The 143,384-nt window shown below is 45.1% G+C and overlaps 3 protein-coding genes across 9 annotated transcripts; all 3 read left to right on the top strand.

Moving 5' to 3' along the window:
* The first annotated feature begins 35,725 nt into the window (after positions 1–35,725).
* Positions 35,726–95,777, top strand: MARK1 (microtubule affinity regulating kinase 1). 5 transcript variants are annotated; one of them, XM_080651196.1, is made up of 18 exons: positions 35,726–36,201; positions 62,550–62,753; positions 63,943–63,996; positions 65,233–65,281; positions 66,947–67,012; positions 70,598–70,668; positions 75,303–75,359; positions 76,922–77,158; positions 77,246–77,365; positions 78,297–78,396; positions 79,433–79,545; positions 82,002–82,155; positions 82,462–82,658; positions 84,694–84,794; positions 86,159–86,323; positions 86,719–86,970; positions 90,227–90,271; positions 93,702–95,777. In XM_080651196.1, exons 1-18 carry the CDS (start codon positions 36,151–36,153, stop codon positions 94,054–94,056), a joined length of 2,391 nt encoding a protein of 796 aa, XP_080507322.1. In that variant the 5' UTR covers positions 35,726–36,150; the 3' UTR covers positions 94,057–95,777. The 5 variants fall into 5 exon arrangements, with proteins under 5 accessions (XP_080507322.1, XP_080507320.1, XP_080507321.1 ...); XM_080651194.1 differs by lacking the exon at positions 90,227–90,271 and having other exon boundaries at positions 35,945–36,201; XM_080651195.1 differs by lacking the exon at positions 82,002–82,155 and having other exon boundaries at positions 35,951–36,201; positions 79,433–79,549.
* A 5,230-nt stretch (positions 95,778–101,007) lies between these two features.
* Positions 101,008–105,187, top strand: LOC308238916 (required for drug-induced death protein 1). Its single transcript, XM_080651388.1, has 2 exons — positions 101,008–101,312; positions 103,933–105,187. Exons 1-2 carry the CDS (start codon positions 101,022–101,024, stop codon positions 104,050–104,052), a joined length of 411 nt encoding a protein of 136 aa, XP_080507514.1. The 5' UTR covers positions 101,008–101,021; the 3' UTR covers positions 104,053–105,187.
* A 7,811-nt stretch (positions 105,188–112,998) lies between these two features.
* On the top strand, positions 112,999–140,600 carry LOC308238905 (mitochondrial amidoxime reducing component 2-like). 3 transcript variants are annotated; one of them, XM_080651347.1, is made up of 8 exons: positions 112,999–113,791; positions 114,300–114,473; positions 115,740–115,902; positions 117,046–117,186; positions 118,518–118,579; positions 118,668–118,739; positions 119,384–119,501; positions 120,824–121,927. In XM_080651347.1, exons 1-8 carry the CDS (start codon positions 113,511–113,513, stop codon positions 120,827–120,829), a joined length of 1,017 nt encoding a protein of 338 aa, XP_080507473.1. In that variant the 5' UTR covers positions 112,999–113,510; the 3' UTR covers positions 120,830–121,927. The 3 variants fall into 3 exon arrangements, with proteins under 3 accessions (XP_080507473.1, XP_080507474.1, XP_080507472.1); XM_080651348.1 differs by lacking the exons at positions 114,300–114,473; positions 115,740–115,902; positions 117,046–117,186; ... (2 more) ...; positions 119,384–119,501; positions 120,824–121,927 and adding exons at positions 123,391–123,503; positions 127,536–127,709; positions 130,328–130,490; ... (2 more) ...; positions 136,279–136,350; positions 140,029–140,600 and having other exon boundaries at positions 113,423–113,678; XM_080651346.1 differs by lacking the exons at positions 112,999–113,791; positions 114,300–114,473; positions 115,740–115,902; ... (3 more) ...; positions 119,384–119,501; positions 120,824–121,927 and adding exons at positions 122,991–123,503; positions 127,536–127,709; positions 130,328–130,490; ... (2 more) ...; positions 136,279–136,350; positions 140,029–140,600.
* The last annotated feature ends 2,784 nt before the right edge of the window (positions 140,601–143,384 follow it).

Genomic DNA, 143,384 nt, shown 5'->3' with positions numbered 1-143,384 from the left:
AATTTGGGGTCATCGGATTTGAGAAAACTACCAGCTTCTCCATCCCAAAAGGTAAGATTTTGAAAAAAGTCTTTATTGACAAAGATCTAGTAATACTCCTCAGTTGAACAAAGTAACTTAGCCCTTTGACAAAAATCTGATTAGGTGTGTGTCCTTTCTTCATATTGTTTCAGACGACTTCAGGGTGGCCACCATTAAGGGGAGAGAAGAAGTGGGGAGGGAGGAAGGGAGAGAGAGAGAGACAAGAGAAGGAGAATGATAGATGATAGAGGCAAAAAAGGAAAGAAGTAAATGGGGTTTGAGGCTTATATCTGGGAAAGAACTTTGGGTCTGGCTATTGGCTCATGGAACTGATTGGTGGCGAGTACACCGGGAGCCTGTGAAGTGTTTGAAAGGATTCTATTGCCAGAGAAATCATGAGCCTGGATTTTCCAAGGTGTAAAATAACCCCTGGGCTTCCAAATGTGCTTCAGCAGGAAGTGGACTCCTGTGAAACCTCCAAGGGAGACTCCCCCCCACCCTCTCCACTCCCCCACCGCCAGCGCTCCCTTCAGACACAGACAGAAAGATCATTGACTCGGAAAGACATCCTAAAGGGCAGAGCCAGCAGCCACAGAGAAGGAGGAGCGAAGGAGTTCTCCCCAGAGAACAAAATTAGAGCCCATGGAAGTTCTTCTCCAACCTCAAGGAAAGGAGCCTTTAATGCCTGTCTCATTGTGGGCAAATGTGTGTGTCACTTCTACTTCTTTCTGAATACCAGTATGCTTTCCTTCCACTAAGCCATCACCGCGTATTGGGTGTGTGTTGGGGAGGGGCATATATATATTGTATTTTTAATCTAAAGCCACAACTCTCTAGACTAGAATGGGCCACATCTGGACTGAATGCAGAGGGCCGTGCATCCCTTGCAGATCCTAGACGTAAGCTGGGTCCCCAGATTGATTGGATGGGCTTTGGGGGACCTTTGGGTTGTCTCCTGTGGATTGCCTATTAAACAAGTATTTGATGGCCAGAATGGGGGGGGGGGTCTATGGCAGAGGCTGATTAATTGCTTATCCAACCACTCATTTTTCTCCTGAGCATGTAGTTAGATGACATGTTCTGTCCTACCCTATGGACAACCATGTCACTGAGTTTTGGATGGATTTTATGGATGCTGTTCCAGAGCTGGCTCATAAAACCTTCTGCACGATCCTCTCTTTTCCTTCATTTGCCAGTTTGGCTTAGAGGATCCAGCAGAGAACTCTGAGGGGACAATGGAGTCTGGTGGAAGGTGTCTGGATGGAATATCAGTGGGAGGCAGAACCCCCTTCCACCCTGCACTGGACAATGACATGAAGGAGAAATAAACCTATACTGTGTTAAGCCCCTGAGATTCTCAAGGCGCATTTTATAACAATTTTCCTACTCTTACAATGGAAATAGATTTAGAGCAATTAAGTCATCTGCCCAAGGTCATGCAACTATCAAGGACTAGAGCAGAAATAAAATTGAGGGATAAGTTCCAAACTTGGGTCTGTAGAAGAATGTGATCAGAAATACTTGGGAACTTTTTCAAAATACAAATTTTTCAGCTCGACTCCAGAAATGCTGCTTCTGTAGTTTTGGGTGGAGAGGAGAGGAGAGGGGCTTGTAAATCAATTTTTACAAGCTCCCTGGGTAATGTTTCCTAAGTGATGCTTAGAAGCACCAAATACAAGCAGTTATTCTAAAACATGTCAGCTGGATTTCTGTGGAGAGATGTCAAATGAGTAGGACAGTCATCTAATTTATTGTCCAATCTGAGACACTTCCGAGAGTGAAAGGGGGAGCTATTAATAATTACGCTGGGAAACCAGGCATAAAACGGGACTTTCCCAGGGAAATAGATACGTAAGAGCCCTTCCACATGAGAGCAGAGTCGGGACAGCTGTGTTCTCTGCTAATAAAAATTCTGGTTCCTGTTAAGAAATTCTCAATTTTTTCTAGAGAGTACTATCTTCCATCTGTGTAGGACAAAGGTAGCCTTCAAACTAGGGGCGAAGCTGAATTTTGGACAAAAGTCCTAAGAGGCAACCCCGGATACTTGGACTAACAAAACTCAAGTGTCAGGGAGTTGGAGAAGTGACACCAGGTACCCACAACTGCTCCCACAGACCCAAGAACCACCAAAGGCTTGAAGAGTAAATCCAAGCAGTAGGAAATGGGGGAATAATTCTGATAGAGACCAATAGAAGCCAAGAAAGAGGTAAAGTATGGAGCCAGGATTCAGGGTGGTGTGCCAGAGGAGCCGTCTTGACTGATTTTCCAAGGAAGCAGGCTCTCTTTTCCAAGGAAGCTGGTACACCTAGAGCGTACAAATGATCCTCCACTCGAGTGTGAAAAGGAAGGGCCAGAGTTTGTCTCATGTTCTCTCTCGGGACCACACGAAAATAATTATGACGTTCTCAAATAATTTGTCAACATGCCGCCACTTACTAGCTGAGCAACCTAGGATCACCTTAATCTCTCTGAGCCTTAGTTTCTGAACAACATAATAGGGATATACATCTCTCTGCCCACTTCATTAAGGGTGACTGGGTGGATCAAACCAAATATGTAAATAGCAGTGTTTCCTAACAGTAATGATTATTGAGATGAAAGATAGCGTCAGTGTTAACAATATTAACAAAAATGTGTAAAGTATAGAATCAGGTAATAAGTTTCCCAAGATACGTGATTACGTTGATCCTTGAAAGAAGTAAGCTAGTGTTCTTGTTTATGTAAGTGCGTGTGTGTATGGGTGTGCATGCGCGCGCCCACACACATGTCCCTTTTACTTCATATATTAATATTTATTGGGGCTGCTTGGTAAAAATGCAGATTCATCCTAAGTTTACTGAATCTCTGGTGGTAGGTCCCAAAAGTCTGGTGGTAGGTCCCAAGTGATTCTTATGCACCATTTTTTAGATGAACTGCTTTAAGCAGTGGGACTCTAGGAATAAGCTTCCCTTGGCTTGGAGCTGACTGGTTATCAAATGTTGTTGTTACTTGACCCGGGAGGAGGAATTAGTCAATCTAACAACCTCTCAACACCTCTCCGAAGCTGATGGAGTTCTCTAGTGGGAGAATGCATTGCTGCGCATGGTGTGATGTCATCAGTATCTTTTCTGATTCAAAGGCCAGTTGTGGGTCATGGCACCTGATTGTTCACAAAGCAATGGGAGGGTAGGAAAGTCTCTTGCCTCCTTTGTGCCAAGAGCAACCTAAAACCAACCACCTGGATGTTTCCATTAATTTCTCCAGGTCTCACTAGAGCTTACAGAGATATGAGTAAAATTCAGGTCCAGAGAATAACTGTTCTTTAAACAAGGTCTGATTCAAGGAAAAGAGAAGCATTAAAAATGCTTCTCACATCTCTCCCTCTGTTAGATGTCAAGAAGCTTTCATTCATTTTGGGTTAATTTTTATTTCATTCATTTAACCAATATTTATCTTTTGTTTGTTATGTGCTACAGACCCTATTGGACAATAGTGAGCAAGATCCTGAAATGGGGTTTGGTGTCTTCAAACATTTAGAGGTAAGGGGAAGGAATTCCCTGTAGCAAGTATCACGAGAAAGAATAATAGACATCTTTAGGTCTTTGGGAAGTGGGAGGTTTGCGTGACAGATAAGCTTGTGGCAGCTGTCAAAGGCAGATCTGGAAGCTGTGAGTTATTAAATAACTTATTGCCAGTTTGAGTTCACAAAAATCATTGCTACGTCTTTGAACTCAAACCACTCTTTGCCCTCTGAGTTTGGAGTTTTCAAATTTAGGCCTGTGGTTTTCAAACTTCAGCATTTACTAGAAGGACCTGCAGAGCGTGTTAAACCACAGACTACTGGACTTGACCTCCAGAGCTTCTAACTCAGCAGGCCTGGGGTGGGACCGAGCATTTGCATTCCTAACAATTTCAAACAAAGGGATGCTGATGCTGCTGGTCTAGGGACCACATTTTGAGAACCACTGAAATGATTAAATGGACAACAGGCAAGTGAGAGCGTTGTTGGTGAGAGAAAGAGATGATTCATTAGCGTGCTCACATGGTGTTTCCTCTGAACTCCTATGGCAATTACTGGCTGCACAATACATCTGGCAATTAATCATGTCTTGCCTTTTAACATGTCTTCTCTTTGCTTGAATGCTATTTACATATTTCTGTTGGGTTTATGCATTAGAACCAGTCAGGAATTGGGGCCAGCAGGGGGACAACTAGTGGGAGAAAGAGGAGAGGGATCCAGGCCCAAAGGGGAGCAGGAAGAGGATAATTAAGCAGACAGAGGATCTGCCTGTGGGAAAGTCGAGTTAGAGCTGGACTTGAGCTAAATCTAAAGATGAAGGAGGAAGAGAATTCGCATGGTGTCCAAAAGATGCAGTGTGGGAAAGGCAGGCAGACACCAGGAAAGTTATAGGGTGACCTCTTAGCTAGCTGAATGATCCAGCTGCCAAGTGAGAAAAAGGGTGGGCGTTGGGGGTTTATGGAGAATATAATATACCCTAAAAAAAGAACCCCAACATTTTTGGGCATTTTCTGTGGTACTGAGGAAGATGCTGTGTGTGTGTTTGTTGAAGACAAAGGGGACTGAGCAGGAGTGTTTAATCCTAGGAGACCAAGTTCATGGACGCAAGTAATTTGGGTGGGTAAGTTCCAGGAAAATGGATCGGGATCAAATGCTTGGGAAAACAGCATTTTAAAACATATCAAACCAAGAGGAATGGAGCTAGAGCCTAAGTCCAAAGGAAAGCCGGGGTGTGGGTCGGTTTGAAAGAAACAGAGTTGGGTTCTTGAGATGGGTGGTCAGAGTTTTGCTTAGACTGCGGCACCCTCCCTTCCATGGGCCATTGGTGAAGGGCAGGGCAGCGTTTCTCACCTGTATCGGGCTGGCGAGCCCATCTGGGGTGCTGGGTGCTAAAGGTCTCAGGGAATTCTTGGGAAGCATGGCAACCATGAGATGTCTTGGATAAAGGGCCGAAGCCCCCAGAGGAACCATCACTTTTGGACTAGAACTACTGTTTTATGTCCAAAAAAACAAACAAAAGAACTTCGGGTGAAAAAGCAATGGTCTCCTCCTCTGCTTCTTTCCACCCACAGCAGACATAAGCTCTTTTCATTGTTTCTATGTTTAGTTTTTTGGGTGCATCCAAACATCTAAACCGTGTGTTTTTACTCCTTTTAATTGAGTTATCCACATGTGTCTATGGACTCCTCAATATGAAAGTTGAATATTAACTCACTAATATTACTCTATATTTTCCCCTGTCTTCCTACCAATATTTGTTTTATTGTTTTTAGTTCTTCTATTGGTTACCTTCAAACTAGACTCTATAATATAGTAAAATTTCTATTTCTTGTTATGTCAGCTTTGTATAGAATCACTTGATTCTCCATTTCATAAAATGGAGATACTTTCTTCTATACTGTTTCTATTATTTTTTCTCTTCCCATTCCATCTCGCATTCTAGCAAATCTTTCTTTTACATTGTGTCAAAAATTGAACATTTACTTTTCTCTTGCAACAGAAACCAAGTCTTCTGTGTGTGTCTGTAGTAGACTCTAAAAGTTTAAAATCAATATCTGTGTCACATTACTGTTCGATGCTATGCTGAGGGCTGTGATTACATACTTTCTGGGAGTCCAGTGATAAGATCCATGGGCTAATTAAAATAAAATATTCCTAGCTTCAAGGTCAAATGGATATTCTTTTTTACATTGTATCAGTTGCTTAAGATGGTTTTGTTTGTCTAATATTTGATCTATGTCTTTCTTGGATAGCTTCCTGTTTTTCCTGGAGTTGCTAACTTTCTGTTCCTTTTCTCATAACTTAGTATATCTTCGAGTTTCTCCAATCTTTAACCCATTTTATCTACTCTACAGCATATTTTTCCAGAGACATGCCTTCTCTCGGAGTCCTTGGTCCAAATTAGACTAGCTTCACAGCTGACATCCAAGAATTCTTCCTCTGCTTTCCTGAGTTGGATCTCTGGATTCCATGTCATCTCATTCTTGGTTTACCTCCTATTTGCTGGTGTCTATCATCAAGTAATATCCTAAGAAGGGATGATGTTTTGTATCTTTGAAAATATTTTAATCTGCCCTCACAGGAGCTTAATAATGTGCTGCGTATAGAGCTCTAGGTTAGAAAACTATTTCGAAGACAAATATTTGAACATCCAGTGTTGCCGCAGAAATTTGATGGCTGACTAATTCTCATTATTTTCTAGATGACTTGTTTTGTTTTCTCTGAAAGCTTTAACATCTCTCTTTTGTCTTTGGTGTCCTGCAACTTCTTAAACAGTTGGAATGGGTGTGGGGTGGGAAAGAGCTCACCTGAAATTGCCTGAAATCATACATCGTCACCAACAGCCGCAGACCGGTGCTGTCTTGCAAGCTGGCGTGGTGACCCAGAAAGTCTGAGAAAATGCATATTTTTACCTGTTCAGGGTGATGAGAAACTGTCACCACTTCATACTTACAACAGTTGCATTAGAATTAGGTCTGTAGTCAACAAACACTTGGGAGAATAAATTAATATGTGTCTTTGTGTCTGTATGTGTGTGAGACAGGGACAGACAGAAAGGATTTAAATACACTTATTTCTTATTGAAGGACCTGTTCTGCTTTTCACTGAAGTGTCTCCTGATTGAGTGAAAATGGGGTCATGTGTAATTAATTGGTCCTCGCCACACCAGCTCCATCTATGTACTGGCAGGCCCCTACCATCAGTTGTAATTTTTTTTTACATTTACTACCTTAAAAATGATACTACTAATATTAAACACATTCTTATTATAAGTAATTTAAATATTATAAATATAAAAAATATTATGGACAGAAATGTGAATATTTTCATTCTTCTCTTCTGACTCATCTATTTAGTGGGGAGAACGTCAATATTTTGATGAACATCCTTCTGATCTGTTTTAAAGACTTTGTGGGCCATGTGTGTGTGTGTGTGTGTGTGTGTGTGTGTGTGTGTGTGTATACACATGGCCCACAAAGTTTTGTTTGTTATTTGATTGTTTTACCCATACATGATCATAACATACAGACTGACCATCCTTCAGCTTGCTTTTTCAGTTAATATATCTTGTAGAGTGTTGCACATCACCGCATGTAGCTCTGCCTCCTTCTCATGGCTGCTAGTATTTTATATTATGGATACAATACATATTGTAGCACCCTATCTAACCAATAGTGAACATCTTTGTATATTCATCTTTGTGAACATTTCTAAATGTTACTTTAGGATGGGAAAATTGCTGAGTCAGAGGGTGTATGCATTTTTCAAAACTATTCTTTCCGATTGACTCCTTCCCACATTTTACATTATCCATCAGTTTCTGGTTAAACATTTGATATTTTCAGTTGTCTTTAACCTAGTGGTTCAGAATGTAGACTGTACGCAAGACTGGTTTTGTGCTCAAAACCTGCCCCATTACTTAGAGCAGTGTGCCCTTGGGCAAGATAATTAACCCCTCTGTAGCTCAGCTTCCACAAGTGGAAAGCGCGAACAGGGCCTGCATCATCAGGGCGTGCTGAAAGATGCAGTAAGATTGTTCCTGCACAGTGCTTAAACTAGTTCCTGGCCCTTAGTACTCGATAAATGTTGACTATTATTATTAGTTTTTAGGTGTGAGGGCCAATAAATAATGTCACATAACCCCCTAACCTCTGAACTAATTAGTATACAGTATATTCAAGGAGTAAAACAGATGATCAAAATATCACCTTTGTTACTGATAATGTGTTACTGTAGTGTGTGCTTTATATTTCTGGGCAAGTGACTTCCTTATGCAGAATCCCAGAAGTAGAGGGACTTATCTCTACCCACAGGTGGCAATGAAGTGGGACAGGCTTGTCCCTGTAGGATTTATGGTAGAGAGAGCTGACCACATGCTTCTGTGCTCAGCAGACCTCTCTTCTCTCTCATGCAGTATAGCAATTGTTGTAAATATAATTCATTTGGCGATTAATCCCATGCAACTCAGTGCGACCATAGTAGAGGTCATACGATGTCCGTGCCCCACTATATCCCATCAGCACAATGGCCATTTCTGGGCACACTGTTCACACTAATGACACACTGGTATGCTTTCATTTCCAAAAGCCAGTACCTACACCAGCACCTACCACTGCACCTACACCTACACCAACACCTACACCTCCCGGTAGGAAGGCTGCTCCCAAGCAGCTGTAACCCACATTGCCTGCCAGTACAGACAGCAGGAAGCACCTGGAAACTGGTAAGTCCTCTCAAACTTTCTCCCCCTGCCAAGTGACTCATAACCTGTGACTGCTGAGTATAAGTACGCCAGCTCCTTGCCCTTGACCGGACACTGTCTTCAAAGCTCATCTGCAACACCGAGCCAGAGTTTCCCTGTGTGGGCCTTCCCTTCCTCGCCCCACTTTCCCATGCCCCAAATCACTTTCACACACATCTGCATCTGGGGAGCCCTACCTAAGACAGAAACCTACTCTATTAAAGTCTAGGCTGTTCATATTTTTTTCTTATCTTCAGTTGTTTTCCAATGTTCAATTGTTTCAGTAAAGGGACCCGCAGGGATCTGAGCAGAGTGTGGAGAGTACAGTCCTGGCACTTTTGTGTCCTCTTGGGGGACAGTTTTACACATAATAAGGACTAAACGAAACTATTTTTATTGCTTTCTCAACGTCATACAGTCTCAAATTAGATGAAAACATGAGGTGTTTGGAGAACATGCATACTTATCATGCAAAGAATGTTATACACAGTCATTAGAATTTTAAAGGTTTTTTTCTGAATTCAAAACTAAATTATACACATTTATAAAGATCTCAGAGAAAATTCAGGGTGATGTGAATGTTGTATGAAGTTGTTATATGGGATTCAACAACTTATTACCTGCTCTTAAAGACATTTTAATGTTGAAGTTGCTTTTAAGAATTAGTAACTAGTGAATAATTGAAATGTTGTCAGAGTGTATATAGAACCAATTAGTTTGGTTGCAGATAAAAGTTCCTAAGAAATTCATGACTTCCAACAAGGGAAATTAATATGATTTTATTTGCATGCTAAAAAAAGTTCAGGTGGGTATCAAAATGTGCCTTTTCTAGAATATAGTAATTTAACTTTCATGTCCAAACTGAAGTGTGATACTAACATAAATGAATCCAATAATGGATATGCAGGAAATAATGGCATAATTGTAATACCTGACATTTGTACGTGCTTTATTACTTTTTAAATAAATTTTACAGCTTTTTTACCCAGATCGCTAGACCTAGAAACTTTGTAACAGTTTATACAGGCTATAGTTTTCTTTAAATGGATTGATGGATGAATTTCAAATTATCAATTAACATTTTTATACCAAACTAAAGGCCCGATGCACGAAGATTTGTGTAAGAATGGGCCTTCCTTCCCCTGGCTGACGGCTCTGGCCAGAGCCGCTTTTCTGCCTTCCCACTCTGCCCAGAGGCCCTGAGCGGCTGGGGTGGTGTGGAATGCCTGCGTCCCACCCCGCCCCCCAGCCACTCAGGCCTGTGTATGCAAATTAACCTGCCATATTTATTGGGTTAATTTGCATACTCCTGATTGGCTGGTGGGCGTTGCGAAGGTATAGTCAATTAGCATGTTTCTCTTTTATTAGTGTAGATTAACTGGTTATTTGGCCAAACCAACTGGCTTGACCCATTGTCCTGGTGACAAGCAGATACTTCCTGAGACAATGTGCGTCAATGTATGCCTCACTTTAGCCAGGCTCAGCCAAGGTGAATTCAATATTCATTCATTTAAGTGGATGACTTCAGTCGCTTAAGTGGACTCTGTGCTTGGTCACCCGATGGACTGTGTGGTAGTTTGATTCGGATTTTGCTGTTGAGATAGAGCGAGAGTCTTTGTCACCCATGTCATGATCTTTCAGGCATGGCAGGAAGTTGTTTCTACATTGCTTTAACCATCACTGAAGGAAAAGAGATCTCAGATGCTATTATAACGAGTGAGCTGTGTTGACTATACATGATTGGTCCATGTACACACACAATCCTAAATAATAATAACATCTCTCATATGGAATACTAACTCAAGGGCCAAGCATGAATCAACTCAGTACTTTTCATGTATTAATCCAGTGAATCCTTAAAATGACTCTATGAAGTAAATACCCTTTTTATCCCAACTTTACAGATGGGGAGACCAAAACACACAGAAGCAATTTATCTCAAATCACATAGCCAGTAAGTGGCAGAGTCAGGGTGTAGACCACTTGTGGTATCATTTCTCTGTAAATACTCACCTCAACATCTCAAAGTGAACTGGCCATCACATGATCACCTCAGGCTTTGCGGATCCCTATGCACTCTAGTAGAATAAAGCTACATGGTCTAAGTACTAGAGCCAGTGCTTCATTTTACTCCACATGTGTAGCCACAGCTTTATATTCCAGGTGCTGAGTTATTTGTCTTTTCTGTGCTGTGCAGTGGGACCCACCTTCTAGGAATCCTGCCATCAGAAGGATCTTTTCTATGAGGGAAGTCACAGCCTTAGGAGGGAAAGTCTGACTTTTTGGGGCTCTTCCCATAAATGCCACTGATGCTGACTCCTATTGCTTGAAGAACTGAAGGTCAAGACCATGTCCTGTACCATTCATTGAGTTTCTCTTACACCTCTGCTAATAAATCAGTTGTTGTTGTTTTTTTGCACTTAGGACTGCATTTTGCTGTTATAGGAATTACCTTTGAATGACTTTGAGTAATTCATCCCCTGGAAAGTTAGTTTCCTTACCTATGAAATGGATGTAGAAATGTAGACCTCTGAATGTTATGGCAAAAACAAACCTTTGATGAACAGATATCTAATGGTTTTCATACGTTTTTAGATATGAATTGCATTCCATAGCTGACTGATGATAAAGAATTTCAACAAATGCCCTTAGGAATGGAAATACTATTTCCCCCCTCTTATATAGTTTCTTATCTTAACAGCGAATCTCCTGGCTTTGATCATTGTAATAAATTCATCTTCAGTTGAGCATATTGCATTTTCATGCAGTGTTTTTGATAGTGCCCATTCATGTTTTCGATAGCAATACATATTGTGGAATTTCAGGTAAAAAGAACTCTGAAATATCTTCTCTCTGCCCTTCCCTCTCGCTGGGGTGTTACCATAAGGCCAAGAAGTTTTGGTTAACTTGTTCATGGATTTATCAAAAACATTGTCCACATAGGAGGTGCTCAAGAATTATCAGTTGCATAAATGAATCTATACATGTACGTATCCAAGTTTTAGGAATGAATCATTTTAACTATTAGCCTTTGTAATCACAGGATTCTGTTAGAATCCCTCAGTTTACCAATTGTGTGATCCAGGGCAAATTCTGTCTCTTTGAAATGTAACTTCCTCATTTGAAAGTTGGGGGTGGGATCTAATTCACAAGATAGGCATGAGGATGAGTAGGTCACATGGGCAAGGTCATGTGGCCTGCCTCGAGCGCCAGTGAAGTTCCAGCCCCTGGGAGTGCTGTTAGCTCTTGTCTATCTGTGATCTCCAAGCACCACTTAGTCATTTACGTGAACAGGCAGGTAAAGTGTTATCCTCATTCTGCCAATGGGGAATGGTGGTGACAAGAGGCACCACTGGCTAGCTCTTTAGCTGCATTTTCAGCTCGCTTTCCTCATGCTCCAGGATGCCTAGGGATGACTTGCAATTGAGAAGATTCTTGGAGAGCTGGAAGGGGGTGACTATGTAAAACCTCTCTACCAGTTCCTATGGTCTTTGTAGTAACCTCCAGTGGTGAGGGAGGAAACACATGTTATCAGCCCATGGCTGGAGCTCTACCCATCTGGCAGGGGTGCAGGACCGAGCGGATGGGAAGACACGATAGGAAAGCAGGTGACGACATGCTTGATGACTTTAGGACGTTATTTATAGCCCACTGCATTGGCCACAGCAATTTCCATTGCAGCTTTCCTCTGGAATTCCTCAGGCTGGGGAACAGCAGCTTCAAAGTCTCCTTTCTTAAAACTGAGCTGGCCTTTTGCTGACTGTGTTTGGCAGGTTGGGGTAGTGGCTGGGTGGTTGCCTCTGGATAAGCATCTCCACGTGGCGGCGTGGGCTTGCGTGGCCTTCCTGCTCCTGCTGGAGGGGATGCTGGGCTTAGAGGAGGCTGCAGGGAGGATTTGCTCTTATGTTTGCAATGTCCTTCAGTCCCAGCCCCAGCCAAGAGAAGCACCTATGTGTTGTTTGTTACACTCCACTGGAGTGAGTGGTGCTGGGGAGGGGAGTGCCTAGAGACAGATAACAGGAAACTTTGGCTGATGTTTTCAAGGAAAGGCGGCTTTGCCAGCATTATTCTCGCACTAGCAGCAAGACTGCAGAGAAAGAGCAAACTGGTGACGAGTCTTGGCAGCACACTTTCCATCGCTCCGTTCTTGCAAAATACGGCTGTAGATGCCAGTGTCGGTGGGGAACTCTTAACCATCCTTTCGGTGCCATTAATGCTCCATTACTGTATCAGCCGTGCAGCCATCTGTTTAAGAGGCTCCTGTTTTCCATTGAGAGCCATCTCCAACATGATGCTGGAAGAACACAGTGAATAAAAACGTTCCTGCTTGTGACCAAGGCAGCGAGGGTGACTTGATTCTTCCATTCTGTCGTGACTCAGGTGGACTTGGCCACAAATGGCACCTCATGAGCAGAGTGATGAGTTGGTGGAGGAAGGCAGGACCAGACAGGACCCAGAGTGGAGAGAGGTCAGCCAGCCACATGGAGATGGGGAGACCCGTATGGAGGGTGAAGAAGAAAAGAGAAGAGCACACAGGTGCCTGCCCACATCTAGTGTGAGATGTGTGGGCAGGAATTCATATCAGCAGGGACCTGACCCACAGATGAGGTGAGGGAGTCAGAGCTCAGGCCATGAGGTTCTGGACATTCATGTCCTTTGCGACAGAAGCCCAGACAGAAGCTAGGGGTAGGAGCCGAAGTGTTACAGGCGGAAATGATGTCAGGACCCCAGTCAAGAAGACGGGCTTTGGGCAGGATTCAAAACCCAGTGCCAGGCAGAGCGGGGCCATGGGCTCTGTGAGGCAGAGTCTGCCTTTCTTTGGTCTCCATCTGTATGTGGATGCCAAGGACAGTGCCCTATAAGAACATGCATCTACTGAGTATTTGTTGAATGAAGAAATAGAAGAAAGCAAAGCAAAAGCCCAGCTGAGCCATCCACCTGGGCTGGCTGGGCAGACAGGTGGGGGTTAAGTAGGTGTGCAGGTGCTTACTTAGGACAACAATAGGTCTGAGAACCAATGAAGCCCAAACCTCACCCGTGGATGGACCGAGTTTGACTATCTCGCCCATGACGTGACGGACTTGGGAACTGCCAGGGGCAAGGCCTTTGGTTAGAGGAGGGCTCCTGTGACCCCATCCCCCAAGGCTGACTTCTGCAGGGGAGCCCCAGGTGGTTTCCGGAAGCAGGTTTCCTTCCCTTGTCATGGAGGACTCAGGCACTCAGGTTACACACATACAACCTGACAGATTTGGAGATTTTGAAAGCTGGAGGGCATTTTGCGGGCCCTTTATTTTTTTGTTTTTGAATATATTTGTATTGATTTCAGAGAGGAAGGGAGGGAGAGAGAGAGAGAAACACCAGTGATGAGAGAGAATCATGGACCAGCTGCCTCCTGCACGCCCCCTACTGGGGATCGAGCCCACAACCTGGGCATGTGCCCTGACCAGAAATCGAACTGTGACCTCCTAGTTCATAGGTTGATGCTCAACCACTGACCAACACCAGCTGGGCTTTGCAGGCCCTTTAATCCACCTTCCTGGTTATGCAGTCAAGGAAACTGGGACTGAAAGGAGATTAATACTTGTTTGGCCAGAGTCCAAAATAGTTTCTCTGTTATTCTGTTTGTTCATCTTCACATGGCTTTTGTTTTGTTTTGTGCCCCTACTAGATTGTAAGCTCCCCGAGGAAGCAATTATTATAACATCACCATCTCAAGTACACATAATTTTATACACAAGGAGTCTCAAATACAGCTGTTGGCTAACTGACAAAATGAGGAGCAAATAAATAAAATAATGTCTTTTTTTTGAAGGGCAAGTAAGTTGTTTTGAAATCTCAATTCCCAGGGTAGCTGCTCATCTACTCATGCATGCCCAGTGTTTAGGGTTCAGGAATCTTTCAGAGGTTGTATTTCAGGCACCACCTCCTCTGCTCCAGGGTCTGGTAATGGAAGCAGAGATGATCCTGGGGGTTATTATCTCTCAAGACCCAGATTCAAGCCCAGGCAGGAAGGGCCCTTGTGTCTTATATGACAGGGGCCATAAACCAGAAAAATCCCAGTTCTTTTAAAGGGGAAACTTCATGTTTTGAATCTGTTCAAGTCGTTCACACTATGCTGCAGATAACTTATAAGACAGCACTCCCATTTAGGGCTAATTGAATTTATTTTTCTTTGAAACGGTATTAAAACAGCTGAAAATGCAGAGGTAACCTAAACAAAAGAATCATGAAACTGTATTTGAGAATATATATTTTAATGGTCAAAATTTTAGAAAGAAAACACAAAGACAGACCCTATAGGAATTCAGAAGTGGGGGAGACCCTGACGGGCTAAGAAATCTGGGGAGCTCCATCGAAGAGGAGCTAGGTTGAGGAGGAAAGGGTAATGTTGCCTTCGCTCACTTTTTTTTACTTGTAGAGTTATTTGGATTTTAACTGTGGTCAAAAGACAGGAATGACTCTAATTATGGGGTTTGAGGCCTGAATGAGTTCATGGCCAGGGTGTTTGAAGAGTTGAGAGACTTTCTAGGTACACACCTAGAAGTAAAAACGGCCCTGAGGAAGCAAACCCTGGTCTGAAGAGGCTCTGGGAAGCTGGAGGACGGCCGAGGCAAATTCCAGAAGCCAGGTCAGTGGAGAACTGCTCCCTTCCCAGTATCGTAGACTAATGCAGTTCCCAGTATAGTAAACTGCTGTCCCACGCCCCAGAGCCCAGGACATGGGGCAAAAGACAGCCCTGGCCCCCCCTGCTAGTGGGCCTTTCCATGGGACAGTCACAGTTCAGAACTAGTGTTGCTGATTGCTGTAAACAATAAAAAGTGACTCCATGAAAGGTACCGTGCCAGGAGGCCGAGACCTCTGCTAGGAAACATGTCTGAAGTCTGGAGGGGTACGTAGGGGCGCGTAAACGCCATGGTTGATTTTTGACTTCCCCATTGATGGAACAGAATCAGAGGACAGTGTTTTTGTGGTGTCAGGCAATATTCCTATTCAGGCTGGGTGTCACCTGACAGGCCCAGGTGAGTAATGGCCTGGGCAGTGTGTTCCCCAGGGCTCAGTGTTAATTACACCAGCATCAGCCTTTCACACTTGTCCTGGATGGCTGTTCCTTCCAGCTGCCTCTCCATTGTTCTACCTTTCCCTTAATTGCAGCATTCAGGTGACTACTGTTTCTCACATTAACTCATTGCCATGGTTTCCATTCGGTGTGAGATGATGTCACCCTCGATGAGGAATAGAGCTCCTTTTACTGGGTTACAGCCGCTGACAGCTCCCTTTTTACCTCTCTACAATACAGCTAACGCTCACAGCAATCAGCTCTCTTTTACGGGGTTCTGCCTTCCCCTGGATATGTGATTTCCAGTGGATCCCTGGGCAGGGGCTCAGCAGAAATGAAAACTGGGTAAGAGTTAGCAGGGATGGATCAGAGGGTATTATGCTAAGTGAAGTAAGTCAGACAGAAAAAGACAAATGCCATGACTGGGGGAGGTGAACACACACTACAGTGTACAGACAATGTGTTGTAGAATTGTGCACCTGAAACCTGTGTAATTTTGTTACCCAGTGTCACCCAATAAATTCAATTAAAAATAATAATAGAAAGACAAATGCCAGATGATTTCACTTCTGTGTGGAACCTAAAGAACAATATAAACAAACAAAACAGAAACAGACTCATAGATACAGAGAATAGACTCATGGTTGCCAGGGGGAGGAGAGCTGGGAGCCTGGATGACAAAGGTGAAGGGATTGAGAAGTCCAGATTGGTAATTACAAAATAGTCCCAGGAATGTAAAGTACAGTGTAGGGAATATTATTAATAATATTGCAATAATGATGTATCGTGCTAGGTGGTGACTGGAGATATCAGGGGGAACACTTTGTAACTGAAACTAATACAAAATAATATTGAATATAAACTGTAATTAAAAATAAAAAAGTTAAAGAAAGAAGGCAGGATATAAATGTAAAAGAAAGCTGGGGTATGCAGGATCTGTAGCTGGCAGCCAGGGGCGGGCTCAGATCATAGAAACAGCCTCAGGCACAGGCAGGGAGAACAACTGATAGATGATAAATTCTACATCTTTTAAATGTTTTCTTACACAAATAGGAAACTTTAAAATAAAGGTAAGTAAAGAGACATCAAACTATCTATTGCCCGGTCGATGTGGCTCAGTGGTTGAGCCAGGGGTGGGCAAACTTTTTGACTCGAGGGCCACAATGGGTTCTTAAACTGGACCGGAGGGCCGGAACAAAAGCATGGATGGAGTGTTTGTGTGAACTAATATAAATTCAAAGTAAAGGAGCGGAGCGGAGAGCAAGAGATCCCTCCGCTCTTTCGGCTCCGCGGGCCGGATAGAACAGCCAAACGGGCCGGATCCGGCCCGCGGGCCGTAGTTTGCCCACGGCTGGATAGACCCATGAATAAGGAGGTCACGGTTCCATTCTGGTCAGGGCACATGTCAGGTTTGTGAACTCAGTCCCCAGTAGGGGGCGTGCAGGAGGCAGTTGATCAATGATTCTCTCTCATTGATGTTTCTATCTATCCATCCCCCTTCCTCTCTGAAGTCAATAAAAATATTTTTTTCTTTAAAAAGAAAAAAAGCTGCCTTATTCACAGATGCTGCTTCCAACTCTCTTCTCTGTCTTTGAGACATTCTGATGACTTCTCTGTCTCTAAATTTCTTTTCTTTGGGATCTTTTTCTCTGCACTCATTGACTTTCTCATAGTTTCTCCCACCTTTTTATCACATCAGCACAACATTTTCACAAGAAGCCAAATATAAAACATAGAATAGTCTTTAGAAGATCTGACAAGGGAAAGGTTTAACATTTTTGTCCCTTTCATAAAATGGTCACAACAAAACTTAGAAAAATGAAATATTTAAAAAGGAAACATAAAATGTTATTTTATGTTAATATAAAATGTGACATCAAAAAAGTGCACCTTCAGTGAAAACAGTATTTTTGTGTCTTTTATTGTTTTCTCATAGATTGTCTTAATTGTAGGAATGATGTTGAATCAAAATCCAAACATTAAATGTAGCATTGAATCTCTATTTTCCTTTTATCCAAAAATCCTTGTTGTACATGTGTGTTATAGAGAAAAAGCCCAAATTTCATATTTTGAAAAATCTTGGTACTCTTGACTTAGATTATTCCAGAATAATTCATTGTTTTACTTTGGACAGCTTGCTTCCAGGCATTTTTAGAAAGCAGAAGTTGTGACCATTTTGATGGGTTCTAGCTTTTGATTATTTGATTGTGGAACAGTTGGACAATCTCAAGACTCTTTTTAGCCACAGATCGGTGGAGAATGAGTTTGTATAGTATAAATATTTAATATATAAGAAACATTAAATATTAATTTATGTTGAAATTGTAAGACAAAATGCATAACATATAGTAGCAGCATTGAATAAGTGATAGGGATCAACCTGAAATCAATGCTGCTTCTGCAATGTAGACAAGGTAAGCATTCTGCATTCTTACATCAAGTAAGAATCAAGAAAGGTCTTCTTGGATATGGTGGATGATATTTGGGGTCATTATATTAAAGTATATTTTGCATTTCTCTTTCTAAGAACATATAAATGAAAAACAATCACTAGCATTGGCCCAATTTACCTTGTTTTCTAGAGCATCAGTTAATGCCTTGAGACACAACAGTGTTTCAGGTCAACTCTAAGATGTCAAAGAACCCTAATGCCTGATATTCACACTCTTGTGTAATCCCCTTTCCTGGAGTGTGGGTAGAATTTGTGAATTACTCCTAACCAACACTGATCGCAAAGGGGATGGGACGTCACTTCTATGATTAGGTTATGAAAGATAGTGAATTCTACCTTGTCAGCAGACTCTCTTACTTGCTGGCTTTAATGAAGAAAGCTACCAGAAATTGAATCCTGCCTTAACCAGTTTGGCTCAGTGGATAGAGCGTTGGCTTATGGACTGAAAGGTCCCAGGTTTGATTCTGGTCAAGGGGATGTACCTTGGTTGCGGGCACATCCCCAGTAGGAGGTGTGCAGGAGGCAGCTGATTAATATTTCTCTCTCATGATGTTTCTAACTCTCTCCCTTCCTCTCTGTAAAAAATCAATAAAGTATATTAAAAAAAAAAAAAAGAAATTGAATCCTATCAACATCCACGTGAGCTAGGAAGCAGATCCTTCCCCAGTTGAGTGTTCATATAAGACCCCAGCAATAGCAGACCTCTCAGTCAATGTCAGTGTGAGAGATTCAGAACCAGAGGACCCAGGCCAACTGTGCCTGAATTCAGCCCATAGAAACCGTAATATAGTAGATGTATGTCCCCTTTGCATAGAGTGTACCTTTATCTCATACTAGAGGCCCGGTGCATGAAATTCATGCACAGGTAGGGTCCCTAGGCTGGGCTGGCAATCAGGGCCAATCTGTGGGGCAACCCGCAAAGAGATCTGGGGGCCCCCTCTGGCACCTGCCTTGGCTGGCCTGGGGCCTGCAGGCTGGGGGCAGCTCCTGCGTTGAGCATCTGCCCCCTGGTGGTCAGTGCACATCACGGTGGTCATTGCACTGTTTGGTCAATTTGCATATTAGGCTTTTATTATATATATAGGATGTAGGATGGCATCATAGGAACACACCGTGGACACCTGCCCTAATGTAACCCACCAGGGCATCACATGACAGGTAGGCATACTCTGTTCCTACCTGAGCTATCACTGAGGCAACTGATATATTTAAAATTGTGTTCTTGTTTGGTTCTTCACTTTGAACTTTTTGTAGAACTTTTCATGACATGCTAGTTTTAACCCTAAAGATTTTTTTCCTGCATCGCCTAAGAAGCATAAGAACTTCCTTATAGAATACCAATAATGTAAATTCGGATTTTTTATTTTGAGAAGGAAATCTCAATCTTCCCCCCGCCCCTCTTTCTTCCCCTCCTTGGAGTAGAGGGATAAAGGAGTAGGAAGGTCAGGCTTCTCTGCCTAGTTCTTTGTCACAAGCCCCATCACTATATTAAAAGAGCTTGATATGTACATAAAAACTCAGGTAATAATGACCATGATAAATGTAAGTGAAGTGCAAAGGGAAGATGCTGACAGACCTACCCAGGGTAAAATAATATCCTGTATTTCTACAGCTCACATCCGTGATATGCTAAGTTGTCAATAAGTATTAGCAGATTTCCTTGACCTTCTAAGGTGATGAATAACTAATTGGAAAAACCCGCATTTGTGGTAGAGGCTACATAAAGAGCCTGCCTTCTCTGTCAAGTCACTTACTTGCTTTTTAAAAAATTATTTTACAGAGAAAGAGGAAGGAAGAGAGGGAAAGAGAGAGAGAGACAGAAACAGAGACATTGATTTGTTGTTCCACTTACTTATGCATTCATTGGTTTATTCTTACATGTGCCCTGACTGAAGATCTAACCTGCAACCTTGGCATATCAGGATGATGCTCCAACCAATCGAGCTACCTGGCCAGGGCATGTATTTGCTTTTTTGTTGTTAATCCTCATCCAAGGATATCTTTCCATTGATTTTTACAGAGAGTGGAAGGGAGGGGGAGAGACAGAGAGAGAGAAACATTGATTTGAGAGAGACACATCGATTGGTTGCTTCTTGCACACACCCCAACCGGGGCCAGGGATTGAGTCTACTATCCAAGTACATGCCCTTGACTGGAATGGACCCTCAGCCTGTGGGCTGACGCTCTATCCACTGAGCCAAACCGGCTAGGGCTACATTTGCTTTTTAAGAGTGACATTTTTAACAACTTTCCCACCTTAACGATCTGGTTCCTAGTTCATCTCTGGTTGGGAGGAGAGGAGATGATGCCACATGGTGAGGCCATATTTTGGGGACACGGTCTTTAGATGCCCTTAATGTTAATCCTTCTCACAAGACTGCCTCTGTTTTTGGCTAATATCTGCACTATAGAGCCCTTTTATCTTGCTGCACTGTGATATAAAATGTGGTTCTACATGATCATAAAATTGGTTTAGATGCACTTATTTCAAGACTAGTTAATGGCCATTTATTATTTAACAATGCCTCTAAGGTCATTGGCAGCCAGGGAGGAGAGGCTAACTTCTCTATCCTCTGTACTTCACTGAGAAACACATGTTCATTACTGAAAATATCCGATAATGGCTTTGGCTTATTTGTTAATTTAGGGGTTTATTGCATGGTAAAACAGGGCTGCGTGTATTTGGCTACCTTAATTGCTACCAAAGAGTCTTTTAAGGAGAACTACTTTGCTCTCATTACAGCCCTTGTTTCTGAAAGGTTGTAAGCTGCTACTTAGAGGTGTTCCCAGACTTTCCCCACATGAATTCATCTTTCGAGCCTCCCTCCTCAAGGCTCTCATCCAGCGCAGGCCGAGGCCGCTATTACACAACCAGCCAGCTTTCTCCTATTCACTAGTGACCTCCCGGATGTCTCCATCTATCGCTTCGATTCCAGCCTGTCGAAAGGCACTGCCGGGAAAATCGATAACAGTTGCTTCAGCATCTCCCTGATCCTTTATCCCAGGATAGCAGCTGACTCGCCTTCCAATTGACAGCAGTGCAGCCCGCCCATCCGTCATGAGGTCCCAGCAACTGGCCTTCAGACGGCTGCTGGGTCAGGGCAGCCCCATTTTCTCTGGTGTGGCCTTTGTGCTGGAGGCAGACAGGAAGGTGGCCTCGGATGCAGTGACATCAATGGGGCTGGAAGGTCTCTTGGAGTTTGTGTAGGCTGTCTTCATCCTCAGCATTCATCTTCCCATGGTACCTCGACACTGAAATCTTTCTCTCTTCTGCCTGCAGACGTGGGGCATGCAAACACAGACCTCACCCAAAACACAGACTGTTAGAACAAGGAGGGACCTAAAAGGACATTTATCCCCAACCTACCCCACCCCCCGGGAGAAACGGAGAGAAGTGACACCAGGTCTGTTTGTGTGGCAAGGCACTGGGCGCTGGGCACCAGGCTAGGGGACATGGTTTTGGCCTTCTGCAGCTCCCAGCCTGGTAAACAGACAAGCCAATCAGCCCCTCTTCTGACCAGGGCATTAAGTGCTATTCTGGAAGCTTTCCAGGGGCACTGAGAGCACAGAGGAGGCCACTGAAATTGACTGTGTAGCCTGGCTGGCGTGGCTCAGCAATTGAAGGTCGACCATGCATCAAGGGGTCACAGGTTTGATTCCCAGTCGGGGCACATGCCCAGGTTATGGGCTCAGTCCCCAGTAGGGGGCATGCAGGAGGCAGCTGATCAATGATTCTCTCTCATTATTAATGTTACTGTCTCTCTCCCTCTCCCTTCCTCTCTCTGAAACCAATAAAAAACAAACAAAAACATTTTTAAAAAAGACTGTGCTAGGACCTGAAAGGAAGCAAGTCGCAGGCCAAATAACACAGTACAACAAGCATGTACATGAGGATATTAATTTCTACGGTGACTTCCAAGCCTTTGTTCTCAGTCCGTGCTTCCGGATAAGTATTTATCTGAGTGCACTCAGAGCCTATCTCCCCACATTCACCAGGGGAACGTGTGACCTGCAGATCTCTAATAAGCAGGCTCTATGGACGGGCTGGGAATCTGTATTTGAATTCCCTGCCTAGGTGATTCTTGTCTACACTCAAGTCTGAGCACTAAATCTCTAGGTCAGTGGTGTCATCCCTTTTTGGCTCCAGCCAGGTATGAAATACATTTTAAATATATTTTTATTGACTTCAGAGAGGAAGAGAGGAGAGGGGGATAGAAACATCAGTGATGCGAAAGAATCATTGATCGGCTGCCTTCTGCACGTTCCTAGTGGGGCTCAAGCCTACAACCCAGGCATGTGTCCTGACCAGGAATCAAACCATGACCTCCTGGTTCATAGGTAGATGCTCAACCACTGAGCAACACCAGCCGGGCTGAAATACATTTTACATCAAGACCCTGTACTCACACACGACTAAAATGTCATGAAATTATACTTGCCCTGATTGCCTTTGAGGCACCGGGGGTCATTTCCTTCCGTTCTAATTTGTTTTTAATGCCCACCGTGACTCATGGCACAGATCACAACTGGTGATTTGGAAAACACAGTGTCTGGATGAAGAGGAAATGTTGCATGAGGCTTGAATCTCACATTGGAGACCCCAAGGTAGAAAGAGAGCTCCTCTTCCATAATGATTGCTTAAATTAGAGGTTTTAAACTTTTATATGCAACTCTTGAAAGTCTGATGGGAACAAAAGCCCCATTTTACAGAAAAATTCACATGCACACAGGCCATCTCATCTTTTCAGGGAGCTCCTGGGTGTCCCTCTTTCTCAGACTTCAGTAAGGTAGCCCTGAATTGACTTGTAGCTCTATGCAGAAACAAGAATAAAGAGTGGGCGAACCCCATCATTCTAGCATGGGGGGCGGGGCTTGAAGTTCCAGGAAATTATTTTCTTTTCATCTTTAAGTCATAAAGCCTGGTCCCCACGGGCTGTTCTTCTTTATTTCCTAGTTATCTGTTATCACAGGAATGCAGTCATTAGAGAAAAATGTTGCCAAAGGATAAGGACGGCTGATTGAAAGCATTTATTTTAAGGACTCAAAGGTCATTAATCGACATGGCACAGGTCACCAAAAACAAAGGGTGGGAAGGAGAAGGGACAGCCATGGTCCCTGACTCACTTGGATCAGGAATGGGGCCGAGGAGGCGTACCTGACATTCCTCTGGGATGGGTTCCACTCTGACTCAGCACGGCCACAGCACGTCTCCGGAATCCCCCAGAGAGCCCCGGAGTGGCGTGCAACCTTGGAGTTGTTTGGGCAAGCCTGGAATATTTAGCTGTCTTTACAAGAAGGCTGAGTGATTAAGTGATTAAGGCCACTCAGATGCAGTAGCTCCTCAGATGCAGCTCTGCACTTGAAATGGAGGGAAAAAATGAGAAGATGCTTGTCTGTAAATGCCCCGGCACTAGCTGCAAACCCTCCATGCATGTTCCTGCTTTCAGCATTAGGAAGAGTTTTGGGGAGGACTCAGGGAGGGGTGATGGACAGTTTGGGAAGAGGGCTTTAGGGCAGCTGACTCCCACAGAGTTCATTGTTGTTCAGTGATGAGCTAGGTAGAAATTGAGAATGCTTAGAAACACAGACTTGGCAGATTTGAAATTTGGAGAGAAAACCCCTGGCTTTCAGCATAGATGGCGTGAGAAGCGTGCATGTTCAGAAGCCTGGGAGAGTAATTCAAAGGCCCAGCGATAAACTCCTCTCAGAGCTGGGCCACACAGAAATGAACACAGTTTTCAGCAGGACTTTGGTCACCATCTGAGAGAGCTAAGATAAATCGTCGATGCGCTTTTTGGGGGACTTTCTTATGACGTCACAGAGATTTTATATTTTTACCATATTTGGAAGAGAGTACTTTTAAGCCTATATTACATATTTATTTACTTATATCATTTGTTTATACTTGTACTTCACTAGGACTTTGAATATCTCTCATATGCTTCGACTATGAAGTGAAAATGGCTATCTCCATTTGATAGGTAGAGAAAATGAGGCAGAATAAACCCCACTGAGACGGAAACCAGGAATCATCAGAGTTCCAATCATTCCATTCATCTGGTATGGCTTAACATCCAGACCCCACTTCCTCCCCGAAGGAGATTCTGGCGGGCTGGGGTGATGTTCCTGCACTGTTTATTATTTAAACCTCTTGTTATCACAAATACATGGCCCATAAACATAACAGGCAGAAACACAGGCAAAGCAAACATGTTTCTTCAGCAACGCATTAAAGCATCTTACCAGAATGAGTTTCCGCACGTTGAACTGGGAAATATTCTTGCAATACAAATAGTTGTGGTCTTGTTTTGGGGAAAGAATGTCAGCAAACCCGCAATAATACATTTCAAGTCGAAATGAAAACAATTCTGCTCTCAGGGAAAGAAAGTTTGGTGATTTTTCTTTTTGGGGTCTATAAACCCCAGGGAGTGAGTGCCGCTAGAGTTCAGAGCAGCCCACAGATACGAAGAACTAAATGGTCCCGTTGGGAGAAAACGATGAAGGCTTGGAAGAAAGCAGGCAGTGGTTCTCAGCGTTATTTTAAAGCCATGTCGGTAGAAGCTCATGGTTCTATTTGAGGAAAGCTGGCTTTCACACATGAGCACACGTAGTGTGTCCTTAAGTATATTTGTGTGTGCATGATTCCTGTGGGCTGCTTCCAACTTCGTTCCAGTCAAGCAAATCTACTTGTTTTCTCCTGTCCACAGCGAGCTCATTCTTGCCTCCCTGCTTTGGCCATTATAGTCTCATCAGAGAATGAATGATTCACTCCTCTTCACTGATATGGCTTCTTTCTGTCTTTTAAAATGTAGCTTCAGGCTCTACTCCCCAGAAGCCTTTTCTAATCATGGCCCTGATGGATGCATCTCACATTATATTTCTATGCAGTTATTTTCTTTTATAGGTGCTTTGGTGTGAGCGTGTGTGTGTGTGTGTGTGTGTGTGTGTGTGTGTGTGTGCAGGTCCTGCAGCGGTGAGATGTGGTGGGTGGGGGCCCTGGTTTCACTGGGCCCATTGTGAGCTCCTTGACTGTCGGAAGGATTCCTTTGGTGGCCTCAGAGTGTGGTGGAGTCTGACGTATTCCCTAGCTGTGTGTGACTTTGGGTAACTCCCATAGGATTACCGTGGAGATGAAAGAAAATGCCAAATGTGAACTGCGGGGAGCTCAGTAGGTGTCAAATAATAGGAAGCGTCTATTTGGTAGTGATTCTAGCCCAAGGCTTGGTACCTGAGATCTCACTTCCTGATTGCTGGTTGTTTGTGTTGCTGTTGCTTAATAGAAATGACCCGCAGGTGCTCCTCTGAGATAGACGGTCATTAAAACGGACACGCCTTGGACACGCCTTGTCTTTCACTGACTACTTACCCTTCTCGGGCAGGCAGTTGTGCAGTTAGTGAAGCTGCATGCTCTGAGGTTTCGGGACCATAACTAATAGTAAAGCAATCATAGTAGTATAATAACAATAATGAGAAGGGACGACAATAAAAATAACATTACCGAGAGATAATTATGGTGCTTAGAACTATATTATGCAATTTATGGACTGACTACATAGATTGTGGGCCCAGGGTAGGGCCTCTTACTTAAAAAGTATTCAGAATTTCAACACAGCCAAAGAAGAGCATAACTCCAAGTACAGGGTTCTTATGAGTGTGGGACACCTGTGACTGCCCAGGGCACATGCCCACAGGAATGGCACTGCTATTCCCACTGGGGCAGTTTAGTTCTTTTTGTCCAATTGACAAAGAGGACTGGTCTCCTAAATCTTCTGAGGGTCAGCCCACCCTGTCCACCACTTCCCCAGTGCACCGAGTAAGGCACTTTCTCAAACTTCCACGCACTATGCCAATCTGGGTGTGATTTTATATCCAGTACCTCCGCTGTGTGGTGGCCTGTCTATTCTTGGTGTACACTGGTTGAATACTTAGAGTAATTTTTAGCATGATAGTAGCTTAAGTTACTTGACCTCCTCCCACTAAAAGAAAAGAGCTAAAGCCTTAAAATATAATTTGTTGACCTGGCCGGATAGCACAGTTGGCTAGAGCAGTGGTCGGCAAACTGCAGCTCGCGAGCCACATGTGGCTCTTCCACAAAATACCATGGCCTGGGCGAGTCTATTTTGAAGAAGTAGCATTAGAAGAAGTTTAAGTTTAAAAAATTTGGCTCTCCAAAGAAATGTCAATCATTGTTCCATTGATATTTGGCTCTGTTGACTAATGAGTTTGCTGACCACTGGGCTAGAGCATCGTCCCAATATGCCAAGGTTGCCGGTTTGATCCCTAGTCCACAGCTCTCCCCTAACTATCACCCAGGCGAAACGTCTCTCCATTTCCCCACGTAAGTGTGCTCCCCTCCTTACCCGTCCCCGCACACACAAACACATACCCTGCAGGCTCTAAGTTACATCTTTTCATGATTCCTTTCCTAATTCTAGTTTGCTCTTGGTTTTAAGTCTAAGCTGATTTTATCCACATAAAAACATCAAACAAGCTACAGAAGCCAACATGGCCTCTAGGGCAGGACCTGAGTTTATTTCACATTCATAGCAAATAGGTTCACAACAGTTACTCACATGGCTCTCTGTCCTTAACCCGCACCGCCACGCCTCAGTTGCATTCAAGTTCTCAGATTCAGAATGCTGACAGTGGTTTGTAGGAAGAGAGAGGAGGACTGTGGGTACGGAGTCAGCGATCCTCCTGTAGATGTCTGGGAGTCCAGGAGAAAGACCCAGAAATAAATGAAGAGAGGCCCGGGCTCCGAGTGGAAGCCCCGTTTTTCCAGGTCAAGCTTCTCCTGAAACAGATGCCATAGGCAATCATTTCACCTTTTGGTCTTGGTCTCTTCTCTGGGGAATGTACCAAGAATATTTGTCTGCATACCAAGACTTTAGTGTGGATTATAAGAGGTAAGGTAAACAAAGGCTTTAGGAAATACACATAAACAGTGGCTCTTTTTGTTTTATTTTTATTGAGGTATAATTGACATAGCTTTATATTAGTTTCAGATATCCAATGCAATGATTTGATATTTGCATATGATGTCAAATGATCACCACAAAATCCAGTTAACATTCATCACCTTACATAGTTGCACATATTTTATCTTGTGATGAGAACTTTTAAGATCTACTTCCTTGGCAACTTTTAAATATGCAGTACAGTACTATTATTAACTGTAGTCACCATGCTATGTATTACTCCCCATGACTTCTTTTATAACTGTCAGTTTGTATTTTTGACCCACTGCACCCACTTCACTCATCCTCCAACTCCCTCCTTTGGTAACCACCAATCTGTTCTCTGTATCTATGAGCTTATTTTTTATTTAAATTTCTTTCCATATAAATGAGATCATATGGTATTTGTCTTTCTCTGTCTGATTTATTTCACTTAGCATATTGCCTCAACGTCCATCCATATTGTCAAAAATGGCAGGATTTCATCCTTTTTTTTGTGACTGAATACTAAATTTATTATATATATCTCACATTTTCCTTAGCCATTAATCCTTTGGTGGACACTGAGGTTGTGGCTGTTTCCATGTCTTGGCTATTATAAGCAATGCTGCAGTGCACATGGGGTACAGATATAAGTATTTTTATTATCTTTGGATATGTATATCCAATAGTGGAATTGCTGGGTTATATGGTGCTTCCATTTTTAATTTTTTGAGGGACCTCCCTACTGTTTTCCATATTGTTTGCACCAATTTACATCTCCACCAATAGTGCACAAGCATTCTCTTTTCTTCACATCCTCACCAATACTTATTTCTTGTCTTTTTTTTTTTTAATATATTTTATTGATATTTCAAAGAGAGGAAGGGAGAGGGATAGAGAGCTAGAAACACTGATGAGAGAGAAACACCGATCAGCTGCCTCCTGCACACCTCCCACTGGGGATGTGCCCGCAACCAAGGTACATGCCCTTGACCGGAATCGAACCCGGGACCCTTCAGTCCGCAGGCCGACGCTCTATCCGCTGAGCCAAACCGGTTTTGGCTATTTCTTGTCTTTTTGATGATAGTGATTCTGACAGGTGTGAGGTGATATCTCATCATGGGTTTGATTCGAATTTCCCTAACTGGTGATAGTGACCATCTTTTCATGTACCTGGTGGCCATTTGTAAACATTGGTTCTTAATGGAGATGTTGATGATGAGTATTTTTTTTAATATTTTTTTTTATTGATTTCAGAGAAGAAGGGAGAGAGAGATAGAAACATCAATGATGAGAGAGAATCATTGATCAGCTGCCTCCTGCACACCTCCTACTGGGGATCGAGCCCACAACCCATGCATGTGCCCTTAACCAGAATCGAACCCGAGACCCTTTAGTCTGCAGGCCAATGCTCTGTCCACTGAGCCAAACTGGCTAGGGCTTGATGATGAGTATTGATGCTCTTATAATGAAGCCTCTTTTTCACCTTTATTTGTCTCTAATACCCTTTGGACTAACAACACGCTAATTTGTTCTTTATATTCTTGTGTCATTCTATCAAGATTGCACGTTCTTGAACTACATGAGCCACATGACCACGTGTAGAAGTGCTTATAAAACAATGAGAACCTCTCTTTAAAATAATCAGTTTTCAAGGTTTTATGCTTATTCTAAAAAGTCTGTCATCTTTCAGTGTTTTCATTGCTTCTTGAAAGCATGATTCAACTTGATGAATATATGAGGAAATATTGTTGAAACTATTATACTTCTAATATTTACTCAAATGTGAGATTATCCCATTTAATCATCCATACTACCCATCAAAGTTGATTCTAGATGACTCGGCTTTAAAAATAAACCCTCCAAAGACTGACTTACCACCACTGAGAATACACAAAAGCTCGGTGCCACAAGACTCCAGAAGCAATTTCAAAAGAGGAGTTCCTTTTTTTAGGGAAGGTTCAGCTCTGATTTTGTGATACAAGTCTTGCCGTATTTATGTAAAAATTAGAGTAGTACTAAGCACATAGTAGGTGCTCAGTAGTATGCACTTGATTTGTGGCTTAGTGTAAAGGTGGAGTAAAGGTTTGATATGCCACAAGGAGATAGCAAAAGAATGGTTAAAAATATTACAAAGGAAGTACATTTTTTCACATATACGTAAACCTGGATTCTAGCCATGGTAATCTTCTGAGATGCATATTCCACGATTTTAAAGCTTTTAAAAAGGGGGCATTTATAACGTTAGGAATTTGGATACTTGTTTTAGAACTAGAAAAAGAAGATAAGGCAAGTAGTGGGAAAAGTTCATCTGGAGCCTTGTCGATGGAGCTATTTAGCAATGGGGGCGAGTGCCCAAGGGGTGACTATGGAGAGAGTTTGGAAAGATGACACTTAAACTGGCCCTTCACTTATGAATGGCAGTCTACCAAGGCTGTCTGAAAGTAACCTGGGATCTGAAAACATGTTCAAATGCAGAGAAATCATTAGATCTGTGATACATCCCTCCACTCAGTGTTCTTTGTAGTTAATTGAGTAGCTACATATTCCAGGTCTTTAAAAGGCTCTGTAGACACAGTACTGGAAAGAATGCTCGCAGTGTCTCCCTGTCAGTCATTATAAAAATGATGAAGGGAAGAGGAATATACCACCAAAGTGAGTAATAGGGGCTTCGTTTTTATAGGACAGACTGGGAAGAACTTCCCCCAAGTGTTTCTTTATATTAAAAAAAGTTCTTCTAAAATGGCTATAAGCATAGATTCTTATTTATTACATGATTCTTGCAGACCTGCTAAAATATGGACAGTTTACTAGTGGTTGAAGGTAAAGCAATTGCTGATGATGAAGCACAGAAGTATCCTAGTGTCAAGATAATAAAGCTGAGATAATATTACAAAACGTAGATCAAATGCAAGTCACCTGGGCAGGAAGGCATCTTTATTATTGGGTTTAAAGTACCCAAGCTACCTGTGGAACCAGTTGAAGCCGTTTAGACAAAAGCTTATTGGAGAAGGGCCAAAATATCGAGAGAGAAAGCAATTACCTTTAGATTGGAGAAAAGATCTAGCTACTGCAATTCATTACTTAAAAAAAAAAAAAATTAAGCCTGGGTGCTTCTGTTTGTTAAAAGAGAAAAATAAGCAATGTGTGGCATAAAAGGTTATTTGTATTATGGGAGGTTCTGGCTTTGAACTGTCTAGACACCGCAAGTGCCTATCAAAATGTAAACTTCATGTGGGCGGGACTTTCGTCTATTTTGTCTGCTGCTCTTTCTGAAGACTTCTGAATGGTGCCTGGCATTAGCAGGGCTCAGTGTTTTTTAAATGAATGAAAAGCAAAGTAACAAATGGTGTCAATACTTATGTAGAAAGGAAGAAACTCATCAAAATGTAAGAAATGTAACATTTAACATAGAAAACACAATTTACAGGGCTTGAATAAATTGAGTGTGTGGAAAGAAAACTACAAAACTGATCATTTAATACTAACAAAATAAGTATAAAATATAAGGGAACAGGGCACCCAGAATATGGTCCATGAAATCAGATAATCAAATCACAAGGCTGTTTAAAAGGGTGTTGAATTACATCATGTTCAATTTGTAAATGCCAAGTGAAAGAGAACTAAACTCTTACTCTAGGGTGGCTACCATAAGACTTTCAAAGGATTGTTTTGCTTCCTTTGTGACATTACAGAACTGTAGTTTGGACTAGACAATAATGTGGGAGTAGCCACACCTATAGGAGTCTATACGTAACCAATATCCATTATTTGAAGATGATGCTGTTCATTTTCATCTGCATTTTTTCCATGTTGCCAGGGACCGGTGTGTAACTCCCACCAGTAGTCACATCCACGTGTCTTGTCCTTTGTTTTGCTGTCCTGACTTCACTGTCAGGTGGTGCTGTGACGCTCAGCCTGCTTTAAGGCTTTGCTCGGAAGAGCCACCCGATTCCTGAGGCTCCTCGGTGGGGAGGTTCTGCCAGCCCTGTTGCTCTCAGCACTCCATCATCACGTGATTCCACCTCTGACTTTTCATCCTACCTTTGACTTGCCTCCTCCCAACCAGGGAAGTACTTGCTGTCAGTACACCTTGGTTTATGGAGAGGCTCGTTGAAAAGACTGTTTTATGAAATATCCGTGATGAGCACTTCCTATGTATGGATACAAAAGAATAGTGACAGTAAAATCACAGAGTAGTAAAATTAACAGCACTGTGTTAAGCTACTACTCTATAGGGGATAGAAAAGAGTCACACCACCCAATCAATAATATTTATTGGGAAAATAGTTTGTATATTGTGTGAAATCTTACTGCTTCTACAGTCCCTTCTTGCAAACTTTAATGATTCTCCTATACTCTTTTCCACTCCTGTGTGATGCTTCTTAGAAATTCAAAAGAATGTGGAGGTACAGGAAAGTTTACAACATGGGATGAGTCAGTCATGGTCATTTTGGAAACTGGGTAGCTACCAGTTGCTAGGCACTGAGCTTGGTCCTGGGCAAAAAGAGTTCAAGAAGACATCCCCTTCCTTGACCCAGGTCGCAGTCCCAGTCGGGTGGGCGACCAGCCAGGCACACAGTGCGAGGAGAGCAGCAGCCCAAGAATGTCCAGGGTGCGGAGGTGGTGAGCGACAGTGATTGATGAACTCAGTGGGTGTTGGGAGGAGCAGGGGTGTCAGGGAAGCCTTCCAAGAAAAGGTTTTTAAAGACCAGCTCGGAGTCCATCAGCAGAAAGGAGGGAGGACATTCCAGGAAGAGAGAAGAGGTGACTCAAAGGTGCAGAGGAGTCAGCAGAACAGCGTGTTTGGGGAATTCCAATAGCGCAGCATTGCAGAGTCTAGGGCGCTTGTGGGGAGTGGAAGGAGATTAAGTATTACCTGGACATAGATTGTGCTGTGAGGTGTGGGGGCCCAACCTGGACAAGCCAGTGAGCCGACTCTTGGCTGACACTGACAGCTATGAAGACACGTGTAGGGCATGATCACAAGGACCTCTCGGGCCTTCTTCCACGGCCACATGCACAATGCACCAGGCAGCAGCCTTACACAGTTTTCACCCTAAAACACATCTTTTCCATTTCGGTGGCTGCACATTTTCAGTGGTGACTGTTGCCATGCAAAAAATTGACCTTGTGAAGGACGGGAGAGCAAAGGGGACCCAGTTTATTTTATGAAAAGAACTGATTGTTCTTTCCCTGAAGGACATTTACCATGTTTCTCTTTAGCTGGGACAACTCTTTGTTACTGTACAGAATTGCCCAGCTTGTGGCTTTCTGCTGTAGGTAAAATGGACGATTGCAGATCGTCTTGTATCCTCTAAAGTATGCCCTCAATAAATAGTGACTGACTGGCCAAGACTATCGGGCATTTGATACATTTAAAACACGAGTTGAGTATGAACTCTGCTGAATCTGTCACGTTTGAGAAAGTCTTTGTTTACAAATGAGTGCCATCTGTGAACACTGATTTGTATGAATCAGCCATGTTTTCCACTTCGCGCTCTAAAAGGAATATTAGAATGCTAACTGCTGGAACTATAGGTGAAGAACGTTTCCTTTGAACAGTACAGTGCGTGGCACGTGTCCGAGTGGTGTTTGTTGAGTCAAAGAACGATTTATTAATAGCTTCTAATCAAGGCCTTTGATTTTTTAGCATTTCTTTATTTTCAATTTTTACCTCATAGAGAAGTACTGCCCAACAGAGACAGAATTTAAGTCACATCTGTAATTTCATATCTTTCAGTATCCAATTTGAAAAAGTAAAAAGAAACACTTGAAATTAATAGTATATTTCATGTAACCCCACATATCAAAATATTAGCATTTCAATATATAATAAATATAATATTAAAGAGATATCTTGCACTCTTTTCCTACCCAGTCATTAAAATTCCGGTTTGCATTCTATTTTGGCAAACGTATCTCAATTCAGATGAATCATTTTCATCAGAAATACTTGATCTGCATTGAGATTTCAGAATATTTAGAGTTAAGAAGTTAGATTCGTGGATCCAAGGTTTTCTAACGTATGTTAAAATTTTCCAATAACTGAATAAAAGATCAGCTTGTAAATTGTTTATAATGAAACCACATTAAAAATTCGGTTCCTCGGTGACACGTCAAGCGCTCAGTAGCCACAGGTAGTCGTATACAGGACAGTAGTGCCAGGGGATTCTGCTTCATAAAGCTGCTGGGAAGCAGCGCTCTTTCAGCATATTTCCGTGCGGGCTTAGCACCCACAGATCTTGTTTTCTCGGTATTTCAGTTCCCTCTCCTCCCCCGAAACCTTTATTACCCCAGCACCTTAGGTTTGAAACCTCTAAATTCAGCATGTCACATTTGGCTAATACGCCTAAGAAAATGACTCAAACCTTAAAATACTCCTATTGTCATTTCTTCAGAGTCACAGGCACAAGAAGCTGTATGTAGTGACAATAAGAGAACTTCGCTTCTGAGCGTGCTCATTATTAAGTAAGGGCGATGGCCACACAGCTCTGACTCAGCCACGCTGCCTCCTGCCATCTCAAGGGGGGAGAGCTCACGCAGGGGCACACACTCCTTTTCAAGAACACAGTGCCCTTTTCTAACCTGTGCAGAGGGCATGTTCATTATGTAACAAGCCCACAATGGCAGGCATGAATTATTTGAATGCCATTTTTTAATAAAGCTGTTTCTGGTCTCTTTTGTTAACCAGAATTATGGAGTGGAGTTACCCATCCAATGAAGACTCCCTTTGAATGTAGCTCTGCTGTTATAAAACATTTTTTTAAAGAAGATGTTGATTTAAAAAATAAGTATCCCTGACTGTTGATATGTGATTTTCAGTTCAGGTTCAATATGTGAACACAGTGTAGCACATAAAGCTAAGGGGTTTGTCCATGACTTGTTAAAAAAATATTTTTATTGATTTCAGAGAGGAAGGGAGAGAGAAGGAGAGAGGAAACATCAGTGATGAGAGAGAATCATTGATCGGCTGCCTCTTGCATGCCCCACACTGGGGATCAAGCCCGCAACCTGGGCATGTGCTTTTGACCGGGAATTGAACATGACCTGGTTCACAGGTCGATGCTCTGCCACTGAGCCACAACAGCCAGGCTGCCCATGACTTTTAATGCACACTTTAAAGTCTTGGGAGCCACTGTCTCTAATTAGCCTTTATGCATTACAGGTATAATGAACCTTACAGGGTGCACAACACCACACATCACAGTTATCTGTGTACACTACGAGCCGGGTGCATCTGCGATCTTAACTAAGTCAACTGAATGGACTTTTGTAAAAATAAAGATGCTTGCCTGGGTCAATTCAAGGGAAAGACATAGGATAATATGCGAGTGGGCATTGACACGCAAAACCCAAGCTGTCAGTGGAAGGAATGATCACATTCCCAAGGGGTTGAACACCCTTTCAGGGGTCCTTGTTTATTGCCGGGTTACCACAGGTGCGGTTGTAACAAGGTGATCGGGGGTGGCTGCAGAGGTTGCTGTGCTGCTGACACTGAGCAGCCCCTGCAGGCAGCGGCGACTCTCGTTAATCAGAAAAGTACAAGCCCTACCCGGGCAACCTCAGTGCATCGTGGTGATTCAGGGTGTCCGCAGAGGAACTGTGAACGCCTGGCGTGCCCAGGTGGTTGCCGTAACCCAGTTTGCAGCCTTGCAGTTCCACAGCCGGAACTGGGTTTGAGGAGTAGCGATCAACATCAAAGGGATCTTGTGATTTTTATTTGCTTCGTGAAACTGGGAAGTGTTTACGAGATACAGTGCTGAAGAAATACATGCATAGACGGTGTTCCAGAAGGGACTGTATCCTGGATCTCTGTATTTGCTATTTTTAGGTCTTTTGGAACATGTTGTAAGGGTCAACTGTTAACTTTTCAGAAGCTACCTTTAGTAAGTCGGGATAAAAACCATCTGGTGCAGGGTTTTTGGTGTGTTTTTCCCCCAAATGGGTGGACTTCAGGAGAGAGGCGCAATTGCCCATCTTGAGAGTCTCATTGGAAGCTTATGGAAGTGGCTTAAAAATGGGATCTGTCCCCTTCTATTGCTCCTTTTATCTACCCGCCCACCCAGGAAAGGAAGTGAAAAAGTAATATTGGAAGGATGGGGCCGAGTGTGCAAAATGTAAGCTCTCAAGTAAGACAGAAAGCAGCAGCATTGCTTTCTAGACGGCTGCTGGGCCTCTGAGATAGGAATGTGAGAAGTGGCAGGTGGGCGGGAAGGGGGAGGAAGCCACCTGGAGAAGGTAGGACAGGGCCGAAATCAGAGGCTGCTCTCCTCTGTCCCGAAACAAACTGGCCCCAGTGACACTTCCTTGTGTCCCAGGAAGTGACGACCAGCCCCTGTAAACGTTGTGACTCCTGGGGGCACCCGCTCTGGGGGTGCTGCGGTGGGCACCGGGTGACCTCTCCCACCGTCCCCTTTCCTAAGGAGGCCGCGCCATGGGGTCACCGGGGCGAGCTGCCTGGCCTGAGCCGCTGCTGGCGCCTCTAAGGGCTTTTGTGCCCTGTGCCCAACTATTAGGGTGACCCTGACCCCACAGGCTTCCTGCAGAAGGGGGCTGAGAGAAGGCTCAGGGAGGGCAATGATTGGGGAAGCTTGACATCAGGGGCAAAGGAGGATTTGAGAATGGGAGACGTCCCGAGGTAGTAGGTCGGGGTGCAGGGCCAGGGTCAGATGCATCTAATTCTTCCCCAACGAAACGGACAAAAAAGGGACCAGCGTCCTCCCTCCTCCCTCCGGCAAAATCCAAACGCAGAGAAAAAGAAAAGGCACCCGAGGCTCTGAGACAACCATACTCGGCGGGTGGTGCGCGGGACCAAAATAAACGGGGACGGCGCTCCAGCGAGCGCGGGAGGGAGGAGGCGGCCCCGCATCCCTAATGAGGGAATGAATGGAGAGGCCCCGCGGCTGGCGCCCGCCCACCCACTGGCCGCCGCCAAGTGGCCTGGGTGCTGCGTGCCGCGCCCGCCTCCTCCCGGCTCGGCAGCGGCGCTGAGCGCGGACCCAGCCGGGACGGCCCCGCGCGTGGCTGCGGCACGGCCCGCGGGCGCCGCTCTCCCGGGCGGGGCGCGGGGCGCTGTCGGGGCCGCGCTTGCCGGGCCGCGATCGGAGGCGCGAGTTCACCTTCGGCCATGGCCCCGGGAGCCTAGCGGGGCCCGGACGCCGCCCCCGGCGCCTCTGCCCGCGGCGCCGCACCCGCGCGCCCGGAGCCCTCCCTCCCCGGCGCCCGCGTCCCCGGCGCCGCCGCGGGCAGCGCCCCCTCCTCTCCCCTCCCCGCGCGGCCTCTTCCCCGCTCCGCGCCGGGCCGCTGGTTGCACCGCCCGCGGCCTGCGGGAGCGCTGCGCCCGGCCTCGGCCCGCGCCTGCGCCCGCTTCCTGCGCCCCCGGAGCCCGCACTCAGCCCGGCCCGAGGGACCCCGGCCCGATCCCGCCGCCCGCACAAAATGTCGGCCCGGACGCCATTGCCCACGGTGAACGAGCGGGACACGGAGAACGTGAGTAGCCCAAGCCGCCCCGCAGCCGCGCGGCCAGACCCCCCCTGCGACCCGCGCTCGCCCTCCACCCGGGCCGCCGAGTCCCCCATCGACCCCGCGCCGCAGGGTCTGCGCTCGGCGCCCCCAGACCCTCGCCCCCGGCTGCACACTGACCCTCCGGCGTGAGGATGGGGGACTGTGAGAGGCGCTCCCTGCCCGGAGGTGGCCCTGCCGGAGAGCAAGGGGGTGATGGAGGGCAGAGACAGGGCAAGGCAGAGTGGGCATCCCGGTGGCTTTTCCGCGCCCGGGGTGTCTGCATCCCCACCCCAGGGCTGGCTCTGGGTCACAGACCAGCCCGCGGACTATTTCTCCCACCCTTGCTTTTCTGGGTCTTTCAGTCCTTTGCACACATTTCCCCCTCCCTTTGCCCCCGCCCCCACACCACCCCCTGCATTGCCCCATGACTTTGCTTTTTGTAGCATCGTGGTCACGCTGGGGTCGAGGTGGAGGGCGAGGATGGTAGTGGAGAGGGGGTGTGCGTTTGTGCACAGAGTTTACAGAGCTTATGCTACTCCTGGGCAGTGATGAGTGGAAGAATCGCACCCACGGCTTCTGTGGCCCTGGGGTCACAGCACAATGTTGAAAAGCCACAGGAAACCAAGCGCCTATTCTTCTCTTCCTCAAGTCTGCGGTAATAAAGCAGGGAAGGTTTTACTTTAAATATTTCCCCTCCTTCGTGGAGCGTCACCAGGTGCATTTCTTTGAAGGAAGGATTTTCTGCGTCTTTGATCAACTTGCCCTCAGGAGTTTTTTTCTAGATGCAGATGTCGTTCGTGTTTCAACTCTTGAAAACCAAAGGGACAAACAAGATCAGTTTGTATGTCCACCTTCTGAAAAGTACAGTTGTTTTGTGAGTGTACGCGAGTTCTTTTGTGGGAAAGACTTAAAACAACAACAGCAGCAGCAACAACGAAACAACTCTCCTGGCCTGTAAACAGGGCCTATGCTGATTTTCTGACTTTTTAAGAAGAGCTAAAGGGGTAGCAAGTTTTGGGGGGCCGAGTTGTCTAGTTAACTAGTTGTCTAGTGAACTCAGGGACTCTCTAGTTGTCCAGTTAACTCAGGGACTCTCCAGCCCTTGGTATACCCATGCCTTCAAAGGGTGGGTCAAATAAAATAAGTGCCTGCACGTTCTTAGACAAAAGAAGGAGACAGGAGAGATACAGACTCACCTCTGAAATGTTGGAGGGAGGTGTGGTCAGATTATTTGATCTTGGAGAGTGAGGGACCACAGAGACTTCATGTGATTATGGGAGGGGAGAAGAAATTCTAGGAACAGTCTTGTTAGAAGAGCTGGGAGGATGTTGCAGTGTGCTTTTGTCCTCTGGTGTGGTGCCTTTACAGTGGGAAAGTCTGCTGCTAGCATAAAGGATCACATAATTTGCATCGTAATTGTTGCTATGAAAACATGATATATAATTTTGATTGAAGATTGAAGGTCAGGGAAAAAGACGAAAATTTTGATAGAAGTTGATTTTAAAGCCACGTTGATGCTGAATTTTTCTAACTAAAAAGATTCCTGTTATTCTGTGCGTCACTTTGGTGTGCATGAAAAGTAAGACATTTGTTTTAATTAGCAAAACACTGTGTGTGTTCATTAACCTCAGAAGGATGGGATATTCATTGGCTTTATTTTCTTCTGGATTTTGAATAGTACATACAGCTCTTTCCATACTTATATGAACAAGGTAGTTTATACAGACATGAGATAGCATTATAGAAATATGAATGCATCGTCACGTGTAAGACCCCAGAAAAGCATTTTTAAGCTAAGCAATAATCATGCGATAAATTTTGTGGTCCCTTCAGAAAATGATTATGCTGCATAAACTCATTTGCTCTGTTTTTGAACATGTTATTTCAAAGTCACTGTTCTGGTCTTGTCCCTTGCTGTCATTGTGTTGCACATAACTGTACCTACAATTAGCTTACTTAACCCGATTGCCTCCTAATTGCCATGGAAAATATGTCTTATTCTACTGCAGCTAATTTATCAATAAGTATACACTCAGCTTTGGTTCTGAGCTGGAAGAGATATAGTAGTAGTATTTAAGACAAGACCTCTCCCCTCAAGGAACTTACAGAAAAGGCAAATATTCCAAACTATACAATGGAAACCATTGTGTAAATAGGGCTACATTGGTGTTTAAGTGCTATAGGTGTTTATCAAAGGGACCACCAATGAAGGTTATTTAAGTCACCAATTGGGCCTGGCCAGTGTGGCTCAATGGTTGAGCGTCAACCTGTGAGCCAGGAGGTCACAGTTGGATTCCCTGGTCTGGGCACATGCCTCGGTTGTGGGCTCGATCCCCAGTAAGGAGTGTGCAGAAGGCAGCCGATCAATGATTCTCTCTCATCACTGATGTTTCTATCTCTCTGTCCCTCTCTCTTCCTCTCTGAAATCAATAAAAAAATATTTTAAATCACCAATTGGTGTCCCTCATTATTCTCTGGTTGGTAGTAAATGTCATTATCCATTCTTAACTTCCCTCTCATCAATGAACTCACAAACCTGTTTGATCACTAATAGGTTAATGCCAGTGTGGCAGTCAAAATACACATTTGTGGTGTTTCCAGTCAAAATGACATCTTTTAAAAATTGGTTGTGAAAATTTACATTCATATGACAACAAAGGCTTCTCAGTCTTTTGGAATATTAAGGGCATAGCTAAAATCATTTCATTACTGCCTGGATAGTAAAATAAGCAAATACAGTCATTTAAAGAACCATCTTGGCATTTTATTGAAATCATTTGCAGTTTATATAAAAATTTATTTAGCCATACATAAATGTATTTGGATGTTGTGTCCTTGGGTGTATGTAATATCTACCCATGTCACTAATATATATTGAGGATGAATTTTTAAATTCGAAAGAGGAATAGTATAGCACTGAGCTTCTATAGACTACTGCTGTTTAGAGTGAGAAAGAATTGGTTTTCTTTGGCAACAATCTGTGGGCACTTTTTCAGAAGTATTTTGTTAGGTGAAGGATTCGCATGTGCATTAACAGGCCTCATGTGGCTAAATCCAACAGCACACCAATGATTCACTTGAGTGGAATAAGCACTTTATAGTGACATAGGTAATATCATGTTGCAGATAATAACATTAATTTATGCAAAATGGGTTTGATTTTAGGTTGTAAAGAGTAAGTCCAAAAAAAGAACAGGTATTTGAAATATTTCTTTTCTTCTGTTGGATGACTTGGATAATTCCAGCATAGATATAGATAATATATTGCCATTACTTTTATGCCATTACTTTTAAATTAAGCAAGAAAATTTTTTGTGTGTTTTTGGTAAAATTCTTCTTATGCTATTTTTTATGGATCCCCAATGTCCAGACTAGCTTTCTGTGGGGAAATTTGAACAGTATGAAGAAACTGATTTGACTTCTTTTGGGAATGTTTTAAAATGGACTTTGGTAATTTTAAAATGGGCTTTGAATAACACAACTCTGGATGGTGATTCTGTTTATAGATCTGAAATTCACTGACCGTAACAAGTATTGGCTGAACTAAGGTGGCCATCAGTAGTTTGTCCCTGGAAATCACTGTTGCTAACCACTTCCCTCGGAATTGCTTAGTACCCTCACGTGTCACAGTACCTATTACACTGCATTCTAACTGTGGGTTTACTTGGTCTCCTTAATTCTGTACTTGCCAATGCCCAGCACAGTGACTAGGAGTAACACACAGAAGATCAGTGCCATAACGTTCCCCTTGGAATTTTTTTATTTGTCCTCAAAATATATCAATTCCTGGCTTTAGGGGTTCTGATTAGATTATGTTAGACCTTAACTCCTCCACGTGCCTTAACTTCTCATTCACTTTTCCCGTGAGTACCTTGCCTTCCCGCACAGTAGTCTGTGCGATTTGTTTAGACCTAAACTCTGTGGATTTATGTCTTTCATTAATTTTGTTAATGCAGCAACCATTATCTCTTTGAATATTGCCTTACCCTTCTGTTCTATCTAGCATTTCTGGTGTGTTTTGTGTGTGTGTGTGTGTGTGTGTGTGTGAGAGAGAGAGAGAGAGAGAGAGAGAGAGAGAGAGAGAGAGAGAGAAACAGTTATGTGAGAGAATCATGTTGATTGGTTGCCTCCTGCAGGGTCCTGACCAGGCATCAAACCTGCAACCCAGATATGTGCCCCTAGACCAGTGGTCGGCAAACTGTGGCTCGCAAGCCACATGCGGCTCTTTGGCCCCTTGAGTGTGGCTCTTCTACAAAATACCACGGCCTGGGCGAGTTTATTTTGAAGAAGTAGCGTTAGAAGAAGTTTAAGTTTAAAAAATTTGGCTCTCAAAAGAAATTTCAATCGTTGTACTGTTGATATTTGGCTCTGTTGACTAATGAGTTTGCTGACCACTGCCCTAGACCCTTCAGTCCTTGGGCCAATTCTCTAACCACTTAGCAAACTGGCCAGGGAGCCTGTATGTATCTTAAACTCTCATTCACTTCTTCTCCTATGTTACTGTGTCTTTATTACAATCTATAGTAAAATCTGCAGTATAGTTACTGTATATAATATGTTCGGTTAGCTAACTGTCGGCTGTGTTTAAATCACTGTTGAATTTGCTAGCATGGTAAAACACAGATAACACGAGATCTACCTTCTCAACACAGTTCTAAGTGTGCGGTACCGTGTTGTTAACTCCAGCACAGGCACAGTGTTGTACAGCAGCTCTGGGACCTTTCCATCTGGCATGACTGTTACACCCGCTGAACAACACCTCCCATTTCCTCTCTCCCCAGCCCCTGGCCACCACAGTTCTTCTTTCTGCTTCTATACATTTGATGACTTTAGATACCCCATTGAAGGGGAATCGTGCAGTATTGATCATTCAGTGACTGCCTAATTTCACTTAGCATGTAACAGAAACCCTTCCTTTTTATGGTGGAAAACTTCCATTGGTGTATGTAACATTTTCTTTACCCATTCATCTGTTGCTGGACATTTGGGCTAATCTGTTATGAATAATGCTGCAGTGAACACATGAGTACAGATATGTCTTCCAGATCCTGACTTCTGTTCTTTTGAATAAGTACCCAGCAGTGGGATTGCCGGCTCTATTTTTAATTTTTTTGAGGAACTTCATACTGTTTTCCATAGTGGCTGCACCATTTTCCATTCCTACTAACGGCATACGGTTCCACTTTCTCCACATCCTCACCAACACTTGTTATTGTCTGTTTTGTTTTTTTGGTAATGGCCATCCTAACAGGTGTGAGGTGCTATCTCATTGTGGTTTTGATTTGCAGTTCCCTGATAGTGACCTTAAGCATCTTTTCATATATCATCTATAGGCCATTTTTACATCCTCTTTAGAGAAACATCTAGTCAAGCTCTTTGTTCATCTTTTAAAAGTCTGGTGTTTTTTTAATATTGAATTCTAGGAGTTCCTTATATATTTTCGATATTAACCTTGTTTCATATGTAAGTGGTTGCAAATATTTTCTTTCATTCTACGGGTTGTCTTTTCACTCTGTTGATTGTTTCCTTTGTTGTAAAGAAGCTTTTTCGTTTGAGGTAGTGCCACCTGTCTATTTTTGCCTTGGTTGCCTGTGCATTCGGTGTCATATCCATGAAATCGTTTCCAAGAAAAACATACTAAAGTTTTCCCCCTATGTTTTCTTCTTGGAGTTTTATAGTTTCAGGTATTACACCTAAGTCTTTAACCCATTTTAAATTGATTTTTGTGTCTAAGTGAAAGGCCCAGTTTGTGGCTGTTCCGCTTTCCCAGCACCATTTGTTGAAAAGGCGATCCTTTCCCCCTTGTGTATTCTTGTGTAAATGATCATTTGACTATATGTCCATAGGTTTATTTCTGGGCTCTCGGTTCTGTTTCCTTGGTCTGTGTGTCTGTCTTTATATCAGTACCATACTATTTCGATTACTGTAGCTTTGTGATACGTTTTGAAGTCATAGATTGTGAGGCCCACAGCTTTTTTGTTTTTTTCTCAAGATGGTTTCAATTATTCAGGGTCTTCGGGGTTCTTTATAAATTTTAGGATTGTTTTTTCTGTTTCTATAAAACAATGCTGTTGGGGTTTTGGTAGAGATTGTATTGATTCTGTAGATCTCTTTGGGTATAATGGACATTTTATCAATAATAAATCTTCAATCCATGAATGCAGGGTGTCTTTCCATTTATGTGTATCTTTAATTTCTTTTAGCAACATTTTGTAGTTCTTTGTGTACAAGTCTTTCCCCTTCTTAGTTTATTTCTCAGTATCTTATTGTCTTTTGATGCTATTGTAAATGAGATTGTTCCTTTAATTTCCTTTTTTCTTTTTCTTGCCACGCTACTCCAGCTAGGACTTCCAGTGCTATGTTGAATATAAATGGGCCTCCTTGCCTTCTTCCTGATCTTAGAGGAAAACCTTTCACTTTTTCACCATTGAGGTATTAGCTGTGGGCTTTTCCTATATGGCTTTTATTGTTGATATAATTCTCCTACTCTCAGGGAGTTGAGAATTTGTGTGTGTGAAATACCTTTTCTGCACCAATAGAGACGATCATGTGAATTTTATCTTGTTCTGCTGATATGATGTGTATCACATTGATTATGGTATGTTGAAATGTCTTTATATCTTCAAGATAAATCTCACTTGATCATGGTGTATGATCCTTTATTATTCCGTTAAATTTGGTTTGCTAATATTTTGTTTAGGATTTTACATCTATATTCATCATGGTTATTGGCCCATAGTTTTCTTGTAGTATCTTTTTTGGCCTTTGGTGTTAAGGGTAATGCTGGCCTCATACAATGAGGTAGGAAGCGTACCCTGGTCTTCAATTTTTGGAAGAGTTTGAGAAGGATTCCTTAAATGTTTGGTACTGGGCTTTTCTTTGTTGGAAGGTTTTTGATTACTGACTCAATTTCCTTATTAGTTACAGATATTTTCAGATTTTCTTTCTTCATGATTCAGTCTTGGTAAATTCTATGTTTGTAGGAATTTCTCCTTTTCTTCTAAGTTTATTGGCATATAATTGTTCATAGTTGTCTCTTATGATCCTTGTTATTTCTGTGGCATCAGATGTAATGTCTCCTCTTTCGTTTCTGATTTTACTTGAGTCTTCTCTCTAGTTAGTCTAGCTAAAGATTTGTTATTTGTTGATCTTTAAAAACAAACAAATCTTTGTTGGCTTTTTATATTGTTTTTCTATTCTCTATCATTTATTTTTGTTATAATCTTCATAATAATTTCCTTCATTTTGCTAGCTTTGGGATTAGGTTTTTCTTATTTTTCTAGTTTCTTGAGGTATATAGAGTTAGTTATTTGAGATATTTTTTTTTTAAATGTAGGCATTTGTTGCTATAAAGTTCCCTCTTAGTACTGCTTTTGCTACATCCCATAAGCTTTTTGATACTGTGTTTTCATTTGTGACAAGTTTCTTTTTCCTGTTGCTTTCAAAATTTTGTCTTTGACTTTTGACAAGTGGACGTCTTTGAGCTCATCCTATTTGTTTTCTTGGATTTCTTGAATCTGGATGTTCACTTCTTTCTTCATATTTGAGAACTTTCAGCCATTTTTTTAAAATAAATCTTTATTGTTCAGATTATTACAGGTGTTCCTCTTTTTCCCCCCATAGCTCTCCTCCACCCGATCCCCCCCGCAATGCCCTTACCCCCTGCCACTGTCCTCATTCATAGGTGTAAGATTTTTGTCCAATCTCTTCCTGCACCCCTCACATCCCCTTTCCCCCAAGAATTGTCAGTCCACTCCCTTTCTATGCCCCTGATTCTCTTATATTCACCAGTTTATTCTGTTCATCAGATTTTTCACTTGATTTTTAGATTCACTTGTTGATAGATATGTATTTGTTGTCACTTTGTTGTTCATAATTTTTATCTTTACCTTCTTCTTCCTCTTTTTAAAGAATACCCTTCAGCATTTCATATAATACTGGGTTGGTGGTGATGAACTCCTTTAGCTTTTTCTTGTCTGTGAAGCTCTTTATCTGACCTTCAATTCTAAATGATAGCTTTGCTGGGTAGACTAATCTTGGTTGTAGGTTCTTGCTGTTCATCACTTTGAATATTTTTTGCCACTCCCATCTGGCCTGCATAGTTTCTATTGAGAAATCAGCTGACAGTCGTATGGGTACTCCCTTGTAGGTAATTGTTTTTCTCTTGCTGCTTTCAAGATTCTCTCTTTGTCTTTTGCCCTTGGCATTTTAATTATGATGTGTCTTGGTGTGGTACTCTTTGGATTCCTCTTGTTTGGGATTCTCTGCGCTTCTTGGACTTGTAAGTCTATTTTTTTCACCAGGTAGGGAAAGTTTTCTGTCATTTCTTCTAAGAGCTTTTCAATATTTTGCTCTCTCTCTTCTTCTGGCACCCCCATAATTCGGATGTTGGTACGCTTGAAGTTGTCCCAGAGGCTCCTTACACTATCTTCATATTTTTGGATTCTTTTTTCTTTTTGTCTTTCTGGTTGGGTGTTTGATTCTTGGGGTCCTCTGGTCTACTGTTGAATTTCTGTATATTATTCTTTATTTCAGACAGTGTATGCTTAATTTCTGACTGGTCCTTTTCCATCTTTTTGGCATTCTAATTAAGATCCTTGAAGGTCACACTAAGTTTCTCGGAGGTTTCTAGAAGATTCTTTTTTTTTTTTTTTTAAATATATTTTATTGATTTTTTACAGAGAGGAAGGAAGAGGGATAGATAGTCAGAAACATCGATGAGAGAGAAACATCGATCAGCTGCCTCCTGCACACCTCCCACTGGGGACGTGCCCACAACCAAGTTACATGCCCTTGACCGGAATCGAACCTGGGACCTTTCAGTCTGCAGGCTGACGCTCTATCCACTGAGCCAAACCGGTTTTGGCTCTAGAAGATTCTTGAGTAACCTTATAAATGTGGTTTTGAACTCTATATCCAGTAGTTTGCTTTCCTCCATTTCTTTCATTTGTGACATGTTTCTTTGTCTCCGCATTTTGGTTGCTTCCCTGTGTTGATGGAGTGGCTTTGTGTGGTAGGTGACCTATAGGGCCCAGTGGCTCAGCCTCTCCAATCACCTGAGGTGGACACTCTTGGTGCACCCCTTTGTGGGCTGAGTGCACAATCTTGTTGTAGTTAAGCCTTGGTTGCTGTTGATACACTGGGAGGAATTGACCTCCAGGCCAATTGGCTGTGAGGATCAGCTGTGTCTATAATGGAAGAACTGCTGTGCTGGAGACACCCTTATGGGGCAGGACTTGCTTCAGTGGGGCTTTGGTGCTCACTGAGTCTGCCTCTTGAGTGTGTCACTTATGGATGTGAGGAGTTGAAATCTGGTATCATCTCACACTGACCACTAGGTACACTGGCTCCTGGATCTCCCAGGAGGGGCAAGTTAGCTACTGCCTGAGGCCACCCAGCAGGAGCTACAGGGAGATCTGCAGATTTCTCCTCTTTGTTTGGGGTTTGGATGTTTTGGAGCTGTCTGACCCAGCTGCTGTTTGTTAGGTTAAGCTGTGAAAGGGCAGGCCATTCATATACAAAAGCCGCTGCACACAGCTTTGGTGGGTTTGTAAATTGGGCGGGGCGGGGTCTCAGGGAATCACTAGGGCGTGGCAAACAGCAATGGCTGCCAGTCAGCCCTTTCTGCGTCTCCGTAATTCCACATCCCCGCATCCCGCACCCCAGTGCAGTAAACAATGATTCCTGTGAGCACCTCTGCAAGAAAGCCACCCTCACTTTCCGACCTGATGCCAGACAGTCCAGCTTCTCCCCGTAGGAGTCTGGGTCCCCAGAGTCTGGCCGGAAACTGGAGTTCAGAGCAGTAGGGAGCTTCTATCTCCTTCCCGATTGAAAAAAACAGCGCACCCAGTTGCCAGCCCGATTCGCACGCCTCCGTACCTCTGCTTTTCCGCGCCTCTGCAATTCCTACCCGGACTCAATGCGCTTTTTTCTTTCCTTCTAGTTGTAGAACTTCTACTCAGCCAGCTTTCCCGTGGTTCTGGGTGATAGACGTTTTGTCTTTTAGTTGTAGTTTTGGTGTGGTTGTGAGGGGCAGCACATACAGGTGTATGCCTTATGCCGCCATCTTGGTCTTCTTTTTTTTTTTTTCCTTTAAATAAGCTTTTTGTCCTTTTTCTCTTCTCCTTCTGGGACTCCCATAATGTGTACATTGGTCCACTGGTTGGTATCCCAGAAGTCCCTTAGACTTCCTTCACTCTTCTTTATTATTTTTTCATTTTGCTCCAATTGGATAATTTCAAACAACCTGTCTTCAAGTTTGCTGACTTTTTTTCTGCTTGGTCAAGTCTCTGGTTGAACCCTCCTAATGTGTTCAGTGTACTTATTGCATTCTTCAGCTCCCAAATTTCTGTTGGATTCTTTTTTCAAATTTTCTGTTTCTTTGTTGAAATTCTCATTTTGGTCATGCATTATTTACATGAGCTAATTGAGCATCTTTATGTCAGTTTTTTGGAATTCTTTGTCAGGTAATACACATACCTGTGTTTGCTTAGGATTGGCTTATAGAGATTTAATTTCTTTCCTTGAGTGGGCCATTTTGCCCTGTTTCTTTGTATCCTTGTAACGTTGTTTTGGTATTCATGCATTTTAAAAACTTGGCTACCTCTACCAGTCTTTTCAGACTGGCTTGATACATGGAAAGATCTTCAGCACTCGGTGCAGGTAGGGATACTCAGGGCTCTCAAACCTTTTCTGTAGACGTGTCTTCTCAACTTCTGTGCATGGATTCCTGATAAGAAGGATTTGCCAGGTTCATATTCTTAAGAGCCCATATCTCTTGCTCCCTCTGCTGTCTGTCTGCTGTACTGTGGTTCTTCTGAAGCAGCAGCACAATGAGCTGCTCTTTTTGTTCTCAGCGGCCCCAAGGCATCGTTTATTTGCTGATTCCCACCAGCACCCGGAACACAGCTGGACAGAAACCAGTTCTTGGGCAGTTCCCTGAAAAGCCAGCATGCTCCACTCTTCTCTTTACCCATCTGTGGAATTTCAAAATTCTATTAATTCTGTTTTTTATTTCTAAAAGTTCTAAGGGTTTGTTTCTCAAATCAATCTGACATTTTCTTAAACATTTAATGTATAGTTATTTACAGTCTGTGTCTGGAAATTTTATTATTTTAAGTCCCTGGGGATTTAGCTCTATTGTTTGTGTCTACTGATTCTCATTTACTGTGGCTTATTTCTTTTTGTATTTGCTGGTTCTTGCTCATGAACTCCCGTTTGCCTGATTTTTATCTGTGTGCAACTTGGGAGTCTAAATTGAGGATAACTTCTTCTAGAGGAGCCTTTGCTGACCTGGGACTCTCTGGTCTCCCAGAGGGATCCTGGCTCAATGGGGGAGTTTTAGGTTCATCTCGCTCACTGTGTAGTGGGTCCAAGGCTTAGTGTTTACCCCCAGGGCAACACTGGCCTTGGAGTTTGTTTTGTGGTGTGTTTGTTGATTTGTTTTTGTTTTTTCCTTGGATGTTTCTCTTTCTTCAGGCTCACCAATGCATTTTTTAAAAAGCACTTTTTACCTTAGAGTACACTTCACAATATTTTGTCTACTCCAGAAAGGCTAGAATAAGCTTTTGAAAATGGTATTCAGAAATTTCCATACTTATGTAATTTTATTACCCTGAACTGCATATTGTTTCTGAAATTGTCCTGTTACACTTAAACATGTGAATAATGTTCTAACGAATTTATAAATTTTCCACATCAAAACCTTAGTACTTTTTGGAAGCCATTTGTCATGATTATTTAAATGATTAGTTTTCAAAAACAGTTCATTGTCACCAAGGAAAGTATTTACTAACATTATTTTTATTAAACATTTATAATAATTGGTGGATAGATTGAAATAGAAGCATCATAATAGAATGCAAACTTGTATTTACGTGAGGGTACTGTCTTTAGTCAGGATAGTCATTGAAATCAAGTACCAATATAAACTGAACTTACTGGCAGTCCTTCAAATCTCTGTATCATAAATTGTTAAACCATGATTTTAAAAAATCAAGAAATATACTTACATTGCATAATTGGTAATGTTTTACTAACCAATGAAAAGTTTGTGTCATTAAAATTTAATATTTCCAAAAACTTTTTCATATATATATTTTTAATGTATGTTATCTGTTAGTAAAGTAATACATCTGTAATTTATGTCAGCATTTCTAAAACTGTCCATACTTAAACATTTTAAAGATCGGGGTATTTGATCTAAGTTTTGAATACTGTTCTGTACCATAGAGTTTGCATTGTTCTACAATTTCAATGTGTGTAAACTTTATCTTTCTAACTCTATTGAAAGTACTTGAGGTCAGGGATTATTTCCAACATTACTTCTGTATATCCTATTTTGGGACACTCCACAATTTAATTAATCAAGGTCATTTGTTCTCAAATACAGTGGGTGAACTTATGAACCATCTGGGAGATCATTTCAAATTCACATTCCTTAATCCTTGCTCACTCCCCCTCCATGTTCTTACTCAGTTTCTTTAGGGTGGGACCCAGGAATCTCCATTTTCATAACATCCTAGGTAATTCTGACGCTGACACCCACTGCCTTGGCTTCGAAAAATAGTGAGTTATGTGACAATGATTACATCGGAACTGAATCTCATCTTTTGATTAAAATGAAAAAGAATTATGGTTGATGTTTATTGTAGAAAGTGGGGTGAGGAAATGATGAACCCATCCTTTCAGCAGGTGATAAGAACTGTAGAAAATAACAGGCATTTGTCTGGCTTAGAGAGCATAAGGTCTACATGTGTGTGGCATTCATGGGTCTATAGTTGGAGAAGGGGATGATAAGGAATTTCATGTTACTTACCTTCTCCCAGCTTTACCATATGAGAAGGGGTGGATGACAGCAAATTAAAGGAGGTCACCATATAGTGCTTTTGGCTATAAGCCTGATCTTTTCTTCTGAGAAAGTATTATTTAATATTGTTTTGACCACTGTATCCATTTGAGTTCAGGTTGTAAACCAGTCAGAGCTGAGGAGCAGTGCAAAGTTTGCATGGAACTCCCTGGGAAGGATATAGTGACAGGTTTACTTTAAATCTGTAAAGCATGAGTGCCTGTCTTTTGGGGATCAACAGTGCTGCTTTCACGGTTTCAAAAGAGGGTTTGCTTTTGTTTCCTTTTCTTCTGGTTTCATCTCAATTGGAGACGCGAGAGCTCCAAAGGCAAACGAAACCTGTGCCCTGCTCAGGAGGGACTCGGGCCTGAAGAGGGAGGTAGACACTGAGACAAACAGGTGGGGGAGAAAGTTACAGCTCCTTGTCATCTGAGAGCGCAGGACACAGAAGAAAGGCAGAAGGGGGAGGCGGAGTGCTCAAGCAAGTTCATGGCCTTTGAACTAGGCTCCAAACACCAGTCCTCCTTTGCCAAGTGGCTCTGTGGAAAATTGAGTTGGTGGAAAGAAGAGAGTATTGGTTTGAAGGAGCAAGATGAACAAAGGCCCTCGGCGTGAAGTTGAGAGGAGGGGAGCAGTAGCCGTTGGGGGGTGGGCAGTAATTAGCTGGAGGACCAGGCAGGAGGATAGGCAGAACCCTGCAGGTCTTACCAAGAGCTGGTCCTGGAGACAGAGGTCACTACTGAGCAATGTAAGTAGAGGGTCAGATGATTAGATTTGTATCCTGTGTGTGCCTGCGTGTTTTAGAAACACTCAAGTTTTTAAATTTAGTGGCCTGCTTTTTCATGGTCCATGAAAGAGCTTCTAATATAGTATTTATAAAAACAGTGTATTTGGGGGTTTTGGGAGAAGGGATAGGTAGGGGGCAGATGTCAGTGCTGGTGATGAAAACTTTCTCCTTGACCAAACTTCAGGTTGGCTCCTTTGAGTTTTCCTAACTAGGCTTTGACCTTGGCCTTAGCGTCTGTCCTGTCCCTGCAGGGCCTGCACACCCAATGTAAGCAAGGAATTCTGTGGAAGTTACTTTATGAGAATCACCCACCCTTGATATCTGACCACCCTGGGTATCTAATCAACTTCCTCATCCCCTACCTTTGATGTCTAAGTTCTTGACCTGCCTTCAGCAAGAATCCTGTTGGGCTGGTTTAACCAGAATCCCCCTACCCTTGATGTCTGCTTTTAGTAATTTTCCACCCACTGACCCCCTTATTCTGCCCTTAGTTATAAATCCCCAGCTGTCATTGCTGTATTCAGAACTGACCTCTCTCCCCTATCATCATACCGCATTGCCGCGTAGCCGTGATCTTGGGTCAAGTCTTCCTTACCATTTTAACAAGTGTCAGAGAATAATTACTTCTTGAACGCCTCTTAAGATTCACATTTCGGAATGAAATTCCATACACATTTCACTGTGGATTGGGAGTGAATTTAGAGCAAGCCACAGTAACCATAAAAGTATTCATAGATCAGAAATGAGAGTCTCTTTCGACTGAGGGCAGAAGAATAGGGTGATTTAAAGGTGTTAAGACAAGGATTTAACAAATGCTAGGACTGGTAACTCATTATTTTTTATGGCGTCCTGTCTTTGTGATTTTAGTTTATTATTTTTATTATTTGTGTGTGGTGTGTCTGTGATTTTAATCAGTGGTGAATACAGTTGTCCTAAGGGCGTGGGGGGATTATTTAGCTGCTGAGTAACTAGCTACTTTATCTTGGGTAGGTCATTTAACCATTCTTCCTTTCAGCACTTACTGGTGCATGTCATTTTGGTACTTACCTATAAACTGTCTGGCGTATTTTCCTCTCTAGAAATTATTGATCGGCTGAATAGCATTGCTAAGTCATGCCATTGATCCTTCTGGCCACTTAGATTCCTTCTGTTGACTGCTGGACTACCAAAAACTAGAGGGAAATCAATCATGTACAGTGGCCACTTGTTTAAACCTGGGGGATTGACTTCTAGTGAATTCTTAACTACTAGTGCCCAAAGGACATGCCAAGGGGGAAAGCCTTGAATGGAGAAGGTTGGTAGGAGGTGGGTTGATTATCTGCGCTTTTCTCGTCTACCTTCCTCTCCAGGACCAAGGGGAGTCTTCGCTCATCTCTGTTTCGCCGACATTGAATCTTTATCCCGCTGCTGATTCCACCTTGTGTGCACTTGGTGACAGTGCTTTCAAACTGTACTGTCATTTTCTTAAACCTGCCCCGCAGGCAGGGCTGCACCTCCTGAGTCCAAGAACCTCGCAGCCGACTTGCCTCTCAGTCAAGCAGGGCTGCCCAGCGTGGTTGGCTTGCAAAAGTGTTCGGAGTTGCCTGCTGTGTTGTGTTAAACACAGCAAGAACATGTCAGTAAATTACATCCCCCTCCTAACTTGAGCACAGTGCTGTGCACATAGGAGATACCTGGTGATTGTTGAGTAAATATATGCAATGACGATTCATTCATTCTCTGGACAATGCTGATGTATTTTAAGAATCCGAGGAGGTGCTATGCAGATACAATATTTGCTTTTTAAATTCTGGTGGGTTTTTTTCCCCCAGTTTTTTTTTTAATGAATTTCTTGGGAGTTTTGAAAAGAGATTACCCCCCAATCTTCTGTATTCATGTTCACACGTTAAAATCATCAGTTAAAAGTTTACTGTACTTCAAAATATTTATTTAGAACATGTATTGACATTTAAGTTGATGTGATTATTAGCTTATATTAGGGAATGTTTACTGGATTTTGTTGGATTTACTTACCATATCTGAACTGAAGGACCTAGAATGGAGCTTTGCCTGCAAGAGTGTTAAACTAAATAGAATCTAATGATTTAAAGAACAAACATACATTGTAATTTTTGGCATGAGTGTGCTGTAAGGGTTTTGTACTTGTGGGAGTTGAAGAGCTAGGAAGTTTCTAAAAGAACCCAATACCATATTTTTAGATATAATTTAAGCCAATGTTTTCTCTTATCCCCTGGGGACTCGGTTGCTATCTCTGGCAAGCAGTAGTGAATGAGCTCCCGGAGGATTTTTTTTTTGGGTGTAGAGGAGAGTATTTTAGGGAGGAGTGCCTCTAAAAATAAAACACAGGCTCAGCCACTCTCTTTCTTCCTCCTGCAGAGAATAATTGCCCTTTGTACACTCCAACTCAGAGACAGAGTCTGTAGAACTTCTTGGTTAAGGCACATGCTCTGGAGTGAGACTGGGGGTTCAAATCCCAGCTCTGCCATTTATGAGCTCTTTGACCTTGGGAAGCCACGTAATTTCTTTATGCCTCAGGTTCTTTGTCTGTAAAAAGGAATAACAGCCGTGCTTACCTTGCGGGGTGCTTGTGAGGTTTAAATGATTCAACACATGTGATACCCATAGAACAATGCTTGGCAACTAATAGACGCTCTATAAGTGGTAGCTGCTGCTATTATTATTACTATTATTATTATTATTACACTTAGATAAAGGAAGTAAATATGCCAGTGTCTTATGTCACTGAATTATACACAATTTTAATTTTTAAAATTTCTGGCCTGATCGGTGTGGCTCAGTGGTTGAGCGTCAATCCATGAAACAGGAGGTCACAGTTACATTCCCAATCAGGGCCCCTGCCCGGGTTGCGGGCTCGATCTCCAGTAGGGGGCATGCCGGAGGCAGCCAGTCAGTAACACTCTCTCATCATTGATGTTTCTATCTCTCTCTCCCTTTTCCTTCCTCTCTCTGAAGTCAATAAAAAAAAATTTACATTTTTTTCTGTGTTTTAAGTCATAGGTTTATATTCCTTTTTATACCAAAACTAATGGCAAAAATTGTGTTTAATTTTAATGCAAAAATTGTATTAATCTACAATGGAAAGTGTACTTTCTGGTTGGCTGCATCAAGTGTAAGCAAGCCAAGTGGGAGGCCGAGTGATCTGCAGGGGACTTGGTGAACAAGGATAAGAGGCCAAGGACGATAGTTGTTCGGTGACATCCATGTTCTTTCTCAATGGGAACGGACATACATGTCAGTGGTGTTGTATAGTGCTTACTTTGTGGCAAGACATCCCTGGCGTTAGTTTATTCCCAGCTTTGGTAATTTATAAGGTGCATAGCTTTGGGCATCTTTCGCTACCTATAAAATGAGTCTAACACAAACCTGGCTGAGAGGTTGCCAGTTTTCAGTTAGTAGGTGTATGTATATTATGTACTTTGCAATAGTAGGTGTTCAATAATGGTACCAAAGAAACCAGGAATCCAAATGAAGATGATGAGAAAATTCAGTTGCTCATCAGGAAATATTCTTCCCCTTCAGCTGATTATCATTCCTCGCCTGGTGAGGTGACCCCAACCTTCATTCCTGAAGAGTCTGGGGCTTTAGAGGTCTTGCCTGTACTGGGTGATTGTAATTTTCCGTTGACTAACCTCAGGACACGAGAGTCCTTAGAGGTGCTCCGAGGATCCCTGCATTTAGACACGTAAGCCGTTACGTAATAGCAACCCAGTTTCCCCTTGATGGCCAGGATCAGTCACCCTAGCCAGTATAATGACCCCCTTCTTTGCCCGGTGATTCATTGTGAAGCAGTCTCAGTTTGCAATTTAATGGCACGTTGCTATGATACCTGGTGGAAGCATTCCTCCCTCAGGTGCTGAGACTTTGGTGCTAGCAGAACCCAGAGTTGCAGAGACGAGAAAGAAAAACATCCCTGGTGGATCACCAAGGGTAACAGTGAGAGGAGCCACTCCTATTTCTATCTCTTCATTCCTGGGTCTGTGTTTCCTGGCTGTGGGAGAAATAGCTCCATGGATTAGTCACTGCTTCAGAGTGCATATTGCATCCTGGAAGACGTTACCCAGCTCTGCAAGGTGCTGTCACCCAGCTGGTGTCATAACACAATCCTTAAAAAGCCATTCCACTGGCGTATCAAGCCAGCTGCTCCAGGGTATTGGGGAATAGAAGGCCAGTGGATTCTTCAGGCACGAGCCATTGCCAGCTTCATTTGCTTTAAAGTCAGTTCCTTTCTTAGAAGCAGTGCTGTGCGGAATGCCATGATGGTGAAAAATGTATTCTGTAAGTCTCCCCGGGGAGGTTTCGGCATAAGTTTTATGGATAGGGAAGGCAAATCCAGCAAGTGTTTATTCCAGTGAGATCAGAGCCTTGCCCCTCTTAGAGTGAAAGTAGTCCAATATGATCAACCTGCCACCAGGTAATTGACCAACCTCACCCCCGCCTCCTAGGAACTGTGGTGTCATTTGGGGAGCTCAGTATTATTCTGTGCATGTGGCAGCTTAGCCCTGGTCCATGTTGCCAGGAAGACGGGTGGCTGGAGGAGGAGGCTGACTGGCATCTGCAGCATGAGGTCTCGGTGGCTAGCATTCACATGGGACACAACAGTCACCGTGTGCTGATTTCATTAAGGGAGATCTGCTCACGTATTTCTTGCGTGGCATTCATTTCCAAATCCTGTTCCTTCTAAGTCCTTGATCATTCTGCCAAGCCACGAGCACCAATCTGTGAATCTCTAGCTCCATACTTCACACTCTTTCTCTTTCTAGGCAAAGTAAACAGCCAGGTGCACTGCTGGAAGTTCCACCCACTGGGGAATTTTCTCTCTGTCACTCTTCCTTCAGTGCCACCCAGAGTGGGGCTCTAGTCCTACCACGTCCACTTTGGGGTGGGACCAACATGTTTTGTGGAACCTGATGGTTCCATTCTGGGGTGGCACTGAAGAAAGAGGGACAGAAACATGATTTCCAAAGTATCAACAGTTAGGTGAACAGTAGGGTTCGCCTCAGCAATAATAAGTATATTAAACACTGGGATGATGCCTTACAGACTGTGAGAAAATAGAACTGTCAACCTCAAATTCTCTTCTAAATGAAGCAATCCTTTAAGAGTAAAGGACAAAAAAAAGTATTTTCAGACCAATGAAGATTGAGCTTTTTCTGCCTACATTTTCTTACTTCTTGAACTACCAAATAATGCAATTTATGAAGAAAGACATAGAATCTAGAAGAAAGTAGTTGGATGCAAGACGTCACAAGCAAAGAAATTTCAGCTTGGTAAAATAAACACTGACTGTAAAAGTAACAAAAAAAGAGCAGTTGCTTATTTTTAGGATATTGGGGGGAAAGTAAATACAAATGCTGGTTAAGAATAACATGGAAAATGGCAGAAGAAACATAGGAGCCAAAACTGAGGTCTTGGGTTATGGGGAGGAGGATGGAAAATGGATTATTTTTAAATTTAAGGCATAGTATGCTATTCAGAATTTAACCAAAAGAAACAGAATGTATATCAGCATGGAGTGGGGAAGAAAATTAAATTAAACCAAATTCAGTGGAGGAGAAGGAAAGGAAAAAAAATTAGGTAAAATAATCATGAAATAAATAATGAGGATTAAACTCTTCTTTAAAAGAAAGGATTTCTCAGCTCATATAAAAACTAATGAGACCTAACTCCAGTGGAGGAGGAGCGTGATTGAGTTTCACAATGATGAGGGTTTGCCAAACAAATAGGAAAGAGGGAGTGAAGGATGTTTGCATGGGAGTGGTTATAGTAAAGGATCATGGCATATCACCTGAGTAAGGAGATAAGTGATAACATGACAGGAATGAATGATAGTGAGAATGGGGGAAGGTCAGTGGATAGGAGGTTTTGAGGTGTGAGGAGGCTTTCACTATTCTGCAAGATATTGGGGACAAAAGTAAATTGCATGAAATAAATGCTCTAAATGATTTCAGCTACTCTGTGACAAAACTTACTTAGAGAAAATACGTGAAAGGAAAAAAGTCACAAAGAACGAAGTCTAGAGCACAGTATAATCATAGGTTGTTTGCATCCTTGCATGACAAGACATAGCATTTTCTGGAAAGGTCCATACCATTCCCAAGCACATGGTTAGGAAAATGTTGATAATATTGTCTCCGTTATAATTAAGAACCTCTGAATTAATTCGGACAATGGTTAATGAAAATTGGGCATGGGTGAATGAAGAGACAGTATGTTAATGAATGAAAGATCAAGTATTCTCCGTTTGGGGTTTGGCCAGGCAGCTGGTAATTGTGTTCTGTTTGCTTCTAGATGTTCTGGATTTCAGAGTTTCATGGGTGAAATTTGTAAAAAGTAAATGAATAAATAAATAAACAAATAAAACTAAAAACCTTTCGAAAATGGGATGAGATTGTCAACTTTTTGCCAAGTAAGCTAGCAACGTAATTACTTAAAAGAAGAGGCAGCTTAACCCCAAGCAAGTAGGACATGGTCTCCAAATAAAAAGAGGGTCTTTTAAGAGGAGGAGAGCATTTGACAATCTTATCCTAACATATGTACATGCACACACACCCCCAAATATGTTCTCCTTAGTTTCTGAGGACCTTTTAACCTTCCATTTATTTGGGAATATTTCAGAAACACCTGCCTTGCTTATTTGAGTACCTGGGCAGTAATGAGGCTTGCCTTTTGGTGATACAATTATCAACAAAAACTGTGGTAACCTAGGAGTACCAAGTTCAATAACCCGCCCAAGGTCACACGTCTAATTAGTTGCAATGCCAGTATGTAAGCAGACAGCCTGACTCCAGACCCATTTCTCTTAATCATGAGGCTAACGTCCGTGGAAATGAGTAATCATATTTTCAATGGAAAGGTTTCATTTGAACGCAGCCATTTTTTTAAATTTTATTTTTTTGAGTTAAAACATAGATAACCTTGTTTATACCAAATGCCCTCCTTCAGTGTGCTGTCTTCCTTCTGGCCATTTCATTGTAAGTCAGCACTTCTATTAGGAGACAGAAGTAGAGAAAAGAAAGGGCTGCCAAGTTAAAATGCATCACATGCTTATTTATTAAAAACATTAGTTTGGGGAAGGACAAAGTAGAAACCATTGCATTAAATGGCTTTTAAATAGCCTGTGGATTTAATTTCTCTGTTCTCTATGCCTTTCATTTAATACAAATACTTTAGAGTTTTTCTGTTTTATGATTGTTCGGTTTGTAACAACTTTTTGTGGCTTGGAGTGAGACTGACTATATTTAACTCAAGGCTGTGTCTTATATGATGAGTATCAGAGACAGACTGAATCAAGGGTGTCCATTCATTGGTCGGTGTAACATTTACACATTCATTCCACACATGAGAGCCTGTGACAGGCCAGGCGTCTATCTTGTAGAAGGTATTTTGCTGAGTGTGAAACAAGCAAATCAGCACTTTTTCTACCCCCTGGAGACAGGCAGTTGATTATTTAATTATAAGGATCATTGCCAGAAAGGTAAAGACCAGATGTATATGCAATTTGTTTCCTATAAATGTTACCCAGAGAGGTCCCATATGGTCCAAGATGGTTAAAAGATCTACAGAATTACAACTCCGGGGGCCTGGGAGTAAGTGTCTAATGTTGGGAAACAGATCCAGCTGACAGAAAAACAGCACCTGTGTGCACCTGTCATCAGTTCCCATTTCGTGTCACAACTGTTTATATTCGTTTTTCTCTGTCACCTTTCATAGTTAGGGTCATTTCTTGAAATCATGCTTATTCCTCAGCAGTTGTCAGTCCTCAATGATTATTTGTTAAACTAAACAATGTCATGTTGAAGTGTAGTGGTTTCATCTTACTCCTGAAATAATATTTTTTCACCTAAGAGAGTTTATTCAAATTCCAAAGAGGAAACTGTCCAACATAATTTCATTTTCATTCTCTTCTTTAGAAGATGAGATTGTCTCCTTTTCTCATTTTTATTTTATTTTATTTTATTTTATTTTATTTTATTTTATTTTATTTTATTTTATTTTATTTTTGAGAGAGGCGAATTCTGTTTATAATTTAGGACAGTACAAAGCTACCTGTTTTTATGCAAAAGGATGTAAAAACCCAAGTGTACTTTCTGCTTTCCTATCTCAGTGAGGCCTTGTTTGCACCGGCGCTTGCATTCAGAATGGAGTGATAGGTATGAAAAATGAACATAATTTAAGGGGAAATTCAGTACATTTACATTGCATCCATCAGAAATTTTTCCATTGCGTTCTCACTGTCGCATGGATGACCAGTTTTCTCAGCAGTGACCGTCACTTGGAGCCTGTGATGTCTCTAGGCAGCTGACACCTGATTTCAGATGATGCCACAATAGTGAGGTCCCTGTGGGAGCCACCGATATCCCGATAAGAATAACCACAGAACTTTATTTTAGCACTTGCTCAGGTAAACCGGTCCATAGTCTTGACTTGTTGAAGTGGTCAGTATTTCCCATGCTGAGACTATAAAAATAGCTGCTACCCTGTCTTTTATTTTTCTAGTGTGTGCTTTTATGGCTTCTTAGTTTTTGTATTTTTTTTACATTAATATCCTTAACTATTTGAGAATTAATTTTGATGTAAGGAGTAATACAGTAATCTAGAGATCCAACTCAATCTTTTTCTAGTTGTTACAAAACCCTTTGTTGAATAACTTATTATTTTCCCATTGATATGAGATACTAACAACATGGATATTGACCTATCACTAATTCTCCTTTGTAGTTGGGTCTGTTCCTTAGATAAACTTCTGTAAAAATTTTGCCACCTGGAAATTCTACAAAATTTCCTCTCTCTCTTATTGTTTTGTCATGCATGAGTCACAATTTAATTGTGGCGATTTTCTGGTTTTCACTACGTCATGATTCTAAAAAATTCAACCATCTGGAACAAATCCAGAAATAAGTGGGAAAATGCTCCTTTGTCCTTGTTCTGGATCCAAGTGAATTATTATTTATATGTGAAGGTAAAGAAAAATTAGTTACAATGCTTTAGAAAGTATATCACCTATACCACACACCTACCTGAAAAAAATTCTCAAAATTAGAGAAAAAGTGAATCTCAAAGAGGGAAATGCAGGGATGTAGGAAACTATGGTAAATAATGTAACCAGTTAAAATTATAATTAAAATAATTTCTAATCATGTGGCTGTATGGTTTAATGGTATTCTTTAAAACATTTAAAAAAATAGAATAGGCATGTTTTTACAAATCTAATAAAAAATACAGAACAATTCTTGGTGGTAGTAACAGAGCATCCTATGCTGGTAGCATCGGGAATCATGAATCCAATCACCCATATCTCTGACTACAAGTATTGGGCCAGGTACCGCGCTGTCGTAGCTTGTCTTGCCATGATCATTCTCTGATTTCATTGCAATGATTATTCTGTGACTATGAACCTTTAAACCTATAGGCCCTCCAGCATATTGGCCTCTACTTCTCTCTATCCATCAACACTTTTTTTGTCTTCATTTCTTTCACTATCCGGTTTACATTTCATAACCCATCATTTCAATAACTCGCCAATAACCTAACTCGTCTTGTCCCATTCTCTTTGTTGGTACCGGTTTGGCAAACCCCAGACCAGGATGAACTCATATATCTGCTTCCTTCGCCCTTGCCGTGGGCTTTTGAGTGTTGCTGGAGAAAATGGTACAACTGGACAGATTAGTGCCACAATAAATTCGTGGTCATCAATGTCAACTAGACCGTCAGTACTGCCCAGCTGCCCTACTAGGCTTCTTTGATTAATGCGCTTTTCCTCTGCAGAAATTCTTTCAAATCTCTTCTACTCTCTGCAAACCTGTAGCCTCCCTTCACTCTTAGGAGGTGACCTTACCTCCAACCACACAGAGAAAGTTAAGAGCCATCAGATTGGAACTCCCTCAACTTCCTACTATCAAGTGTTCGTACTTTTCTGCATCTAGACCTGATTTCTCTTCCTTTCTGCTTGTTACGGGAGAAGAGATGTCTTTCTTCCTGCAGAAGGGCCATCGCTCCATCTGTGCTCTGCCTCTTCTCACTTTCACCTTCCCAGGAACTTGACTTATCTTTTCCCTCTCTTGTCTCAGCTGCTTCTCTCTCTCCACTGGATCCTTCCCTCGGGATTTCAACATGCTCAAGTCTCTCCCATCTCAAAACAAGCAAATAGACAGTAACCTCCCCCAGCTGCGCCCCTGTCTCACTGGGGTGCCTTTTAGTTGAAGTCACACTTCTCAGGGGCATTACCTGCCCTCACTGCCTCCGTTTCCTCATTTCCCACATTTCTCCAACCCACCTCACCTTGACTTTTACCCTTAAAATTATAAAATAAATACCAATAGAGTAGACACTGGAGGTAGAGCTTCCAATACAGTAGAGGAGAAAAAAAGGAAATTTAATGAATATAGAAAAACTAAGGAAAAGAGAAAACACAAAACAATATTCAGATATAAGTAAGCATGCCAGGAATTACAGTGAACGTAACAGGTTCAACTCTTTGTAGTGTGGTCTACTTACCTAATGTTCTAGAAAAGCAAAAGTATGGTATCAGAGGGGGGCATTGACACCAGTGGGGTACAGGGACCTTTTTGACATGATGAAATGTTTTGCACATTTACATTGTGGTCGTGTTTTATGACTTTATACATTTGTCACGGCTCATCTTGTATATAGAAATTTGGTGAATTTCATTGTGTGTTATTTATACCATAATGAAGCTGACAAACATGAAGTTTAATAGAAGCATCATACTATGTACTACTTGGCTTTCGGTAAGTTGGTATTTATAAGTCACAATTACATAAACACAGTAGTTTTTAACTGAAAACTTGATTATATTACATTAGGAAGATGAGAAGAGGAGAAGCGGGGCTGGGGGCTAAAAGATCATAATTAGCCATAGTAGGAAATTGAGAGGATGTCTAAGACCGATGAACCGAGAATTATCAAATACGAGAAGATAAGGCTAAAGGAAAAGGCTCTGGAGAGCAGGCGTGAGGTCTAGAAGGGTGGTACAGGAGACTGATAGTTTTTGATAGTAGCCTATTAGAGTTACTGGACATTTTTGACCATGAGCATATGTCACTTTAATAAAAATTAATAATTGGGGGCTCTGAATTTCTAGAAATAACTATAGAAAGACCAAAAATGGGCACCGAACCCAGCTTAGTTGAGAGAGGAACAGAAGCTCTGATATGATGGATGGCTTTTCCTGGGCTGTAATGTCTAAGCTGAATTTGAAAGGATGAGTTAAGAGTTCACCAAAGGATTCTTTCCAAATGTAATTGATTGTTAAGGATGTTTCATCTCTCTTGTAACTCTGTTAAACTCAAGTAGTGCTTCCAAGAGATTATATTGATTTACTTGCATTTTCTAGGCTTATATTTATGCCAGTGGTGAAAAGATGATATATATATAAATCTTAAAAAGCATGGCTGGTCTCTCTAGCACAACCATAATGTTGAATGAGTGTTGATAGGATATTCTCTTCTTGTTTCTGTTTTTATGGCTTATCACTCAGTGCTACTCTGTGTTTTCAAATTGAGATGATAAATTGTTTTGTGTGGGTTTTTTTTTTGGTATGGAGTTAACTTGGCCTTCTGATTGTATACCTTATTTAACCTTGAGTCGAGTGTTTTAAAAATCAGAAAGTAGTAACAGATAAAAATGACTAACCTTGAATCAGGCTTTGCATGAGACTGGCAAATGGCGTCATCTTTAAGGTTGCCTTTAAGACATGTCTGATCAAAAATTTTTAGACAGGTTTTCATCACATAGGTAGGACAACATAAGTCTGACTGACTTTACAAATAAGAGATATCCCCTTCTTTTGCTAATTTGTCCTGCTTGTCTTTAGCTATTTTTAAGAAGCTAATGGGGAAACTATGTTGCGTTTGTTTGTGATTCAATGTTTTCACAAAAACAGCTAGGAATTTTATATATGTAGGAATGTAGACAAAACTAGACAAGGGCAGGAACAATCAGAGCTGGTGAAAAAGGGTCTGTTAGGCAGCTCTGTCTGGACCCTTATGTGCAGAACTTGCAGGTGAACAAGGTCTGCTCGTCATTGCAGTTGTAGGCTCGTGTGAGACAAGGTGACATCTTTGCCCCAAGAACAGCACTGAGGATGAATGCAGTGGATACTTGGTCCTGGAGGCAAGCAGGGCTGCCAGTAGTTCTTGCTTGGGCATGGTAAGCTGAGAAGGGGATCGGGCAAGAATTGACTAGAGGTATACCAGAAGGCCAGAGCGGATCGGTCAGTTGGCTGAGTTCTACACCCAGCAAATGAAAGTGTGAACATGTCAGGTTTCGAGAAATAGAACCATGCTCATGAGGTTGTTTGTCTTGGCATTAAAGACATTTTAATAAAGCAGTTCTAGACTATGATGTCATTTCAACTAAACAAATAACACTCTTAAAGGAGTAATGGCCTGTGGGGCTCCTATCTACCTACCCATTTGTATTTTTAAATCATAAGCATATGCCTGAAGCTGTGCAGAACATTTCATTTTAAATAGTTATATTCCCTCTGGCAAAAGGAGCTCAAGTGCAATAGAAATTACAAATAGAACCCAAACTTTAAAATTGTATAGTGCGATGTATTTTCATTGAAGATGAGTCATTAATGAAAATTATTTATAGTGTTTTAAACTGCCCTTTTATAATTGAATTAACATTGACATCTTGTAACCTCTTTCTTAGCATACATCTGTGGATGGATATACTGAACCACACATCCAGCCTACCAAATCTAGTAGCAGACAGAACATCCCTCGGTGCAGAAACTCCATTACGTCCGCAACAGACGAACAGCCTCACATTGGGAATTATCGTTTACAAAAAACAATAGGGAAGGGGAACTTCGCCAAAGTGAAATTGGCAAGGCATGTTCTAACTGGGAGAGAGGTAAGTTTTTAAGATGCCTTTTTAATACTTACTTGGATTAGAACATTTACCTCTCCAAAGTCTTGCTGAAAAGCGTTCCCAGAGCTGATGCTGGGAATTCATGACAGTCGCAATATGGGATATGTGTGAATGGAACGTGCCGAGTAGAGCTGTATCATTGCATGAAAAGTTGACCTTGAATGTTTAGAAAAGAATCATACCTACATTTTAGTATCTCAGAGATGGAGTCTGATGCAAATGAGCTTTTCTCAGACTTCTGTCTTTCATTAGTGGTTTCTGTAAATACTTCAGATTGCTACCCAACCTTAGGAACAAGGCTAGGATAAAGTCTTTTATTAAACATTAGGTATAAATGTGTAGAAAGTAACTCACTCATTTTTATCTACTTAGAGACCACATTAAACAAGTGTTGTTATACAGATGTTTTATAAGAAAATTGGGTTTCTAAAATCCCATGTGCTTTAAATTATGTGTATTTATATAGAAAAATGTATATATTTAATAATTATTGTTAATATTAATGTCTTTAGTAATTTCTATGTTAAAGATTGAAAATAGTTAAATATCTAACATTCTATATAACATAATATTTACTGGACCCAGTTAGGACATTGTGAGAAATCTCAGTCATAAAATGATTTTGGTGAGTTTTGATTTTGCTCTATGCCTAATATTATTGTCACTTCCAGTTGAATTTAGTCCTCCCTGTCCATTCTGACCCCATAAGCTGTTCAAGTATAGTCTACATTAGGCAGAGACTTAGAGGACATTCAGATCCACTTCACTGGTCTGCTATAACTAAGCTTGGGTGGCCAGTTTCTCTACCCACCTCATCATTTTATTCACATAATACTTACATTACTGAAAGTTTATAAGCCCCTCCCCTCTCATATTTGTAACTTACCAAGATCATGAGTAAAAGATTAAGATGTAGATGATTTTTATTTTTAAAGAGGAAACTTGGAAGTAATAACACAAGTGTAATTTCATTGACTCAGAATCAAATGGGTTAAAGATGTGGGTCAATGATATATATTCTAAGGCTGCCAAATTATCAAAACTTTGCCATCCAATTATGTGAACACTAAATTATTTCTAGTTAGAAATGAAAGAACAGATGTTTTCTTTCTAAGATTTTATTCATTAAAATATGTATTCTCAAATACAGTTTAATGATTCTCTTTTTTAGGTTGCTGTGAAAATAATAGATAAAACTCAGCTAAATCCTACCAGTCTACAAAAGGTCTGTAATTATTTTAATAGTAATTAGAATGTGAATTTCCTAATTAATATATGAGTTCTGTAAAGCCAGGTATCCTAAATTTTCAACTAGGTGCAATATTGCATTTCATCAATCTATGAAGAAAAGACATGATGTAAAATATATTTATATTTAAATAATATTTTTGAAGTAGTTGCTTGAAAAATATCTACTACTCAAATACATGTACCATATGAAAGGAAGTAATTTATTTAATTCAGTAGAATAAAACTTGGTTTAAAATATTTGAAGTATTCAGGATTCTGCTTCATTAAACATCTATGGATGAGTTAGTATTCTCCATAAGTGTGTTTCCTTTTATAGCTTCACTTGCTTTTCTTCCTTCTTCTACAAGAACTAGTGTTTCTGCTAACTTACAGGAAAAGATGCGAATATTTCTTCAAAAAGTGGAAATATAAGAAAACGGGGGTCGGGGGAGGAATTAAAAGCAGTTAGGATGGGGATTGCCCTGTAAACCTGGTAGCTGTTTCATGTTGCTTTATTACTTGCTTATGTGGGAAAACTTGCTCAGAGGCACATTTTAAAATGTGTACTTTAAAAATGAAGCAGATAATTTAACATTTCTGCCAAATATATATTCATTTTGTATAGTGATAATACCTGTTGTGATTTTTATTTGAATATATAGGGATCACAGTCATATATGTACTAGAAAATGTTACATAAATAACTTTGGATTCCTAAAACAGAGAGAATCTTATAAGAAATGTTTAATATGGTGTATTTAATTACACCTGCTGATTCTAACATTAAATTAAAAATTTGGGTCTGTGCCCTGACTGGTGTTGCTCAATGGATAGAGCATTGGTCCATGCACTGAAGGGTCACAGGTTCGTTTCCTGGTCAAGGGCATGTACCTGGATTGCAGGTTCGATCCCCAGCCCTGGTCGGAGCACATGTGGGAGGCAATTCATTAATGTGTCTCTCTCTCATGGATATTTCTCTTTCTCTGTGTCTCATCTCCACCCACTCTCTCTAAAAATCAATGGAAGGAATATCTTTGGGTGAGGATTAAAAAATAAATAAAAGTTGTCCTGGAAACCAAGTCTCAGCAGAGTTAGAGATGGGATGAGAAACAAATGGTTTCTTAGTTCATGACCAGGATCCTGTGGTGTGTTGTAAGCCGATGAGTTTCTTTGATTCTCCGCTTGAGTGTTCTTCTCTAACAGGAGTGTGTCTACCTGTTTTCTTTGACAGTTGTTTCGAGAAGTACGAATAATGAAGATATTGAATCACCCTAACATAGGTATGAAATTTATACATGAATAATGAAGTGTTTTCTTTCATTTGAGTGTATTTGGAAAGATATAATTTTAAGGATGTTTTATAGAAATAGAAGAAAGGTGATAACTAGAAACCTGAGCGTGACCTGAGAAAGTGATACTTTGGGTAAAAATAGATTATAAAGAAGTTAGCTGAAGGCTATTGCTTGTTACTACCTTGCTGTCTTCTGCTTTCCCCTAAAATGAGGGATATAACTTGGAGTTGATCCATATACAGTACATTTTTTTGTATCTCTGTACTCAGTCTCTCTAAAGAGAGATTGCATGCCATTTAGATATTTATAAAAAATAAATTCCAGATAATTTGATAATATGCATTATAGTTTTCTCATAGTTTATAGGCAAAATAATTAATTTGAATTAAAAACTAGAGCTGATTTTAATTTTAGTGGATTTATTTCCATAAGTTCTGGGACTTTTGTATTTACAAAAGATGCAAATATTTCTTCAGAAAGTGGAAATATAAGAAAACAGGAGTCGAGGGAGGAATTAAAAGCAGTTAGGATGGGGATTACCCTGTAAACCTGGTAGCTGTTTCATGTTGCTTTATTACTTGCTTATGTGGGAAAACTTGCTCAGATGCACATTTTAAAAATGTGTACTTTAAAAATGAAGCAGATATTTTAACATTTCTGCCATATATATATTCATTTTGTATAGTGATAATATCCGTTGTGATTTTTATTTGAATATATAAGGATCACAGTCATATATGTACTAGTAAATGTTACATAAATAACTTTGGATTCCTAAAACAGAGAGAATCTTATAAGAGATAAGTGTATTGATTGCCTGTATTACAGGAAGTTATTAGATTTTAAGAAGTAGAAAGCAATTCTTTTTTTAATCTGTTTTTAAAACACTTGTTTCTTGCACATTTAAAAATCTTATGTTTATTAGAAATATTCATATGATTATTTGTGGTGTATAATTTCAACTACATAAATCTGATAATTTAGTAGTTTTTTAACCACAAACTTTTATAGTATCACATATTTATAGAATTTTTCTTGTTCCTGTAGTAAAGATTATTTAATGTTTTATGATAGACCCATTATAACATAGTATCTTTTAAAGCTTTAGTTAAAATTTATTATTGTAAAAAATTTTTTATTATGATTTTAAGATTTTGCCTTTCATTGCCTTATTCTGATTAGAAAAGTTAATGGTTCTTTAATGCCAGAAACTTAACTTTTTTTTGACCTAGCAGCTAGTTCCCAATCACTTTACGGTAAGTATTGTTCTTCCACAATAGTAATAATCCTTAAGAGAATTTTAAAATTTAAAATTGTAATTAATATTCTTTAATATTCAAATTTTCCACTGGCTTAGTGTTACCTTACATTTTATTGAAACATACCCAGCCACGCCATTGTGGCTCAGTGGTTGAGCGTAGACCCATGAACCAGGAGGTAGCTGGTTTGATTCTCAGTCAGGGCACATGCCCGGGTTGCGGGCTCAATCCCCAGTAGGGGCATGCAAGAGGCAGCTGATTGATGTTTCTCTCTCATCAATGTTTCTATCTCTCTTCCCTTACTCTCTCTGAAATAAATTAAAACATGTTTTTTAAAAAATATAACCAATACATGCTAACCATTACAGAGGTATATTTCTAATTTCTTTTTCAGTAAAATTGTTTGAAGTTATTGAAACAGAGAAGACCCTCTATCTAGTCATGGAATACGCAAGTGGGGGTAAGGATGTGGGGCTTGAAAAATTCTCTTTGGTGAGACATAGGATTGTCCACACCTCAAGATTATGTCTTTACTGTTGTTAATGAACTCACAGTTTTATTAAAATGCCTTTACATGATACCTTAAGGAAAATTCAGTGTTTGCTTTCAAGACCTATTGACCCTACATTTAAAAGTAGGATTTGGGACTCATTTTAAAATTACTTAGGTACATTTTTAAAACTCTAAATTTGCATTGTTATCTATGAATGGTTTGATTCTCTTATCTAAATAGTATTATTATATGTCATATTATGATGATGACTAGAAACTAGAAATCTCAAATTCAGAATGTATTTAATAAAGACTATGGCAAAAGAACATTCTAGGCCAAATGTTTATTTCTCTGATTTTTCATATATGAAAGATTCTCAGTATAGGTACATTTTCAAGATAATCCATAAAATGTTGGAATTTAAACAAGTATTGATCTATATATTCTAAAAGAATTGACAGGGAAATAGTAAGATGCATTTGTAGTAGAATGTAAAGTGTATTTTGACTACATAGTGTCAAAAATAGGAATGATTTTTAGACACTGATATATATAGAAAACCATTTTCGCCTGCCTTTCCCGCAAGTGAGAGATACTCTGGCTGAAAGGCACAGTTCCGTTAGGCGTAGGACTCAACGTTCTCAGAAACAGGGTTAACGTGTTTGGAGTAAATCATTCAATAAGTAGCAAAGGAATACTTGAAGGTTTTAAGAACTCAGAAAATTGAAGAGGGAAGGCAACTCTTAAGTATTTGAAGCACTTTAGCTAATTAACTCTTTTGCTAATCAATAGAAAACCAGTGTTGAGTCCTTTTAGCTGATAAAGTACATAGATTTTCCTGGTGATTCAGATTTTATGTAGCTAGAATAAAGAGGATTAATTCTAGTTTATAAAACATCTAAATTATGTATTTTTATACTGTCTCTTAGATTTCAAAAAAATTTTACTGCAAATATTAAATATATTTTAATTGCATTTTCAGTTTTTTATGGAGATTGAAAGTTTTAATAGATTTGGTTGTTTACAAAGCTTTTTTTCCATCCTGAAGATATTTCAGTGTAGATTTTTTTACTTAACCTGAAAACCGATGTTATTAATGTTTTATTATTTTTTTATTTTAAACTATTACTTTGCCATGCAAATTTGCATAAAGTGAAGGCCTACAATAAAATTAACAAACCTATAAAAAACACATAATGAACTATTACTTTATTTTTCCATCCTTTAGTTAGATTTATATAACATTTTGTCAGCGTGGGAACCCTGAGCATTATTTTTAGTTGTTAGACTTTTTTTTTTTTTCATTTTAGTCATCTAAAGTCTAAAAATAGGGGCTAGACATGCTTTGATAGGAGAAATTATAGACTGCTAAAAATCTGTGGACATCATTCTGTTTTAAACAGTATAATATATATATACTGTTTTAACAATGAATGGTAAGTACAGTCAACTCTCTATTGGTGCTAATGAAGGGGACCGATGGCTGGGGTGATGGAGAGCACAGTTGGAGGGGTGGTGTGGTATAGAGAGGATGTACTGGAGTTCAGCCCCAACCAGGTGGTCCCTCATTCCGTTCTGATTCCTAGGGCTCGATTTTCTTTGGTCTTGCCAGTCAGCAATCTTGTAACAAAACCATCATGGTTCTGGCAGTAAATCTAGAATCCTTTTCTTGCCCTTTTGATCTATAAATGGCAGAGCTCCTCTGGAAAATACAACTCTTCATATTTTCCGCTGAAATGTTCAGATATTTTAGGATTGAGTCTGACATGCACAGAGAAATCTAACATGGACAAGCAGAGTGGGGTCAGACAGCTGCCTCTTGGCCACGAGTAGATCAGTTGATTTTGGTTCCCTGATGGGACGTAAAAATTTCTTTACGATTTGGTCCAAAAGAGCCTATTAAAAGTAGGTGTCAGTGCTGCTCTGGAATGGTGTGTTTATTCTTTCCCTCACACAAATAATATTGATTAAATGTTTACTACATATTAGGTAATCTTCTGGGTGCTTCGGACACGTACCCTCAAGAAGATTACCTTCTAGTTGGGGAAGCAAACCATAAACAAACAATATAATAAGTGAAGGACTGAGTCATGCCCACATTGGGCCTGAGTGTTCCAGGCAGAACTAAGAGTAGTCCCAGTTTTTGAACTCGTGTGTGTATCTTTCCCAGCCTCAACTCATGAATCTAGAGTTACCTACTATGATAGGTCAACTAGAGCATCCATTCATTTCTCTGTTTTCATCATCCCATTTAATCATTTAAGTAATATGCTGCCTGACATTGTAGATGACTTAGTTTCATCTGCCATACACCATTACATATTTGATTTTTAATATTTCACTTACATCCTAGGATTGATATTGCATATACCTGTATATGTAATATATCTGTATACCTAGATACAAACCTATAATTTATTGAGTGCTTACTGTATGCCAGTCACTGTGCTAAGCACATGCATTATTTCATTTAATCCTCACAGAAGCCATCTGAGATAGGCAATAGATAGAAACTGGGTCTTAATGAAGTCACCCAATAACTACTTTGGGGCTAAACCAGGATTCATACCAAAATTGGTCTGATTCTAAAGTCTGAGTTTTAACTACTTTGCTGAACTTTACAAGAACTCTTTAAGCCATTGTGTGAGTTTTTAATATGCTTGTATATATGGTATCAATTATAATTAAAAGGACAAAAATAATTTCTTCTTTATACGGAGATATTGTATTTTTAATATTGTAACTAAATATTGAGGTTTTTCTTTTACTCTATTGACTAGAAAAAAATAAAGTCACAAACACATAAAGTAATAGAGCTAATAGGAAATTTCTACAGTTTCTAGTTGTCTTTAAATTATTTCAACAAGTGTGTATTGTCTGTCCACTTTTTTGTTCTGTCATGAAGCTGGGGATACAAAGAAAATACGGCCATGACGATGGTGCTCAAGTAGTCTGAAGTTCATTTAGGGTAATAGGAGATGCACAGAAGGATGATTTAATTCTGTATAATGAGTAGGTACAAAATAGACGGAACGAGTATGGCATAACCAGAATATAGGAAGGAAAAGAAAGAAATCAATGTGTGTGGCGATAGTGAGATGGACTTTGACCAAGGCTTCATGAATTTAAAGAAGAGAGATCCAACATAATAAGACTTGTTATTTTATTTGAAATGTAGGCCCCAAATACAAAGCCAAATGTGATTTGATTGCCCGTGCTGCCCGTTCCCTTTATTAGAACAGATAATAAAGAGTTGACTGTATTCTTTTACATAAGACTTGACAAGCAGAAAGCAAGTTTTTCTTGGTTATGTTTTTATGACTTATTCTTTAAAGAGTTTTGCTAAATCATCAGCTGCTACAGATACTCAATTCTATATGTAACCCCCCCCCCTTTTTTGTATTCATGGAAGAGTTTGTGATTTACGTAGAACTATCAGAAAATTGGGGGCCAGAAGCTTCTTTAGACACAAGCCACAAACTTGACATTGCATATGTTGTTCATTGAAAATCTTATGTATATTTTACTGCCTGCTTTACCTTTCTGATTCAGGTGAAGTATTTGATTACTTAGTTGCCCATGGAAGAATGAAAGAAAAAGAGGCCCGTGCAAAATTTAGGCAGGTACGGAAAGAGGTTTTCACCTTCGTTTTGCTGCTTTTTTTAGTGGTGTACAATGGACAGTGTCATAAACTGGACTTCAGGGTATGTGGTTTTTTAACAAGAAAAGGTCTTGCTTTCTTACACTCCTTATGAATGGAAAACTGACAAAGAAATCTGTTCTTCCTGAATTTAAATTTCAGAGGTTATTTATAGATGATCATAAATAGTGAAATGCTAATAAGTGAGACACGTTAACTCTTTGATAGCCTTGGAAATATAGACTAGGCTGAGATAGAAAAGAAATACTTAGTCCGTTATCCAATAAGTATTGTCAAGTATTATTAGCTCTATGTATACAGTATATATGTGTACTGTTTAAAGAGGTATTAGTATTATTTTCTTTTATAATTAAAGACGTCTTTGTATTAGAACATATTTTATAGATTTAAAGATATGGTCAATTTTATTTAGTCAGGTAGGCAAGGAACCTTGCAAATGTGGCTGAAGAATGTGGTAAGATAGTTGCATTTCCTGAATATGACTTGTTACAGAAATGATAAAATAAGAAAAAATAATTTAAGTTGATCTAGGATTTAATTTTTAAGAATAAAGGGATTAAAGTAGTATACTATATAAATTACTATAGATATGACACATTAATAAGTTGTAAATTGTTTTTAAAACAATTTAAAATGCAGAGAGCATTTTGCAAGTTGTGTTCCAAACAGTCATGTAACAACAGAGGTTTCACAAAACAAACTTACTCAGTGATCAATTTGGAGCATGCTGACCCAAAAAGTTAACAGGGTTCTGTTCAACTCCTGGTCAGGACACATGCATGTGTAACCATTACATGTTTTCTGAGCAGAAAGATGACGACGGAGAAGGATCACTTTGAAGCGTGAGTCTCCCGAATACAGCAGAACCTGACAATGAATATTTGTAGCATGTTTTCTTAAGCAATCTGCTTCAAATTTCTAATATCGAATGTTCACTGAAGTTGGATTGTGGGCTCAATTCCCAGAAAGGGGCATGTAGGAGGCAGCTGATCCATCGATGTTTCTCTCTCACATTGATGTTTCTCTCTCTCTCTCCCTCTTCTTTCCTCTCTCTCTAAAATCAATAAAAACGTATTTTTTAAAAAGCTAAACAAGTTTTTTTCTGCCCTTTTTCTTTAGGACTTCTCCAACCATTTATACAGGGGTGGGCAAAAGTAGGTTTCCAGGTGTAATACAAATAAATAATACAATAATTAATCAAGAATAATCCTATATAATAAAATGCTAATATGCAAATTGTCCCGTTGACCGGGAGTTCAACCAGGAGGTGGGGCCGGCCCGCCAACCGCCCATGGCCCCTCCCCTGGCTGGCCCCACCTCCACTTGTCCCCCCCACCCAACTAAGTGTGGGGCCAGCTGGCCAAAAGCCCATTTCCCCACCCCTGGCCAGCCTGGCCTGGTTGGCCCTGATCAGGGGAGGCTGGCCGGACCCCACCTGTGCACGAATTCATGCACCAGGCCTCTAGTACAAGATTAAACTCTTGTGTTTCATATACTCACAACTGTAAACCTACTTTTGCCAATCCCTGTATATGCCCTTGATTCTACAGTTGGATACAGCAAAGACCCTGGACAGTTTAAGGCCAATTGAGCAAACATTGGTCAGATAATGCCTCTGCATTCCTTAGGATTTGATGGCCTGCAAGAAAATTATAGTATTGACTCAGCTCTTCCAATACGAAGGCAACTAAAGCTTAGGAATTCCTGACCCACTTAATAACTAATTGCAAAGTGACCCTAACAGTTGCATCTCACAGCAAAACACTGCCGTGCCTGGTCTTAGAAGCAGTGCAGGGCTGACAGTTCATGTTTGCACGATCTATAGCAGAAGAACCATAAAGAAATCCCTGCATCCCATTTATGGATGTTTTGAGATGGGAGTATGTGGCCTTAGAACAATGCAGTACAACCTGGACTTGTGGGTGGGGTTCTTGCAGTGATTCAGAAGCCAGAATTTCTTTCACATCAGAAATTGTACCTGGTTAGATGAGTGTGGTGATATTCTAAACCACCATGTTTGACTGCTAGAGGTCAGAGGTCAAAGAGTTTGGGGAGAATGAATGCTTCATATGGAACATTCTCTTTAATTATCTTTCCATTCCAAAGGTGTTAAGGCCCAGGGGATTCTTATTTCAGAAGTGCCTAGAGAACATGGAGATTGTTCTGTCTGATGTGCATGTGTGGTAACCAAATTGTTATCTGTAGCGTGCCTCCTTCACTGTGTCAAGACAAAGGGACTCGAAAAAGATAATACCATTCTCAGCACATTTCTGTCATCCATGATGCAAATACAGCCTTATAGCATGAACATACTACAGCCCATGTATTAGGTTCAATAAGATGTACTAATATCTGCATATGAATGTGCAGATCTCTGGGCTAATCAACATATTTCAGTGAACATCGGATATTAGAATTTTGAAGCAGATTGCTTAAGAGAACATGCTACAAAGGTTCATTGTCAGGTTCTGCTGTATTTGGGGGACCCACGCTTCAGAGTGATCCTTCTCCGTCGTCATCTTTCTGCTCAGAACACGCAGTGGCTACGTAGTACCTGCTTAGTTTGGAACTCAGAGACTTGCCAGCCTGCCAAGGTGTAGTATGACCATTTCCCACCAACTTTCCCAAGAGTGTGCATTTCAGCCCTTTACCAGCGCCCCCCATCACCAAATCTCCACGTTCTAAAATACTGCTGCCCTTCAAGGATGGGCTCGCTCAGGTATCACCACTCCAGGAGGCATTTCTAACGGAATCGATTCTTTATTTTTTAGGATTTCCCCACTTCTTTGTACTGCTGCTTCTATGATTCTGCCTTGTTTTATGGTTACCTATATACATGTTTTCTACTCCTAATCAGTCTGCCAGCTACTGGGGCAGGACCCATGCAGTGTTAATTTTTGTGTTTCCCTAGCACCGTGGTCGGCAAACTGCGGCTCGCGAGCCACATGCGGCTCTTTGGCCCCTTGAGTGTGGCTCTTCCACAAAATACCACGGCCTGGGCGAGTCTATTTTGAAGAAGTGGCGTTAGAAGAAGTTTAACTTTAAAAAATTTGGCTCTCCAAAGAAATTTCAATCGTTGTACTGTTGAGATTTGGCTCTGTTGACTACTGAGTTTGCCGACCACTGCCTAGCACATTTTCTTGCACATAGTAGGTACTCAATAAACTGACTGTTGACTCAAAATAAATTTACTTGAACTACACATTGATCATTGTGTGTTGGTTTTGTTTTGAATTCATGTCTTCTCTATCTTTGAACCATTTTAATACACATCAGGATAATTTTAGAATATTAAACCATCACTTTCACATCTATTACTTAGAAGTTGTTGTTTTTTTAACCCATATTCCTATTAGCATGGTCATACTTCACATCACCTTTAGACTTTCAGAAATCTCATTGCTATCTCCATTTGTAAGTGCCTAACCAATATTCAGCATTCAGACCATGTTTCCATTTACCTGAATCCACAGGATTGAATGTTCTGCTGTGCATTACAGTGGTTGTCCTCCTAGACAGCAGATACAATTTTATGTACAAAATAGCTCTTAGTCCCGGCTGGGGTGGCTTAGTTGGGTGAGTGTCAACCCATGCACCGAAAGGTTGCTGGTTCAATTCCGGTCAGGGCTGTGGGTTCAATCCTGTGTGCAGGAGGCAACCGATCAATGTTTCTCTATCACATCGATGTTTCTCTCTCTCTCTCTCTCTCTCTCTCTCTCTTCCAAAAAAAATCAATAAAAACATGTTTAAAAAATGTTAAAAAACAGCTTACGTGATTGCTGTCAGAATCTTTCCAATTCTGTATTTAATGTAGCAAATAACTATGAAGGAATTACTATAACCTATTTCTCATTTGTTTCTCTGGCTCTTAATCTGTTTGGTTCCTCCCTGTTTAGACCTTGTCCCCAAAGAGCCCTATGTATTGGTAGAAATTTTTCACTGCATACAAAATCTAGTTGCAGTGTAGAGTACTTGGCCCACCTGAATTAGTGACAGGTTTCAGATTAAATTTCACTTTTTAGTCTTTTCTTTCGAATTGGGTTTATTTTTAAGGTACAACATTTTTCACATTTCTTTGTACATGAACACCCAAAGGATGTTGCTAAGTACCCCACGGGGTAAGTTATTAGTCAGTTGTCCTCACTGAAGAAACATGTGTTGAACACATTTGATATAATTCCTAAAATAGAGTTTTGCTTTTTGAACTTGAACCAACTATCTTGGAATACTCCTTCATGTTTGCCAAAGCTCTTATTACAACACTCGAATAAATAAACCATTTGACCCAAACTATCAAGTGTACACATTTGATCATGTAAACAGAGAAATATAACAACCCATAAAAATCTTCACAACTCATACAAAAATATTTTAGCAAGAGAATTCTACTTTTCAGTATTTTCTATGTGTAAGAGTGAGTTTCGCCACTCTAACTTGCATATGTATAGTTTTCTGAACTAAAGGAACGATGAAATTATTAAATGTTACTTTGAAATTCAAGCTAATAATCTAAATGGGAGGTGATAATTGGGGGAAATTGTGATATTTTTTTACCATAAAATAATTTTTAATCTCTTATCCAAACATTCATTTCAGATTGTATCCGCTGTACAGTATTGTCATCAAAAGTGCATTGTCCACCGTGATCTTAAGGTAAGCCCTGATTTTATAGCATAAAATTATTAATTATTAATGGATGGTTTATAATAATAGAGCTATGTTTGGTTGCCTCATTGTACCCAGCACTATACAAGGGAATTAGTTTTTATCAATTTTATGAGAGGCAATATTGTCACTGAGAAAATAGAGGAAATATATGAGTAGTCATCTAGCATTAGAGGCTAGAAGATTTGATTCGCCACGAATAAGCTTGTTCTATAGATAAATGTGAACTTTGTTCCAAACTAAAAACATCTAAAGTCCAATTCAGTCAGAAGCAAGGTCTGGGCACAAATTCAGGTTAGTCTGATATAAGAGTCAGTTCTCATTCTTTACATTAAAGCTCAAAGACACATTAAAAACTTTTTCTTTGAGTGATGCTGACTTAGGATTTTGGAAAACCAGCATCTCATACAAAGGCTGAGGTTGGGGGGAGAATCACTGCTCTCTACCATAATATACCTTCAGAAGAGAATCTAGTTGTAAAACAGCAAAAGGAAGCTTAAACAGGCCCGCTCTAATGGAGTCTGCATTGCATTGTGCTGTTTTACTGAGAGAACAGAACTCTGTGGGGGAAGCATTCTCTCAGAGGGCAATGGATTGAGCTCAGTAGTCACAGAAGCCCTGAGGGGCAGTTATTGTAGGTATCAGCCTTGTGTTAACCAGTGGTCCTCTATTGATCAAGAGTGCTGTTGGATAAACTTGTTGGTTTAAGCCAGGGGTGGGCAAACTTTTTGACTCGAGGACCACCATGGGTTCTTAAACTGGACCGGAGGGCCGGAACAAAAGCATGGATGGAGTGTTTGTGTGAACTAATATAAATTCGAAGTAAAGGAGCGGAGGGGAGAGCAAGAGAACCGGATAGAACAGCCGGATCCAGCCCGCGGGCCGTAGTTTGCCCACAGCTGGTTTAAGCCCAAAACAGATCAGTGTTATTTGATTGATGTTCTTTTGACTAGGTCACATTAAGATACAGTCCCTTGCCCTAGCTCAGTGGTTGGCAAACTCATTAGTCAACAGAGCCACATGTGGCTTGCGAGCCGCAGTTTGCCAACCACTGCCCTAGCTGGTTTGGCTCAGTGGATTGAGTGTCAGCCTGTGGACTGAAGGGTCCTGGGTTCGATTTAGGTCAAGGGCACATGCCTGGGTTGTGGGCTAAATCCCCAGTGGGGGGCGTGCAGGAGGCAGTTGATCAGTGATTCTCTCTCATCATTGATGTTTCTCTCTCTCCCTCTCCCTTCCTCTCTGAAATCAATAAAAAAATGAAAAAATATATAGTAGTATATAGTTCTAGGATATTACCTTGAAGGGGGAAAAAAGGGGTTTTGAGCATTTGCATAAAAATGAGAGCTCTCCTTGTCTGGTGCTAAAATGCAGCCCTCTGTAGATGGAATTCCGAGCAGGTACGCATCGACCTACCTGCTGGGCTTCTCCCTTAGCTGTTACCTTGGAAAACGCGAGGCCAGAGAGACAGGTCTGGGATCTGGAAGAGTGGTAATGGCTGTGTGATGTTATGTAGGCTCTTCACATTGTCCTTTTTATTATTTTCCTCTTAGGCTGAAAACCTTCTCCTTGATGCTGACATGAATATTAAAATTGCTGACTTTGGTTTTAGTAACGAGTTTACAGTCGGGAACAAATTGGACACATTTTGTGGAAGCCCCCCCTACGCCGCTCCCGAGCTCTTCCAGGGGAAGAAGTACGACGGGCCCGAGGTGGACGTGTGGAGCCTGGGCGTCATTCTCTACACGCTGGTCAGCGGCTCCCTGCCGTTTGACGGCCAGAATCTGAAGGTATCGGCTGACTTTGACGTTCACGCGCTACCCCCGCGCAGGATCGTTGTAAACGCCAGTCCTAAGCGCTTTCTTCTGTTTGTTCAGGAACTTCGGGAGCGAGTCTTACGCGGGAAATACCGCATCCCCTTCTATATGTCCACCGACTGTGAAAACCTTCTGAAGAAATTGTTAGTGCTGAATCCCATTAAAAGAGGCAGCTTGGAAGTAAGTCGTTTTTTGTGCTCCAGGTTTAACTTGTTTTTATTTTTATATCCTGGTTATCTGAATTTTGATGTGTCTGTGTATTTTATTAGAGAGAAACTGAAAAACGTCTGTGCGACTCCCTCTTTTTCATTTTCCAGTCTTTAACGAGGATGAACTGTGTTACCTTTCAAAACAATGCAAAATTTGAGGGAAAGCAAGACTCCTCCTTTTTGCCTTTTCTCTGTCCTCTTTGGTAAACCTCAAAATGTATTTTAACACCTTTTTAGCTGTAGCTCAGATAATCTTAAGCATCTTATTGATGTCTGGCTAGTGCAAGTGATGGTACTGCCATTCCTCCTCCTCCTAATAATAACCTCTTCTTAAAAAATGAAAATATAGCCCTGACTGGTTTGGCTCAGTGGGTAGAGCGTCGGCCTGCGGACTGAGGGGTCCCAGGTTCGATTCCGGTCAAGGGCATGTACCTTGGTTGCGGGCACATCCCCAGAAGGGGGTGTGCAGGAGGCAGCTGATCGATGTTTCTCTCTCATCGATGTTTCTAACTCTCTATCCCTCTCCCTTCCTCTCTGTAAAAAACAAAATCAATAAAATATATTTTAAAAAAATGAAAATATAAACTCAGAAGCACATGAGGGGCTTTACAAAGGTGGAAAAGTTATTTCCGTCTGGCCATCCCAAAGTCCATCTCTTTTCTCTGTGCACCTAAGTGTAAGGTGTGTATTTCCGTTGCTAATTTGCTTAATTCCTCATCATTCATCTGCATGAACTAATTTGTTAGAATGTCCCAGCAAGCAGTCATTTGTGTCTATAGGCAGTGGTGGCTGAGGTAAACTTTCTTTGGTGAAGTTTGTAATCCCGTTTGACTTATTGTCTCCCGTTTTGAAGCGGTTGAATGTTCTGGTTGGCCAAACATAATGTAGAATTTGTTTCCTAGCAAATAATGAAAGATCGGTGGATGAATGTTGGTCACGAAGAAGAAGAACTAAAGCCGTATACTGAGCCTGAACCGGATTTCAATGACACAAAGAGGATAGGTAAGTATTTAAAGGCTGAGAGGTGCCGACCCTAGGCTGTAAGGAAGGGTCCGTTAGTCTACCAAAACAGCGTTTCCAAATATAAATAGGAAGCCATTTTTATTTGAAAAATGCCTGTACTATCATTTTTCTTTCCCCGGATATATACTAATCATTGCAAATTTCAAGTTCCTTAGTTTGTTCTCATGCATATTATAATCTAATTCAAGTGTTGGCAACAGTGATACACAAATTAAAATGATGTAGCTAAATCTCATTCTTTTAGCAGTTTCTCACAGGAGGGATGACTGATTTAAGTATCAGCATTGATCAGACTGATATCAGCAAAACAGCATGTATTTCAACCAAAAACACAGAGGCCCTGAGCTAATAGGGCCTCTCGCTTTGTGTTTTCGGCGTCTCATCAGTGTCCACCCTCCCTGCTCAGCCCCATGCTGCTGCCAAACCGTTTTCTTTGTTTCTCTCTCCCTTCCCACAGCCTTCAGGAACTCAAAACAGAGTCATCTCAGCTGTGCTCCTGTCTGGCTTAAAGACAGAGGGAGGAACATTCTAGGGTGTTAGGCCTCTGCTCAGGACAACTGTGGAATTCTAGCCTCCCAAAGAGGACTCAGCCTGCCTTCAGATCAGAAAGCAGGAGTGCTCAGAGATGGGAGAGACCACTCCATGGGGGGCTGAGGGTGTGCTGAGAGACAGAGGGAGAAGGGATTTTGTGTGTCACACACAGACAGATACTGTGTCTGGGTGGACAAAGGAATTCAGTTCGGGAATGTGCTAGGCAATGAGAAAGGGAATGGGCCCAATCATCTGTAACTCATGATATAAATAGTCTCTGCGTGAAAAATTGTGAACATAGAGTATCTGAATATACAGTAGCCATGTGTTAATAATCCAAAAGTCTTTATAATTGATATTCCACTTTAAAATTTTAGAACTTAGTTTTCATATCTAATGTTGGCAAGCTTGGCCAATTTTTGTTCATTTGTTTACTAAAATAAACCCATTTTCATAAAATTTGCATTTTTTCTCAAATTTCCAGATGTCATGGTCACCATGGGTTTCGCACGAGATGAGATAAATGACGCCTTAATAAATCAGAAATATGATGAAGTCATGGCTACTTACATTCTTCTAGGTAGAAAACCACCTGAAGTAAGTTTTTCACATTTTTAGATTAATGTAAATTATTTCTTGAGCTAGTGATGGTTAAGTATCTATATATATGAAAGCCTAAGCGACCATTCGACCGTTCGACCGGTAGCTATGACACGCATTGACCACGAGGGGGCAGACACTCCCACTGATAGGTTAGTTTGCTGCTGTGTTCAGGCAGATCAGGACTGGGTGAGACAGCCTGGACACGCCCTCCCGCGGTCCCACCCTGGCCCCGATCATGCACCGGTGGGATCTCTCAGCCTGGACTGCACCCTCTTGCAATCCGGGACCCCTCAGAGGATGTCAGAGCCGCAGGCCAGGCCAAAGGACCCCACTGGTGCTCGAATCCGTGTACTGGGCCTCTGGTAAGATACAATGTTAGCAGATATATTCTGTGGGCATCAGAAATAATATAAAGACCCTACCATTTTTTATGTATTAGAATTCAAAACTCAAAAGGTGCAAAGTTATGAACCCATTTCATCTCAGTATCGAGAGATTCTATTATAGCCCTAAGCAGTTTGGCTCAGTGGATAGAGTGTTGACCTGTGGCCTGAAGGGCCCCAGGTTCAATTCTGATTCTGGTCAAGGGCATGTACCTTAGTTGCGGGCACATCCCCAGTAGGGGGTGTGCAAGAGGCAGCTGATCGATGTTTCTCTCTCATCCTAACTCTCTAACCCTTCCTCTCTTTAAAAATCAATAAAATTATATTTTTTTTAAAAAGAGATTCTATTATGAAAAAGCAGGCCTAGTGCCTTAGCCCCAAGGGGTACCATTCACAGTGTAGGCTTTGAGATGGCGCCCCCTAGAGTTGTGCACCCAAATGCAACAGCCCTGCCGGAGGTAACATGGTACCTCTGGGTGTACAGAAAGGCCGTGACCAAAACAGGAGGAAGTGACAGCATTTACAACAAAGTGTAGATCATGTCTTCAATGATTTGTATAGGTGGGGACCCAGAGAAAAGTTGGTGACATTGTGCCTTATAGACTGTTAAGTGGCTTTGATGCATTCCATTGGGAAATCGCGAGGCTGGGACAGATCTATTGTGAGCTAGATTTAGGAAGTAGCTGTATGCAAATGGCGATTGAAGCAAATGATCCTTTGGGACAGCAGATATAAGAGTTAAATTGAATGTCAAGAACAGAGCCTAAAACATTGAAGGTTTGTTGAAAATGTGATATCTGTGGGGGGCATTTTATGATTTCATTTGTAGTTAGATAGTACCTGTTAGGGAAGCAGTGCATTCAGCTGACGTAGGGTCATTGAGGGTCAAATGAATTAATGCTTCCGAAGTCCTCACAACGGTTCCCGTGTGCCCTGTGTTCGCTGTTATCTATTATAATTTCATCAGTATCACCTTGCTGTTTGTCACTGGCATCTTTACACATGAGTTCAGGATACCCATTGGGATGCCAGGGATTCAGTAAACATCTTTTATGTTAGAGAGAGGGGTAGTGTTTCGATCCCCAATACCTCTCACTTAGTTCTGAGAAGGTGCAGTTTCTTTTTTTTTTTTTTTTTTTTTTTTTTTTAATATATTTTATTGATATTTTACAGAGAGGAAGGGAGAGGGATAGAGAGCTAGAAACATCGATGAGAGAGAAACATCGATCAGTTGCCTCCTGCACACCTCCCACTGGTGATGTGCCCGCAACCAAGGTACATGCCCTTGACCGGAATCGAACCCGGGACCCTTCAATCCGCAGGCTGACGCTCTATCCACTGAGCCAAACCGGTTTGGCATGAGAAGGTGCAGTTTCTTGATCCGAGCCAATAAACCGAACTTGGTTCTGTAAATGTGGTGGAGAAAACAAAACAAAAAAAAACCATGCACACACGTGTGCGTGTAAAGTCAAACTTTCAGATTTTATCTTGACTTTGACCCTTTTTTAAAATATATATATTTATATTGATTTCAGAGAGTAAGGGAGAAGGGGAGAGAGAGAGACATCAATGAGAGAGAATCATCTTTCAGCTGCCTTCTGAGCGCCCCCTACTGGAGATTGAGCCGCAACCTGGGCATGTGCCCTGACCAGGAATCAAACTGCAACCTCCTGGTTTATAGGTTGGCGCTCAACCACTGAGCCACGCCGACCGGGCTCTGTTGACCCTCTTAACCTCAATTTTTCCATCTATAAAGTGCAGATTGGTAAACTATAGGTTTTTTGGTAATGATTAAACAAAGTAACCAATATAAAGTGCTAAGCACAGTCTATAACCGCCATTCAGTGACTGGTAGCATTTGGTGTTTTGACTAAACTAAGGCTCCAAAGCCTTTTCCTTCCCGTCCTGTTTGCCAGCTTGCAATTCTGCACCCAAAGTATTTTTGTTTTTTAAATTCTGACTACTCCTTATATGGCTTGGAATAGATGAGAAAAAATCGAGAGTGCGTATCATTTGCATAAACATTTTAGTGTTTTGAAACCCTGATGGTCTTTCTTCCTCTTGCAGTTTGAAGGCGGTGAGTCATTATCCAGTGGAAACTTGAGTCAGAGGTCGCGGCCCAGTAGTGACCTAAACAACAGCACCCTCCAGTCCCCCGCTCACCTGAAGGTCCAGAGGAGCATCTCGGCCAATCAGAAGCAGCGGCGCTTTAGCGATCATGGTGGGGGAAAAGTCAAATCAGTGCAAACAGACCGATTCCATCCAGACTCGTGTTTTCTAGGCATCATACACTCACACCTTCATGTGCCTGTGTCATCCCTGTCCCCGCAGGCTCTCGGTGAATGACAAATAGGATCCCCTCTGCAGGGACCAACCTAATTTTTGTAATTAAAACAGTTTCATCTTCCTTTAGAGTGAAAAATACGCAAATAAAGATATTTTTCACACAGAATATTTGTTCATAAGGAGAAGATAAGTCAATTGTTTTGTAGCTCATTAGGCTTTTGGTGTTTTTTTTTAATTATAGCTGGTCCATCCATCTCTGCTGCCGTATCGTACACGAAGAGGCCTCAGGCCAACAGTGTGGAGAGTGAGCAGAAAGAGGAGTGGGACAAGGACGGGGCAGCGCGCAAACTCGGCAGTACGACCGTGGGATCAAAGAGCGAGGTGACCGCCAGCCCGCTCGTGGGGCCGGAGAGGAAAAAGGCGTCCACTATCCCGAGTGTGAGTGAACCGCCGGGTCTGTGGCAGCTTGGGGTCGTCATCTGTGGTCAGCAGTTTTCATTTAAAGACTTTTTTTAATGTTTCACAATTTTCAAGTGAACCGTGCGTTTCAAGAACATGCAAAAAGGGCCAAGCTTCTCATAAATGCAGTTTAGGAACAAAAAGGTAGAATGTGAATTATTTACATCACACCGAACCTCACCACAGAATGGCACATGAAACCTCTCCTCATTTCCCCGTTTGTAATACATACTTCGTGTTATATTGGCTCCTTTAATTTTATGTTTACAAGTAAGGTGTTCGATGAAGGCAGACTCTGTTAGTATTTATAAATTTAGCTCACATTATTCACTTAAAACAGCAAACTAGAAATTACATAATGGGAGCTAGAAGAGAGATTGAGACATTTACCTGTAAGGCAGCAGGAAAGCCTAAGAGAGAGAAAAGAACACTAAGATATATAGTATGCATCTATTAACTTTCTAGCTAGACCTCACGACTAAACACATCATAACCTAATTATGTCTTTTAAAGATCCGTGAAAGCTGGGTTGGCCAAAAATAGGGCAAGTTTTGTCTGTTGGCATAAGGGTTACACAGAAGGGGGTTCATTCCTTTTGAGAATAATTTCTGTGCAGTTCAGTGCTAGTCACTAGTGAAGGGTGGGGCAGGGCGCTGTGGGTCGTAAGGAGAATCGGTCCCTTTTTACTTCCGCCTTTTTTCTCCAGAGCTTCTCAGCCTTGGCTGGCCTCCAGCTCCAACCTGAACTGAGGAAGTATCCTCAGAGTGGCACTGCTCGTCCCTCATGCCTTTGACCATGAGCGGAATTCTCCTTAGCAGTACCCTTGGCCAACCTGCCATGGTCTCTGCCACGGGTTTCACGTTGGTGCTAATATTTACGTGGAGTTGTCTCTTGTTCTTGGTCTTATAAAGCTGCCTATACCCCTCGCCTGCCCTTGTCCCCACCCCCAGCTTACAGACGAGAATAAACACCCAGCTTTCCAGTTGCTTCCCAACAACTGCTCGGCTGCTGCCATGGGGCGTTGAGCTGAAGCTGGGCTGAGTGTGTGCCCCACCTTTCACCCCTACAGTCCGCCTGAGAGAGAGGGTGTGACATAGGACTCATTCATATACCTACAGTCCGCCTGAGAGAGAGGGTGTGACATAGGACTCATTGGTATACTTACAGTCCGCCTGAGAGAGAGGGTGTGACATAGGACCCATTCATATACCTACAGTCCACCTGAGAGAGAGGGAGTGACATAGGACTCATTCATTCATATACCTACAGTTCGCCTGAGAGGGAGGGTGTGACATAGGACTCATTCATATACCTACAGTCCACCTGAGAGAGAAGGTGTGACATAGGACTCATTCATTCATATACCTACAGTCCGCCTGAGAGGGAGGGTGTGACATAGGACTCATTCATATACCTACAGTCCACCTGAGAGAGAGGGTGTGACATAGGGCTCATTCATATACCTACAGTCCGCCTGAGAGAGAGGGAGTGACATAGGACTCATTCATTCATATACCTACAGTCCGCCTGAGAGGGAGGGTGTGACATAGGACCCATTCATATACCTACAGTCCACCTGAGAGAGAGGGAGTGACATAGGACTCATTCATTCATATACCTACAGTCCGCCTGAGAGGGAGGGTGTGACATAGGACTCATTCATATACCTACAGTCCACCTGAGAGAGAAGGTGTGACAGGACTCATTCATATACCTACAGTCCGCCTGAGAGAGAGGGTGTGACAGGGCCCATTCATATACCTACAGTCCACCTGAGAGTGTGTGACATAGACTCATTCATATACCTACAGTCCACCTGAGGGAGAGGGTGTGACATAGGGCTCATTCATACAAGATTCTGGTCAATGAAAATCCGACCATATGCGTGTGTGTGTGTGTGTGTGTGTGTGTGTGTGTGTGTGTTTTCTGAGTCATATGCAGCTTCCATTTATTTCTTTGACTTTCCACAACTGCAGCGAGGATTTTAAAATGTCTTTTCTTTTCCTTTTTAAAGAACAACGTATATGCTGGAGGAAGCATGGCAAGAAGGAACACGTATGTCTGTGAAAGGACCACAGACCGCTACATGGCCCTGCAAAATGGGAAAGACAGCAGGTAAGCGTCACAGTGCCGAGGGTTCCGTTGTCATTGTGCTACAACCCCCTGCTGATGGGTCAAGAGGGAAGGAAATGCAGAATAGTAAGATGGCAGCCAAATCATTCTTTTTCTTCTGTGGTATATTTTTATTGATTTCAGAGAGGAAGGGAGAGGGAGAGAGAGATAGAAACATCAATGATGAGAGAGAATCATGGATTGGCTGCTTCCTGCACGCCCCCTACTGGGGATCGAGCCTGCAACTGGAGCATGTGCCCTGACTGGGAAACTGAACCGTGACCTCCTGGCTCATAGGTTGATACTCAACCACTGAGCCACACCGGCCTGGCAACAGCCAACCATTCTTACTAGGGGAAATATTTAGGGAAAACATTGAAGGTAAATCTCTTAACCTGAGAATTTTCCTCTAAAATCTTTTCTAATCCAATCTTCATAATTTGGATCTCACTCTCTTATATGCCCGCTGCTTCCTTCTTAGCTCCTTCCCTTTCCCCCTCCCTCAAGTCATAACTGTATCCAATACCAAAGGTGTGGTTTTTCTTCCTCTACAGAAATGTGGCCATCTCAGCTGATCCTTGAGAACCTTGCAATTCTCAGTGTTTTATTTTAAATAATGATAAACCATATTTTTATTACTTTAAAAATTTAGCTTTTCATCATGAGTTATAATACAGAACTATTCACCAATATAATACAAAAGGGCAGGGAGTTCATTCTAATAAAATTCTGTGTTGAGTTCCATCCTTAGTCATTTCAGTAGACTATACAGACCATTCTTACATTTGCTTCTCTCAGTTAATAGACACTTCATGTCATAGAAATGGATCTCCTTGGACTTAAGATCCTTTAGGATAAAAGAATAATTGGGGATTGATTTCTGACTTCTTATTTTCCCTGTACTAAGCCCTCACCTGGAGTTTCCTTAATCTGCAACAGTTAACCTATTGATTCATGATAGGAACTGAAAGTATTTTAATAATACTTTCAGCAATAGTATTTTTGCTATAATTATGAATTCTTTTTGTATAACGGGCAGTGACCCATAGCAACACATCACACCACACGTGATATCCCCAGTCACAATCATTTTATCCATAAAAATCATTTCAGACTACCTCTGAATCACTTACAGAAAGAGGGTAAGTGTGGGTGAGGTCCTTATTTCCCATGGAAGGTGATGGTAAGTTCACCCGAAACATCGTTCCCAAGAACATTGACTTGTCGGTCACTAATAATGCCATTAGTGCTAACTTATTTTAAGTGTTGTAGTCATGAAAGGTGTTGGTGAGTTTACTTTAAAAAATGTAGTTCTGAAACGTTAGTGACCTGCCGCTTCTCGTCTGCATTCTGTTCCATGTGGAAAGCCTCACGGAGATGTCGGCCAGCAGCTTGTCTTCTGCAGGCTCCGCCGTGGCCCCTGCTGTCCCCTCAGCACGGCCCCGCCACCAGAAGTCCATGTCTGCCTCCGGTCACCCCATCAAAGTCACACTGCCAACCATTAAAGACGGCTCTGAAGCTTACCGACCCGGGTAACGTGCTGGCTGCGTTTCATTTTGTTTGTTAAAAGAGTTACGTTTTTATTGATTTTAGAGAGAGGAAGGGAGAGGGGGAGAGAGAGAAACATCAGTGATGAGAGAGAAACATTGATCAGCTGCCTCCTGCACGCCCCCTACTGGGGATCGAGCCTGCAACTAGGCATGTGCCCTGACCAGGAATCCAACTGTGACCACCTGCTTCATGGGTTGATGTCAACCACTGACCTACACTGGCCGGACGTTTAACTTCTTTAAAAAAGAAAAGAAATAATAATAAAAAGTTCTTATTGCCCTTAAAAAAAAGTGGGCATAGCAAGTTCTGTCTAGTTTTGGAGTGGGCACTTCCTTGGTCACTACTCTGAATAGTGCATCGTGACTTGGCCCAACAGGACCACCCAGAGAGTGCCTGCTGCTTCCCCGTCTGCCCACAGTATTAGCGCCAGCACCCCAGACCGAACCCGCTTTCCCCGCGGGAGCTCCAGCCGCAGCACCTTCCACGGGGAACAGCTCCGGGAGCGGCGCAGCGCCACCCACGCCGGGCCCCCCGCGTCTCCGTCCCACGAAAGCGGAGCCTTTGCCCACGCCCGGCGGGGCACGTCCACCGGCCTCATAAGCAAGATCACCTCCAGATTCGTTCGCAGGTCAGTCCCGCGGGCTCCGGTGTGCGGTGCCTCTGGGGATTATAAAGGAAGTGTGTTTGGGGCTTTTCTTTCCTCTTTATAGTGATTTTTCAAAGTGGTTTCATGACATTTCATTAGAGCTGCTCTTTTGCAGAAGTTTGAAGAAAAAAAAATTAAGGAAGACAAAATCTTTTCCCTTAAGAGAAAGAAGAGAAATGGACAAAATGAGAATTAAAAATTTTTTCTAGAGTGGAAAGAGCAAAACTTGACCTCAAAGATGTGTTTTAAAAGCCTTAATTTAGAAAAGGGAATTAAACAGGAGTTTACATTTATCCTTTCAGCTGCTCACTAGTAGTAGTTCCCCTCTTTCTCTTTCTTGTAAAAGCCTCTATATATAGCCGCATAGATTTTTTACGTAATTTAACGTCATAAAATCTTAACCTCAGTAAACACAAAATGAATAGCAAACTTCTGATCTAGTAAAACAGTAAAATTGCACTCTCCTGAGAAAGCGAGCGTGAGTGTGCAACACACACTGATGATACACGTTGCTGAACACAGTGCAGGTTGAGGTGAATTTGAACGACCTGCATGCCTGGCTGCTCCTGCGCCCCCTCCAGGTCCTTGCTGAAATGCCACTTCCCGGGGAGGCCTTCCCCCACCTCTCTGTAAAATCCCAGCTCTTCCTCCCAACACCGCGGGTCCCTGCGTCATTGCTCTGCGTAGCCCTAACGCTCTCCGAAATAATAGATGCACTTCATTTATTTGTCCATTGTCTCTCCCAGCCAGAAGGTGAGAACAGGGACTTGTTGGTTTGCTTTCTTTTATGCCGAATCTCCTGCTGAATATTGAGCGCCTACAATGGTGTATAATACGCCATTCAATAAACGTTATTGAGTGAATGGATGAATAGTGTGGGAGGCAATTTAAAAAGCAAATGGAACACTAAGTTGTAATAAATTCTGGTAAATGCTAGAAGCAAGCAGGTCCTGAAATCGAGAATGAGGGTGTTCAGACACAGCCTCCGATGGCAGCTGGTCTGGAAGTTTCTAAGGTTCCATGATGCTCTTATTCATGGTGCTCATATTCGTGTCCTCTGAGCAGGTTTCTGGGCCGAGAGAAAGGAAGTGAGGAGATTGTGATGTTTTGTCAGCAGTTTGGCAGGTTATTTTCAGTGTCTTGGTTTTAAGCTCATTTCAGTCAATTTTGGATTTGGTTAGAGGAGAAAAAATGCTCCATTCCCCTCCAAGGTCATTGTCACTGTGTGAATGAACAGCCTTGGCTTTGCTAAAGTGCTTGCACTTGGGCTGTATCATCTACCACAAGTGACTTCATGCAGGAAGACACGCCAGTTGTCAGTTTCAGTCCCAGGAATGAACCGGCTAAGTCCTTTGGCAAGTGGCAGACTGGTGATGCAGTTGCTCTCTCTGCGGTCATAGCATATTGAACTTGAGGGGAGAGGGCGGTGTTGGAGGCTTGGAGATAAACTAGAGAATTTCTCAAGGTTCAGGATACAGTCTAGCCTTATTATTTAATATTTTCAACTCATCTCTCACATGATCCCTTCTTTCCCCTTATTTCTCCTTCTGAAGCCCATCCTGGGCTCAAGCTCTGTTTTTCTCTGGTTCTTTTTGCCTTTCTCACTTCCCTTTGGCTAACTAAGGCCTGAAGAAGTGGAACCCACACACAGACACCCTCTGTGACCAGAACTGGGTGTGCTCGGGGTCATTTTGGGAGCCAAGACGCCTCACAAACTTTGGGACCAACCAAGTCGGTGTGCCATTAAATGCTTAGATGGAAAAGTGGGGTTTTCATAGGGGGAAAGGTAGAGGAATTGGGCTTGCTGAGCATTAAGAAAGGAAGGATAAGGATAAGGGAAAGCTCCAAAGAGGAAGCCGGGGAGTAGCTCTTCCTGGCCGTTAGGAAGACTGTTGGCCAAAATGACCGCCTGAGAGAGTTGCTTTCTGGTCTTCGGAAAGCCATTTACACTAGAATCGTCGATCAAGGGAGATGGAGACTATTGTATTATTTCAAAGTCCTTTAAATAGCCTTTAGACACATTTGCTGTGGGTAGGTTCTTTATACCTACTCTGTAAGCTGGAAATTGCATCACACCTGATGATTTCTTTTTTAATCTTCACGTGAGGATATGTTTTTATTGATTTTTAGAGAGAGAGGATGGTGGGGGGGGGAGAGAGAGAAACATCCATGAGAGAGAGAAACATCCATCAGTTGCCTTCCATATGCACCCCGCTGGGGATCGAACCCACAATCTAGGTATGCGCCCTGACCAGGAATTGAACCCGCCACCTTTCAGTGTACAGACAATGCTCCAACCTACTAAGCCACCCGGCCAGGACAAAGCTGCTGATTTTTTCACCACAGCTCACTCTTACATAGGGATGCTTAAAACATTAACTTAAAGGTTCAAGTTGATCATTTTTCCCAGCTGTTTATTAATATTTTGCTATCACAAGCCACCTCTTCATATATTTAAATGGGTTTACAACTTGATACTCCTATGTCAATATTTAATTAACTTTGAAAATGACAAAGTAGTTAAAATTTTGGTAGATTTTTAAAATATCAATTACATTCAACAAAAGGACAATTAGTAGAGTTTTCCTGGTTTTCTTTCACAGGTGGATATCCAGGTAAGATCAATGTTTCTGTTTAAGATTGAGTTCATGTTTTTAGACTCACCTGCTTGGGTAGGCTGTTCGTTTGCTGTAATATTTTATCATGTGCATGAATCGTTAGCTTAACTTCTGAAATAAGTTAACTGCTTATTTAAAAATGGGTACTTATTTTTAGAAATACTTATATGTGTGTTGAGCTTTATTTCTAACTACTAGGTTAATGTATATGTTTTCTAAAATTGAGCGACTACTAGAATTCTGTTTCATAACAAACACGCAGTTGAATCTTGCTGTTGATAATTATTCAATCGTTTTAACTTTAGATTGAACTAAACTAAACCAAAAAATAAATTACAACTTTAAAATCATGTCTGAGAATTGGAAGGTCACGTATAAAAAAATTCCTAACCCGTCACCCAGCATTTCCTCCCTGACAATACCCAGTAGACGCTCAATGAGTGACAGTTCAGTGTGGTTATATTGAAAAACATGAGAAATAGTATTAGACTGACGAGTCACAGAAACTGTCACGCTAGAAGTTGGCTCAACAAGTTAATTTTAAAATCATTTCAGATGTAGGTTTTCTTGATCTATTTTTCACTCTTATCATTAAATCTCAACCTTCACTTTGTTTTGAGGGATCCAAGTGAAGGCGAAGCCAGTGGCAGAACAGACACCTCAAGGTGAGGAGCCACTATTAACCCTTCGCTGCCAGGGCCCGTGTATGCAAACGTGCTTTTGAAATACCGACAGCACTTCATAAACATGAGTAGAATGAATCACTAGCTAGTATGTGTATTTTAAATTTTTATATTGGGATGGGTTTCCCTCATGTTGCTTAGCATTTAATTACATGTAAGTTAACTAACTGTAGGTTTGTGTTTTCTAAGCATGATTTTGAATTGTATGCTTTGTAGAGAAATGGCCTTTCTGTCCTGTAATAGATGTGTTGGCAGAAGAATTAATAGATTAAAATATATTGATCCTTTTCTCACTAAAACGATGTAACTAATATTAGTCTTAAGTAGCATAGGTCACTGAGGTGACCAAGTCCATAGGAAGACTTGATGTTAGTGATAAACTTCAGGTGAGTGTTCAGCTATAGACCACGCGTGGAAATGGTCGCCTGGCATGCTCTGTGGTTTTTTGACATTTAATACTGGTTGTGTCTTCGACCTGGCGATGGGTCTCCAACTTGAGCACAGTCGGAACTTGGTTAAACAGATGGCTGGGCCCCACTCCCAGGGTTTGTGATGGGCAGCCTGGGGGCCTGGGGACCACATGAATGGCATGTCACTACTTGTGCTTATATTGTAAATGGGAAATTTAAGGAACAAAGGCCCTGAATTAGTTCGCGTGAACACATGCCCTGGCTTCCTTCAGGAATAATCTTTGACCAGTTGAACGCACGCCTCAATTTAATTTCTCCATTTTAAAATGACTCGGAATATAAAACATCATGAGCTTTGGAAAAAACTTAACCGAACATTCCAAGGTAGTGCGTTTTACAAACTGCGCTGCGTTTATGTTTAGTCATTATAGTTGCAGTGTTTCTTTATGGAGGTAGGTTCCTGAGTCACACCGTGGAAGGGAGCCAGAGGCAGGCAGGACACATACTTTTCACTCTCTTCTGCCTGGTAATAAACACAAAGGACTGATGTCATCTCTCCCGTAGTCATCTCTTCTGAGCCCCCTTCTGGAGTCTCCTCCTCTCTTTTTTCTAAACTCCCCTCTGAGACCTGAGTATCGGATAGTGTCACAGGTGCTGCTCATATTTCAGTTCATTTGCATGGTTTTGTTTTTGTTTGTTCTTTTGCGTTTGAACAAACTTTTTGAATCCATCCTGTCTCTAAGATACTTGCTAGTCATTGAATCCACACAACCACCAGGAGGAAAGTGTCCCATTTTACAGAAGAAACGGTGGGGAGGCTAGGAGAGACCAAGCCAGTCCTAATAAGTCTCTGTCTTTGCAGAGAGATGTGGGACGTGATGGCGAATAGCATGGGCTCTTGAGCCCAGACCGTGTGGGTTGAGCTGTGTTCTTCTGCCAGTTCCCGAGATGATCTGTGTGACTTCAGAAGAGTGATTCTGCCTCTTCGTGCCCCGTGTGGTTGTGAGGGGCCAGTGAGGCATTAGCACATGTGAGGCAGGTAGAACAGCTCCTGGCATGGAGTAAGTGCTCGACAAAGCATAGATGTCGTTATTGCTATCAGCATTTCCAGGAGCTCCTGAGTTAACGTTGCCATTGGGATGCCCTTGAGATACACCCGGAAAATGTCTCGTATGTGCCTGTTGTCTGAAGCTCACCAAGTTTCCTGGGTGGAACACAAGGAAAATTAGACTTGAAATAAGACATCTGATTTCTAGTCTTACTTTTAAGTCAGTGGTCGGCAAACTCATTAGTCAACAGAGCCAAATAGCAATAGTACAACAATTGAAATTTCTTTTGAGAGCCAAATTTTTTAAACTTAAACTATATAGGTAGGTACATTGTTATTAACTTAATTAGGGTACTCCTAAGCTGGCCTTTGCTAAAAACTCAAGGGGCCAAAGAGCCGCATGTGGCTTGTGAGCCGCAGTTTGCCGACCACTCTTTTAAGTCATTAGCTGTATAACCTTTAGAAAGTAATGTAAGTTTCCGAGCCATCAGTTCTGTTTTTAAAATGAGTGGCCGATCACGTGATCTCTCGGGTCCCTTCCAGCCCCAGCATGCTGACCCATGACCTGAGTGTGCGTGTGCTCCTGACAAATGTCTCTGCTTGGATCTGCACATTCCTGGAGGCCTGTGGCTCAGGGTCAGAGAGCAGAAAGAGAATGCTGGAGAAGACAGTGGGATAAATGCGCTCCATACTTAGTTCATAGTCTTTGGAGATTTCTTTTCTCTACTTATTTCTTTCCTTATTTTTTTTCAAGCTTGCTTAGTTTGCAGAGCTTTGGGGGTTCAGATGCCTAGGAATTAGGGGGGAAACATGAGTATACACGTATCCCTGAAAATTCATATATAAATGTATACATGAATATACATTATAGGATAATATTGATATAAAATGTTTAATATATGTAGATAGTAGATTATACTTTCAAAGTGTACCACTACTTTAAATCACATGTAGGTGAGATGGGTTCACAAATTAAAATTATAACATCTATATTTGAATAATTGCTCATTAAATGTAATTACCGGGTATTCTGAATCATAAAATCTACTACTTTTACCTCTCTGTGATTCTGTGAAATGGGTTGTCTGGTTCTGTATTATTCATGGGAGATCTACAGTAAGGAAAATTCAGTGAGGTTGATGCGCTTTAAGAAATACATGTCAATCATCTACTCTGGTGCAAAAGCCTCAAGGCCAGCGCAGACCCTGTAGGTTCCAGGAACAGATGGAGGCCAGTGTGTGTGTGGGAGTGAGCGAGGAGGACAGTCGCAGCGGTGAGGGGCGGGGCAAGGAGTTGGGGTGCAGGCATGTGGAGCCTTGTGGACTGTTTTGAGGATGTCTTCAGCAAAGCATTGACACGGTTTGAGGACCCGATGCCCACACTCCTGTGTGTGGTACGATCTGGCATCTTTACCTCATTGCAATACAACCTTCTTTTTCTTCATTATCAGGTAGAAGTAACCCCTCTGTGGCCATTGCTACTATCCTGTCCCAAGTCTTTCTCCTGCCCCCCAAAAACAGATAGAAAGGAGGGAATTTTTCTTTATATTTTAAAATTGTGTACTTACAAGCACAGTGCTAGTGGTTCTCTTTTTGTACAATTGTACAGAAAATGAAGATTGGGCTTTTGCAAATTTAGACAGAAAACTGTGGTAGGACCTCAAAAAGTATTAGTTCTTCACTTCTGGCTGCAAACTTGTCCCCCACAAACAAGTACATTTACGGAAATACGCTATTTTAGATGGAAGATATTAACTAAGTCAAACAGGGCATCCTGGGGCGGCTTTTTGTAACAGCAAGATGGCATGAGCCTTTGCATTGGTCTGATGGTAGTCTGCAAAGTAGGCTGTTTTATGAAGCACTGAATCCTGACCCCTGAGCGTTTGTGTGTGTCTCTATTCCTCTGCTGAATGGAACTGTTCTCTGCATTCTCTCCCTGTGCCCTGTTCTTCCAGAAGTACATCTGGGGACCCGAAAGAACGAGACAAGGAAGAGGGGAAAGACCCCAAGCCACGCTCTCTGCGGTTCACCTGGAGCATGAAGACCACGAGTTCCATGGACCCCAATGACATGATGCGAGAAATCCGGAAAGTGTTAGATGCAAACAACTGCGATTATGAACAGAAGGAGAGGTTTTTGCTCTTCTGCGTCCACGGCGATGCCCGGCAGGACAGCCTCGTGCAGTGGGAGATGGAAGTGTGCAAACTGCCGCGGCTGTCGCTGAACGGGGTCCGCTTCAAGCGAATCTCTGGAACGTCGATTGCCTTTAAGAACATCGCATCTAAAATAGCCAATGAGCTCAAACTGTAAAGGAACTCCACTTGGCAGGATCAGGGAAGACACATCCGAATGAGGTACAGTTCTTGAATGTACTGGGTAATGCCTAATGCGATGGGCCTGTGAATCATCCATGTAGAATTTGCCCTTAACACGATAAGGTTATACATAGTTATGAACTGTAAAATTAAAGTCAGTATGAACTATAATAAATATCTGTAGCTAAAAAATGTAGGTTCACATGTACAGGTAAGTATATTGTGTATTTCTGTTCATTTTCTGTTCATAGAGTTGTATAATAAAACAGATGATTGCTTCAAAACTTGTATAGTTGTCTAGATTTCTGCACATAAATGTACGTTTGATGCTCTGAGTTGAAAATATTCTTCCCTGTTATTTACATTCTGGTGGGTTTTTAAAATTCTTACCTCCATCATGTAATTTTGAAGGTAATTGTGTCCAGAATTGTAAGTGCACAGAAGTAGTCTTTACGATTGTAGCATGGACTTTTAAAAAGTTATTTTCAAGTCGTATTGAAATTGAAACCAGAAGCTGACCCCTAGATCGACTTTATTCCACACAGAATTATTCCTGCTTATCTTTGCTCTTATCCTTGTTACCAGACAAGGTTTAGTTGAGACGTTACGACATGTTTACAGTGTTGGCACTTAGAGTTTTTAAAATAGAGTCCATGAAAATAAGTTATAGCTTTGCCTTGAGCTAACTAAGAAGTACTGAGGGGAAGTGAACACCTACATCCAATGTCTTTTGAACTTGAAAGTGTTTTCTGACCCTCTGCTAATTGTAGCAGCAAAATGAAAAAGAATCAATACCTTATCTGGCTATTGTATCGCAATAGATTTGCTGCCTTCCCAATACTGCAGTGTCCTTGTGGGAATATAATAATATCGGACCGTTTCATAGCACAAACTCATCTTCCCAGTGTTGGTCAGTGCATCAGTTAAGAAATAATGCCACCTCAGGAATTAACTGGCATTGGGGACGCCTGCCTCCTTCTCCCCTCACCCTCTTCATCCACCCCCGACACAGTGATATCTGTGAGTCCTTAGGAGACTGGAGCAAAATATACTATTTATAGCAGCATATTTTTGATTTACGCTCATGTGGTCGTTCATTTGGTTTCCACGTAACCTCTCTGTTTCTACGATTTTGCCAGATTCCTTATATTTATTCCACATCGTTCGGCCTAGAACGCGCGGCTTTGTAATCGAGCATTTGCCTAGTTTCCTTTCATACTGAGTGATCCCTGCGATGTAAAACCACTAGTAAAGGTACATTTTAATACCCGTTACTTTATACGGAATGAGCCTTGGAGGTTGACTGTGCAATGTTACTGAATGTTGTAATGACTGTGCTATCTTCATATGGGCCCTCCGCACACTCCGGAGGCATAGCAAGTGTATCTTCTGAGTCTACAGAACACGAAAGCTGTGACAAATACTGTAATTCCCACCCACAGGAGACGGCTCTCGGTAGGGGACGTGGGTGGAGTTTACCTTCTGTACTGTACTGTGATGTAGCTCTCCTCTGTACCAGTTCTGTTCGAAACGAAGTGTATTTTTTTTTTTTTTTTGCCTTAGCAAGGGTGGTGTTTGGAAAACAGCAACTGTGTAGCCCCTCTTTAACCTAGTGTTCATTCCAAACAATTGATGCCAATTCTTTTCACTTCCACTGGTGCACACTGAAACTTTACTTGAACAGTTCTCATAATAAAGCACTTGTCTTTTGCTCTTTCCCGGAATGTGAATGACCTGTTTTCTAGGGCAGAAGGGGGTTGATTCCATGTGTTCTCCATTCTGTTGGCAGGGGCTGACGCTCCGTAGGTTTTCAGGATGTCGTCATAGCGAGAAAACGTTCGTCGTTTTATAGCAGTTCCTACTGGCTAAACGGTTTTATAGAAACAGACATCATGCCCTTTCCGACATAGAAACTGGTGTTTTTTATACTTTCTCCCTCTGGTCGACTCTTCTATGTTTGTGGGAAGGAAATTTACTTGAATATTTTTTATGCACTAACAATGACATCTTGATAGTCACTTTATTATTTTTTAAAAAATTTTAAATGTTTATTGTCGAGAGTATTACATATGTCCCTTGGAGAGTCACTTTAGATTTGCAGTTTTATATATTCATAACAACATACATTTTCTTGAAGATTCAGAGGAATTTTACAATATGTTCGCATCAATAAATAACCAGTTTATGCTCACTGGCTATGTGATATCACGCTGTCCTTGGTCTCTGTTTAAATATTATTTGCTATAACATCCCTAATATTAAATTATTACGTAAACACTGGGGCACAGTATTAAGTTGAAAAGTTAAAATTTGATAAATAAAATGAACTATGTCCCAGAACTTTGACCCAGTCATATTCTCTAAGGTAGGATTTTACTTAAAATCCTAAAGGCCTTATGATGAAGAGATTTTCACCAGCAGCACCATTTCCCAATGTGGGCAACCAGAATCGACATGCGCAAGGCACCAATTTCCTGTAGATACGTGATTCCATTAGCACGTGTTAGTCAATCAAAATGGTCCCAGCCTTGATTCTTAAAATATCTATTGAGGCACCTACTGTGTCTTAAGAAATATAAAGGGATTGTCAAAGATGGTTCCTCTTCTCCAAGACTGGTTCATTCGGGAAGAGCAAGTGTAAACGCAAACAAAAAACACACCCAGCCGGAATGGATGAATTCTGAGGGATGGCAAGGATGGATCGAATGTAAGAGGGAGGCTGGAAAAGACCCTGTTGGTGGAAGAAATACGTGCGAAGAGGCTTGACGTTAGTCATGGTTGTAAGACACGTGCCCGAAATGAACTCCGTATTCCAGGGGCTGCCCAGGTTCACACAGGTTGATACGGAGCAGATCACGTAAGGCCCTGATTGGCAGCCTCGGCTCGGACTTGGAAACCGGACAGGCGATTCCTGCTGATGGCATTCAGGTATCTCTAGCATCGTCACCTCTGTTCCCTCTTTAAAAAGACCGTTCCCTTTTCCACTTTCCCTGCAGCCTTCTTACAACCTATTTCTCCATCAAGTGAAAAATGCATTCTTCCTATTATTATTTGAAAGTTAAATGGCCTCACAATAGGCATTTAACAGACATAATATATTTTCTTCTCAGTTGTTTGTAAACCGGCTGGGAAGGGCGGGCTGGTCCAAGCCCTTAGCTTCGGGGTAAAGTACAGAATGAGTGGTAATGTTTTCTTTCTTTTCAACTGTAGTCCTATTTGTGAAAAGGTTTTACTTACCTATGGACAGACATGAATCCAGACTAGGAAATTGCTTCACATTTTTATTTTAAAAATATATTTTATTGATTTTTTTACGGAGAGGAATGGAGAGGGATAAAGAGTTAGAAACATCGATGAAAGAGAAACATTGATCAGCTGCCTCCTGCACACTCCCTACTGGGTATGTGCCCGCAACCAAGGTACATGCCCTTGACCGGAATCGAACCTGGGACCCTTGAGTCTGCAGGCTGATGCTCTATCCACTGAGTCAAATCGGTCAGGGCTTGCTTCACATTTTAAACGTCTTCATTTTGTCTTCTCAGAACACCAGGGACCCATGTGGCCTGAGAAACCATGTGGTTCACACCCTCGTTTCTCTGCTGAGGAAACCGGGCTCAGAGATGGTGTGAGTGATTTGGTCTAAAGTCTGGCCCAGCAAGGTTTTGCACCCCCGTTTCTGGAACCCCAGCTTGCTATGCTTTCCACATTTTCATCAACAACCATCCCCTTGGCCTTCCTCTTCGTGAACCCAGTTTTAGAAAGTTTGGTCTATTGAACAGCACTTCAGTAGTGATGCGTTTGGCAGTCATAGATTCTGTTCAGTGTGAGACGGCCTGCTATCAGACTGAATGGATAGAGTTCCAGCCAAAAGCACAGAAAGGCCACCATTTCTTCTAACCTTCTTTTTCTTCAATATATTTTTATTGATTTCAGAGAGGAAGGGAGAGGGAGAGAGAGAGAGAGAGAAACATCAATGATGAGAGAGAATCATTGATCGGCTGCCTCCTGCAAGCCCCCTACTGGGGATTGAGCCCCCAACCTGGGCATGTGCTGACCGGACTCGAACCCGGGACCCTTCAGTCCACAGGCGGTCGCTCTATCCACTGAGCCAAACCAGCTAGGGCTCTTCTAAACTTTTTGACACATGGAAATTGTTGTTGGTTTCAGTTATTACCAGACACAACCACAAGGGGGCAGAGAGAGACCCCATCCAGTATGCATTGCTCAGTCTTACCACCCACAATAGTTGCAACTCCGTGGACCTGTACATGAAAAGAGAACCCATTGCCCTCCAAAAGTGCTTGCTCTCGTGGCCCACATTCGCTGAGTTAAATGAATAGCACGTCTTATTCTGTCTACTCACAGATTTGAGGTTAATGTCCTCTAGTGCTTCAGCGGATTTTGCACTTTTTGGGTTATTTAAAGGACTTTCCATCTGACTGCAAAGGCAGCCAGTCCCATTCCATTGGACCCCTCATATCCAGATGTAATGCTTTCATAAGTTTTCTAGAACTGGTTGGAATTCTGCATTTTTCTCATATTGTACAAACCTAGCAGGACAAAAAACCAGGGGGATAATGAAAAAGATACTTGAAAATAATATAGTCTTTTATAGCCATGTTCTTTTAATATCATACACTGATTTCTCTTAGAATACTGGGATGCACCAATGGCTTTCCATTGACTCAACTTATTTCCATTTTTTGTAGTCATGAGTGCTTTTAGGGTGATCAGAATGTCACAATTTAGCCAAAGGAATCCTTTAACTGGCCCAGGTAGCCTTGTGTGTATATGTTGTTTTGCGACACCCTATGAATATGCATATGTATATAAATATATGTGTTAGAGTGGAATACCGTTGGCAAGGGTGAATATATACCAATGCAGATTTTCAGGTTTTATTAGAAATACTCTTAGCCCTGGCTGGGTAGCTCAGTTGGTTAGAGCATCTTCCCAATGTGTCAAGGTTGTGGGTTCGATCTCTGGTCAGGGCACATACAAGAAACAACCAATGAATGCATGGATGAGTAGAACAACAAGCGATGTTTTTTTCTCTCTTCCTTTCTCTAAAATCATTTTTAAATAATGTTAAACATACTCTTTTGACATATAAGGTCACAATTCTGACCTCATTTCTCCATACAAATATTCTTCTATTCTCAATATTAAGTGCATATAGCTCAGTCATTATCCAAGTCTTCAATGTCTTTTGGATAAAAGAGAGAGAATCCGTTATATTGTGAAAGAATTCTTTTAAGTGTCAGATATCCCACTTCGAAGCTTTATCCACAGGGGACTTCTGGTTCTGCTTCCGATGGAAAATGATTCCAGAGACTCTGGGTCTGGGGAAAACACAGGTGTGACTCTGCATCGCAAACACAGATCCCATTCTTGGGTGGGAGGTGGTGCATCGCAAACACAGATCCCATTCTTGGGTGGGAGGTGGGCGTCGTGGCTGCAAGGACAGCCTGGAGGTGACGGAGTTCCAGGGAGGGCCTGCCTCACAGAGGAGCGCTCAGCTCGCATTCCTGGACCAGGCACTGAGCTGGGGGGTGGGCAGAGGAGTGGCCTGGCCTGGCCCTGAGAAGTGACTGTGGAGCACAGAGGTGAGAAACAGTCACCTTTCAGTGACAGGACAGTGCAGGCTAGGCCAGAATGTGGAAGAGCCTGGCCGATGTGGCTCAGTGATTGAGCATCAACCTATGAACCAGGAGGTCACGGTTTGATTCCCGGTCAGGGCACATGCCCAGGTTGCGGGCTCGATCTCCAGCGAGGGACGAGCAGGAGGCAGCAGATCCATGATTCTCATCATTAATGTTCTCTCTCTCTCCCTCTCCCTTCCTCTCTGAAATAAAAATGTATTTTTTAAAAAAACAAAGTCTTTATATGTCTAAAGCATCCTCCTCCCCCTTCCCGTGTGCAGAGGCTAGGAGACCAGCCATGTTCCGGAGTCCCTCGGGAACCGGAGGGAATGGAGCAAATGAGCTTATAATCAGCGCACTTCCAGGAGCTTCGGAGGCAGAGTGCGGCGGCGAAAGCCTGCAGGGGTTGGGATTTTCGGTGCCAGATGTGGGGATCTGGTCCCCAGCCTCAGAGTCCCAAGAGACTGGCACAGGTGTCCCCCTCTGCCAGCGCAGACCTAGCAGAAGCTCACGGGGAGGGAGGGGAGGATTCCCCAGGTGGCAGCTGAGGTGGTGCGTCCCTGCAGCCAGCAGCCCTGGGGGTGTCTTCCTGGTGCCCCGGCTTCCTGACCGCAGTACAAGCAACAGCTCTTAGTTGTTCTAGAAGTTACAGTGGGGATGGCCCAGTGGACAACCTGCTCCCCGCTTGGGAAGCCCTGGATTCCCTGTACGACATCCTGTCCCGTGCAGCCACACAGGCTAAAGGCAGGAACGCCGGAGATGACCCCTGGACTGATGGAGGTGGCGAGGGAGTGGGCAGTGGGGGCCAGGGGGCATTTGCTGGGCCATGGGCAGGAGAGTAGAGTGTCCCGTGGGGGGTCCCAAAGAACCAAGGAAAGTGCCAATCTCAAACACCTGCCAGGCCCCCCGGGGACACCCCTTGGGCAGTCCCAGCGAGGGAAGAACTCTCCTGCCCTCTTACCTGTTTGGGCCGCAGAAGGGCCAGAACCCGCCCAGCTTGGGAGCTGAGACACATCATTTGAGGTTCATGTATTTCGTGGCAAGTGACATGGTTTGGAAGTTCGCGGTGCATTGACCTTTCAGGGTGCATGTCCCTTACCCCTTGGGCCCGCATGTGGGGACTCGGGAGGGTGGGCCGAGCGCGGTCATGCCCATGGGGGCCAGGCCTTGGTGGGGCCGCCGCAATCCCGGGCCCCACGGCCAGGGGGCGCTGCGCCCTCAGGTTCCCCCGCCCCGTCCGGGCTGGGGTGGCGCCGCGGGCTGGGAGCAAAGGTTGGTGCCTTCACACCCCGGCCTTCGCCAGAGGGGCCGCGGCGTCATGACGGTGGGTGCCAGGCTCCGGAGCCAGGTGGCGGGCAGCCTCCCGCGCCGAGGGCGCTGGGGGCGAGGGCGAGGGCGGCGGGCGGGGGACGAGGAGCCCATCGTGGAGCAGCTGGAGCTGGACGACGCGGCGGCCGAGAGCGCTGCGCGCCCGGGGACCCCGAGCGCACGGCGGGTGCACCTGGCCGTCCTCCCCGAGCGCTACGAGCCGCTGGAGGAGCCGGTGCCCCCGGTGCCCGGGGACAAGCCCAAGCGGAGGTACCGGCAGAAGCTGAAGAAGTACGGCAAGGTAGGCCCCTCCCACTGCCCGGATCGGGGTGCGGGGTGCGGGGTGCGCCCCGGGCTTCCCAGTGGGGAATGGATTCCCGTCCCCACCGTGTGCCTGCGCTCAGCCTCCTGCGCTCCCCGGTGCCCTTCGGCTCCCCACAACCACCCTCCCTCCAGCATTCACTACTTACGTCCCCTGAACTGTTCTGCTGTGACCTGGAAAATGAAGGAAAAGTTTCTAATAAGGATAGAAACTAAAGCCGAGGTGTCCCTAGGCACCCATCCGCCAGCGTCCCCGCTGCTGGCTGGTTAATGACAGTCCCAAGGGTCGCTTACCAAGCCGGTTCCCTTCCTAGGTGTGTCTTACACTCCCCTGTGGGCTGGGCAGGTGGGGAAACTGAGGCCTGGGCGTGGACGTGTGCGGGTGGAAGGTGACCCAGATGCAAAGTATGGACTTGCAGCCCAGTGACTCCGTTTCTGGCCACATCCTCCCCAGGAGAGCCCACCAGCTGAGAATTGGGTTCTCGCCCCAAATATTCCCAAGGTTAATTGAAGGGCCTGGGAGCTGGACAAAGACACAAATATGCACCTGTAAAAATAATGCCATTTGCCCCGGGGGTGGGAGGCGAGGAGGAGAGATAGAGAGAGAGGATGAACGAGTTTCCTCCTTGAGATCAGACTAGAAGCATTTGAAGCTACTGCTGCCCCTGCTCCCTGGGGCTGGACACAGCGCCCAGAAGAAAAATCACGGATGAGTTCCATTGCGGTCAAAGGCCAAAGGCCCCGTCTGATTTATTGTCCGGATTCCCGGGGCTTATCCCACGTGAAACCAGCCAGGCCCCATTCCTGGAAACTTAGGTGTATCATCCTCCCTGAAGGTATGTCAGCAGCTTCGGGAGCAGTGTGCAAGCAGGCAGTTATAATCACATGAATAAACATGATAAAGCGGGACTCGCAGGCGTGGAGTCCTGCCAAGACTAACCATTTGCTTCCTGGTTCTGGCTGAGCCGAGGCAGCCATGCTTGCTCTCAGCAAACGGTGAGCGGATCAGGTGCACATCTCAGCTCAGACGCTGGCTCAGAAGATGCGTTTGGGGTCCTTACGCTGTGCCAGGCATTGTGCTAAGCACTAGAGAGACACAAAAACGGGGGTCCCACTCCCTTCTGACCTTTTCAGTGAAAGATGAACTCGGATCACTCAATGAGGGCGCGGAGCGTGTGTGTGTGTGTGTGTGTGTGTGTGTGTGTGTGTGTGTGCTGGAGGTGCAGAGACGTGCGGAGAAAGAAAAAGGTACGAAATGGCACGTGGGAGAGAGAGAAAGTCAGCCCGCTGGACAGACAGGGCAGGCTTGGCAGGCAGTGTGGGAAGTGACAGTGAGGTTTGTGGTTGCCATCAGGGATTTTCCGTGAAACCAGGTCCCCTGGTCATTGAAGTTGGACAGGCCGTACGGTTGAGGGACAAGGTGGATGACGAGGTCCAGGTCACCTGCATGAACGCTGAGGTCATCGAGAATGATGAGGGAGGTTGGGGATGAGGAGAGGAAGATGGGGGCAACAACGCCATCTATGTTGGTCATGGATGGCCATCTTAGTTTTCCTGTTGTGATTGAATTTGAATCCTTGGATGGCCCTGTCTGGTCTTGCAGAAGAGGGGCAGGAGGAGTGGAGATGGGAAAGGACAGTCTGTCCGGCCGGTGTGGCTCAGTGGTTGAGCGTTGACCTATGAACCAGGAGGTCACGGTTCGATTCCTGGTCAGGGCCCATGCCCGGGTTGCAGGCTCCATCCCCAGTGTGGGGTGTGCAAAAGGCAGCCGATCCATGATTCTCTCTCATCATTGATGTTTCTATCTCCCTCTCCCTCTTCCTTCCTCTCTGAAATGAATAACAATGTATTTTTTAAATATATTTTATTGATTTTTTTTAGAAAGAGGAAGGGAGAGGGACAGAGAGTCAGAAACATCGATGAGAGAGAAACATCGATCAGCTGCCTCCTGCACACACCCCACTGGGGATGTGCCCGCAACCAAGGTACATGCCCCTGACCGGAATCGAACCTGGGGCCCCCCAGTCCGCAGGCCGACGCTCTATCCACTGAGCTAAACCAGTCAGGGCAACAATGTATTTTTTAAAAAAGAAAGAAAGTACGCCCAGTCCTCACCCTTTAGGAGTTTGTAACTGTGTCTGAAACGCAGACTTTTCTGGATGCGGCGATCAGAGTCTTTCAGGAGACAAACGTGGGTTGGTCAGGGCTCTGTCCTGCTGGTAGAGAGAGGACAGGGCGGGCCCTGGGATAAGGGGAACAGAAGAAACCTTGACCCAGCCTTCAGATGATCTGATAACAGCTGGAACAGAGGAGGAGTCGGCTTTGGTTAAAAAAATAAAAATAAAACAAAACCGGTTTGGTTTCTGAGCCAGCAGCCCCTCTACTGTCCCCAAGATCTCGGAATGATCTGGAAATATGAGGAGCTTGAAAGCACTTTGCACGGTGGCGACCCCTGTCCTGAGTCCCCACATGTTCCCGGGCCCGGGGGTGGGTGTGAGACAAACACGGTAACTTGCTAATGTGCCCCGAATCAGGGATGTCACCTCGTGCAGAAGTCGCCTGACCGAATTCTTTGCTTTTGTCTTGATTCCTAAAAATAGAACGTTGGGAAGGTCATCGCCAAAGGCTGCCACTACGTGGTCATCGGCCTGCAGGGATTCGCCGCCGCCTACTCTGCCCCGTTTGCCGTGGCCACCAGCGTGGTGTCCTTCGTCCGCTAGTGGGAGCCGCGGAGGGCCGGGCGCAGTGGCTGAGCGTTGACCTGTGAACTAAGAGGTCACAGGTCACAGTTCTATTCCAGGCCTCTGCTCTCGGCGCCCTGCAAACCCAGAGCATCTCGGACTTGAAGCCACAGGATACCCGGAGAAAAAAAAGTGTTTGCCGTTTGAATCGGATGCGTGCTGTGAATGGGTCGTCTCTGCCCCTCTGCTGCGCTCTCTCGCGCCTCTCTCTTGGACACGGGTGGCTCTGCTGGACAATCCCGCAGAGAATTAGGCTGATGTTGGTTTGGGGTCGGAGTTAAGTTTGTTCACCCTGGAGCCTGGCGGGCTGGCTGGTGTGGAGGCCAAGCCTTACTCAGTGGGAGCACTGTGGTGACGATGGGGAGGAAGGACTTGTACCCGGAGTGAGGACATTTGCTACATTCTCCTGGGAAGGTTGCAGGCTGACAGGCGCTCACAGCCCTCGGCAGCCCAGCTTGCTTCTGAAGTCATGCCCCCCATCTCCTCCTCCGCCCTTGGTCACCAGGAGTTTAATTTCAGGCTTCAGAAGAAGGAAGTGACATCTCTTGGAAGGCCATGACACTGTGGAGCTGGGTTTGACAATGCGTCGTGACTGTTTAAAGTAGATAAACGCTTGTCGTTGTCAGGGCGACATGGACGTGCAGGGGGGCTGAGGGGAGGAAGAAGGGCAAGTTCAGGTGCAGGCTGCGTGGTGGGAAAGGTTGGGGAGGGAGTGCTCCCGGGGACTGGCCGGACTCACCTGCACGCATGTGGCTGGTGATGTCCTGACTCAGGCGCCAGCAGCATCAGCTCAGCGTCTCTGGGCCAAGCCATCGGAGGGAGCTTTGTCTTGGGAGCGAGGGAGATGCTACTTCTGAGAATGAAGGCGTAGGACTTAGAGAAGGAGCCAGGAAGTAGGAGACAGGCGCGGAGAGGAAGTAGAAACAGGACAAGAAGGAGGTTGGGGAGAGCAGTGGAGATTCAGGACCCAGGTCTGGGTTCTGGGCTTTGGGAAATCTTTGCGGGCTGGGCCTTTGGCTCCAGGAAGGAGCCTGGGAAGCTTGACGGCTCTTGAGCTCACATTGTCTGCCTTTTTTTTTTTTAATTGTTTGAAGTATTACAAATAGTAGTACATATGTCTCCTTTTTTTTTTTCCCCATTGACCTCCCCCCGGCCTCCCCTTCCCCCCAGTACATGCCTTTACCTGCCCCCCCCCCGCACCCAGCCCCCCAGTGTCTTGTATCCATTGGCACGTTGTCTGCCTTGCTGGCATCCTTCCCTCTTCTGTGCTGCCTGCTTTGACCACATCTCACCCGGACTCTAGGGTTAAGGTGAGCATGGTCCTGACACCCCCCAGCGTTACCCAGTGACTGATGGGTCCCCTGGTCAGGGAGGTGGAAGAAAGAGGAGGTCCCTCACCCCATGCCCTCTGCCAGCTCCTGCCATCGGCCACTGTCCTTTGTTCCCGGAATCTCTGAAAGTCCAAAGTAGTTATTGCTGTAGGATCAGTGGCAACACCTACCAGTGGCCCCTAGAAGTTTCCAGGCCATGCAAAGGAGGCCCCGATGCTCACGCTTCAGCCATCAAGCCCAACCAGGTAGCACTGTGGAGTAGAGAAGGCGGGAAGACAGACAGATGGACAGAAAAGGAAATGGGTCGGGGAGAAAGCTGTAGCTGGGAAGCTAAGACTTGGAGGCTCATGGTGAGATGAACTTGGATCCAATTCCAGCATCACTAGTGTCTGTGAGGATAAGAGAAAACAGATGCTCTTGTTCAAGCCCAAAGGATGAAAGTTGATCATGGCACATTTTCTCACATGAAGATATTACAGCATGCCTGCCCCCCCCCCCCCGGGAGCTGGGTGGGGGGAGTGGGGGGGAAGGATGATGAACGGGGAAGAAAAAGCAAAGCAGTGTTTAGTGGGAGAGTTGAGCCTGCTGATCCTGGGAAGGAACCTGGGAGGGAGGGAGGGCGGGGGGAGGGGGGAGGGAGGGGGAGGGGGGAGGGGGGAGGGGGGGGAGGGGGGAGGGGGGAGGGAGGGGTGGGCTGGGTTGCTGGGAGTGGTCCAGGGATGCTGAGCAGCCCCTGACACACCCACTGGGTCTCTGGGGAAATGGAAAGTGAAAGGTGACTCCAAGAAGGACAAGAGCTACGGAGGCCTGTGCGAGACCTTCCCCACCTTGCACCCCCACCCGCCCCCCTCACCCTACCCCCACCACCCCCATTTTAGAGACACTATCAGGCCAAGTTCATTTGGCTCTGGACTTCGGGAAGTCTGGTTAAGAATTAACCCAGGAATTCCAAAAGTCGGAACCTCACAGGGACTGTGCCCGGCGCCAGATTCCTGGCTCAGAAGATGAACTTCAGACTCGCTCAGCCTGAGTTCTCCTGACTCCCCGAGGGGCCACCGGTGCTGCCCACGACCTTTTATGCCTTTCCTTTCTCTCCAGTGTCTTTCAAATATCCAGGCCCGCACCCCACTGAGAAAGGGGTGTTAGAGCTTTTTTCCTGTATGTTTGACCTCCAAGGCTGCTTTTGTATCCTGATCTCGGCCGATTATGTAAATAAAACCCCCGGTTGGTTTAATTTTCTGTGCGTGAAGAAGATTTTTTTGCCCCCTCACTGTGTGGCCTTTGCATTAGCGAGATGCCCGCAGCGTCCAGCCACGGCCGCCGAGGACCTCACACAGCAGGCGAGGGCCCGACCGGGACCAGCCCGATGCTGCTCTGGCCCAGGCACCGGGAAAGAGGCCCTGACTCACCTGGTGCTCTGGTTGGCTGTTAAAGGTGGGGCCATTCTCTAGAATTTTCTAGAAGCTCAGCGGGATGGGTTTCAGTGTGCAGGAGCCTCAGCTCATGCATTTGTTAAAAATGAAAATTTCCTTGCCTGGCCCGTGTGGCTCAGCGGCTGAGCGTTAACCTGGGAACTAGGAGGTCACAGGTCACAGTTGTATTTCAGGTCCAGGGCACGTGCCCGGGCTGTGGGCTCAATCCCCAGTGTGGGGCGTGCAGGAGGCAGCTGATCCATGATTCTCTCTCATCATTGATGTTTCTATCTCTCTATCTCCTTTTTTCTTTCTTTCTTTTTTTAAAGCATGTTTTTATTGATTTTAGGGAGAGAGAAAGGGAGGGGGAGAGAAACATGAATGTGAGAGCGGAACATGGATTGACTGCCTTCTGCACGCCCCCTACTGGGGATGGAGCCCACAACCTGGGCGTGTGTCCTGTCAGGGATTTGAACAGGTGACCTCTTGGTGCATGGGAGGGTGCTCAACCAACTGAGCCACACCGGCCAGGGCAAGGTGGGACTTCTGATGGGATCTTAGTGGGGGCAGCGGGCGATGAACCCCATTCCGAGATTTGAAAAGATGCCCCGGGCTGCAGAGGGCACAGGCTGGGCCTGGGGTGGGCATCGCTGCATGAGAGGGAGGCTGGGCGGCTGGCTTGCTCAGGAGGAACGGCCTCTGCCTGGGGTGACGGGAGGGGACGGGTCCCCAGAGCCTATGGAGAAAACAGAAGTGACAGGGTTGGCCGAGGTGGGTGCAGGGGTGAGGGAAAGCGAGGAATCAGAATTCTCTCAGATTCTGGCCGGAGCAACAGAGAAGGCACAGGTGGGGGGCGGGGGGGTGCACGGGGGTGGGCGGAAGGAAGAATGCAGAAGTCTTTCCAGCTCAAGGCCAAGGCTGTTCAATTTGTACAATGCCTCTCTGCTGGGCCAGAAATACAATGCACAAAACCTTGCTGCTGCAGCCACCGTCTTTCCGGAGCCATTGTTATCATTTTTACCTTGGAGCCTGGGCAGTCCCGGGACTGGCCCGGTCCCTGACCTTGGCCTCTTGGGGGAGGCTGGGCCTTGCCGGACACTCCCCTGGGTCTCTCCTGGCATTGGAGTCTGCTGAACGCTGAACAGACACATTCAGCCCTGGGGGCAGGGGCGCCTGAGGCAGGGCTGTGGGGGGAAGGGGGGCGCTCACCCCTTCGGCAGGGAAATCCAGGCCATTAGGTGTTTAGTTCTACGTGGGGGTTGATCCTCATCACAACACATTGACACAGGGTCATGGTCCCCACTGTTGAAACGTGGGGAGAGGCCTCTCTGGTGCATCGAGCCGTGCAGGGGACAGCTCGGGCCCGGAGATTTCAACCCCACCCTCCATCTCACTTTTCTTCTCCTCCACCCTCCTCCCCTCCTCCTCTCCTCCCCTCCTCCCCTCTATCTAACAAGGTTTTTTTTTTTTGTTTTTTTAAGATGTTTTATTTATTTTTGTTAATCCTCACCCAAGGATATTTTTCCATTGATTTTTAGGGAGAGCAGAAGAGAGAGGGAAGGACAGAGAGAAACATTGATGTGAGAGAAACACATGGACTGGATGCCTCCCCCATGAGCCCTGACCAGGACCCGGGGCCGGGGAGGAGCCTGCAACCCCGAGGTACATGCCCTTGACTGGAATTGAACCCAGGACCCTTTGGTCCGTAGGCCGCCGCTCTATCCACTGAGCCACACCGGCCAGGGCTGTTCAGGTGATCTTGACACTAGACTTTGTGTGGCTTCCACAACCACCATTGGCCCAAACTATTAGGAAGACTGGTGGAATTCCCTCTCCCTGGGGAACGCGGGCAGCTTTCTACCCACATTCACGATGTTCAAGGCCTGGGCAGGTTAGTAAATAAATAGGATGAAAGGGCCGGGGAAATGGGGGTTATTTTGTGCGTCACGTGGGTGAGGAGACACTTTGTTTAATCCTATTTTCGGGGGGGTGGAGCCATCCCAGCAGGCAGGGACATTCTCACCCTCCCCAGACACCTGTGGGGCTCCAGGCCTTCCTCCTCCTCTGCGAGCCCAGAGCCCAGGCAGGCAGGCAGGCAGGCAGGCAGGCAGGCGCTGAGATCAAAGGCCCGCTTGCCCGCCGGCCAACGAAAACAATGGCAGAGAAACAGCCGCTGGGGAGGGAGAGGGGAAGCGGGGTTCTGCTTCCTGGCTGATAACCTCCTCAGAGTCAAAGCTGCAAAGACAGGCGGGCTCGGTCATCGAAGGAACTTGGGGGCCCGTTGGCCAGAGGCAAGAAGGTACCTGGGCCTCCAGGTCATCAGCTTAAGCCCCCATGATGTTGCCCTTGATGTCCAAGGGATATAGGTGATCTTTCCGCCCCACCCCCACCCCCGACGAATTCCTTGGAGCATCTATTTATGGATCAAGTATCAGCTGAGATATGACTGTGCCTGATACACAGCTAGACCCCCAGTCCCAGCTGGGGGGAGGAAGGTCGCTTACAGGGGGGACGCTTGCTGTGACAGACGGTCCGTTGGTCTGCTCCTTGCTCCCTGCCTGAAGCCACACATTCCCGGCATCTCTCTCTGTCCAGGGCTTTGGGTCATCCTCCTTCCACAAAGGGCAAGTGTGGGGGGCCACCATGGTGGGGAGCTGCCTCTTTCTCTCGGGGTGGGGCCCTTCGGGGAGACAAGGGACTCAATGTCTCAGCCGAGCAGGGACTCCATGTCCCCGCTGGTACAGGAATGGACACCTTGTCCCATTTCCCACTCAGGATGGCCCTGAGGCCCTAAGAGCATTCTGCCCCCTAGACCTGTAGGGACCTCAATGTGATTGTTCAAATGCCAGGGGCCGCAGACAGCGTGGCTTTGCTTCTCCCCAGTGGATTTCCAAACACTTGGCCTCCAGGCGACTCGCAGTCCCCACTCTTCACTGAGTTGGGTCAAGGGACGCTGTGCTCAGGATTTACTCCCCAGGAAGGAAAGCAGCACTTCCTTTCTCGGCCCCAAAGAACCCGCTGCAGGCACGCCCTCCCCGCCCTCCTCGCCAAAACGCTGGTGGCGGCGCCCCCTGGTGGAAATCTGGAGCAACTGCTGGAGACAGCCGCCCCTGGACCCAAAGGAGAAGGAGCTGGGGTTGATTGAACTCAGGGAGGCGGGAACTGGGGTGTTCCATGGTTGGGGTGATGCCGTCAGATCCAGCCGACTGTTGTCAGGAAGAACACAGATCGCGCAGGACCAGATATTTCGGTTTTTCAGGACAAGCGAGGAAGTTGCCTATTGAAAAAAAAAAAGCAACATAAAACCAACGGCACAAGCCAAAGAAAACAGGAGGTGAGCCAGAGTTTATTTATTTTTATTTATTTTTAATATTTTTTATTGATTTTTTACAGAGAGGAAGGGAGAGGGATAGAAAGCTAGAAACATCGATGAGAGAGACACATCCATCAGCTGCCTCCTGCACACCTCCCACTGGGGATGTGCCCACAACCAAGGTACATGCCCTTGACCGGAATCGAATCTGGGGCCCTTCAGTCCACAGGCCAAGGCTCTATCCACTGAGCCAAACCGGTTAGGGCAGGAAGTGAGCCAGAGTTTAGAGCCGCAAGCTGTGATTTCTGCGAAGATGAAACATTTAAGAGCAGTTCATCCCAACCCATAAACGAGGCGCCGTCTTGTGAACAGAAACGTGTTATAGAAAATATAAAAGTCACAACGAGGAACCTATTCGACAAGGAGAAAAAAGAACATGTGTAGTCAGTCACTTCTGAGTTTTCCCACTCATATTTGCTTCTTATACCTTTTTTTTTTTTTTTTTTTTTTTTTACTTCTTATACGAACCAGCAGAAACTAGGAGGTTTCAGTAAACATTATGGGAGGAAAAACTCAAAATAGAAAAATTCTTTCTTTTAAATATATTTTTATTGATTTTACACAGGAAGGGAGAGGGAGAGAGGGATAGAAACATCAATAATGGGAGAGAATCATGGATCGGCTGCCTCCTGCACGCCCCACACTGGGGATGGAGCCTGCAACCCAGGCATGGGCCCTGACTGGGAATCGAACTGTGACCTCCTGGTTCATGGGTTGATAATGAACTACTGAGCCACGCCAGCTGGGCAAAATAGAAAAATTCTTTTCATTAATTCTCCCCCCCACACACTATTTGGGAAAATAAATCAATTATCCTGAAGGTGCATATTCAACAGCTTCCAGAATACCCATGTCCATGAGGATGTACTTGAATTTTTTAGGGAAGAAATTCCCATCCCTTAACCCAGTGGTTCTCAACCTTTCTAATGCCGCGACCCTTTAATACAGTTCCTCATGTTGTGGTGACCCCCAACCACAACATTACTTTCGTTGCTACTTCATAACTGTAATTTTGCTACTGTAATGAATCGTAATGTAAATATCTGTGTTTTCCGATGGCCTTAGGCGACCCTGCTAGCGGTTCTCCACCCGTGGGTCGCGACCCATAGGTTGAGAATCACTGCCTTAATCCAACATGCAAAGCCTGGACACTTTAGCCTCATTCTGTGTCAAAGCCCCACCCCTTACAATTTTCTGTGCAGCCCTGAGCCTCATTCCAAACCATTTTCCTCCAAGAACACTTCAGGCTTTTTCAGAAGTTCTACTGCTCTTTAAAGTGCTCTTCCTCACATCTCCATTTTTAAAAAAATATATTGATTTCAGAGAGGAAGGGAGAGAGATAGATAGAAACTTCCATGATGACAGAGAATCTTTGATTGGCTGCCTTCTGCATGTCCCCTACTGGGGTGGGGGGATCGAGCCTGCAACCCGGGAATTGAACCTGGGACCCTTTAGTATGCAGGCTAATGCTCTATCCACTGAGCCAAACTGGCTAGGACTCTTTTCTATTTTTAAAAACTCCTATTCCTGCTACAAAACCCAGTTCACATGTTACCTCCTACCAAAACATGGTTGACATAGTACCTCCCCAAGTCTTCAAGCATAGTAAGCTACCCACCCCCAACCTGTGCTTTCAAAGTTCTAAGCCCATATCTCTAGTATAACAATCATTTTGCATAGGTTATAATTATCTCTTCATACATCTTTGAAATCTATCCAAAGATACAAAATTTTGAAAATACCTCATAGATTAGAAACTGGTAGGGTAGGTTTGCTGTTTTGCTCACCCAAAGCCTAGTACAATGCCAGACTGATTGTAAGTAGGATAATTAAAAAATATATTTTAAAATAATTTTGATTTTTTTTGGAATAAGTAATAATTTCGATGGTTCAAAATGAAAAAAAAAAAGGTATAAATGTGTGTAGGACTGAAAAGTGTTCGTCTCTCCCATATTTCCAGCCACCCAGTTTCTCTTCTTATCAGTAAATGATGTTACTCTTTTATTTTAATTTTTTATCCTCTGGATGAAGTCCACATTCCTTTCTACACAGTGTAATTCTTTCTCCCATCTGGTCTTGTTTATCTTCCCAGCCCTCTCTCTACACCCAGACTTTGCCCTCTGCTTCCGAGCCTGCACTGAACTTAGCCATGTTCTCTGTCACCCTCTCCCCCCACTCTCTCTGCACTTAGCAAAATGTCCCTCATCCGTCTGGCCTCAGCGCCTGTCCACAGTGGGTGCCCAGTGTCAGTGGGTTCCAGGAGCCCCCTTCCCCTCCCCCCTCCCCCCCCCAGCGGTTTTCTCCTTGTAACCTGATGGGATTCTCCCAGGCTCCTTGCCATCAGACACTCTTCCTCAATCTTTTTTTTTTTAATTTTTGATATATTTTTATTGATTTCAGAGAGGAAGGGAGAGGGGTGTGAAACATCAATGATGAGAGAGAATCATTGATCCGCTGCCTCTTCAACCCCAGCATGTGCCCTTGACTGGAATCGAACCCCGGTACCCTTCAGTCCACAGGCCCACGCTCTATCCACTCAGCCGAACCGGCCAGGGCGCAAGGAAGCTTTATCTACCTGCAGCAAGGAAAAGAAACGGGATTCACCCCTAAACTTTGCCGCCCGGGAGGGAAGTCAGCCATGGCTTGCATACACCTTGGGTCCAATCCCATGTGATTCTTTGCAGGTGGCTGCATCTGCAGAGTCCTGAGCTACAGTTTGACATTTAGCAAGAACTGCCCAGACCTGGAGAGCCTTGTGGGATCCCAGCAGGGTCGTCCTGGGGCTTGGCCTTAGGCTGCAGGAAACGATGCCAGACCTGGGGCGCAGAGCGGAAGTTCCCACCGAATGGGCTGGGGGAGAAAGTCCTGCCTTTCTGGGGGATCTGCCAGCAAAAGTAGTTCCTACTCGTCTGTAAGTCTCCCATTCTCAAAACCGCAATCGCTTTCCGCCAAGCAACCAAGTGGACGGTGTGAGGGGTGAAGAGGGGGCGGTGAGGGGTTCAGGGGACAGGGAAGAGGGAGACAGTGACCAGCCCAGATTACGCGGGAGGTTAGCCCACTTGCTTCCAGCGTCGCGACTGCCTCCCAGGGACTCACTCTGCCTCGATTTCCCCCGGGGCTGCCTGCTCTGTCCCCGCATCTAGGTGCGCGCACGCATCCTCCCTGCGCGTAACCGGTTGGGCCCCCCGCCCCCCCCCCCCCGGCGCGCGCACGGCCGGTGCTCCCTCCAGGGGTTGGGTCAAGTCTGGCTCCTCCCCTCCGGGCCTGTAGCGCCCGTGCGCCCCGCTCCCTCCCAAGTCCCTGCCCGCCACCCCTCCTGCCATGGGCGCCGCGGGCTCGCTGCTGCTGGACCGCCTCGGCGGGACGCGCCGCCCCGCGCTGTCCGGGGCCGCCTGGCTCGGGGCGGCCGCGCTCGGCCTGGGCGCCGTGGCGCTGGGCACGATCGTCTGGCGGCGCGCGCGGCCCAGGCGGCGCCGGCGGCTGCAGCAGGTGGGCACCGTGGCGGAGCTGTGGATCTTCCCGGTCAAGTCCTGCAAGGGGGTGGCGGTGAGCGAGGCCGAGAGCACCGCCCTGGGGCTGCGCAGCGGCCGCCTGCGGGACAGGTACGGCGGAGCGGGCGCAGGATGCGGGGCGGGGGGCTTGTCAGCGCGGGACCTGCTGGGGTTGTGGTGGGGGGAGGCCGGGGGGGGGTTACCTTTCCCCCATTCCCCCTCCGGAAGGAGAAGAGAGGTTTACCACCTGGGTTCCCGGGGCTGCCTTGGACCCTGTAGCTGGGAAGGTCAAGTCCATGCCTGACCCGGATTGGGGAAGGTAGGTAGGGGTTAAAGTTCCTTCTGGGCAGAAGGACTGAGTCGGACCGGGTTACAAACTTTCTGTCTTCGCTTTGGGCACAACAGCAGAAACATAAAATGCCATCGGCACTAGGGGGCAGCCTGGAGGCGGACTCCAAGGCGGCCTTCAGGACCCTGGCTTCGGCCTTGCTGGGGCTCGTTCCCCACCGTGTCCAGTCCCAGGGCGAGGGTTTGATGAAAGAGAAACGCAGAGGGCAGCCCTGGGGGGTGGGGGCAGGAGGAGGGTTTCCCGAGTGTGCCCTGGCTGGTTTCCTCGCAGGTTTTGGCTGGTGATTAAGGAAGACGGACACATGGTCACCGCCCGGCAGGAGCCCCGCCTGGTCCTGGTCTCCATCGCCTACGAGGACGACTGCCTGGTCTTCAGGGCGCCCGGCGTGGAGCAGCTGGTCTTGCCCAGCAAGCTGCCTTCCTCCAACACGGTGCACGACTGCAGGTGCTCTGCTTGGGGCCCGGGACCTGCGACAGGCCCCGCCTCCTAGGCTCCTCCCTGAACCCTCTCTTTGCACAGGAGGGGACACAGGCCCCGCCTCCTAGGCTCCTCCCTGAACCCTCTCTTTGCACAGGAGGGGACACAGGCCCCGCCTCCTAGGCTCCTCCCTGAAACCTCTCTTTGCACAGGAGGGGACGAGACTGGTGAAGGAAGTGTTTACGAGCAGTCTAGACTGAGTTGGGATCTAGCCGGTGATCAGGTGTGATCAGGTGCAGGCTATTGCTTTAAGGGAATTGTTTTCAATATATTTTTATTGACTTCAGAGAGGGAGAGAGAGAGAGAGAGAGACATCAATGATGAGAGAGAATTATTGATTGGTTGCCTCCTGCACGCCCCCCACTGGAGATCGAGCCCGCAACCCCGGCATGTGCCCCAACCAGGAATGGAACCGTGACCTCCTGGTTCACAGGTCGATGCTCAACCACTGAGCCAAGCCGGCTGGGCCCTGGGAATTGTTTTAATCAGACGTGGTAAGACTCGCAGGTAAGGCAATGACTGTCACAAAGAAAGGTGTTTTTTTTAAAAAATATATTCGCCGGTCCCTAGACACAGGGCCCCAAGCCGCGCAGGGCCGCGCAGGGAAGCCCCAGGTTGGTCAGGAGGCAGAGGGAACAGGAAAGATGTGAGCAAGAGCCTTTACTGTCATTTCCAGAGGAAGGACTGCGAGGCAGGACAAAGGCTTAGGACTGGCGGGTGTGGAGAGTTCCAGTGGGTTCTGGGACATAGGGGCAGCCCCTAGTAGCCTGGTGCTTGGCTCTGGGTGATTAGGGCAGGGGGTGGCGGCTTGGGGTGTAAAGAGGAGCAGAGGCTGGTGCTGAGGCTCTCCATTGGTTGGCATGGGTATGGAAGCCGAGTGGCTTACTCCCTCTAGCCCTAGGATGGGCACTTGCTTTAGAATCAGCAAATCCCTGAGTTGGCAAAGCATCACAAATGTAGAAGATCAAAAAGTGTGATTGATACCAACATGGAGGGAGCGGGAAGAGCCAGCCGTCAGGGTTTGTCTCTTTCTGTGCCAGGAGAAGGACTTCTATGCGGAGTTGCACCCTTGTCCTCTTCTAAAAGCATCCTGCATCGCTGTGGTCCCCGGACCAGCAGCTTGGGCAGCCCGAAGCTCCGAGGAAGGCAGTCTCGTGCTCTGAGCACCCCACCTGCTGCCCCGGGATCTGTCGATGCAGGACGTAACCCTGGTCTCTCCTATTTCCTTTGTAGGATTTTTGGTCTTGACATTAAGGGCAGGGACTGTGGCGACGAGGCAGCTCAGTGGTTCACCAACTTTTTGAAAACGGAGGCCTTCAGGCTGGTTCAGTTTGAAAAGAGCATGAAGGGAAGGGCGTCGAGGAACATTTTCCCGTCTTTTGTGCAGGACTACCAGGTGAGCCACCAGAGACCCGCCCCTCGCCTCCCTCCGCCTGCCCACCCGCCCGCCACCCTGCTCTTTCTGCCTCCTAATCGGCCCACAAAGAGCCTCTCTGGGGATCCCGGTCAGGAAAATGTAGTCTGGCCCAGGGCGCCACCTGGGCAGGTGCTGGGGATGGAGAGGGAAGTGGGATGCGTGGAGGATGGAATGTGGGGGACACCTGTGCAGGGAGAAGCCAGGAAGTGACTCTCAGGAGAAAACGGGTGGGGCGGTGAAAGTGAGAGGTTCGTTTGGGACTAAATGCAGGTTTCCTGAAATTTCAGAAGCAGGCTTTCCCCGAGCCAGCGCTGCTTTCACAGGCAGCGAGGGATGGTTTTCTCAGGTGCCGGGAAGGCACCTCCAGTGAAGAAACTGCACCCCGTACCTTTGGTTCTGCAGTGTCATAAGGTTTAAAACAGCACACACGCTCCTCAGCGTGTCTCCCCAGGCTCCCCGATCCCCAGGCTCCTTGAGTGCATGGCCTTGTACCTGCGTTGTTCTCTGCAATTTCCCCACCTAGAACAAGGCTGGCGCATAGTAGGTGCTTCATTAAATGCATGTTGAGGGGATGGTGGCAGCTGAAAGACAGCCTTACTCCAGTAGAGCTGACTGGCCGCAGACGCTTCCCCTGTTTGATGATGATGATGTGGGAGGGGGATCACCTGTTGGGCGCTGGAGTGCAGAACAAGGAGGAAAGTGGGGTCTAGAAGGGGAGGTTGGCCCCCAGCCTGGCTGCTGCCTGCAGAGCTGACTTGGCCATTTCCAAGCTCGAAGCATCCCCTCTCCCCTTCTGCACTCGGGTGGTTTTGCTTCTAGACTTTTAAAAAAATATATATAATTTTATTGATTTCAGAGAGGAAGAGAGAGAGAGAAGCATCAATGATGAGAGAGAATCATGGATCGGCTGCCTCCTGCATGCCCCCTACTGGGGATTGAGCCCACAACCCAGGCATGTGCCCTTGACCAGAATCGAACCTGGGACCCTTCAGTCCACAGGCCAATGCTCTATCCACTGAGCCAGACCAGCAAGGCCTTGCTTGTAGACTTCGCTTAGTTTGCAGTTGGCCCAGGGAATGTCAGGAGGCGGCGAGGCCTGAGGGGGCCGTGCTCTTGGTGCAGGTGGCCTACCCGGACTGCAGCCCGATCCTGATCATCTCCGAGGCCTCCCTGGCGGATCTGAATACCAGGCTGGAGAAGAAAGTGAAGATGGACCAATTCCGGCCAAATATCGTGGTGACAGGCTGTGATGCCTTTGAGGAGGTCAGTGGCTCCCTGTTTTTGTGCATCACACTCAGACATACTGTTCAAGACACTAGCCTGGGCGGGGGGGGCGACCTTTTTTCTGCCAAGGGCCATTTGGATGTTTATAACATCATTAGAGGCCCATTGCACAAAGATTCGTGCAAGAATGGGCCTTCCTTCCCCTGGCTGCCAGCACCGCCTTCCTGCCTTCCCACGCTGCCCAGAGGCCTGGAGCAGCTGAGGCGGTGCAGAATGCCTGAGTCCCGCCACACACCTGGCCGCTCAGTGCCTGCATATGCAAATTAACCCACCACCTTTGTTGGGTTACTTTGCATACTCACTCCTGATTGGCTGGTGGGCGTTGTGAAGGTACAGTCAATTTGCATCTTACTCTTTTATTAGTGTAGATTCATGGGCCATACAAAAGGATCAACTTGAAAATTCACCTGCTATCGTTGGCCAAACATTTCATGAACTCACCCCAAAGCCTTGGCAGGGCCAGACCAAAAAGGAGTTCCAGGTCCTCATACGGCCTGCAGGCCGGACGTTCCCCGCCCCTGCATCGGAATGGGAATTGCTGTCTCCTTTCACCGGGGCCGACTCCGACCCTTCAGGGTTGGCAGAGCGGAAAACCCCTTCCCCAGTCACCTTTGAGTCCTTTTGGGAGATATTCCTTGGTGCCTTCTTGCACTGCTTTCTTGTGCTTCGTTTCATGCCTGGTACCAGCCAAAGAATAAACTGCTTTAAAGACAAAGAAAGCCTTGCCCCGGTGGTTGGCAAACTGCGGCTCGCGAGCCACATACGGCCCTTTGGCTCATTGAGTGTGGCTCTTCCACAAAATACCACGGCCTGGGAGAGTCTATTTTGAAGAAGTGGCGTTAGAAGAAGTTTAAGTTTAAAAAATTTGGCTCTCAAAAGAAATTTCAATCTTTGTACTGTTGATATTTGGCTCTGTTGACTAATGAGTTTGCCGACCACTGCCCTAGCCGGTTTGGCTCAGTGGATAGAGCGTCGGCCTGTGGACTGAAGGGTCCCAGGTTCGATTCGGGTCAGCTCATGAATGTACCCCAATAGCTGATGCCTGGGTTGCAGGCTCGATCCCCAATAGGGGGTGTGCAGGAGGCAGCCAATCAATGATTCTCTCTCATCATCGATGTTTCTATCTCTCTCTCTCCCTCTCCCTTCCTCTCTGAAATCAATAAAGATATATTTAAAAATAAATAAAAAAATAAAATGAGGCCGTGATGAAGTAAAGAGCGAGCTATGCAAACATCTGAATAAAAATAATCAAAAAATAAAAAAGATGAATGAAGCCTTAATTCAACAGACAGTGTTCCCCCTTCCCCTAGGATACCTGGGATGAAATCCGGATTGGCAGCACAGAAATGAAAAAGGTTTTGGCTTGCCCCAGGTAAGGACTCTCGCCAGACTGGACCCCTGGGGTGTGGCACGCCCATGGGTTCTTCATCGTCACCTAACCCGTGGCTCCTGCCTGACAGGTGCATTCTGACCACGGTGGACCCAGATACCGGAGTGATAGACCGGAAGGAGCCCCTGGAGACCCTGAAGAGGTAGAACACGTGTCCCGTGTGTTTTTAATATGATCCCACCCAGAACTACCTGTGGGTGCAGGTGCTCTGTTTCACTCTGCCTTCCGGTTGGCTTGTGTGTATCGGTTATTGTGAGTGCTACTTCCTCTTTGTTTCTGGATGCATCTTTTAGTGCTTTTGACAATTTTTTAAAAAGTATGTTTTTATTGATTTTAGAGAGAAAGAAAAGGAGAGGGAGAAGGAGAGAGAGAGAAACATCAGTGAGAAAGAGAAACCTCCATAGCCTGCCACTTATTTATAAGTAACCTGGGGATGAAAGCTTGAATTCTATGAGAGGCACTTAGATTATTATTTTTTATTTTTCAATCTTCACCTGAGGATATTTTCCCATTGATTTTTAGAGAGAGTGGAAGAGAGAGGGAAAGTCAGAGAGAAATACTGATGCAAGAGAAACACATCGATTGGTTGCCTCCTGCATGAGCCCTGACCAGGGCCCCAGGCCTGGGAGGAGCCTGCAACCAAGGTACGTGCCCTTGACCGGAATCAAACCCGGGACCCCTTGGTCCACAGGCTGATGCTCTATCCATTGAGCCAAACCGTCCAGGGCAAGCACTTAGGTTATTAACCCATTTTGGTTCCTGAGGATGAATGTCGGCTTCTTTCAGCTACCGCCTGTGTAATCCTTCGGAGAAGCAAATATACAAGTCGTCCCCGCTTTTTGGGATCTATTATTCGGTGGAAAAAATTGGAAGCTTGAAAGTGGGCGACCCCGTGTACAAGATGGTGAGTGACGGGGGGAAGGGCCGGCTTTGCTTTGGAAGGTGGTGGTGCTTTGACGTCTCGGCCACGCTTTCTCGCGTTCAGATGTTTCTACGTCTTGTGGGAAGAGTGAGCAGCTTGCCTTCTGACCTGTGGGGTTGGAAAATGCCCTTTATTTTTAATCCCCTCAGCCATCTGTATTCCCCCGCCCAGACTTGCCCATCTCACTCTCCCATTCCGTATAAGAGCCTGATGCTGGGGCCGCTCCAATGACAGGCATGTGTGCCCAGCTCTCTAGGGGGTATTATTCAGATAAGACCGCTAAGGTGAGCGACCCGCAAGAGCTACATACTTATTTTTTTCTGTCTCTGATATACTATATATATCATATACTACACACACACACACACAGTCCCCCCAAAAATGTATACATACTGTAACAACAGATAGCTCAACTGATGTTTCTTTCTTTTCAGATTTAACACACTGGAATTAATAATTATTCAAAGTGTGTATATATTTTTTTGGGACATCCTATACTTACATACATATATATCTTACATATATCATGTATCTATAAGATATACAGTATATATATATATCTATACACACACACACACACACAGAGAGAAGTATGTATCATAAGCACTTTCATAGCCTTCCAATGTATTCCAATGTTATTTAAAAAATATATTTTTATTGATTTCAGGAAGGAAGGGAGATAGAGAAACATCAATGATGAGAGAGAATCATTGATCAGCTGCCTCTTGCATTCCCCACATTGGGGATCGAGCCTGCAACCCAGGCATGTGCCCTGACCGGGAATTGAACTGGGACCTCCTGGTTCATAGGTCGATGCTCAACCAATGAGCCATGCTGGTCAGGCTCAAATGCCATTTTTGATGGCTTCATAACATTACATCACCTCACAGTATTTGACAGTTGGACTATACCCGGTTTTGTTAAGAAATAATATTGTAGTACATGTGTTCGTATGCAGAGCATTTAAAATAAAGTGTTTTCCTGTAAGTTCCATTTTTAAAGTGGAATTATCGACTCATGGGGTCTAGGCCTATTTTTTAGCATCTTGACCAATTGCTCTCCAAAGGGCTCTTCCCATCTGCACCCCCACATGTCCTGGGAGAGACACCCCTCGCTCTGAGCTGTTGGCAGAACTGGGTGGGCGACTCTGTCTTAAGGCGACTTTTTTCCGTTAAGGTGATTTGGCGAAAGACATGGTTTCTATTTCCTGCATTTTGATAAGTGGCTGTTTTGTGGGTATTTGAATTACGTATGGCCAGTAGGAGAAATAAGCAAATGATCAGAGATTCTTGTTATTTTTCCAGATATAAGCATCCAGGAGACATCGATCAGGATTTTAACTACAATAACAACGCCACCTGGGAGAATCCCATCACCAGCCTCTGATTGTCTTCGCCCTGGAAATGAATCTTCGTTTTTGACTTTTTGGAGTTATTCCTGCTCCTTAATGCAAGGAAAGTATTAGAGGTGATTTGGGGGATAAGAAGGTTATATAGATTTTAGGTGAGGAAGACTTTTTAAATGAATAAAATCACCTACAGAATTATTTTGAATGGTACTGTAGCTCTTACACTTCTGACATTAATTCTGACGAGTGAAGAAAGTATAAAGAATCTGCTGAAAAGCTGCACAATTTTTCCCCAAAGCATTTACATTTTATTACCTCCCATTCCCTGTTGTAGGCGAAATGAAGAACAGCAGGTTTGTGCCTTTATAGATGAACACACAAAATTCTGTTAGTCGGGTCTTCACACAAGGATATATTTTCAATTGATTTTTAGAGTGAGTGGAAGGGAGGGAGGGAGGGGCAGAGAGAAACATAGATGTGAGAGAGACACATTGATTGGTTGCCTCCCAAACTCGCCCTGCCTGGGGTGGGATATCGAACTTGCAACCCAGGTATGTGCCCTTCACCGGGCATCAAACCTACAACCTTCGGGGGATGGATGCTCTAACCACTGAGCTACTGACCAGGGCTCTATTCGTTGGTTTTACGTGGCTATTGAGTCCTATGGACCTTCCATTCATGTACTTTTGACCCGACCACCATGGAATCAGGTTGTACTTGAGTAGGGCACTTATTTTTATATTCAATTATGCCTCTCCTGAGCAGTAAAAAATAATAGTGTAACTGCCAGATACACCACCTGGAAATCCAACTGTGATCAAGAAGAGAATTGGGATGTAAAAAAGATTGGAACTTTGAGAATGGAGCGGGAAGAAGGAAGGTTACCCAAAGATTTTTAGGCGCAAATCATTTTTATTTTGGTGACCCAGAGAAATGAACCCTTTTGGTATGATGCAACAAAAATTCTCACTGAAGTAATAAATATGTGAATGAATTCACCGACTTATAATTTTGTGGTTCCTTTCATATTAATAAATGTTGTACTTCTTTGGTATTTATGAGCCTGTTTCCAGGGCTTTCTCATTTTATATTAGAACTTCAGTCACTGCCATTCACCCTTTCGATTGCCTGGCGGAGACACAGTCCCACTCCACAAACATTACCTCCTGTCCCTGGTGGGGGACGGGACATCAGAGGGTACAGTCCATCTGACAGAGATGGCTGGTGGGTGGCTGGGAGGAGACTCTCCAGTGGCCAGTAGGAGCCGCTGTTCCTGCCCTCATTTTCCTGTGTCAGGTTCTGGGACTGAAATTAACCCCCTTCCCCTGTGAGGGGAAGGTGGTCACTTCGCTATACCCCTGAGTAAATTGTGGAAATGATGAAAAATCATGCTAACTTTAAAGTCCACCATTAACAGAGAGAAGCGAAATCTCCCCTTTAAATTTCTGAAGAGAGCCCGGCCTGTGTGGCTCAGTGGTTGAGTGCCGACCTATGAACTGGGAGGTCACGGTTAGATTCCCCATCAGGGCACATGCCCAGGTTGTGGGCTCCATCCCCAGTGTGGGGCATGCTGGAGGCAGACAGTCAATGATTCTCTCTCATCATTGATGTTTCTCTCTCTCCCTTTCTCTTTGAAATCAATAAAAAATATATTTTTTAAAATTTCCGAAGAGAAATTAGGGAGAGAGAGAAATAGAAATGCACAACATTTAAGGTCTCAGAGCTGTTTTTTCTATAGAGAATATGGGGTCCAAAGCCCTGCGTTGTTCTGGGATGTTCCTGGATTTGGGGAGAGGGAGAGGGTGGCCTGAGGTTGGAGAATGAACAGGACAGATGCATCTGTTCCCAGACTCCCGCCCCTGGGAGGGTGGCGAGGACACCTGGGCGCACCTGCTCCCCACTCTCCCCAAGCCTGGGAGCTGCCCGCCGCCTGGTTTCTAACTCGAACTCAGGCTTTGCTTTGCACATTTTCTCTTTTGGTCCATTTTAGGATGAATAAACAGGCCACGGTATGTAGATCAATCAATGGGCCGCTGGTAGCCTTAGTCACGCGCCTGGCTGCCGCAGGCACGGAAGGCTGAGCCGCGCTCCCACCCCGCGCCCTGGTCCCACCCCTCGGGAGGACGCGGCCCTCTGATAGGCCGGGAGGGCGGGGGTTTCGGAGCTGCCCTCCAGGGCTCTGTCCAAGGGTCACCACCCCAGCTGCTCTCCCCCACCCCCCAAGCTGGGGCTGGTGCGCACGTGACCGCGGTGACCCGGCCCGCTCCTCCCACGCGCGCGGTAACCGGGCCCGCTCCCCGCACGCCCGCCGCCTGCAGCCGCTGGGCCATGGGCTCCTCGGCGCCGAACCACCTCTGCGTGCGGGTGCTGCGCCTCCCCGAGCCGCCCAGGCCCTCCTGGCTCGGGACGGCCGCGCTGGGCCTGGGCCTGGGCGCCGTGGCGCTGGGCCTGGGTCTGGGCGCCGTGGCGCTGGGGAAGGTCCTCTGGCGCCGGGTGCGGCGCATGGGGCGCCGGCGGCGGCAGGTGGGCACCGTGGCGCAGCTGTGGATCTACCCGGTCAAGTCCTGCAAGGGGGTGGCGGTGAGCGAGGCCGAGTGCACCGCCCTGGGGCTGCGCAGCGGCCACCTGCGGGACAGGTACCAGCTGGCTCCGCGAGGTGGGGATGGGGATGGGCAGCGGGGACCTGCTGGGGATGGGGTGGGCGTGGGAGGGTGCAGGGTCGCTCACAGGCCCTTCCAGTAACCGAGTGTGGGTGGGACAAGGAAAAGAGAAAGGGTTGCATCACCTGGAGCCGAGCACCCAGGGCTGGCACCTGCTGTCCCGGGCTGGCTGGCTTTCCACCTCCCAAGGGCCCTTGCGCATCTTGCGCTCCTGCTGAGGTGTGGCATCGGTCCCCAGGCTTGTCTAGCAGAAGCCCTGAGCCAGGATTGCCCCCCCTCCCCCCGCCCCCGCCTCCCTATTTTTTCTGTCTCTTGAGAACTTGGGGCAACTTGGAGCCATCTCCCAGCCCCATTCAAAGAGCGCACCCAGGCTGGCCACAGGATAGGATGGAAACGGGAAGCTCAGGTTTCTTGCAGCTTAAAAAGCGCCATTGCATTGTCTTTTTACTGTATCAGTTAAAAGACACACATGTGCTGAGCTAATATTCCCCCTAATTCTCTCAAGCTGATTTTTATGGGTTAAGAACCCGGTTCCGAGCCACGTGCAGTGCAGGTAGGACTCTGGGTCCCTTGCGCCCTGGTGCGTGTAGAATAGTGGTTCTATCCATGCCCTATGGGGTAGGCACAATCCCTGGGAATTCCTGGGGTTCAGTGATGTGAACTCCTGGGGTTCAGCGAAGGCTGCAAAGGCCCAGAGCAAGTGGCTTTGTCCTCCTCGGGGTCTGGCTTCAGGCCATCCCCGGCCTCATTATAAGTCTGCACCTCAAACTCCTTCCTCCCGGAGCTGCCCTCACAGCTTCTGTGGGTAACACAGGGCTGAGGGCCTGTAACTTTCTTCCTGCTCCCGATAGAGGGCATCGTGACACCTTGGAAAGGTGAGTCATGCATCTTGGCTTCAAGGAGGAAGCCAGCAGTCCCAGCTATCCCACGGTTTGCACGGAGGACTCCGGAGGGTGGTAGGATTGATTCTGTAGGCCAGAGGCCAAGGGCATTGCCATTTCACTGTATCAGTTGAAAATAGATGTACTGAGCTCATAGTACAATGGGCAATCATAAGAGCTGGCATTTGTACCAGACACTGGGGTACATTCTTCATTGTCCTGCTGCCAAGAAATGTGACCCAGAGATGCACAGTCCTATGTGACAGCTGCCTCAGTGTGACAAGTTCCAGGACACACAGGAAGGGGCAACAGGAACCGTTTGGGGAGGTCAGGAACGACATCATCGCTTGAGCTGAAAATGTAAAAATGATGATGAATTTTCCCAGCAAGGCGGGTGGGAGACGGACATTCTAGAAAGAGGGGATAAGCTGGGGAAAGACCCTGGGCTTGAGGGGACAGGTATGCGGGGGGCAAGAGGGGGGTGGCGATGGAAGGCTAGAGAACGGGGGCTTGGATCAACACTGTACACCAGTGTCATTGCAGCGTTATACACAACGGCCAGAAGGTGGAATCAACCCAGTTTCCATCATCAGGTGAGCGGGTCGACACCATGTGGCGTGTACACACAAGGGAATATTACTCAGCCAAAGAAGGAATGACGTTCTGATACGTGCTATTCAGGGGTCCTCAAACTTTTTAAACGGGGGCCAGTTCACTGTCCCTCAGACCGTTGGAGGGCCGGACTATAGTTTAAAAAAAAAACTATGAACAAATTCCTATGCGCACTGCTGGCCCGGGACGCGTCGGCTGCTAAGCAGGACAGGCAGCGGCACCCGGTGGGCCGGATAAATGTCCTCGGCGGGCCGCATGTGGCCCGCGGGCCGTAGTTTGAGGACCCCTGGTAGGTACATCTTGAGAACATTATATTAAGTGAAGTAAGACAGACACAAGAAAAAATACTACATGAGTCCATTTACATGAAGTATGGAGAACAGGCAAATTCATAGAAATGGGTGAGAGGTTACCAGGGTTTGGGGGGAGAGGGTAATGGGGAGTTGTTGCTTCATGGGTACAGTGTCTGTCTGAGATGATCAAAAGGTTTTGGAAATCTATAGTGGTGGTGGTTGCATACCGCTGTGAATGTACTTAATGCCACTGAGTTGGGCACTTAAAAATGCTTAAAATCACATTTGAAGAAACATTCATTCCCTATTGATGGACACTGGGTTGCTTCCACCCTTTGGCATCGTGGGTAAAGAATGCTGCTGTGAACATCGGCGTACACGTCTCTGAGTCCCTGTTTCCAGTTCTTTCGGGTGAATACCCAAGAGTATGCCGGGTATTTCATGTTCTATAGATTAAACTGCAATAAAAAATTAAAAAGAAAGAGGCAGGCAGGTGTGAGGGCACGGGGATTGAGCACACCTGCCTGGCTGCAGAGTTAGGGGGCAACGGGATCAGATTTGTACTTGAGAAAGATCAGACACCATGGCTACTAGGAAGGATTACTAGAAAGAATATTCATGTGCTTGGAACCAAGGACTTGGCCCAGGGCGGACCCCTGTCCACATCCAGGGTGAGGGGCTGATGAAAGGGTAGTTCAGGGAAGAGCTTACATTGACCTTCTTCTAATGTAGCTGCACACCTCAACCCCGACGACTGGCTGGGGGTGATGACCCAAAGTACCTGCCATATTTTCATATATATATATATACTAGAGGCCCAGTGCACGAATATCGTGCACGGGTAGGGTCCCTAGGCCTGGCCGGCGATCAGGGCCAATCAGGGCCTTCCACCTGCCAGCCAGGGCCTTCCTTCCGGCTGCTGGCAGGGGCCTTCCGTCATTCCATGCCGCCCCCTGGTGGTCAGCGCTCATCATAGCAAGCAATTGAACTCCTGGTCTCCCTGTTGAACTCCTGTGAGGACAATTTGTATATTAGGCTTTTATATTTTAGATTTATTTTACAGAGAAGAAGGGAGAGATAGTGAGTTAGAAACGTCAATGAGAGAGAGACATTGATCAGCTGCCTCCTGCACACCCCCTACTGGGGGATTGAGCCCCCAGCCAAGGTACATGCCCTTGACTGGAATCGAACCTGGGATCCTTCAGTCCACAGGCCAACATTCTATCCACTGAGCCAAACCGGTTAGGGCCATATTTTCTTCTTAGTTCTACAGATCCCCATAGCAAAAGCTCACCTCTGCAATGGTAATCATCCGATCCAGTGTGAACCGAAATCACCCAAACATCATTATGTTTAGCTCCCTTGGGAGCTGCGAGGCAACTTAAACAATTGCATGGTTTTTCTGTGGAAACGATTCTTTCTGTTGCTCTTATTTCTCCTTTTTTTTTTTTTTTTCCTCTCTTTCTGGGAAGTACCTCTAGACCAGGAGTACTGGCCAGAAATACCATGGTCCATATAACAATAGACCTTCCGGTAAATTGCGGAATTCACAGTTCTGAATACAGAAACATTATCTTTTTTTAAAAGGGGAGCGTGGCTTTGGCAAGGCGTACATGGCATTGAATGTGGTCAGCTGAACTCCAAGCTCTGTGAACAACATAGCAAGAGCCTTGGTACCTCAGCGGGCAGGAGTCCTACTGTGTGTCAGGCTCTGCGGGCCTTGAGGTCTTTCTGGGGAATATATTGTTGTCATTTCCTTGGGGCAGGTTGAATGAAAGTGATCAGACTTTCATTTGAGATGAAAATATAATTCACATCTCTGATTTCTCTGCCATCCATCAAGGAGCTCAGAAATGTCCTGTAGAAAGACAGACAGACACACACAGTCACTCACACAGCAGGCCAACAGGGTGACAGTGCATGACTGGAGGCCCTACAGATGGGCAGCCTGTCATGGCGGTCCATATACATCTTGTCTTTTTTTAAAAATATATATTTTATTGATTTTTTACAGAGAGGAAGGGAGAGGGATAGAGAGAAACATCGATGAGAGAGAAACATCGATCAGCTGCCTCCTGCACACCTCCTACTGGGGATGTGCCCGCAACCAAGGTACATGCCCTTGACCGGAATCGAACCTGGGACCCTTCAGTCCACAGGCCGACGCTCTATCCACTGAGCCAAACCGGTTAGGGCCACATCTTGTCTTTTGCAAATGGCAGGTTTTGGCTGGTGATCAACGAGGCGGGGAACATGGTGACTGCTCGCCAGGAGCCGCGCCTGGTCCTGGTGTCCCTGACCTGCGAGGGGGACACCCTGACCCTCAGTGCAGCCTACATGCAGGACCTGCTGCTGCCCATCGAGACGCCCGCCACCAACCCCGTGCTCAAGTGCAGGTAAGCTGATGGCCGTTCTTAGCCCTGGCGTGAGTGTTTCGAGAAAGTTCGCATTTTGGAGAGAATCCTGAGAAAGGTGGTTAGCAATTAGCTATGGATTCCAAGTCCTCGGGATCATGAAGTTTCAGAAACGTGGGTTCCTGTGGGGTTGATGGCCATAGAAGTCCCGTGTTGGAACACCTGGGGACAAAGGCATATTGACCTGTCAGCGAGGGACAGGTGACACCCCCAGAGGCTAAAGGACCAGCGTGGGGTGGGAGTGACTGGGGAGAGGGGCCTGGAAGAGGTGAGCGTAGATCTAGGGATGGCCTTGGACTTGCCCTACTCTGCCTGGAAAGATGACCCAGAGATGCAGTCCCAGTGTGAGATAGGGGAGAGTCACAAGTGGCTCTGTGACCCGTGATACTCAGGTCTAATAAAAGGAGGTTCCAGAATAGAAACAGGCAGCTGGGACCTGCAGTCATCGGGGGTCGGAGTCCCAGTGAGCGGGAGAGTCAGCCAGGATCCCCTCTTCCCCCCAACATCAGAGGGGCGACAGGAAGCAGTGATTCCGGGGAAACGAGCATTGCTTCTGAGAAATCAGGCATAGAGTTAATTTTTTAATCCTCTTGTGGGGAAAATTAAAATGTGGTCTCATTACACTTTTGTTCCAGTTGCTGCATTTTAAACTAGAAATGCTAAAGGTAATCCATATTGTAGAGCGTGTCACATCAAAAAATGTAGTTAGCTGCAGAAGGTCCAAAGACCCCCAAAAGTTCATAGAATGCAACCAGTTACATAACCAATATAATTTTTAGAATATCCTGGAGTTTTAAACATAATACTATGCTTCTATTATAATTGGTGTTTTATTCTGATTGTAAAACAAATATATACTCATAGTTGGAAAATTGGAAAATACCAAAAAGAAAAAAGGAAAACAAAACCCATCTGAAATAACCATAGTTAGTATTTTGCCATATTTCCTTTCTGTTTCTATGGCTAATATTTTTAAAACCAAATTGAAATGATTCAAAAAAAATTAGAGTCTTGAATACTGTTATATACTTAAGTTGATAAATATTTTCTTATATCGTTAAAAAAATCTTCTAAAATACAATTTTTTTATGTTGGTAAAACGTTTCCTTCTGTGGGTGTTGTCTCTGCATTTTAATACGTCCCTACTTTTAGACATTTGAAATGTTTTAATTTTTTTCCAGGTCTGAGGAAGAATGTGATAAATATCTTTTCACTAGAGCAGGGGTCGGCAAACTGCGGCTCGCGAGCCACATGCGGCTCTTTGGCCCCTTGAGTGTGGCTCTTCCACAACATACCACGTGCGGGTGCGCATGGACAGTGCGATTGAAACTTCGTGACCCACGCGCAGAAGTCGGTTTTCGGCTCTCCAAAGAAATTTCAATCGTTGTACTGTTGATATTTGGCTCTGTTGACTAATGAGTTTGCCGACCACTGGCCTAGAGGCCCGATGCACGAAATTTGCGTAAGGGGCTCGGCCCTCGCAGCCGCGATGGCTTGCTTTGGCTCTCTCAGCCCTGGCTTTGTCCGGAAGGTCGTCCCGAAGGACATCTTGAAGGACGTCCGGAAGGTCGTTTGGCTGTCCAGTCTCATTAGCATATTATGCTTTTATTATTATAGATAAGTCTTTGTTAATATCTCTTATTATTTCCTTAGGGGGGGAAATTTAGCAGTGGTTTTGTTAGAATCAAAAGCTATTGAGCTTTTGATATATTCTTTTGCAGAATGGTTATACCAGCTATATAGCCATGAGCAATGTATTGGGCATATCTCTCCAATTACATTCTGACCATATGGTCAAAGATATTTTGCCATTTGTATGGGGGAAATGGGGATTTCATGTTGATTTAATGTGCATTTTTAATATGCCTATTGCAATTTGTATTTCACGTCTGTCTCTATCCTGGCTCCTGTTTGTCTGCCACAGTTAGATCGTTACGTATACTTCTTCGTGGTGAAAAATTTTATCACTTAACTTTTAACCCATTTGCAATGGCGTGAAAACGTTCTGCAGGATCCCGTATAGGCTTTGGCCCCTGCCCCAAAGACTAAACAGGAACCTGTTTGGAAATTGCAAATGAGAAATGCTCAGCCTCTCAGGGCAAAGATGTCAAGAATCCGCTGGTCCATGCGACCCAAAGTCATCTACAAATTCAGTGCAATCCCTACCCAAATTCCAATGGCATTTGCCACAGAAATAGAAGACTACAATCCTAAAATTTGCATAGAACCACAAAGTACCATCTTGAGGGGGGAAAAAAAGAACAAAGCCGGAGGCATCCCACTTCCTGATTTCAAACCATACTACAAAGCTACAATAATCAAAGCATTACCGGCATAAAAATACTAGACAGCAGATCAACGGAACAGAATTGAGAGCCCAGAAATAAACCCACGCCTACAAAGTCGATTAATATTTGACGAAAGAGCCAAGAATCATCGCTGGGGAAAGGACAGTCTCTTTGAGAAATGGTTTTGGGAAAACTGGGTATTCACAGAAGCAGGGACAGGCTAACATCATGTCTCCTGATATGGGTGGGGCATGGAAAGGTCCCCAGATTTGCAAAGCCAGGCCCACTCTTGGCTCCTGCCACCCCCTGCAGGGTGCACGACCTGGAGATCCAAGGCCGGGACTGTGGCGAGGCGGCGGCCCAGTGGATCACCAGCTTCCTGAAGACCCAGCCCTACCGCCTGGTGCACTTCGAGCCTCACATGCCACCGAGAAAGCCCCACCAGATGAAGGACGCGTTCCGGCCCACAGACCAGGTGAGAGAGCGCCCTTGGCTTTGGCCCTCGGGTGACCGATGGAAGGCAGGCTTCCTCGGAGCTGAGAGCCCATTGGGCAGGGCGCATGTCTGCTGAGCTCAGCGCTGTGGTTTTGCCCAGTGGCCCCTCTCCCCCGAAGGTGAGTGGCCACCCCCAGGCGGGTGCCCTCCGCCCCCGCCCCCAGGTGATTGCAGTCAGCAAAAATGCAGCCGATCATTTGGGGGCATCATCTGAGTTTGCTGATTTGGGGGAGATGCTTGCATTTTTGGCCAGGAGCACCACCTTGCTGTTTACATAAGCCCGCTGGTGCTCCCAGGTTCCAGACCTGCTCTGCGGCAGTAACTGCTGCTCCATTCTGTGGCTGCATCCGTCTGGCCTTTTATTACTATTTTTATTTTATTTTATTTTTTAAATATATTTTATTGACTTTTTACAGAGAGGAAGGGAGAGGGAGAGAGAGTTAGAAACATCGATGAGAGAGAAACATCAATCAGCTGCCTCCTGCACACTCCCCACTGGGGATGTGCCCGCAACCAAGATACATGCCCTTGACCGGAATCGAACCCAGGACCCTTCAGTCCGCAGCCTGACGCTCTATCCACTGAGCCAAACCAGCCAGGGCTTATTATTTTTTTTAAATCCTCACCCGAGGATGTTTTCCCATTGATTTTTAGAGAGAGTGGAAGAGAAAAGGGAAGACAGAGAGAAACATCGATGTGAGAGAAACACATCGATTGGTTGCCTTCTACATGCACCCCAACCAGGGCCCGGGCCAGGGAGGACCCTACAACCACGGTACATACCCTTGACCGGAATTGAACCCGGGGCCCTTCAGTCCGCAGGCTAATGCTCTGAGTCCGGCCTTTTTACAGTTTGCAGTTGGGGTCAGATCACCGTGGGGCACATAGGTGTGTGTCTGACAATCCACAGACTTACAATGACGACACCGGCTCTTCCAGGAGCCAGGTTGCACGGAGTCATTGTAACAGTGGGGTTGGGAGCACACTGTTGTGTAGTTCAATTACTAGGGCCATTCAACAAGTCATGGTCAGCAAGAGTCTTATTTTTTTTTTTAATTGATTTCCGAGAGGAAGAGAGAGGGAGAGAGAGATAGAAACATCAATGATGAGAGAGAATCAGTGATCGGCTGCCTCCTGCAGGCCTCCTACTGGGGACCGAGCCCGCAATCTGGGCATGTGCCCTTGACCGGAATTGAACCCAGGACCCTTCAGTCCGCAGGCTGATGCTCTGTCCGCTGAGCCAAACCGGCTAGGGCCAGCAAGAGTCTTTAACACCGATGTGCAGGTTGCATAAGTAAATATCCGTGGAATCAGTGAATGATTTTTTATTCACACACAATGAGGTCATCGAGCCCAACCGCCTTAGTATCAGTTAACATATTAACCGTGAGAAACTAGAGGCTTGAAAAGCTGGAGTGACTTCCCCAAGGGCACTTGCCCATGGGCAGCTCCAAGAGCCCAAGGTCATGTCCACTTCACTCCATCATATAATTCCCGTTATCTGCAAGGCCTTCCAAATCACTGTGACTTTCCTATAAAAAGGCCCGGCCTGCATGGCTCAATGGTTGAGCGTCGACCTATGAGCCAGGAGGTCTCGGTTCGCTTCCCAGTCAGGACACATGCCCGGGTCTAAGGCTCGATCCCCAGCGGGAGGTGTGCAGGAGGCAGCCCATCAGTGATTCTCTCATCATTGATGCACTTGATGTTTCTCTCTCTCTCTCTCCCTTCTTCTCTGAGATCAATAAAAATACATTTAAAAAGAACTAGAGAAATATTTAAAGAGATTGGGGGAGGGAGTAGAGAGGGTTCCAAGGACCAGACCCGCCTGACCTCTGACAAATCCTTTGTGTAATAACAATTTGTCTCTTCATCAGATCGCTTACTCTGACATCAGCCCACTCCTGATACTGTCTGAGGCTTCGCTGGCGGATCTCAACTCCAGGCTGGAGAAGAAAGTGAAGGCAATGAACTTCAGGCCCAATATCGTCATTTCGGGCTGTGGCGTCTATGCAGAGGTAACGCGAGCCTTCCTTGCCTTTTTCCTTGGATTTAAATCTTTTTAAAGGTCTGAGAGTCTTTGAAATGACATTAGATTATTTCTAAAGATGCATTATTTATTGGCCCTGCACGACACAGCAGTTCATTTTTTTTTTTTATTTCCCGTGCACCCGATCAGTGTTGGGCGGGGTCACAGATATAGACAAGGCAGAGATGTGCTTTGGGGAGCAGTTCCGGGGCTGAGGTATCCTAGGAGAATTCCCAGGAAGCAGACGGGTTTCTGAGCCACGTTTCCTTAGCAGAGAGCAGGTGGGGCTTGGGGACCATGGGACAGGGACGGGGCGTGCTCCTGTCTGGTTGAAGGTGCTTTGCTGGTTGGTCGATGGCCTCTTGGGGAAGACTGGACTTCCCACCACAGCTGCTGGAGGCTCAGTTTTTACATCAGAATCTGGGAGGACACACACATGCGGTGTGTAGCAGCCTCTGTCTCTCCTCATACTTCTGGCCTGTTCTGCGGACCCTTCTCCACCCTGCGGACCCCTAACGAATATCCTTGCTGCCTTCTGCATAATTCCACGTGGACGCTAATCTCAACGTCAGGATGTCCGAGACCGAAGCTGAGTTTTCCCCAGTGCCTGCTCCGCCCAGCCTGGCCCGTCTCAGTTCCTGGCGGTTCTGACTCCCATATACCGACTCCCATGTACTTGCTCAGGCCCCAAACTGGGAACCCCCCCTTTTTTCTTCTCTCTCTCTCTCTCTCTCTCTCTCTCTCATGTCCCACATTCAAATGGTGGACAAATCCTGGTGGCATTGTCCTCCTCCCGTTCTCCTCCTCTCCCTCCCCGGGCCATGTCACCATCCTCTCTCAGATACTGGTCTTCCTGCTTCTACCATGACCAACGCCACCATCGAACATGGTCAGAGGACGCCCGTAAGTCACAGCCCTGTCACTCTCCTCCTCAGCTCTCTCCTCATTTCCCATCTCTCTTCAGGGAGCACATGGCATCGTTACGGTGCCTGAGGGGCCCTGTGTGATCCCGCACCCGGCCAGCTCCAGGGCTCCCTGCCCTCCCCCTCTCCTCTCCTCTCTGTCTCTGCACCAGCCACACTGGCCTCCTTCCCACCCCGGACCTTTGCACTTGCTGGTGCTTCTGCCGGACATAGCTTCCCTCACACATCTCTGTGGCTCACTCCTTCACCCCTTCACTTCCCTGCTGGTCACCTCGAATCTAGCCCCTTGCCCCACTTAGAACCCCCTGACCTGACCTTTTTATTTTTTTAATGTTTTTTTTTTAATTTTTTAAAATATATTTTTATTGACTTCCGAGAGGAAGGAAGAGGGAGAGAGATAGAAACAGCAATCATTGATTGGCTGCCTCCTGCACGCCCCACACTGGGGACCAAGCCCGAAACCTGGGCATGTGCCCTTGACTGGAATCAAACCTGGGACCCTTCAGTCCGCAGGCCGACACTCTATCCACTGAGCCAAACCAGCCAGGGCTTTTAATGTTTTTATTGATTCATTTTAGGAAAAAGAGAGAGAGAGAGAGAGATGTTGATTTGTGGTTCTACTTAGTTATGCATTCATTGGTTGATCTTGTACGTGCCCTGACCGGGGATCGAACCTGCAACCTTGGTACATTGGCACAGCGCTCTAATCAACTGCGCTACCTGGTCAGGGCACCCCTGGCCTTCTTTAAACGCCAGATTACCAGCCCCCTCCTCTGAAACGTTGTCTCTGATCACCTGCAGGCCCTGTGTCTGGAGAGGAGGGCTTTCATGAGCTCTTCACCAGAGTTTAACACAGCTCTGGGCCTGTAGTGTGCACTGAACGACCAATAGTTTCTCCTGTTCGTCCCCTTTGCCAAATAGATTCCTTATATGGTGCAGTTTGTTTTCTTTACCTAATTTACCTGTGAATCAATTCTGAACAGTTTTTTAAAAATATATTTTTATTGATTTCAGAGAGGAAGGGAAAGGGAGACAGAAACATCAATGATGAGAGAGCATCACTGATCGGCTGCCTCCTGCACGCCCCCCACTGGGGATGGAGCCCACAACCCGAGCGTGTGCCCCTGACCGAAATCGAACCCAGGACCTTCCAGTCCGCAGGCCAATGCTCTATCCACTGAGCCAAACCGGCTAGGGCCCTAACAGTTTTCACTGCCCATAAAAGGGTCTCTGGGAATATTGCTATAATTAGGGTTCCTACCTGGAACTCCGTTCTCTCCTTTTGGATCTTCCGTGTTTTTATATGTTGGTGACCCCCGGTGGAGAAATGTACACAGTACAGGCTGGGACTGCTCTACACGAGGCGTCCAGCTTTCTGGACTGTTGCGAAATATGCAGTTAAGAGGCCCGTTTCATGATTTAAAAGCAAAGCCTGCAATACACATACCAAGAATAATACACACTGCCCATCTGGTGTGGCTCGGTGACTGAGCATCGACCTATGAACCAGGAGGTCATGGTTCGATTCCCTGTCGGGGTACATGCCCGGGTTATGGGCTCGATCCCCAGTGTGGGGCGTGCAGGAGGCAGCAAACCAATGATTCTCTCTCATCGATGTTTCTGTCTCTCTCTCTCTGTCTCCCTTCCTCTCTGAAATCAATAAAAGTATATTTTTAAAAAGAGAGTAATGTAGACTCTTAGAGGTAAAGTTCTGAGTGTGGAGCTCTGTCTTGGCGTTATGATGCACAAAGTACTAGGCAGGTCCCTTTGAACTCCGGGTTTTTATCTTCAGGCCAAGGGCCTGCCTCTGAGGGTAGGAAGGTCAGGCTGCAATCAGACGTTCCTGTCTCCCCCTGCCCTTCCTTCCAATGCCGCCTGGAGTCCCCCGCACACTTCCTTGTGCCTCTCAGAATCTCCGCCCGGAAGACTCGGTTCAGATCCCACCTTTTCCATCCAACCTCCCGTGACCCCAGCAGCCTGAAGATCTGCTCTCTAAACCCCCAAAAGACTGTCTCCTACTGCTACACCAGCACATGCCCTGAGACCTACTAAGGCCTTTTCTCCGTGTCTCTGGGACTTTTAAAAAGAACGCTGGCTATTCAATGTTTCATATTTGTATGTCGTATCTCCCCTGCTGGGTCGGAGGGCGCGCAGTCCATTGATTTGATTTGTCCTGAAAAGTAGGCACCGGCGATCCTGGCCAGCCATAGGGGAGCTTCCAGTGCAGATGCAAAGGAAACAAGGCTTTCGGGCCAGCTGCTGATTTGTTCATATCCGGCCGGAGGAGATACAGATTCACATGTGCAGGGACTTAAGGGTCTTAATCCACCTCAATCGCACACAAAGAGATCTAACACAGCCTCTCCAGACCCCCTCCTCGCTTTCCCCCACTCCTTCTGCCCCCTTCTTTCCCCGCCCCTTTGAGTCCGGCAGCATCAATCAGGGCGGCTTCCTGTAGGAGGCGGGTTTCAGTCACAGTCGGACAAGTGAGAGGAAAGGGAGCACTTCATTTCAGGTGAATGAACTGACACATGAAAGGCAGAGAGAGGGGCAGGAAGGTGTGTGTCTTCACGGGACTGATGTAAACTCTGCCATCTTTGATGCGAGGGACACGTCGGGGCGAGGACTCCGGAGTGCTCACGTGACCTTTGTGTCCTGTCCCCTAGGATTCGTGGCACAAGCTTCTTATTGGGGACGTGGAACTGAAGAGGGTGATGGCTTGTTCCAGGTAAGACCCTTCTCCTGCTGCTGCCCGGGACAGGGAGGGGCGGGACCAGGCCCCTGTGTCCCCATGTGATGCTCTGGGTCTGTGTGTGCAGGTGTGTTTTAACCACCGTGGACCCGGACACGGGCGTCATGAGCAGGAAGGAGCCGCTGGAGACCCTGAAGAGGTAGGAATGGGCTGTAATATCTCTAAGAAGAAGCAGTGAAACACCACCCCACACACACATACAGCCTTGGAGCTGACGGGCCTTAGGGACCGGATCTGGGAAATACTCCGGGGGGCGGCGGGGAGGCTGGTCTCCAGGGTGCCTGTGTGCACACATGGTTTTATTTTTCATTGAGAATTCATGATGCAAACAAACCAATTAAAAAACAGACTCACATTGGTTAGCCATTTTGGCAAATTTTAATCCGGACCGAGTATTAGATGTTACCAGAATGTATTAGGTGTGATAATGGCATTGCGGGGATGCAAGACACGTCTGTGTGTTTGGAAGAAGATGTTAACGTATGTGGGGAAGTGACATGATGTCTGGGATGGGCTGCAGATTATTTTAGCAAAAAGAAAAAAAAAATGACATGGGAGCCCTGGCTGGGTGCTCAGTGGTTAGGGTGTCGAGTGTCGGTCCATGGACTGAAAGGTCTCAGGTTCGATTCTTTGTCAATGGCACATACAATCCTTAGCCCCAGTCAGGGGCATGCAGGAGACAACGAATCGATGTGTCTACATTGATGTTTTTCTCTCTCCCTCTCCCTCCCTCTCTCTTCCACTCTCTCTAAAATAAAAAATTTTTAAAAGTCAATGGAAAAAATATCCTCAGGTGAGGATTAACAACAACAAAAAATGGGGAAAAAATGTGTCAAAATCTTGATAAAAAGAATCTGGGTGATAACTGTGGATTCATTGCACTATTCTTTTTTTTTAAAAAAATATGTATTTATTTTTTATTGATTTCAGAGAAGAAGAGAGAGGGAGAGAGAGACAGAAGCATCTATGATGAGAGAGAATCATGGGTCGGCTGCCTCCTACACGCCCCACACTGGGGATCGAGCCGGCAACTCAGGCATGTGCCCTGACCGGGAATCGAACCGTGACCTCCTGGTTCTAGGTCAACGCTCAACCATGGAGCCACACCGGCCGGACTCTGGGTGTTCTTCTCCATGAAGCAGCAGGCAGGGCAGAACTGGGTGGTTCTGTGTCCCACCAGCCAAGCCCCTGGGGGAACTGACCCTCATCCTTTCCTGTACGTCTGGTTCTCTCTGCCACCAGCATGTCCCTTGGCATCCGGCACCCTCCCCTGTGGCTGTCAGAGGTGCCTGCTGTGGCGGGCACAGCCTCCCCAGAGCCCCCCGAGGGCAGGGCCGCTCCTCTGACTCTTCAGTGCTCCCCTCCCCCTCCATGGGAGCCTGTGTTTACAGAGGATCATTGATCCAAACACAGAGCCAGGGTGGGCACATGGGGTCACGGGGACCAGCTCGCTCTCCAGAAATTCCGCAGGCTCTCTGCAGCCCCCAGACCCCCCTAATTGCTCCTAAGCCCCCAGGAGACAGAGCAGCCAGCCTAGGTGTCTTCTCCTATCGCCCATGAGATTTAAATTGCCATGGAGGTAGTAATTTATGTTCCCTGGGGCAGGTGGTCATAAATCGGGCCGAGAAGGGCCGGGCCGCATGACATAAATCATGGGAAGCGAAGCAGACAGTGGTGTCCAGACCCCTCCTGGCTCAGGGGAGGGATGCTCGGAGCCACACTGCTTCCCCGCTGTGTCCTCGTGGTGCCCGAGGGCTGTGTTGCCCCCCAGACAAGTTCTCAGCAGGGAGGCCTCTCCGCTGGCCTTGCCTCCTGATGCTGCCACCCACGGCGGGCCACGGGGGCCTGTGTGTTCAAAACATCAGCCGGGAGGCCCCGGGAGGCCATCCACTGGCAGGAACAGATGAAGAAGGAATTAGTCTTTCCTTTTATTTTTTATTTTTTAATACATTTTTATTGATTTCGGAGAGGAAGAGGGATAGAAACATCCATGATGGGAGAGAATCATTGACTGGCTGCCTCCTGCACACCCCCTACTGGGGATCGAGCCCGCAACCCAGGTACGTGCCCTTGACCAGAATCGAACCTGGGACCCTTCAGTCCACAAGCCTACGCTCTGTCCACTGAGCCAAACCAGCTAGGGCCCTTTTATTTAAAAAAAAAAAAGTGTTTTTTAAATTTATTTCAGAGAGGAAGGGAGAGGGAGAGAGAGATAGAAACATCCATGATGAGAGAGAATCACTGATCGGCTGCCTCCTGCACGCCCCCCACTGGGGATCAAGCCCGCAAACCCGGGCATGTGCCCTGACCGGGAATCTGAACCGTGACCTCCTGGTTCCTAGGTCAGTGCTGACCCACTGAGCCACGGGGCGGGGCAGCCTTTTCTTCCCTATGTGATACCGAAAGGAAACGTTCTCTGAGTGGAGGGGGCAGGAGGAGACTCTTGCCATGTTACTCCCACGCACCTGCTCGCTCTTCCTGGGACCCCTTGCGTCTGCTGCCTGGCACAGATGCCCATACTGCTGCCGACAGAGGTTTTACTCACCAGCACGTTCATCGGTCCCGCAAACTATTGTGGGACGCCGGTGACATTGGGCCCACGCTGGTGGGAGTAGCTGAAAGGCCTTGGACACAGTTCCTTGCCTCCAGGGACTCCCCATATTGTAGAACAGAGACAGGTGCCCCAAACTACCCTACCAGGCATGTGGGTGCTGGAGGGGCAGGTGGAGAAAGATGCGGAGAGGCGGTTACTCTCGGTGGGAGATCCTGGACTTCTTCCCTGGGGGGTGGGCCATGGAGCTGGGCCTTGAGGATGAGGGAGAATTTGAATGCACGGGGAGCTGGGGCATCCTGCAGGAATTTCAGAAAAATCACCAAACCAGTAAAATGCAGAGGGGACAGGACATGGAGGGTTCCCGGGCAGTGCCGCCGAGGGGCATGGAAGGGGCAGAGGGGGACAGGTGTGAAAAGGCTGGCGAGGGCAGGTAGAGGCAGTGGCACACTAGACTGAAGAGTGGGAACGGGCTTCTTCAGGCGCTGGCGAGCCATTGGACGCTTCCCAGCCCACAATGATCAGACCAGAGCAAACTTACTAAAGTAATACAGTCCAGTGCAGCCGTGGGCAAACTACGGCCCGCGGGCCGGATCCGGCTGTTCTATCCGGTTCTGTTGCTCTCCCCTCCGCTCCTTTACTTTGAATTTATATTAGTTCACACAAACACTCCATCCATGCTTTTGTTCTGGCCCTCCGGTCCAGTTTAAGAACCCATTGTGGCCCTCGAGTCAAAAAGTTTGCCCACCCCTAGCGATGAATTGGAAGAGAGGGGGAAAGAGAGGGAGGAAGAGGGGCTAGGTAAGAGTTAGCCCCATGGTCCGAGCATGCTGGAAGCAAGCTTGTGATTGGGGGAGAAAAGGAGACAAGTTCAAACGGTGGGGTGCGGGAAGGACTGAGGACTTGGCCACCGTGGACAAGCGCTGGTCAGCCAGGGCAAAGGTGGGAGGGATGGGCTCCGAGTGACAGGTGGGATGGTGGTTCTGCTGCCAGACATGAGGAGTCAGAAGGAGGGGTGTCTGGGAGAAGGAAGGTGATGACGGATGTCTAAGCATACCAAGTACAGGGAACGTTACCCGGAGAAAAGATGCGGGGATGTGGCCACTGCTTGCACTTCTGCGGTGTGCGCACTGGGGGGCGCTCTCTGGAGCTGGGCCACGTGGCCCTGTGGGGTTGATTCTCACCTCAGCTGAGAGGAAACCAGGTATGGCTTGAGCTCTGGCTTCTGTGTGGCTGTCACTCATCATGGTCTCTCTCCTACTGTAGTTACCGCCTGTGTGACCCTTCTCAGCAAAAATTGTATGGAAAAGTGCCTCTCTTTGGACAGTACTTGGTTCCGGAAAACCCAGGGACAATCAGAGTGGGAGACACCGTGTACCTGCTGGACCAGTAATGGGAACCCCAGGTCCCGGAGAGCGGGTGCCTCGAAAAGCTGTCCTCGGAAATGCCACCCCTTGACGTACCGTGTTTCGGAGCTGCCGCCTCCGCGTTTTCTTGCGATCTCTGATTTCCGAATCTTTGCTCTTGTGGAGTTCCTTGTGTCTCGATGCTTCCAGTGTCCTGAGGCTCAAGGCAAAAAAATACAGTCTCCATGCCTGAGTCGGACTTCCGGAAGCCACCTACCCGACAGGCGTCTGAGGAGTCCGTGTTTAACTATGATTGTGGAATAATTCTTTCTCCTTCCTCTTTATTCACCTCCCTGGAGCGCTCACCTCCGTCACCCCTTAGGGAAAGAGAAAAGAAGAGAAAGAGGAAGAGTGGGCAAGTGAGATGAATGTTCTAGAAGGTTTTGTGACCGCATGTGTGGGGCACGCAATGGAAATTAAATAGCTCCCCAAACAAGGCTGGGATGTCACGTGGCTTTTCTCCTCAAGCCCCAGGTGAGCTCCCGGAAGGGCACAGAGAGCATGACCTGGGGGCGGGGGGGAGGGCTTGTGCCTGGGGGAGGGGTGCCAAGTTGGTAGAACTGTGGCTGGACGCCGGGTGAGCTTGACCAGCCAAGTGTGACTTTGGGACGTGGTCCATGGGGCTGTCACCACCAGTGCCGGGAGTCTAGGCAGGTGCCCCCGGAACTCTGAGACTGGGACACATTCCAACAGTGCCTGGTGGTGGACAGAGTGGCCTCCGTCGTAGGTGTGATCAGGGTGTTGGTGCCACATCCAACAGGGCACCTCCCTAAGTTTAATTGGTCCGTGCAATTCTGAAAGCAGGCCTGGAGGGATGCCCCCCAAAGAATGCCTGGACCAGTAGCTTTGGGAAGTCCTGCTCGCCTCACTGCTCTCCCGAGGCCAGCAGCCCGCCGAAGGCCCTGGAGACCTGCAGTTGGCGTTGAACACCACCCTCCCCAAGGGTGTCCTCTTTCTAATCCCTTTTGAGACGCTGCTCTGACCTCCAGGGCGTGCCAGCCGGGGGCGGGGAGTCGGGTCAGCAGGAGAGACGCGTTCGTGGGAAGGCTGGGAAGTGATAGTTCCTGGTCAGATGGAGGAGGCCTCTTGTGGGATGCGCCCTCCTGTCTTCTCCCGCGGGGAAGGATGGGACTGGGGCTTAAAAGGTCAAAGGGGATGAGGAAAGGGTATCCTGGACCAGCTCTCTGTTCATGGGTCTTAGGGAGAAGCATTTTCTCTCTTTGGACTCGTTTTCCAAACCTGCATTCATTGATGGATGGGTGGATGAGCGGCACCGTCCTTCTGTCTGCTAGCCTTACTTCCATGGCAACGCCTCCCAGGTAGTGCTGCCTCCCACCACAATGAGCAGAATTACCCCAGGCCCCCACTGCCCCCACCCTACGTAAACCTGCGCCCTGTACTGTGATCTCTCATCAGCAAGAACAGACACTGTTGGCTTCCACCATGTTCTTAGAAATGAACTATTGGCTTACGATAGCATCTCAAGTTACCCCATTCCAAGCAAGGGGAAGCCTCTGGCTCCACACCACCAATGTTTTGGGATAATAAAAATGCATTTTTAAATATATTCTTACGTATTTCAGAGAGGAAGGGAGAGGAAGAGAGAGAAACATCGATGCTGAGAGAGAATCATTGGTTGGCTGCCTCCTGTACGCCCTACACTGGGGATCAAGGCCACAACCTAGGCATGTGCTCTGATGGGGAATCGAACTGTGACCTCCTGGTTCATAGGTCGATGCTCAAGCACTGAGCCACGCTGACTGGGCTAAAAATGCATAAAAAAATAATCGGAGGGATCTCGGTGTCAGCTCTGACTGCATTGTCCTCGGGAGGAGGCCCAGGCCGCAGCCTTGACTGTGATCCCGCTCTCCCTCAATCGCAGCTGTGAGGGGCCTGAGGGGGCCACGGGTTCCATGCTCCCTCCACGCCCCCACCCGCCCCAGCTCAGGAGGAGGAGTTGCCTCCATCACACCGTTACTCTTCCCGGACAGGCTGTGGATTGTATTAAGCAACAGAAGGGGCAGAGAAACGACTTCCCATCCAGCTCCTTCCAAGGCGGATGGGTGGGTCAAGTTCATTCGCCTTTGGCTATTGACCAACCTAATCGACTCACCCTTGGTGGTCCTCGGTCATGCTCCCTTACCTTCCCAGAACATTCTAAACTGCTCTTGCTCCTCCTCCCTCCCTCCTAGGCCCACAGCCCCCGATTCCCCCATTTCATTCCCTTCTCTCTACCCTTCACCAATCCCCGACCTGTGTCTCCCAGTCCAGACTCCGGTCCTGGTGGAGCCGTGTGGGTTCTAAGTCAAGTCTAACTGGTGTCTCTCTCTGTGGGACTTGCTGGGAGCGCTGTCCATGAAGTCTCGTTGTCATCGTCATATCGTTATTTCTGATGAATATTTTTACACCTAATAGAGTCTCGGAGCGATTGTCTTTGCTTGGCCTGGGGGCGGGGGGTGGAGAATCACCTCCGCCATGACCGGCCGAGCAATTAGAGCGGCTTGTTAGTTGGAGGCCAGGACAGCGAGGACAGCTGGAGAGCTCGTCTCTGCAAGCGGCTCTGGTTAACATCAACCCCGAAAGCTCTTTGTAAACACGTGAATAATTGATCGTCCGGCGCTCACATAGCTACCGAGGATCTGAGCCCGTATGACTCATTTGCGAGCCATTCCTGTCGTCTGGCTGCCATAACATTGGAGGAATGATGATGGTTTCTTGGAGATTCTTCTGTGGCTAGAGTTGCCAAGACCGAGGCTGTAATGGTTTGTTATGATGACCTTTGTCATTCCATTAGGGCTCAATTGCTTTAAAAAATGATGTGCGCGTACTTTCGGAACGTTTTTACCCTCTACGCTGACCTGACATCATAGTTTACATTACAGAATGTATTAATGACAGAGGAGTGTTTTCATGTCCCCGGGACAAGTTTTTAACAACCATAATCTGCCCTCAGTCATCATAAATACAAACGTATTGGTCAAACAGATCTCGTTAATGTGGCCAAGATAAATGCAAGCCTATATTTTAAGGCAGCTGAAGTCCCAGAGGATATATGGGGAGCTTTTTTGTGGGGCGAAGGGATCTCGTAGACCCGCTATCAGAAGGCTGAGAGAATGAGCGTTCCCCCCTCTGGTTTTCCTTTGGACAGATATAAACGTCACGGGGCTGTCGAGCAAGATTGTTCTCATAGTTTCTGGGCCCCATTAATGCCCGGTG

The sequence above is a fragment of the Plecotus auritus genome (genome assembly GCF_963455305.1).
Source record: "Plecotus auritus genome assembly, chromosome: 14".
Taxonomy (NCBI): Eukaryota; Metazoa; Chordata; class Mammalia; order Chiroptera; family Vespertilionidae; genus Plecotus; species Plecotus auritus.
This window is presented reverse-complemented; position numbering and strand designations above follow the sequence as displayed.

Excerpts from the sequence above, each read along its gene's own strand:
- LOC308238916 (XM_080651388.1), top strand. The coding sequence starts at position 101,022 with ATGACGGTGGGTGCCAGGCTCCGGAGCCAGGTGGCGGGCAGCCTCCCG. Across the intron at positions 101,313-103,932 it reads AGCTGAAGAAGTACGGCAAG|AACGTTGGGAAGGTCATCGC; the intron begins GTAGGCCCCTCC and ends TCCTAAAAATAG.
- MARK1 (XM_080651196.1), top strand. The coding sequence starts at position 36,151 with ATGTCGGCCCGGACGCCATTGCCCACGGTGAACGAGCGGGACACGGAG. Across the intron at positions 63,997-65,232 it reads ATCCTACCAGTCTACAAAAG|TTGTTTCGAGAAGTACGAAT; the intron begins GTCTGTAATTAT and ends TTTCTTTGACAG. Across the intron at positions 82,659-84,693 it reads AGGCGTCCACTATCCCGAGT|AACAACGTATATGCTGGAGG; the intron begins GTGAGTGAACCG and ends TCCTTTTTAAAG.
- LOC308238905 (XM_080651346.1), top strand. The coding sequence starts at position 123,196 with ATGGGCTCCTCGGCGCCGAACCACCTCTGCGTGCGGGTGCTGCGCCTC. Across the intron at positions 123,504-127,535 it reads AGCGGCCACCTGCGGGACAG|GTTTTGGCTGGTGATCAACG; the intron begins GTACCAGCTGGC and ends TGCAAATGGCAG. Across the intron at positions 136,188-136,278 it reads AGGGTGATGGCTTGTTCCAG|GTGTGTTTTAACCACCGTGG; the intron begins GTAAGACCCTTC and ends CTGTGTGTGCAG.